Source organism: Alnus glutinosa, chromosome 5 (genome assembly GCF_958979055.1).
Source record: "Alnus glutinosa chromosome 5, dhAlnGlut1.1, whole genome shotgun sequence".
In the NCBI taxonomy this organism is placed as follows: domain Eukaryota; kingdom Viridiplantae; phylum Streptophyta; class Magnoliopsida; order Fagales; family Betulaceae; genus Alnus; species Alnus glutinosa.
Window position 1 is genome coordinate 14,686,627 of NC_084890.1, and position 144,179 is coordinate 14,830,805.

At 37.5% G+C, this 144,179-nt stretch overlaps 3 protein-coding genes, 1 long non-coding RNA gene and 1 pseudogene across 6 annotated transcripts; all 5 read right to left on the bottom strand.

Annotated features, from left to right (window-relative positions):
* Window positions 1-104: 104 nt before the first annotated feature.
* Window positions 105-1,806, bottom strand: LOC133868689 (UPF0481 protein At3g47200-like). The gene has a single exon (XM_062305664.1). It carries the CDS (start codon window positions 1,779-1,781, stop codon window positions 366-368), a length of 1,416 nt encoding a protein of 471 aa, XP_062161648.1. The 5' UTR covers window positions 1,782-1,806; the 3' UTR covers window positions 105-365.
* An 8,366-nt stretch (window positions 1,807-10,172) lies between these two features.
* Window positions 10,173-16,037, bottom strand: LOC133868781 (receptor kinase-like protein Xa21). Of its 2 annotated transcripts, XM_062305787.1 has the most exons (4): window positions 15,474-16,037; window positions 13,855-13,926; window positions 10,726-12,720; window positions 10,173-10,580 (listed from the first exon to the last, which is right to left on the bottom strand). In XM_062305787.1, the coding sequence occupies exons 1-4, from the start codon at window positions 16,024-16,026 to the stop codon at window positions 10,231-10,233; spliced, it is 2,970 nt and encodes a 989-aa protein (XP_062161771.1). In that variant the 5' UTR covers window positions 16,027-16,037; the 3' UTR covers window positions 10,173-10,230. The 2 variants fall into 2 exon arrangements, with proteins under 2 accessions (XP_062161771.1, XP_062161772.1); XM_062305788.1 differs by lacking the exon at window positions 13,855-13,926.
* A 6,473-nt stretch (window positions 16,038-22,510) lies between these two features.
* LOC133869011 (uncharacterized) lies at window positions 22,511-114,200 on the bottom strand (annotated as a pseudogene).
* LOC133869751 (uncharacterized) lies at window positions 56,158-80,194 on the bottom strand. 2 transcript variants are annotated; one of them, XM_062306827.1, is made up of 6 exons: window positions 79,782-80,194; window positions 79,601-79,702; window positions 78,186-78,653; window positions 77,939-78,088; window positions 57,106-57,530; window positions 56,158-56,937 (listed from the first exon to the last, which is right to left on the bottom strand). In XM_062306827.1, the coding sequence occupies exons 2-6, from the start codon at window positions 79,698-79,700 to the stop codon at window positions 56,323-56,325; spliced, it is 1,758 nt and encodes a 585-aa protein (XP_062162811.1). In that variant the 5' UTR covers window positions 79,701-79,702; window positions 79,782-80,194; the 3' UTR covers window positions 56,158-56,322. The 2 variants fall into 2 exon arrangements, with proteins under 2 accessions (XP_062162811.1, XP_062162812.1); XM_062306828.1 differs by lacking the exon at window positions 79,782-80,194 and having other exon boundaries at window positions 79,601-79,742.
* Window positions 114,201-130,811: 16,611 nt separating the features above from the next.
* On the bottom strand, window positions 130,812-136,713 carry LOC133867620 (uncharacterized). The gene is made up of 3 exons (XR_009900122.1): window positions 132,096-136,713; window positions 131,450-131,978; window positions 130,812-131,015 (listed from the first exon to the last, which is right to left on the bottom strand). It is a non-coding gene; the product is annotated as an uncharacterized LOC133867620 (long non-coding RNA).
* Between the last annotated feature and the right edge of the window lie 7,466 nt (window positions 136,714-144,179).

The following is a 144,179-nucleotide window of genomic DNA, read 5'->3' on the forward strand; positions in this document are numbered from 1 at the left end:
TCTTCTTTACTCTCTCTCGCTCTCTCAAGCACACGTACATAATATGGGTCCATGAGAGTGAATGCGTGTGCTGAAGCACAGGTTTCAAATGACAAAAGACAAAATGGAAAAGTTAACGGAAACTTATAGACAGTTATAGTAGGGCCTGAGGTCGTAATATTGGGAAAATGTTGAAAATTTCAGTGATTGCCTGGTTTACTTGCGCGCGGTGGTAAAACCAGGATCACAAATTGACTTGAATACTAATTTTTCGTGTGCAAATTGGTGCATATCATAGTCACTACTTGCAAATTTTGAAACAAATTACTAAATAAAGTTTAGTAAACAACACTTAATTAGAACAGGGATACACCTCCTCCGGCTGTTCAATCACTTGTGGAGCGGGGCTTACCAGAGAAAGGGAGTAACACGGAATCTTTTAGACATGAGCCGAAGTCGACTTTTCGCAGGGGTTCCAGGGCACTGGCAATTCCAGAGGCAGTCTGAACAAGGGTGAGGTAGAGAGCAAATATTGCACCAGCAGTTGACAAGCCCACCAGCCAGCTGCTGAAATAGTGGCGCACCACTCCTGCTCTCACTTTCGCATAACTGGAAGAAAAGTAAGAATTGGCGTCATCCACCACCATGTACAAGTATGACTCCTCTTGAACCCGATCAATTTCCCTGCAAATCCTGCTGACAAGTTTAGCAACCTCTCTGTTACTGCCCAAAGAATGTTGAAGGACTTCTTTGTAATGGAGAAGCCCCACGTCCTTGGCTGAGTTAATGAGTCCATCAAAGAAAAACATGTAAGTTGTCACGTCTGGATGGCAATCGCGATGGCATTTTTCGAATGCCATCATGTTTCGAAACAGAGTACCCTTATAATCGTCGATGTAAAGAGGAGGGATCTTCAGCACCCTTTCCTCGTACATTACATCCAGTAGCTGAGAATGTTTTGCTCTCTGTATTTTGATACCCACTTCTTTCAGCTCTGTTGTTGAACGGATCATGTTAGGCTGTCTCCGTCTTGCCGGCATCACTGGGACAATGGTAGAACGGAAAAGGTCAAGAAAGTGCCGCGCTTCGATTCCTTCACTTGCTACGACCTTCGCGGGTGTTGTGTCAAAATCTCTTTGCAACAGAGGATTAAAGAAGTGAAGGGCAAGCCTTTGCAAAGATGGTGCACTCCTACCTGTCGTTTGAAATACTTCTGACAGAACAAAGAATGGGAGTTGGTTTTCAAGCATTATCAGATCTCGACGAAAAGTGGGCAACATCCACCTTTGGATGAAAGGTATTTGGTTTTCGGATTTATGCTGCCATACCTCTCTAAGGAGCTCAACAATAAAGCAGCTATCGATCAGCATCATCTCGACAAATCTGTCACTTTCAAGTTGGATTTTCTCCGAGTAGCATATCCGAGCTTCTTCCTCCAATTTTCCGAGGGCATTCCTCACAACATCTAATTTGACTCCATTTCGGTCAAATAGGCGGCGAACGAATTTCAGTTTGAGCTTTTCCATGGCTTGTAGGCGCTCTACTCCATGGTGGTACGGACCAATTGAGATAACATTGGGTTCATAAGCCTCTCTTTCCACCCGGCGCATAATATCTGGGACCTTGTAAATGCAAACGGAGCTGCTATCTTCCAGTGAAGTAGCTTGCCAATTACTCGAGTAGGGCCTTCCATGAAGAGCACCTGCTCGTGTATCAGCAGGAGCAGTTCTTCTGGCGATACCAGGACTTTGTTTTCTGCTTAATTCCTGCAAGAGCAACCTTGTAAGTCTACTTTTCTCCATAAGCAAATGAGGAAGGAGGAGACAATTGCTCTTGTTTCGAGTACAACTTTAATCATCGTCGACATAAATAGAGCGCCAAGTCAATGTTTAATGTTAAGAGTCCTCTTTTAGACTAAAACAGTACTCCTCTTTTAGTCTAATATACATGGGGCACATGGGCGGCTTATGACTCGGTTGACTTTGGCGGTTTCTAAGGCTTCTAATTGATGAATAAGGCTCCCGACTATATATATATATATATATTTTAAAAAAAAATTAAGTCTTTTATATGGTAAAAAGTTAATAAAATACTCTTTAGTTAAGGTCTTCACTTAATAATTGTACAATAAAAGATATTTCCAAAACAAATTTTAAGACTCTAATATGGTAAAAATTTATTAAATAGTTTTTAATTAAAGTTCTCAATCATGATAAAAGTAATTTTAAATTGAAAGACTCATTTTTCACATTCAAAAAAATAAAAATCAATAAATTCTTATAAAGTCTCACTTATTCACTATTTTTAAAAGCCCCATTTTTACATTCATGAAATTAGTGCAACATGTATAATTTTTTCTTCAACGTTTATTTAAATTGAATGTTTAGAAAAATATAAAAAGTCTTCAAAGTGTATAAATTCTCGTTGTTTGTGTTATGCATAATAGATAGAATTACACACTCGATGAGTCTTCAATGTCCAATAGTTTTTTCTGCATTATATTCTACTACAAATCAATGTTTATATAACTTATTCCCATTTTTCTCTTTATTTTTTGTTAAGACTTATTATTTTATGTCTTTGAATCAAATGATAAGTCATTCTATATCTAATAAGCTATATATAAAAAAAGTTGACAAATAGAATAAAGTATTCTAATTGACATATTAAATAAAAAAAATATAAATATTAAAATAAATTTAATTTAATTAATATTTAAATATAATAAAATGATCTCACTTAAACTTATCGCCTTAGGTTTCAAAATTTATCGTGCTGCCCTAATGGGGCGAGTAGGGCTCTAAATGAATAAAGCTACCTGTGAGCTCGTTCGGGCTCGGCATGAGGGCGACTTTGTTATTAAATAAGTCATTCGTGAACACTAAACTATGCTCGATTATTAAAAGATTCATACTCGTATAAAACTTAGTTCGCTTGTTAAAAGTTGGTGAACCAACTCGTATAAGGCTTGTGTCACTTATTAATTAGTGTCACTTATTAATTAGTGCGACTCGTATATGTTTATTAATAAGTCTTTTGAAGTGAAACTATTTACTTTTGGAATAAGACATCTTTTTAGTTATCACTTTGCATTAAAGACTAAAGAGTAGACTCGTCTCATACCCTCAACATAATGGCTACAAGAAGAACATTTGATATTGCTCCAGCTTTCGGAGTAAAATTTTACTTTTGTTTTTTTATTCGTTTTCTCTTCATCCTTTTTCGGATTCATTCATTTCTACGAAGAAAATTGTGGCTTCCGGAGAGCCTTTGATCATGCGAATGAGAAGCAACGTTCTAACTGCTTGACATAGAAGCTTTTGCGACGTTGATATCACAAAATACACGATGTCATTCTCTCTCTCTCTCTCTCTCTCTCTCTCAATCCCATTAGTCAAATCAAGCCGAGCTGAGTGCTCGATAAGGCACTCAGCTCGGCTAATGGATGAGCTCAAGTTTGAGCTCGCCCAAGGTTTTTCCTTTGCGAAGCTTGCCTCACCAGGGTTCCTAAGCTTGTCACGAGCTCGAGCTTTTGTATAGTACAAAAAACTTGAACTCGGACAGGCACTACTCACTAGGGTTCTAGGTAGCGAGTAATACTACGAGGAGGAATAGAGTCATCTTTATGTCATTCTAAATGTCACGTGGCTTTTAAAATTATCATTGAATTTGAGATGATCATTATTGAATTTTGATCTAATAGTGATTTTAAATAGAGATGTAAACCCGGACTTGGTTCCCGGTTATTGGGTAAAACCGGTAACTGGCTCTGAAACCTGGTAGCCAGTTAACCGGCAGTTAACTGGCTATCCCGGTTGGTACTCGGTTATCCGGACAGGGTACTGAAAAAAAAATTAAAAAAAAAAAAAAAAAAAACAAGATTGAATCATCCAGAATTTTCTAAGCAACCAAATGAAAAAAAATAAAAATATATATATATATATATATATATAATAATAATAATAATAATAATAATAATAATAATAATAATAATAATAAATACAATCAAATCGAGAATTTTCAACGAACATTTGCATTATAAGACCAATCAAACAACGCATGCAAATATATACTTTGGACTATACATAGAAAACACAAAAAAAAAAAAATAATAATGATAAAAATAATAAAAAACCCTAGATCTGAAAAGATTTAAAGAAACCCAGATTGATGGAGACGGAGACGTGTTTGGCGCCAGACTTGAGCCTTGTGAGGAACTGAGGAGCTCCGTCTCGATCTCTGATTGAAGGGCCCTGTTGTTTGCCCAAAGCCTCGTCGTGTCTGGATCTTGAAACTTTGCGCTCAAAGGATGAGGATGAGGCACAGATGCGTTGACGACATTAGTGTCGGAAAGGGAAAGGTTGGAGGTCGAAGTGAGGGGAAATGTCCGAGTTCGAAGTGAGGCGGAAGGAAGGAAAGTAAGGGCTGTGAGGTGGAAAGGGAAATTTGAGATTCTGAGAGTGAGGCTGGCAAAGAAAAAAGAAAGAAAAGGTCTCTAGAAGTGATTCAAGTGAAAACCTAAGGCTAAGTGGCTAACTAGGTAAGAACCGCACAAGTCTCTGGGCCTGAGGAGGGGTGCAAGGCTGGCAAGTGGCAACGAGGCCCATTCAAATCTCAAGAATAATATATATATACCCGGTTTCTCGATTACTGGTTGGTACCTGGTTATGGGTTCTCGGCAGGTTATAACCAGCTGGATTTACATCCCTAATTTTAAAATCTACATGGCATTTGGGATGGCACAAGAAGAACTCTAGTCCTCCTTATAACATTACTCATATGAGGCTTCTGAAACTCGGTACAGAAATGCTTTTTAGTATAGTGTTATATGACTAACAGACTGTCATATAGCTAAGATAATATTACAGTAAAAATTAACTTTTGGCTTTTTTTTTTTTTTATAAGCTCTTGTTGATCTAAATGCTGATTTTTACTATCATGTCATCTTAATTATAAGACAGTCATATATATAACAGACTACTAAATAGCAATTACTTAACTTCTTAACATCTAACCTCATCTTGTTGGATTAGGATAGCCTAAAATTATTTGTTCAAATTTGATAAAATTTAAGACATTAATTTGAACAAATAATTATTAGATGATCCTGATACCATCCGTCTTGTTTTTATTCTTTTATTCAAATAGGTGTTTAATCAATTCCTAGATCAAAATCAAACCTGGCTTTTTTATTTTATTATTGTTTAATTAATAAGGCACATGGACTTGGGAATAGAAACTTCTTGCCTAGGGTCCTTCTGCTTTTCATTTCTTCTCCCGCGCTTACGCTCATATGACGCTGATGAATATTTCCGAGATGACGGCAGCAATTATGATGTAATATTTGCAATACTTTAATGAATTATTGACTTGTACTACATTTATTTTATTTTATTTATTTATTTATTTTTAATAGGAATAAAATGCGATTCATATGATATAAATTAGAAAGAGGTTTGAAATTTTTTTAGGGTTAAATATCTTTTTTTGTCTTCTATAGTTTAAAAACTTTATTTTTAATCCTTAGTTTTTATTTTTTTTTCATACATGGTACTTGTGCTATGGGTAAAGACGAAGATGGTACCTCCATCCATTTTTTCTTTCAAAACTAACGAATTTTCACAACAGCGACACATGGCACCATTAAAATTGTGACACGTGGCCGTATATTTTTTTAATTATTTTATTTTATTTTAAGGCTTTAAAAAAAATTAAAAAAATTGTAGGGGTGGCTGAACAACACCCATTTGACTTGGGGTGGCCGTTCGACAGAGGTTTTGGCCATTGGGGATGGCCGAACCACCCCCAAGCCAAATGGGAGTGGTTTCGGCCAACCCTATTTTGGCCCTTGTGGGTGGCCGACAAGGGCCATGGAGGTGGTTCGGTCATCCCCAGGTGGCCCAAAGTGAGACTCAGCCACCCCTATAATTTTTTTATTTTTTTTTTAAGCCTTAAATAAAAAAAAAAAATTAAAAAAAATTGTGCAGCCACATGCCGCAATTTTAATGGTGCCACGTGTTACTGATGTGGGTATCCGTTAGTGTTGGACGGAAAAATAGGTAGATATATCATTTCCGTCTTTTCCTGTAGCATAGGTACCCGCGCCTATAAAAAAATGAAAACTGAAGGGGTAAAAAATAAAGTTTTTAAACTACAGGAGTATAAGGTATTTAACCCATTTTTTTATAGAAAAGTAAAAATTTTTTGTTTTGTAGTAGGCTTTTTCTATTTTAATAATAATAAAAAATAAGTGATATGATATAAAAAGTGAAAAAAAAAATTAAAATGTTTTTGATGTTGACCTTTTTTAAGAGAAGTGAATTAAAAAAAAAAGAAAGGAGAAGAGGAGGGTATCTATCAAACAGGGGCCCAAAAACAACAAAGAAAACGAAAGAAGCGGAATAGAGTACCCTGATTGAGCGTGTATGTTAACAACGTATGGTAAATACTAAATTAATAATGATTCAATGCCACCTGAATATACAACTTTTCACCACCTTGCCTATGTGGCAAGGTGGTCCCCCACTACTTTTTGAGTTTTTTTATTTTTTAAAAATAAATTAAAGTGGGGGACCACCTTGCCACATAGACAAAGTGGTGAAAAGTTGTATATTTAGGTGGTAGTGAATCATTACTCATACTAAATACTAAAAATATTGTTACTTGATTTAAAATTTTTAAATTTTTTAAATGACGTAATAATATTATACTATTAAATACAACATTAGCATCCTTGTGTCTTATATAGATTATATCTAATTTTTTTTTCTTTTTATGAATAATTATGTCTAATTTTAATCATGTGTGTATAAATTTTTAAATACTATTTCTTTGCAAGCCGATTTGTACGAGTGAGTTCTACGGAAGATTTGTATTATTTGGTATTAGAACCAACTACCACATCAAGTATGGGATCGGACCCAGCACAAGTATGAGATCAGATGTGTGTTGTGGCTTTGTGGTCGAGTCACGGAAAAGACGATGTATAGGCTGGATTAAAATGTCTTAATACTATGAGTTAAGTCTAATGTTAACCGTGTGTATATGTGCTCTTGATCGCCTTTCCTTCACGAGCCGGTTTCCAACAATTAATTCTACCCAAAATTTATACCATACAACAAAATAAGTCTTAACCATAAAATAACTTATCTACACTTTCCTTAAGGAGAGATAAATTTAACCTTGCCGTTTAAATGAATGTGAATAATTAGTGAGTACAGCAAATCTTGTCTAGCAAATAGGAACAGCGGATCTGCGGAGCCATTATTTATCAACTACTAAAAATGAGTTACCATTATGGTAGCTGCTGCATGTACCTAAACACTGCTGTTGTGCTGGATATACAATTATTGTACCACATTTTACATACCATCGCAATGAAATGAATCTATTTATTTTATTGTCGGTAGGCAGAATTTAAAATTAGTATTTTTACTGTGTAAATAATGTCAAAATTGACATGTATTTTAAAAATATTAGTAGATGAGGCTAAGGAGCTGTCGTTACATGGATGAAGACATTTATCTCATAACTATTTTCTCTTCATTTTCATACAACTAAATTTTTAATTTATCATTGAATTTGTAAGATCTTGACTACGGGTGATCGCCTTCTGTCATGGGGTTTTTCAGGTGATACTAATTGTGTTTTATGCTGAATGGGTATGGAAAGTCGTGATCACTTGTTTTGTCAGTGTAGTTTTAGTACTCGGATTTGGAGGGAGTATATGCTTCGTTGCTGTATTATGCAGCTTTGTTTTGCTTGGCAGGATGTTATAGAGGACGGCTGTAAAAGTTGAAGTACTCGAAATGAAGTGAAGCATGGTGGTCATCCTCGTACAGATGAGCAAATCTTGAAGCACATATTCTGGGAAGCTAGGTCTCGAGTTGCAGAAAAAGGAAAATTTAAGAAGAACAAAGCTAACATTAGCCTGTGTCATAGTTGGAATATGGATACTGCTATGCTAGTTTGATGTTTTGCTTTGTTTGTTGTTTGTTTCATTTGTTTGGTGGACTTTGTGTTGTAGATCTTGTTTCTTTAAGTTAATATAGTTCTACTTATTTATAAAAAAAAAATTTTTTAAAAAAAAAAAAAAAAAAAAAAAAAAAAAAAAATTAAAAAAGTAAAAAAAAAAAATTGTGAGATCCACAAATCAAATGATAAAGAGCAGAAAACGAAATTGACTGGAAATAAATAACCATGAGGGATATATTGACCAACCAAAACCAGTCAAGTATAATCTCGTTGTCGTTCTGTCTTTTCACATTGCTCACTGGAAGTTGTTCTTATGCTGATTAAATGTAAGGGTCACGTGCTTTTCATCTGAAATTTTAAATTCTGCAAGTAAAATAAAAGATTGTATGACTTTGTGTCTGACATGTAGTTCATATGGAGGAATCTTTTTTGTTTAATCATCTTTTTTCTTTTCTTTGATCTGTTCTAAAGTTGGTAAGGTGAGGGGGCAGACAGGGCTTCTGTACTCTTATGAAGCTATCTTTTTTCTTAACTTGAACAATCTCATGATCCTATCTGTATGAAATTTGAAATTAATTGCTCATATCCACTTTTGGCTTGAGGTAACTCAATTTAATTAGGAGCAGTTTCCCTCTCATTTAGAGCTCTTCATTTCCTTCCGACCTATTTTTATTGGATGTAACAAATGTTTAAAAAATTAATCTAGGATCAATATAATATTATAATGTCATGTCATCACCACCCTTTTAACTACTAAAACACTATTATTTTTAACTTTTTTTTTTTTTTTTTTGAACTATTACAAATATGTTAACTTAATTAGGAGCAATCAACCATCACCACTTTTTTTGGGGCATCACTTTATTCAAATATGTTTTATATAATAATGGGTTCTTCTTCATCAACTTGAAGGAACATTAACTTGGCTATGTATAGTGGGAATTATTTACCTGAGAAATACTATTGAGTACAACATTGGATTGGATGATTCATTCTAACTACAAAAAACCTTTCTCTGAACAACTTAATCTTTGATGAAGGCTGATTTTTTTTTTTTTTTTTTTGGCTTTCAGTTTAGTTTGTAGGATCAAGGCAAAGTCAAATTGAATAAAGATTTTGGACTAAAGTTTCATTTAAGAGCTCTCTTGGTCTTCAAATGAGGTAACTTCTTTAGCCTAACTCGTTTCATTTGTTGTTATTATGCTGCTGATTTGTTTTCATAGCATAAGCTCATAGGTTTCAGCCTGTAAATGGTTTTGTTACCCGAGCCGACTCGATATATTTTGAGTTTTAAGGTGACAAGTTTAAACGAGGTATTTTCTTTTTATTTTTAAATATTAATTAAGTAATATTTCTTTTAATGTTAATATTATATTTTTCTCTTTTTTTTTTTTTTTTTTTTTTTTTTTTTTTTTTTTTTTTTTTTTTTTTTGCTTTTTAGGGATTTAATTTTACTCATGATCCAATTGGCAGCTGAGATGTCCTTTTAAATTCTGATTGGAATTTCGATTGTTCAATGTTCATCACAAGGCCCAAAAAATCTCTCCCCATAAAGTAATTGAATATGGACAGAAATTTTCTACAAACCGGTTTATAAGAAATTTTCTACAACCTACATATAAGATTGACATGTGTCTCTTGGCATATGAGAAACACATGTTGGTTTAATAGCATGTACTTCTCACATGCTTTTTTAATAGCATTAATAACAAAAAAAAAAAAAAAACAATGTGCTTCTCACATGCTTAAAGGACACATGTCATTTTTATATTTGGGTTGTAGAAAATTTCAAACAAACTGATTTGTAGGAAATTTCTATCCATTGAATATTGTTATTATTTTCATTCCCCCCATTATTTCTAAGAATAAAATGTTTAAAGTTGAAGAATGGGTTTTATTTAAGAATGTCTTTAATATTATTTTATTCTCTTATTTAATACTATCAATTTTTTAAGACTTATTTCAAGAATTAAATGTCGGAGAATTAAATGATATTGATACCTTTTTAATTGTTTATTATTATAATTAGGGGCCTTAATTAAAGAATTTTGACTATAATTAAGCATACAAATATAAAAATTCTTACTAATATTTATTAATTGGGGGTCTTAGGCGACCACCTAATTTTTTCTATGGTAGAGCCAGCTATGGGCGTTATGATGATAGTATCTACTCGTTGGGAATCAGAATTCAATTCTAACTCATTGCGCGAATTTTTTGAGTCAATAATTTTTCATACCTTCTTCGGCATTACTTCACAATTAATTACTAAAGCACTCAAACATCCTTAAGAAGCTTCATTTTGATGTTTTTGAGTATTGTTACAACATCTCTCATTTTTATCCTCTCTTCAGGTGCCTCTGCTGAACAATCCAAGGCGAGTCGCATAATGGACAACATACAATCCTGCTGCTTAGCACCAAAATGCTCATCGTTTTTCCGTAGCAAGTTAGCATCTACAACTTTAATTACTTCATGTGGCAGCGACTCTTTCACCCAACGTTTCAGGCTCATTTCTCCGCTAAACATTTCATCTGTCGGCTTCTTTCTTGTGAAAGTTTCCATCAGCAAAATGCCGTAACTGTACACATCGCCGCTTGTGGAAATAATACCTTGTGATCCATATTCTGTAGGTTTGATTAAATGTTAAAATATTAATTAAACAATTAAATTCATCGTTTCTTATCAAGTTAAACTTTTGAAATAATCGGTAATTTTACAAACGATATCAGAGCAACCTATAGTAACGTCATGTGGTACTCGAAACATTACCTGGCGCGATATAACCAATAGTGGCAAGTGCCATGGTCTGTGTCATAGAATCTCCATCACCCAAGAACTTGGAAATCCCAAAGTCACCGACATGTGCAATCATATCATCATCTACGAGAATATTGCTGGGCTTCAAATCACAATGAACAACAGGAACAGAATAACCATGATGGAGATACTCCAATGAGGATGCAACATCTATCATCATGTTCATTCTCTGTAGGATATCCAAAGAGTAGTTATGAGAATACAACCACTTGTTGAGGCTCCCGTTTGGCATATACTCTAGCACTATGGCTTTAAAATCAATGCTACTGCAGCAACTGATGATTTTGACAAGATTCCGGTGACGAATTCTGCACAATACATCACATTCAGCTTCAAAACTCTTATATGATCCTTCAATATTTAAATTAAAGACCTTTACTGCAACACTCATCCCTTCTGAAAGTGTTCCTCTGTACACGGAGCCAAAACTCCCTTTCCCAACAAAGTTACTTTCGCTAAATCCATCTGTTGCTCGTTCAAGCTCTAGGTATGAAATTCTTCTCCATGTTGCTACAGTTGAAGCTCCTTGACTTGCTAATTTTGCATTCCTCTTTAGGGTTATTATCAGATAAAGTATGAGAACTGAGACAAGTATTGTTGCTGCCACAGCTGGTAGAATATATACCAGTCTAGCTGTAGTGTGTGTCTTTGATCGCCCAACAACTTGGCACGGTGGAACTTGCAGGCGGGGCAGACCACATAATCCTTCATTCCCCATGAATGATTGAGCTGAGAACATAGGAAAAGCTCCTGCAGATGGGATTTCACCTTGTAATCTGTTGAAAGACACGTTCAAGTATTTGAGGTACCTGAGTGCTTCTAGGGACTTGGGAATCGCCCCTGACAAGTTGTTATGAGATAGATCCAAGACTTGCATGCTTATTGACTGACCAAACGACTGTGGAATAGGACCCTGAAATTTGTTATGTGATAAGGAGAGGTTTTCCAAATTTTGCAGGCCTCCAATGGTAGCAGGGATTTCGCCTGATAGTTGGTTCCATGACAAGTCTAAATGTGTTACAACCTTCAAATTTCCAATTTCTGATGGTAGAAGGCCGCTTAGAGAATTCAAAGACAAGTTTACTTGCAATATATATTTAAGAGTCCAAAAGGATGAGGGTAAAGGGGAAGTTAAATGGTTGGCATCTAAGTACAGTTTTCGAAGTGAAGTAAGACTTTCCCAGCATGTTGGCATTGATCCACTGAGCTCATTGCCACTTAGAAACAATTCAGCCAATTTCCTCAGATGGCAGATAGAATTTGTGATGGATCCTCGCAGTCTATTGCCCTGAAGATACAAACCTTGGAGCTCCCTCATTCCTCCGACAGTAGTCGGAATAGGTCCAGCCAATTCATTGCCATGCAGATGCAGTTCTAGCAAGTTGCTTAAATTGCCAATCTGTTTTGGGATGGTGCCCTTAATGTAGCACTCAGATGCTGAAAATTCTTCAAGGGATTCAGAGAAATTTCCTATGGAAATTGGAAGGGTACCATTCAGTGGATTATTTTCAAGCCACAGCGACTTCAACTCTCTACAATTTGTTAAAGAAGAAAGAAAACTCAATTCTAGAGTGGCAGATTCTCTGGTCAAAGAATTGCGGGCTGCATTGAGAACCTCAAGATGCCTTAGATTGCCGAGGGTATGAGGAATAGAGCCAGAGAAATAGTTTTGCTCCAACTCCAGTATAATGAGCTTAGAAGCATTTGAGATAGAGCTGGGGATTATTCCATTCAGCTTATTGTCCCATAGGTAAAGCTCCTCAAGACTTGGAAGCCAATTGCCTATGCTTGATGGAAGATGGCCTGAGAGCTGGTTCCAATATAGAACAATGGATCTAATGGTCGAGTGATTGAAGACTGAATATGGGATGACACCAGTTAAGCTGTTGGTGTTGATATTCAATTCCACCAAATTTGGAAGATTTCCAACCTCAGGCAGCACTTCACCTGCCACAATTAGAAGAAGAGAAAATACAAAGATTTATAAAGAACACAATGCATAGGGCGAGGTGTAAAATAAAGAAAAGTGGAAGGTGAAGTGAAGCTGAAAAGGCAATTATATGTTTAAGGCAACTATAGATTTGTGACATTAACAAAAAGTATTGAAGCTATGCTTAAAAAAGCCGATCGAACAGCATACAGTTTCAGGCATGTTCCTCGTTTTTTATTGTTAGCTAGACCAGGCCTAGGTAACGTTTCTGAGGTTGCATGTAATAGTAGATCCTTTTGTCTGCACGAGTAAATAAAGTAGCAGAATTAATATTTCATAGGTCAACTCTTTGTGGTTATGTACATAAATGTATATTATCAACTTTTTTTTGCTAACAAATGTAAAAGGTTATACTAAAAATAAAACAGTTTAATCTTAAAAATTAATCTTGTATGTAATTGAAAAAAGAAAGTAATTCCATATGCGAGTGTCTATATATAGATATATAAAGGCAAACAGGAGAGACCAATTATAGCTATTTTAGCTAGGCGTGATTATAGTAACATCTGCCTACTGAGAGCTGCAAAGGAGGGGCTTAGACGGTGGGAACCGCAAGCGCTCCTTTAAGTCTGACTGAGTCATAGCCTGATCAAACTCCATCAAGACATCAATGAAACCCTACACGGCTAATACTAATAGGATTGAGGATTCTCATTTTGAAGTCGAACTCTCACTTTAATACATGCTCAACCATTTTGAGGATTTCCTTGAGGTCATTGAATCATCTCCACTAATTGTTTGTATGGTAAGTATATGTACATACCCACCCGTTGGATTATAAAAGATAATACTTTCATATATATATATATGTGAAAGTATATATACATTTGCTCTTAAAGAACAAAGGGAAAAAACGGCCATTATGTAATTTTTGTGTAGGTCGATCTGTATGATTCCAATATTGGTGCGTGGGGCATACATAATTAAGTAGGCTTTTCTATTTTAACGATTTGAAGTTTGTGCATATATCTAAACTTTTAGATATTTTTTATTATTGATTTTATATATATAACATTGTTAAATGCATAACTTTAAATCTTGATTATGAAATAAATTCTATTTATTTTAAAAAGAAGTGGTAAGGGTGGTACCTGTCAAGTTGTTTTGAAACAAATAAATTTCCTTCAGTGAAGTGCAGTTTCCCAAACTTGTTGGTAGCGATCCTGCAAAAATTTCAAAGTTTATGGTCAATCGCTAGCTGCCTTAGCGTAGCTACGACTCAAGGATTAAAAAAATCTGTCCATTTTAGTGAAGGATTGTGAAGAAAGTAAATGACCCCTTTGTGCTATTACCAAATCCTCAATACCCATCAGTGCTAGCTCCAAACAACCGCATAGAAGCTAGACCTTTTAAAAGCACCCAATTTTCCAACCGCATAGAAGCTATCCAAGCCCATCGTCAGACCCATGGAGAGAACTTCACTGGTTTTAAAAACTTGATACTCTTTTTCTTTTTCTTTTTTGGTTTCTTTTTATTTGTTTTTAAATAGGCAATTCGATTTAGTTTTAGGAAAAATTGTTAAATTAGTTCAAGTGGTTTGACCTTCTAACAAATTAGAAAAATGCTCGAGTACTTATAGTTTTATCAAAAGAAATTTACAAATTAACATGGCATATTCTAAAAACACAAAAATGCCCTTCACCTACCCCTAGTCCTAGCCTCTGATGGTCGACAAAGAAAACATGAGATGGTTGAGAAGGAGAGGGAGATCTGGCCGGTTGGGAGATCCTACCGGTAGCATATCCAACCGGTAGCAGATCTGGCTGGTCCGTTGGTTTTGGTGTCCGTTCGGTAGTAGATCTGTGGGTTGGTGTGATGGGTTTAACCGGAGATGGAAGAAGTAGCAAATCCGGCCAGCGACATAGATCCGGCCGACAAGGGAGATCCTGCCTACAGTGATCCGGCCGGTGCGTGGGTTTTGGTGTCCAGCCGGTAGCAGATCTGGTCAATGATCCTAAACATTGAAACCCATCTGGAACCTATATACCAGATCCGGCCAATGATCCTAAACACTGAAACCCATCGTGATCCGGCCTTATCACGAAGAAGGTGATGATCGGGCATAGTGTTACATGGCACAATAACATCTCTTGAACGCCGCATTTCGATCGCAACCTAGAAGCACCACCAACTAGAGATGGAAGGGTAGTTTGGTCTTTATGTATTAAAAGTTGTTTTAACTTATTTTAATATTAAGCTGATGTGGAGCCTCTCACGAAGCTCTATGTCCGTTTGTAAGCTTTCCTTTGTAAAACTTTAAGTACCCCTAGCATTTCTCAACAAATTATGGGTGGTTTAGCCACCCCATACATGGTCGAGGGAGGTACGTAGCCAAATCACTCCTGGCCATTTGGAGGTAGTCTTAGTCACCCCATGACGGCAAGAGGGAGTGGCTGAACCAGGTAATACTATATACCATTATTTTCTCATCTTCTGATCTCTTAAAATTGATGGTCTTTTAAAATTACTATTGAATTTGTGATAAATTACTATTAGATTTTGATTAAAAGTAATCTTAAAACCTACATCAGATTTGAAAGGATAAATGGATGGTATATAGCATTACTCATCCGAACTGCCTCATGACTTTAAGGATGGTTTGCTCGAGGGAAAAATAATTTTGCTGAAAATATTTTACGAAGAAAATCATTTTAAGCCAAAACAAACGGAGCATTAGATAGAAGTACTAAATGGGTGGAAGGCATGGAACCTGAAAGCATGTTTTGACCGAGATTGATTATTCGCAGCACTGAGGAAGTGTTGCATAGAGACGTCGGGATGGTTCCCGTGAAACTGTTGCAACAAAGATACAGCTCTTCAAGTTTGGGCAACAACCCAAACCATGACGGTATCTCTCCGTCCAAGTTGTTCTCTCCAAAGCTGACGACTTCCAGCCCACGTAAAGAAGCTAACTCGCTGGGTAGAGAGCCATGAAAATGGTTGTCTCTCAAGGATAGATGAGACAGGAATGATAGGTTTCCCAAGTGTGGAGGAATGGTTCCTGCCAGACCCATGTGAGAAAGATTCAAGCGTGTCACTCTATGCTGCGTTGCATCGCACCTGATCCCAACCCAGTTGCAGACGGAGATGGTGGCGGACCAGTTGCGTGCCAGGATATTTTCCGGGTCATCGGTGATATGGGCTTTGAGGGCTAGAAGAGCTGATTGGTCTGTGCCGATGTTGCTTCTCAGTGCTGCCGCAGCCAGAAAACAGTGCACCAACAACAACGTAAAATAGCGGAGGGAGGCAGAAATAATCTCCATGAGTAGTACTTCTGGTCGGTTGAGATAAGATTCAAACAATTATGGGGGGGGGGGGGGGGGGGGGTATATATAAATGGAGAAAAAGAGGGGAGGATTATCAATATCTAACTTATTTTGGGAACAGAATAGGAATTTTATTCTATCCGGGTTTTTTCCAAAACCCACCCACCCAATTTCAACCCGAATTCCAACTTGTTTCACGCTCGAATTCACTCTCAATTCAACTATTCAAAGACAAAAATGGCTGATAACTAACCGGGACCCATGTGTGAGAAAAAGGGTCTCCAAAAGTCCAAAAGAACCAAAAACGTGTGGCTCCCACACTTTAAATAATTAAAAATAATCAATATTTAAATCAAACAATAATTTTTAATATTTTTTTATATTAAATAATTATTATTTAAATCGTTATTTCACACTACTTTTTACAACACCAATTATTATACACAACTTTCAAACCTCTGATTATTTCTTACCATTAAAAAATAATAATTTTTAATTTCAAAAATCCAACACCCAAACACAAATTCAAAAAACAAAAAAATTTTACTCATCATCCAAACACATTTAGAAATCCACAAATAGAATAAAAATTTAATTCTAATTCTAAAAATTCAACACCAAACGAACAATAAAGGATTCTAAAACTTAAATAATAACTTGTCTTAACATTATTTCATTCGTTTTTTTGACTTTTGGTCCACAGAGAAAAAGCAGATAGTGATTGGTGATCGGTGATCGGTGATTGGTGATTGGAATCCTCGAGGCAAGAACTATCAAGTTGACAATCTACTAAATAGGCTTTTGACCTTTTATTTCTTTTGTGTGGAAGTACCTGTTACATAAAATTTTGTACTTATCAAATATTCATTATCAAAGTTGTTACTTCTCGTTGCATTCAGTGGCATTTTATATTAGGGAATACAGAATTCAATAAATAAATAAATAAATAAAACTAAATAAGGATATTTTCGCAACTAATAATATTCTTACAGCTTATACTAATTAAGAGAAGAAGCCGACCCTTGATTTCACCATTAAAAAAATAGCTATGAGAGGAAGAGACAGCAGATCTGCCCCTTCATTCTCTCTATTTCTCTTTCTACTCCCTACTCCTATCCTTCACCTCCCATTATGGTTTTTTGTTTTGTTTGTAGGTGTTCTCTGACCAGATTTACAATTTTGACATCTCCGCTATGCATCCATCTATCTATCTCCTTGTTATGCCGTTTATCTCATTCCTAATTGCTGCTGCTGTTTGCTGGTTGTATTTTTGCTTTGAATAAGAGTTTTCTTCTTTTTAGATATGCCCTCATAGGTGATTTATGGGATGAAAATTAGTCAGGTGTAAGAGGTTATATCTTATGGGCCTAGATAGTTTGGTGTAAGCGGTTATCTCTCACAGTCGATTTAAATAATTTTTTTTCAGAATATTTGACTGCCCTTGTCTTAGATCCAGTTTGTTCGGATCTAAGACATAGGTGATTTATGGGATGAAAATTAGTCAGGTGTGAGAGGTTATATCTTATGGGCCTAGATAGTTCGGTGTGAGCGGTTATCTCTCACAGTCGGTTTAAATAATTTTTTTCAGAATATTTGGCTGCCCTTGTCTTAGATCCAGTTTGTTCGGAGCAGATTTGCTCTTTAACTATTTTTGTACATGAGTTGGCGGAAGATACAAATCATAGATAGCACTTTATTGAAGAATTTAGTTTGTATCTATGAGTCATGCATGACTATGTAACCTCATAGTATGAGGATATGATTTTGTATAACTTTATACTTTATGATATAAGAGTTTTATACTTGTGATATTTGATCAATCAAATACTCAAATATTGTTTCGTTCAAAACAAAAATAAAAATAAATAGCTGATACTAAATCTAATAAGCAACTTATTACTTAAAAGGAAACTATTTCAAAATCTAAAATCTTAAAGGCAATAAAATAAACTAAAATAGAAAATTCAAATAAACACTAAAAATCCTAATCTAAAATAGAAAATCAATAAAATTGATTTTGTTTGTGTCAACCAAATACAATTGACAATCAGCTTGGATGACCCACGCTACTAATAACGTTCATAATCATGACCCCCATTAAAGCATGGGGCGCCAGTCACAAAATAATCATTGGATCCAAAACCCATCATAACACATTATAAACATTTGACCATAAAGAATAACCCATATAATAGTAATCCTATGGCCGCTTTTTCGCACAAGACGGTGTACCATGTCAGACGATGCAATTTAGTGTTCACCGTATTTTATATGCATACTTTCATAATCTCATCATTAATCACACATTTTTCGCAAAATAAAGTTCACATTAATAAAAATGACATTTCATGTGAGTTGTAAACATACAAGTTTTCATACACAAAATATTTGTACTATGTTGTGCAAATTTTAATACTCGCAAGTGCACTAATCGTTTTGCAATATAGTGTTATGCAAGTGCGAGGTCGGTCCCATAAGGAAATGGTTAAAAATCAGTGTCTTGTTTAATCAACCTTATTTTAACCTAATTCCAAAGGTTTGAGGGTTGAACAAGAACAAAAACACTTAGCAATGAGATGAAGTGAAATATGCAAATAAAAAGGAACTAAGGCTAAGGAATTTACCAAACCAAATCCAACAACCCACACTCTTGGTTTCCACTTGAACACCCAAAGAATATTAAGCTTTGGATGTCATTCAAATTTCTTAACCACAAACTCTAGAACCATTAAATGAATCCAACTCAAAGATAAATCACAAAGAGTACCCATTTGAAATCAAATCATCTAATGTATCCATTCAATGAACAAATCACAATGGATATCATCATTCAAACCGATAAATGTATCCATCGGTTGAAACACATTAAATGTCCTATATCTACTACCAACCATATTCATTGCAAAAGATAAAGCATTAAATGAATGGAACTTGAACAACAAATATGATATAGCATTAAATGTGCAAGTAGTATAACAAGAGTATGGGTGTCATCAATGGAAAGGTTTCATCCTCAACCTTGGTTGAGGTTACTAGCCTTCCATGACTAAGAACACCACAAGAAAATGAAGAACAAACATTGAAATAAAAGAAAAGTTTTACAAAGAGAAAGTGTCTAAGGACAAAAGCTACTGGAATACATTAAGAAATGAACGAAATTAAACCTATCTACTACTCTCTGAACTCTCTCAACAATGAGGCATGACTATGGCTTTATAGAAGGAAATTAGGGCTAGAAACCCATGTAAAATGACTCCTCTAACCCCCTCTAGGGTTCCTCTCTTACTAGAGACAACCAAGGTCACGAAACCAGTGTGTTCTGCTACGAAAATCAGAGGGAGAACTGCTTTTTGTCATCGAGACGCTCCTGATTGGGTGTTCTGGCGCGCTTCTGCAAAAGTAAGTTCTGGGAAATTTTGATCGATCGACTTCAGGTAAAATTTCGATCGATCGACTTTTCAGGACTTCCGAATTTCCAAGTATTTCCACATGAAATTTTGCCATTCCTCTCTTAGTAACCTATAAAACACAAAAACACAAAAACATAAAAACTAACAAAAACATCAAAAAATAGCAAGGCTAAAGGTCTAACTAATGTAAATCAAGGGGTCCAAATATACAATATTTGGCACTCATCAAATACCCCCAAACTTACATTTTGCTAGTCCCTTAGCAAAACAAAATGAAAAACTAAATCAAAGCATGAAACATAAATCCTCTTTCGTGAGAGAAACGATTGCATTTAACATATGCAACAAGCCTTTTAAACCCCTAGGACTCCCTAGTGGACGAGTGAAGGAGTGAGGGTTTGCCAGAAATGATACCCACAAACATTGAAGTGTTGAATTATCAATTGAGCAAAAATCCTCATTCAAACACATGGCTCACACATCATGAGCATGTTTAACAAAATGAATATCACATCATCATGTTATCAAAAATCGATCGACTCATAGTTGAAAAATTGAGACAGCACATGTTCAAAAGTGTAAGGTGTTAATAACATAGAATCATGAGGTTTCTTCTCAAAGCATGTGTATTCAAAAACTCACAGGAGTTCCATCAGATGAATATAACCAAGGCTTAAATGTGCAATTTCTTTTATTCATTATTTTTGTGTCGGCTATGCAATGCTTGACTCCCTTAAGCTTTCTAATCGACCTATGTAACGAATGTTGGGCCAGTAACTCCCAAACCAGGTGGTTTTAGGGCACTAGATGTAAAACATCCCTAGGGGCTTACTTACTCAGGTCAAAAAGGCTACGAAGTCAAACTAGCCAAACAAACAACCAATCTTGAAATTCTCATCTTTTTACGCGAACACCCAATTCTTAGTGAGGTAAGGAGCCCGGTTACTCAATAAGAACTCAAATTGGTGATATTATTCTAAGGCTTTTTTTTTTTTTTTTTTTTTTTTTTTTTTTTTTTTTTTTTTTAATAATAAGCCAAGGTTTCATCAACAAGTCATCCTACAAGTCTCAAGACACACATTTTCAACTCAAATCTCATACCCCACAGAACTAATGCTAATGTGCTTGTGATAAACAATTCAAACATGTTAAGTCTCTCTAATCCAAAGATGAGTCAAAAGATCTTAGATTTTAATGATGTGCAAAATTCAACATGTTAAATAAACCAATGATATGCAAACCATAGTAAGATGTTACCATGCTCAACTAACAATAAAGTTTTTTTTTTTTTTTTGGGTGAATAAACACAACAAAAACAATAAATGATAACAAACAGACATGTCTATCCCACCCCCAAACTAAAATGACACATTGTCCCCAATGTGGCGAGAGATACAATACCAAAGTGGGTGATGCAAGCTGGGCACACTGCAAGAGAAGCGCTCCCCCAAACTTGAATGGTAGACACTATCCTGAAAATCACAACTAAAACACAAGAAATAAAATCAAATGATAAGGAAAAATTGATAAGGGTTGCCTCCCATAAGCGCTAAGTTTTCAGTCTTCAGCCAGACTTTCCATCCTGACGACAATCACTCTGAGTAACTCGGATTCTCTAAAAGGGTCGTCTCAACCTCCGAGCTCTGTAACTCCAAAAATGGCTTCAGCCGTTGCCCGTTCACCTTGAAGGTGCTGCCATTCTTTGGATCCTCAATCTCAATGGCCCCATAAGAAAACACTGAACTAACAATGAAAGGGCCTGTCCATCGAGATCGGAGCTTCCCTGGAAACAGATGCAGACGTGAATTGTAAAGAAGGACTTTCTGACCGGGTTCAAAAGATCGTCTCAATATGTTCTGGTCGTGAACCTTCTTCATCCGTGCTTTGTACATCCTAGCACAATCATAAGCATCGTTCCTTAGCTATTCCAACTCATTGAGTTGAAGCTTCCTCAGTGAGCCAACCTTTGTGAGATCGAAATTCAGCTGCTTAATGGCCCAGTAGGCTCTGTGTTCCAACTCCACTGGCAGATGACATGCTTTTCCGTATACAATACGGTAGGGTGACATGCCAATCGGGGTCTTGAAGGCTGTCCGGTACGCCCATAATGCATCATTCAAACGAAGAGATCAATCTTTCCTTGACGGGTTCACCGTCTTCTCCAAAATTCTCTTGATCTCTCTGTTTGAAACCTCCACTTGACCGCTCGTCTAAGGGTGATAGGGAATGGCAACCTTGTGCGTGATGAAATACTTCTTCATCAGCTGCTCGAAGACCCGGTTGCAGAAATGCTTTCCACTATCACTAATAATTGCTCAAGGAGTACCAAAACGAGCAAATATCGTGTCTTTTAAAAACTGAATCACAACTCTGTAGTCATTGGTCTTGCAGGCAACCGCCTCCACCCATTTGGACACGTAGTCCACTGCAACCAGAATGTACAGATAGCCGAAGGAGAGTGAGAAAGGTCCCATCAAATCGATGCCCCACACATCAAAGATCTCGACAATAAGAATGGGGTTGAAGGGCATTATATTTCGGCGTGAAATACTTCCTAGCTTCTGACAACGCTCACATGAGACACAATAAGTGTGAGCGTCTTGAAAGATGGTCGGCCAGTAAAATCTGCACTGCAAAATCTTTGCAGCGGTCTTCTTTGCACTAAAGTGGCCTCCACAGGCATGATCATGACAGAAGGAGATGACACTGGATTGGTCAGGCTCGGGTATCCATATCCTAATGATCTGATCAGGACAATACTTAAACAGGTAAGGATCGTCCCAGAAAAAATTCTTCACCATGGACATGAATTTGGACTTATCCTGCCGCCCCCAATGCAAAAGCATTTGACCGGTGACAAGATAGTTTACTATGTCAGCAAACCATGGTGAGTGAACATGAGAAATATGCATCAACTGCTCATCGGGGAAGGTCTCAAAGATGGGGATGGCTTCTTCCGTGAAATCCACGGTAATCCTCGATAGATGATTGGCCACCACATTTTTGGAACCCTTCTTATCCCGAATCTCAATGTCGAACTCTTGTAACAGCAAAATCCACCGGATGAGGCGAGATTTAGCATCTTTTTTAGAGAAAAGATACTTCAATGCCGCGTGATCCGAGTAGATAATGACTTTTGATCCCAACAGGTAGGATCGAAACTTATCCAAAGCAAATATGACTACTAGCAGCTCCTTCTCAGTGGTCTAATAATTCGGCTGGGCGTCGTTTAGAGTCCGACTTGCATAATAAATGACATGGGGGAGTTTGTCAATGCGCTGCCCCAAAACAGCTCCAACGGCATAATCGGATGCGTCACACATGATCTCGAAAGGTGTACCCCAGCTAGGGGTCAAATGATGGGTGTGGACGTCAGAATTGTCTTCAATGCCCCAAATGCCTTCTTGCAATCTTCATCAAAAATAAAAGGGGCCTCCTTCACCAATAATTTGCACAAGGGTCGGGCAATCTTGCTGAAGTCTTGGATGAATCGCCGATAAAATTCTGCATGGCCCAGAAAAGAGCGAACCTCATTCACCGTTCGTGGGGGGGGGGGGGGGTTGGATATCAAATCTACCTTCGCGTTGTCTACTTCGATCCCCCGACGAGAGGACGTGCCCGAGCACAATTCCTTGCTGTACCATAAAATGACACTTCTCCCAATTGAGCACTAGGTTCTTCTCTTTGCACCTCACTAAGACTAACGTGAGGTGATGCAAACACTTCTCAAAAGATGAACCGAAGACTGAGAAGTCGTCCATAAATACCTCCAGGAAACGCTCCACCATGTCAGAAAAAATGCTGATCATGCACTGCTGAAAAGTAGCGGGTGCATTGCATAGCCCAAAGGGCATGCGTCGTTAGGCAAACGTCCCGAATGGACAAATGAAGACGTTTTCTCTTGGTCTTCAGGGTCCACAGGGACCTGGTTATATCCAGAATAACCATCCAAAAGCAGTAATACTCGTGCCCGGCCAACCGCTCCACCATTTGATCAATGAACAGAAGAGGAAAGTGATCTTTCCTGGTGGTGGTGTTTAGCTTGCGGTAGTCGATGCAGACTCTCCATCCAGACTGTACTCGAGTTGGTACCAACTCGCCTTCCTTGTTCTACACGACCGTTACTCCAACTCGCTTGGGCACAACATGAATAGGGCTCACCCATTTGCTGTCAGAGATTGGGTAGATGATTCCTGCATCCAATAACTTGTTTACTTCTCCTCTGACAACTTCCTGCATGGTCGGGTTGAGCCGTCTCTGTGGCTCCCTCGATGGTTTGGTGTCTTCCTCCAAATGTATTTTGTGCATAACCATCGACGGGCTGATTCCCTTAATATCTTCTATGGTCCAGCCTATAGCTTCCTTATGCTCTCTCAAAACGTCTAACAATTTCTCCTCCTGAGCAGCATGTAGATCCGAAGCTATGATTATAGGCAAAGTCTCAGCTGGACCTAAGAACTTATACTTAAGATTGTCCGGCAGGGGCTTAAGTTCCTTCTTAGGAGGCTCAGGTACTATTGCCTCCTTTTCTTCCATGCTCACCAGAGGAGCAAACTCTAAAATGGCATTTGCTTGCTCAAGTAACTCATCCAAGTCCAGATCCTTTCCGAACTGAGCAAAGCATGCCTCCAGGGGGTCTTTGGTGCTTGAGTCTTTCTCTATGATCTCCTCAATCAAGCAGGCACTTCCGATCTCATCGCACTCCCTCGGCCTCTTGCTGATGTCAAAGATGTTCAGCTCCACTATCATATTACTGAAGGAGATCTTCATTACCCTCGTCCTACAATTGATCAGGGCGTTAGCCATAGCTAAGAATGGTCGCCCGAGGATCACCGGTATTTAAACTCCAACGTTCTGTACCGGCTTAGTATCTAGCATTATAAAATCCACGGGGAAATAAAACTTGTCCACCTTAATCAGAACATCCTCCACTATTCCCCGTGGTATCTTAACTGACCGGTCAGCCAACTGCAGTGTCATGGAGGTGGGCTTCAATTCTCCTAACCCTAATAGCAAGTAAACCGAATAGGGGAGGAGATTGACACTGGCTCTAAGGTCAAGCAGAGCCTTCTCAATGTGGCTGACTCCAATCGTGCAAGAGATAGTAGGACATCCAGAGTCCTTGTACTTGAGAGGCAGCCTACATTGGAGGATTGAGCTGACTTACTTAGCCAAACAAACTTTTTTCGGGACATTGATTTTCCGCTTGACGGTGATCAAGTTCTTCAAGAACTTAGCATAAGACGGCACTTGCTGGATGGCATCCAAGAACGGGATGTTGATTTGCACTTGTTTGAACACCTCCAAAATGTCCTCGAACTTTCCTCCTTTCTTGGGCGCGAGAAGTCTATCAGGGTAAGGTGCCTTAGGTATAAACGACATAGGAGGAGTCTCTATGGTCGGAGCTAATGTAGATGGCTCGGCATCTCTCTTCTCTACGCTCCTGCTTCCTTGTTCTTCTTGTGCAGGAGGGTTCTCCTCAGGGTGAACCACTTGGTTGTCTACTTGTTTCCCTGACCTAAGTGTGACAACGGCTTGCACATGCTCCAACCCATGCACTGCATTTGATGAACTTCCCTCATGGAACTGCAACTTTGGATTTGGCACAGGCTGACTAGGGAGCTTTCCTTCTCTCTCTCCCCTAGGTGAGTCGCGATTTGCCCGATTTGGGTCTCCATTTTGGCAATTGCCTGAGTATTCACCATGGTGGCGTTCTTCACATCGCTAATGGATTGGCCTGTGAGTTGGATGAAGGCCTTAAGAGTGTCTTCCAAAGAAGACTGTGAAGAAGAGGCAGAGGATTGAGCAAGGGCTTGGTATGTCGGTGCTGGCTGGGAGGGACGGCTTTGATGGTGAACCGGCTGATGAAATCACGGGGGGTATTAAGTATGGCTTTGGTGTGGAGCTCCCCCTTGGGTCATCGGCTGATTCTGCTTCCAAGAAAAGTTAGGGTGGTTCTGCCACCCTGGATTGTATGATTCAGAGAAAGGTCCACTGGATTGTTTCCAATAATCGTTGAAAGCGTTCACTTGCTCCATTGGTGACTCGACAAAAGCCGGCAATGATGGGCAAGTTTGTACTAAGTGCATGGGACTAGCACAGATGGAACAGCAGTCAACATGGAATGGATTGGCAGCATTCATAGATTTGCTAACAACTAGGGCTTCGACCTTTTTGGTAAGGGCATCTATCTTCATTTTTAATTCTACATCCTCCTTAACCTCGTAGATGCCCCATTCTTCTGAATGCGAGCAGCTTTATCTCGATAGCTTGAAAAATCCCATTGTTGGGAATTGTCGGATAACTGATCTAAGGTCCTATACGCCTCCTCTCCCGTCAAACTCAGAAATGCGCCTCCGTTCATCGACTCGATCATGCTACGGTTGGATTGAGTTAATCCTTGATAGAAAAATTGCACGAGTCTCCACTTCTCGTATCCATGTGGATGGCACTTAATCAACTTATCTTGAAATCTCTCCCAACTCTCAGAAAATTTCTCATCTTCTTCTTGAGTAAATGAGCTTATCTCCCTCCTACACTCATTGACTTTGGACATGGGGAAGAATTTGTTGTAGAACTTGTTTAGCAAGTTCTCCCAAGAAGTGATGGATCCAGGCATGTTTGAATCCAACCATGCCTTGGCTCTATCATGGAGTGAGAAAGGAAATAGCCTAAGATGCATAGACTCTTCAGAAAAATTTTGAAATTTGAAGGTGACACAGATGTCTTTGAATTTCTTCACATGGCTATAAGGATTTTCGAAGTCCAAGCCATGGAATGCGGGTAGGAGTTGGATGACATGGGGCTTAAGGTCAAAGTCAGTGGCATTGGTTGGGGGTAACACTATACATGAAGGAGAATTTGTTGCAACGGGTGCAAACAAATCCCTAAGTGTCCTAGTATGATCGACATTTTCTCCCCGATTCCTCTCATTCTCACCCGTATGCATGTTATCTCTCATTTCAACAGAATTTCTAAGCCTTCTCCTAAGAGTTTTTTCAATCTCGGGATCTAAAGATGTCAAGTCTAGATTCAAAGATCTTCTACCAAGCATACACCAACGTACAAACAATTATTTAACCAAAAAGACAAACAAAATAAATAAAGAGAAGAAATTGCAAATGGGGGACAAAATTCTCCAAGGTACAATCTAGGTTAGTTCCCAGGTAGATGAGGGGGGTCACACTGGACACATTTAAATCCCAAGACCTTTCCTTACCAGAATTCACCTTGTTATTGCCCTTAGATAGCTAAGTAGACGCACACTAGCAAATTATTATTTTTTTTTGTTTTGTTGATGATTAAAAGAAAAATAGCACAAACAAATTAAGAAAAATAAAGACTAACACAAATGCATATAATGACACAAAGGTAGCAACAAGGGCAAAAATTAAAACTTACAAGATTGGACCAAAAAATGTTTTGGCAAAAATTTCTGCTACTGAACTTATCCAAGAGCTGCCTCCTGTGTTGAAGTCGATCGATCGGATGTTCTAGTCAATCGATCGAATCTTTGAAACTTTGCAAGACCAGGAACAGAAACAGAAACAGAACAGAAAGTTTTTTTTTTTGGACGAATCAAAATCTAATAGACAGTAATATGAAGAATAAAACTACACAAAAATTTTAATTAAACTAAAATAAATTAAAAGAAATCAGACAAACAACAAAATGATGTAAAACAGAAACAAAATATGAGCAAAATAGACTAGAGAAAAGAAATACTTACCTGATTTCGAGCTACTGCTGTCTGTAGAATGTTCGCTCGATCGAAGTTGTATTCGATCGATCGAATTTTCGCTCTATCGAATTTCTTCTCGATCGATCGACTTTTCGTCAGTTGAATGTTCTCCCGATCGATCGAATGTCGATCGATCGAAATATGACTCGATCGATCGACTTTTCAAGGCACTCAGTAAGTTGCAGCAGCTGCAGAAACAAATCAGAGTGAAACAAAAGAGAAACTTAGAACACAAAACAGAAGCTAAACAACAGAAAAATGAAAAAAAAAAAAATCTATCTAACTAGTAGAAAAACAAAATCAATCAAACAAAAACAAATTTTTGAACCGATTTCCCCGGCAACGGCGCCAAAAACTTGTTGTGCAAATTTTAATACTCCCAAGTGCACGAATCGTTTTGCAATATAGTGTTATGCAAGTGCGAGGACGATCCCACAGGGAAATGGTTAAAAATCAGTGTCTTGTTTAATCAACCTCATTTTAACCTAGTTCCAAAGGTTTGAGGGTTGAACAAGAACAAAGACACTTAGCAAAGAGATGAAGTGAAATATGCAAATAAAAAGGAACTAAGGCTAAGGAATCTACCAAACCAAATCCAACAACTCACACTTTTGGTTCCCACTTGAACACCCAAAGAATATTAAGCTTTGGATGTCATTCAAATTTCTTAACCACAAACTCTAGAACCATTAAATGAATCCAACTCAAAGATAAATCACAAAGAGTACCCATTTGAAATCAAACCATCCAATGTATCCATTCAATGAACAAATCACAATGGATATCATCATTCAAACCGATAAAACAATGTATCCATCGGTTGAAACACATTAAATGTCCTATATCTACCACCAACCACATTCATTGCAAAAGATAAAGCATTAAATGAATGGAACTTGAACAACAAATATGATATAACATTAAATGTGCAAGTAGTATAACAAGAGTGTGAGTGTCATCAATGGAAATGTTTCATCCTCAACCTTAGTTGAGGTTACTAGCCTTCCATGACTAAGAACACCACAAGAAAATGAAGAATAAACATGAAAATAAAAGAAAAGCTTTACAAATAGAAAGTGTCTAAGGACAAAAGCTACTGGAATACACTATGAAATGAACGAAATTAAACCCATCTACTGCTCTCTGAACTCTCTCAACAAGGAGGCATGGCTATGGCTTTATAGATGGAAATTAGGGCTAGAAACCCATGTAAAATGACTCCTCTAACCCCCTCTAGGGTTCCTTTCTTGCTAGTGACAACCAAGGTCACGAAACCAGCGTGTTCTGCTGTGAAAATCAGAAGGAGAACTGCTTTTTGTCATGGAGACGCTCCTGATTGGGTGTTCTGGCGCGCTTCTGCAAAAGTAAGTTTTGGGAAATTTCGATCGATCGACTTTGGGCAAAATTTTGATCGATCGACTTTTCAGGACTTCCGAATTTCCAAGTATTTCCACATGAAATTTTGCCATTCCTCTCTTATTAACCTATAAAACATAAGAACACAAAAACTAACAAAAACATCAGAAAATAGCAAGGCTAAAGGTCTAACTAATGTAAATCAAAGGGTCCAAATTTACAATATTTGGCACTCATCATGCTATGCGGAGAAATAACAATAACAAGTATACATGTGAGTTTTACTCACTTTTATCTCCTCTAACAAATTTCCTTGAGGTTCCACAATCTAGAAATATGAGAAAAACCTAATATCAACCTTGAACTCGAGCTAAAACAAGTATTAAATCATAAACAACTCAAATTAGGCTTTTTGCCCGTTTGGTGATCGTTCATCTAGCAAACGGCGAATGTTCGTCTCAGATGTCGTTTGTTCATCCATTGAAGGGTGAACGTTCGGTGCTTGGGCAAAATCTCAAATTTAAACCTGAAAGCCATAAAATTGGTTTTAAACAAGTTTTAGGGTCTTCACATGATCTCTAATAGAATCCTAACCTTAATAACAACTCTATGCAGTACTAGGTACGTTAAACCTATCTTAAAACTACTAAATAAACACTAATCTAGTATTTAAACCAAAAACTAAATAAGGATGTAAAACTTAGCTAGAGATATAACCAAAAGAATAAGCTAAATTACAAAAACTAACTAAACAATGTAAGAATCATCTAAGAAACGAGTTAGGTTAAAGAGGTTACCACTCTTGAAAATGAAAGACCAAAAGAACTCATTCTTTCTCTCCAAAACAATCTCTCTCTCTCTCTCCCTCAAGGATTTACTAACTAAATGGGTGGAAATGAGGTGAAGAGGGTGAGGGTGGGAGGTATTTATAGGAGAATAAATCGAAGTGGATAAGAATCAACTGATCTGGCTTTTAGCAAACGTTTGCCAAGCATAACGCAAACGTTCGTATAATATCTAGGAGACAATCGCTTGACATACGGTCGTTATCGTTCGTAGTACGATCTGACACGCACGCTGAAGGTGTAGGATGTACTTTCCGATATATAGTACAGCCACCAACAACCGTTTGTGGTAGGGACCACGATCATTCCTAAGGGAAAACCGCGAACGTTCCTAGTGGGAACCGCGAATGTTTCTAGTTCAGTCAACTCAAAAAGTCAAAGGATTCGAAATTCCTAATTAGGACCTAATTAACCCAGGATGTTAATATGGGGCACTACAAAATAGTTTAGAGGAGATTTATGTATTTCTCAAATATTTATTGCCAGAGTTGTTTACTTCTGATTACATTCAGTGCCCTTTTTATCATAGGAAATACAAAATTACAAAAGAAAGAAAGAAACTAAATAAGGATACTTCCTCAACTAATAATATTCTAACAACTTATGCTAAACCTAATAAGCAACTAAAATTCCTAAAAGGAAAATGTTTCAAAATCTAAAATCTTAAAGGCAATAAAGTAATCTGAAATAGAAAAGTCAAATAAATGGTAAAAATCCTAATCTAAAACAGAAAATCAATAATATTCATTTTGTTTATGTCAACGAAATATGGTTGACAATAAGTTGAAACTGTGACAAATCATTCCTTTTGTACTTTTATTGTCTGAGAACAGGTAAAATTCTAATAAAACGGTGCTGCTCCAATATTATTTTTGACGTTTTTCCTATTTTTTGCTTTAAACCGAAAATATAGGTAAATGCTATCCTACATCAGTCGGCCACCCTTATCACTTTGTTGGGGGTTGTCGACCACCCTTGAAATTACTTGACTCGATTTGTTTTCTATGGGCAGCTGACTACCCATAAAAATGCTTAATTGGGAATAGTTCGGCTAATCCTAAAACTACTTGAGGGTGATTGGGCCACCCGTATAAATGTTTTTGGGGTGGCCTATATAAGTAATTGATGAAGTAGCACATAAACGAACCGCTGAGATTTGAGGCATTAAGGGCCCTTGCAATACTCTAAAGATTGCAACATATCATGGTCCATCTTGTTTATGTTCCAATAGGGATACAAATTAATCGAGTCATTTAAAAATATCTTGAATTAGATTTCTAAAAATTCGATTAAAGTCTTTGAACAAATATTTATGCTCGTTTAACTAATGAGTCCACCTCGGGTAAATTCGGTGGAATCTTATAAGCTTATTGAAACTCTTTTTTTAATAAGTTAGATATAGCTTTAATCCTCGTTAAACTGAGTTTTGGTATTAATTTGGGTATGTATATATATGGATACGTATTTATATATGAATGTATATATATACTAAAATGTACTTATATAGACTTGAGATTGGATTGTCTAAATTTGTAGACGATGTCAAAAGATATAATATAGAAAATCCTTTCAATCTATTATAAATACAAGGTTGGTAAATTTAATTTTTCTAAGTTAATAAATAATTATTAGTTTATCTAATCTCACAATATAATCTTAATAAAAATTAAGTATAATTAGTACCAATTTTTTTTAAAAAAAAACTTTTAATATTCTCAGTGATCGATGATATTTATTGTACATTAACGAATAATATGTACTACTCGATCAAACAACTTCTTCAATATATAATTTAGTTTTGTGATAAGTTTCAACTTGTTCATGCTCAAAATAAAACATAACAAATTAATTCTAAATTTTTAATACTCTATTCAACTTGGGTCAGTTTAATTAATCGCTGTGTTAGCATAGTTAGCACGTGTAAACTCAGCTACCTAATTAAGTATTACATCAGTTAATAGACTACAAATATTGAAAGACTATCTAGAAAACATACATCACGAGTCGTATTGTCCTTCACCTTCTAATTCTTTCAATTTAAAATGCGAAAGGAGATGGAATCGTTGACGCTATTGAGTGTTATGAATATGAATATCGATCCATGGTTGTTGTATATTATGGCTCGAGATAGTACTGCGACACTTGTTCTATCTTTCAACAAAGCAAAAGTTAATTAATTTTATAACAAACTTTGATGAGGTCTTCTTTTTGTAAAATTGCCAAAAGAACACGTGAAACATGTATTATTAAATATGAAGAAAAGTCTTTTTCAAAAAAAAAAAAAAATAAATAAATTTTGCTTTGGTTGTGGAAGGAGTATTATGACCTCCCGTTTTAATGGGACCTACACACTCTTCCTTCTCGATCTGGACAAATTAGTTGCTTTATTCAAGGATGGGACACGTTGTTACATGTCTTGATAAGAATAATTAAACACAATAATTGCCAAAATATCATCTACTTTTATTTCTGAACGTGTTTGGTAACTCATCCAAACAATTTTCATTTTCGTTTTACTTCTCCTAAAAATATCAAATCAAAAATATTCTTACTTTTTTACACTTTTTACATCACATCAATAATTTTTTATTATTATTCAACCAAAAAAATCCACTACAAAACAAAACATTTTTACTTTCCTATAAAATATTCTCAAATTTTATATCACATCAATCATTTCTTACTACTATTCAAATAAATATTCCAATTCACAATCACTTACCAAACACACTCAGATGTATTCTCTCCTATATTTTTGACATAGGAGAATAATTAAGAATTTATATTATTGACAACACAAGGACCCAGGCTGGAAGGGGCACGTGAATGTGCAGCGGGTACAGCTGGGGAGGGAGACACAAAATGGCCTTGAGGGAAGACTGAAGGTACGTAGAACCAGGACTGGACAGCTGGGGAGGGAGACACTGAATGACCTTGAGGGAAGACTGAAGGTACGTAGAACCAGTACCGAACAGCTGGGGAGGGAGACACTGAATGACCTTGAGGGAAGACTGAAGGTACGTAGAACCAGTACCGGACAGCTGGGGAGGGAGACACTGAATGACCTTGAGGGAAGACTGAAGGTACGTAGAACCAGTACCGAACAGCTGGGGAGGGAGACACTGAATGACCTTGAGGGAAGACTGAAGGTACGTAGAACCAGGACTGGACGAAGGACATCAGACTCCGATGGTATGATATATAGAGGTGATTTAAAATTGCTGTGAAAGGGGAAAACTGTTTCATTGAAATAACATAATGTGCGATTATCATCTTCCCAAAATTAATATCTAAACAGTTATATATATATATATTAATTTAATTTTTTTTTTTAGAAAAAGTTTTATTTATTTATTAAAATGGTCACATGTCACCATCTTATTGGTTGACATGGCACTTATGTGACATTTAACAGAATCTGTCAAAAATTTTAACAGAATAATTAGGAATATCTTATTAAAAAAAAAAATTTAAAGAATCAAAAATTATTTTTTCTTCTCCTATATAAATAGATTTCATAATAGTTTTTTTTTTTTAATATATTAAAATAATATTTTTTATCTTTTATGTTTTTACTTTATCCTAGAAACATCTTTTATTATTTTCTCTCAATTTCTCTCTCATCAACGTCCTTCTTCTTCAAGAAGCTGCTGCACCCTTCACTGGATAACTATTTGGTAGAAGAGTCCGTTCATGGTAGAAGTCCTTTCCTTTCAACTAAAGGACTATCCAATTCACTCGGTCCATAATCCATTCCAGAAGACACACAGGGAATGAGAGAGAGAGAAACCCCAGGAAACCCCACATATATGTACGTTATGCAACGGTAGGCTACGGAAATTAAAATACTTGTGAAAAAGGCCAGAAATGAAGATGCCTGGTAGTGGTGGAGCCTCAAAGAATCTCATCCCTCTCTCTGCTTGCTTTGCGCTTTTGGTCTCTATGAATTCAATTTTTCCTTTCCCCTCTCGATTTCCCCCAAAAACAGACGGTCCCTTGATTAATGTCCTCCTTGTATTTATCCTCCACTAAGAGTACCGACTCCTCTCCTCACCGCCGCCGCCGGCGAAAACGACGTAATCCTGGGCTGCAAAGGATTCCGAAGCCGATGAAGATTTGTGGTTAATTAAACTGTCATGTAAACCCGGTTATGAGCCTATTTACAAACTGATTTGGACCTGATCAATGAGAATAAATGTTGGTATAAGAAATTAGCTACTTTCTTATGAGATTTTACCATTATGAATGTTGGAGATGCTCTAAACGGATGATAGTAACTATATTTAGCTATTATCAACTCTCTTTTTTTTTTTATTCTTTTCTCTCTCTTTCCCTCCCCCTCTCCAAATTCTTGCCCTGCAACCTCTTCAAGATTATTCCAAGATCTTACCCGCACCCACCAAATTAAAGGGATGCCACTCAGCTGCTCTTCCTCCATTCTGGAGACATCCAAGAAAGAGAGAGTTGCAGGAATGGAAGTGTGGAGGACAAAAAGAGGAAGGGATTATTGGATTTATGATGAACAACCGTAAAAACAGAGTATGATGAACTAAGCAAAGTATGAATAACTGAGAGATGATTGTATGAGAGAATTGATTCTCTGATTTGTATTGAATGTAATGAATTAATTAAGATAGTACACTTTGATAAGCATCGAATGCTACACATTCAAGCCCCTTAACTTGCATATGTTAATTCCTTAGTATTGTTATTTGTTTAATTTTGTGTTGTTCAATTGTTTTTAGATTTTAAATAAACATGCAATTAATTCTATTGATTTTGGGCTTAAAGCACATTTTGAGAAGACCTAGAAGATACGTTTAAGCTTAACCAATCATAATAGAAGACCTATATGATGTGGTTAAGTTTAATCAAATCAAGGGAAGGATTAAATCGGAATTTCTCCAATAAGAGTCAAAATCGGATTGGATTCAAATTTGGATTCTGCACACGTCTCAGTGTTTGGATCATAACTTTACTCTCCGATCTTGTATTACAATGAAATTGGTGGCATTAGAAAACTTATAAAAGATGAAACAAATATGTTAGAAATAGAGTTTTTCTAATTCGGACGTTTACTATGCCAAAATCTCACCGCAATAAAAGACCGCAAATCTGGACGAATTTGGAATCTTTTTCCTACTTGGATTGAATTTTCAATCTCCTACTTGGACTAAGAGACTAAGTTTCGATTTTTCTTGGATTACTAGGGTTTTTAGGCCTCTCCTAATCTCTATAAATAGACTCCTAAGCTTCAAGAGAAGGTATGCTTAGCTTTAGACAGAAAATTCTTCTTGGAGGCTTGACAAGTTGAAGATAAAAAGAACATGACATGAGGTCATCCCAACACCACGATGAGCGGCTAAATTCGTAACAGGGTGCTGATGTAGCCCTTTCAAAGTAACAATGGTTTAATAGTATTTTAATTTGGGATTTTCTATATACATGATGGTTGTATAACTATGAGCATTGATCTTAATGTTTATATTCAATCATTATGAATTTCTTATTTTGTCTTAGAAAGTCTTTTATATTGATTGAACTCAATCCTTCATATTTTCTGTGATTATGCGAATGATTGTTATATAACGGTGTTAATTGATATATGATTAAGAGGCTTAGATAGGCTATGCCTAGGGAAGATGGATTGTATTAAACCCTAGTTTAGTGTAATTTAGGTAGACAGTTCATACCAACCGAAGATGGGTTATACTATTCCATTGGTTGTGTGTATCCTATTAAAGACGTAGCTAATCTATACCTAGGGAAGATGGGTCATACTGCATTTTAGTGGTTAGATAGATGGTTTGTACCAACCGAAGATGGATTATACTTATTCTTTAGAGGTAATTTCTTGACTACTCGAGTGAGACGAGCCCTATATCATGCATAATATGAATTTCTCTTGTTAATTTATGATTAACCATTGTTATGCAGTAAGTGGTGAAATCAATCCCCTATTCTTTCTCTCATCACTACAATTTTTATTTTTATGTCTTTAGTTTTATGCATTTAACTTAGTTATAAAGAAAATCAAATCAAACTTATTTTAAATTAAGTTATATTTAATCTCGAAAAGCTTGATAACAATTCTTACACTGTCCTTGAGGTTCGACATCCTTAATATAGCCCTATCCTACAAGGATTCATACCATTGCGAGTGGTAATTTTATTATTGATATTTTTGTACACAAAACGACCACATCAATTTTTGGCGCCTTTGCTAAGGACTGCAAACGGTTATGTTATTACACCCCCAAACTTACATATTCTAGTCCCTTAGCAATATACTAAACAAGAAATAAATCTGAAAAACAACAAGATAAATCCTTCTTTCATGGGATGCACGATTGCATTTAGCGGATGCAATAAGCCTTTTAAACTCCTAGGCATCCTAAAGGACGAGTAAAGTCTCATGAGGGTTTACCAGGAATGATACCCAAAAACATTGTTCCTACCATGTAATCCCCAAGAATGTAGCATTATAAACATAATGGTTCTCATTCATTGGCAATCTTAACAAAATAAACTACATCTTCACAATTTTAGGGAATTAAAAATTAAGCTATTAAAATAGCATTATGAGATATCACAAGATTCAACTAATGTAAAGTGAATTTAACACATAGTCACGAGGTTTTAAAAACTAAACTCAATCATGAATGGTTCAATACTCAAAATTTGTCTGACTCCCCATTAGATAAAACAACCAATGCGTAAATATTATTATTATTATTATATATGCAGGTTGTGCAATGATTAGCTTCCTTAAGCTTTCTAATTGACCCATATAACGAGTGTTAGGTCAATTACTCCTAAACTAGATGGTTTCAGGACACTATGTGTAAAACACCCTAAAGACTTACTAACTCATGTTAAAAAGGCTATGAAGCTAAACTTAGCCACTCTATCAATCAAAAAAAACTTTTACTTTTTGACGCGAATACTCAATGCTTAATGAGGCAAGAGGTCCAGTTACTCAGCGAAAAGCTCAAAGTGATCAATATTATTCTATCTCTCTCTCTCCCTTTTTTTTTTGGTATGCCAAGGTTATTCTTCCAATAAGTTACCCAACTGCATCCAAGATATTGATAACAGACATAACTGATTTCAAATTTCATGCCCCACAGACTACGTGCTAGTGTGCTTGTGAGAATCAAATTGAAACAAGTAATATCTCATGCTGCCAAAGAAAATAACAAAACTTCTTAATTCCCTAGTCAAGTGATCATGTGTTTATCATGTTAAGCTCACCAATGAAATACAAATCAGAATTAAAGTTCAATCAAATTTTTAGAGATAACATAGCAAAATATTAGACAGTGTTTCATTTTTTCATATCCTTAAACTTGAATCATGCATTGTCTCCAATGTGTGTATAGCACTGAACATAACAGTAAGATGTCTCCAAGCTTAGAACAAGGTCTGTAAGAATATTGAAGTCAGCAAACTCACTTTTCGAAAGATCCAACTCTAAATCAATTTTTAATTTTATTCCTGCAGAATATTGAAGTCGGCAAACCTATTTTCTTTGGAAAGATCTAAATCCAATTAAATTTTGAATTTGTTCGCTGAAGAATAGAGAAGTTAGCAAAATCTGTTATTTTTTTAAAGATTCCAAAATGAGCATGCCTTTATACTTTGGATTGTGGTGAAATTAGTGGCTTTGGACAGCTAATACAAAAGGTAACAAATTTCTTTAAAATAGGTTTTTCCTAATTCGGATATTTACTATACCAAAATCACCCCGTAATATAGGACTGAAAATTTGGACGAATTTAGAAAGATTCTAATCCAACTGCAACTCGATTTTGGACTTGTAGGCTGTATGAAATCATCTAGAGTTGTTCCTAAACTCTATAATAGTCCCCTAAGTCCTCCAAAACACACATAAGCTTTGGGAGATGAATCAGAGGCTAGATCAAGAAGGGTTTTGGTTTTTCTTTCTTCCTTTATTTATTTTCTGTATGTATATTGTTAGTTTTATTGGCTACATTCTGTTGACAAAATCACTACCATGTAAGGTTGCTGCTTTATACAGGGTTGCCGTTTTATTTAGAGCCTTCAAATGGAAAGGGCCTTAATATGACAAGTATCAATGTCACAAGCATCAAGAAGGCAATTTCCGATTCTAGGAAGATTCTGCACACGTCAGCAATTTTCGGTTTCCAGGAAGATTTTGCACACATCTCAGTACTTTTATTATAACTTTTTGCTTAAGTATCGGATTGAGATGAAATTGGTGACGTTGGAAAGCTAATAAAAAATTATACAACTTGACCACCCGGACGGCCAAGAGAAACGTCCAAATGAACAAGCATCCGGATGGAAAGTGAGTGCGTCCAGACGCTCGCCAGAGTTTGACAAATTTTGGAATTCCTTTGCAGACACGGAAACAGCTAGCAACCTTCCGGACGCCCTCAGACTCCATCTGGACACGGCCCAGAGAACTCCGAATCAGAATTGTAAAAGGTCTTCTAAAGCCTATAAATAGAGGTTTCTTGGCATGTAAGAATCATGAATTAAGTATTAAATTCTTCTGTACTTAGAGAGGGTGTTTAGGTAGAAATTGTGAAGATCTGCTAGCTCTCTAAGGATTGTCCAGTGTGTGACTTGCTTTCGTGTTGCAGTCTATCTTAGGGAGTCTCCCTAAGGTAAAGGAATTAATTGAAGACCCCTTCCAGTAGGTGACTTGGTTGGGAGGCGTTCACGTTGGGTTACGTGTCAGGGTGCAAGATACGATCACTGCATCGGGTATGTGAGTGTTACTGTCTTTGTACTAGCTTGGTCTTTTGATAGTGGATTTCTTGGATTTGGTTGCCTTGGAGTGGTTTTCTCTTAATTGAGTTTCCACTTCGTTAACAAATATCCGTCTCATTTAAATTCCACACTTTTGATATTTTGTTAGACGTTGCACACACACACGGTAAATTAGAAGTCATTTAATTTTTAATTGGTATCAAAGCAGGTACACTCTTCTTAGACTAATCTCCTGAGTGTGATCCATATTTTTGACTTTTTTTATCATGAATTCGTCTATGTTATCTGAAGAGAATTTTGAGAATGAGCTCCTTGAGAATTTTCTTAAACTAAGTAAAATTTCTAAAAATTCCAATAAAGAGCTCAAAAAGGTTAAGCAAGAAAAAATGTCTTTAATCATTAAATTGTCTAAATCACATGCTTTGATTGACTCTTTGAAATATGAAAATACCATGATGTTTAACACTATTGATACACTTGAAAAGAAATTAAAAGAATTTGAAGATATCTCGAAAAAATTCTCTAATGATAATTTAAAAAGCATGCTTTGTATTCATACAGATATTTCTCACAAGCCTGACTTAATTGTTGATGATTTAAGTGCCTCTACATCATATGCTTTTGATTATGAACTAGATTCTATTGTTATTAAGCCTGTGATAGTAGATACAACTTGTTTAGAAAATTCTGAAATTTCTTGCTTAATTGACGGTGTGAAACCTAAATCCAAAGATACAGATCCACAAGCTCATAGTAAGTTTGTCCCTACTTGTCATAATTGTAGGAAGGTTGGTCATATTAGACCAAATTGTTTTCTGTTAAAAGCCCACAGATCTTGGATTAAGCAGGATGCTCCACGAAAAGGTAAAGTTGAAAAAACTTTCTCATCCAAATATGTCCCTCCATATATGAGACATATAAAAGGTAAGAATAGTGTTATTTGTAAGAATGCTAACCTAAAATCTGCAGAGATTGTCAAGAAGCATTCAAATAAAAGAAGCCTGCCCACCTGTCATCACTGTAGCATCACCAGTCACATCCGACCCAAATGTCCACAGCTCCAGGCTCAGAAGTCGAAGGTTTAGAGGGAGCTGCCAACAAGAGTTACATCAGGCACTCTACCTCTGACGGCACATCAGGCTCCACGACACTAGTAGCGGCATCAGAAGTTTGTTCCTGTCAATCAGAGTGGCAAACCAAAGAAGAACAAATCAAGGCACTACAAGAGAAAGCCGTAGAAGCCCAATAGCAACCATGGTTATGAAGGGTTGCTAAGCCTGATGCAAGGTATGCTAAAAAGAATGGACAACATGGACAAGACCTACAAACCACCGCAACAGGTCAAGCAGGTATGGTTCAGGAATGATGAGACCATTCACCCCATGAGGGGGAGTGGACTCACCTAGTAGAGGTGAAGTCTCACAATGCCTAGGATTTTGGTTCCTAAATCCTAGTGCATGTCAGATATGTTTGCATTGCATTGTTTATTATGTCATATCTTTTTCATGCCTTTCATTCTGTTAGAGGAATCATTTATTCTATCCCCCATATTTTTTCTTGTTGCCTTGACAAACTCCTGCAGGTACAATTTGGGAATGACCGAAAAAGCACGTCGTACGACTGCTTTTTTGTCTTGATATTTCTAAACCTCTCTCCCTGAGGACAGGTTTGATTTTACCACATATGCTAGGAGGTGTTTGTGCATTTATTTTCATCTAGCATGTTTTTGTTGTATTGTTTTTTTCAACATTAAAAAAAAAATATGTATATATATATTGGGGGAGAAGATGTAGAATTTTTATTTTTTCTTTTGATAGCTTTTCAGATATTGCATGTGTTTTTGCTGATATCTCAGTTCATTGTGCATTGATTAAATATGCTTATATATGATTAAGAGTTTATGCCTGATATCTGCTAAGTTTTCCTGTTGCATCTTAATGATAGATAGTTGCTTTTCTTATGCGATGAAAAAATTTTGCACTATCCAAAGCTCCCCTAAGGTACAATTTTTTTTTCTCTCTGATTTTTTGCTTCTGAAAATTCTGATAAGGGTGAGATTTTTTTTTTTTTTTTGCTAAGATGGTCAAATTGACTAACTCGCTAGTTGAACCTAGAGCCTAAAAATTCTGGCATTCTCTCGAGGTTGCAGCACAAAGTGATAAAAAGCATTTAAAAGTCAGTAAATACTAATAAATAAAAAGATCCACCGCTTATTGTGCTATAAATCTATTCTTTAACTTGTCCCTATAGAAACACTCAGTGACCAAATCATTGCGGAAATAGATGGTCACTAAAAGACAAAGAAAAAGAAAAGTGTACATCTTAGGGGAAGTGTATCAGAAGAGGGTGACTAGGCCCTAGTAAAATAAGGTTTAACTTTTGATTGATCTCACATTGATTTTCTCTCTTGTTTAGAAAATTCAATTACTTTGAATCATATCAGCAAACTTCATACATTATTGAGAAAGCTTTCACATACACACGCATTGCATGAGTTAAGTAATCTATTTAAAATTTCTATCAGCAGGGAAATTTGTGCTGATTGAATACTTAACTCTCAATTATATCTTTGCATATTTTAAATTGCTATTTGACTATTTTATCAGTTATTTATACATGTGTGTTTTGAAGCTAACTTTGGGGAAAATTATTTTTTTGCAAATTTTTTTCTAATTTTTAGCTTTTCACTGTGAAGCGTCCGGACGGACTTGGCTTACAGTTCGAACACAAACGGCCCTGCCGATTGCTTATTTGGTAGTGTGCCGTCCGGACGAGTGTGTACCACGTCCCGACGCATCCTTATAGGTTTTTATCATTCTCTTTGCTTTTTATCTGCCTTCTGCAACCACTACATTTTTTTTTTTGATCTATCATGTCATGTTGTGTGTTTGTCTCGCAGATTTCTCCCGAGATTTTGGCATTCTCTGTACATCTCTTCTCATTCTTTGGTATTCTCTGTCTTCCTCTATTCTTGAGATATTGTCCATGAAAATCCTATTCTGTCTATTTTTGGGTTGATATTTATATATTTGTGCCATTTGGATTGCTATATTTTCTTTTGTATTTTTTAGGCATCCAATTGACAGCCGTCATAATACCACATTTTTTTGGGAACCAACCGGATCTAATCTTTCTTGGTGGTGTTATTTTTGGATATACTTTTGTTTAAATCTTTTCAAGAATATGTCATCCAGCGGCTCCCAGCAAAGTGTCAGACAGATGGATCCTTTGGAAAACAGACTATTGTTGAAGTCATACATTCAAAATCCAAAGGTTTCAGGATTTAGATGAGCTTTTTCCCAGCTCATATAGAGCCTTCCGTAGCATCCTTCTTCATATCTGCACCAGTCTTGACCAGTTGACTAGAGGATTTTAATCTGCGGATGATCAATTTCAGGCTTTGCATACTCAAGTGACTGAAGGTTTTCACTTTATGGATTTTTGGCTTCAGGAACAAGAAGCCAAAGTGGCTCAAATTCAGATCAATGTGCGGAACACTATCCGTCACTTGATGCCAGAGGAGCAGTGAGATTTGGAGCATTGAGGTTTTTGCTTTCCTCTTATGGTTATTTGAGCTTCTGTTGAGACACTTTACTATTATCCTTATTGTTTTGGATTTCAGTACTTTTTGTCTGTGGTTTTTACTACTCTGTTTACCCTTTGTCATTTTGAGACAAAAAGGGAGAGTATTGTTTGATGTGTGTTTTAAATAGTACTCGCAAGCGCACGAATCGTTTGCAATATAGTGTGTGCAAGTGCGAGGTCGAATCCACAGGGAAATGGTCAAATATTGGTGTCTTACTTAATCAACCTCATTTTAACCTAGTTCCAAAGGTTTGAAAAATGATTGAAGAACAAAAGACTAAAGGAAAGAGATGTAATGAAATATGTAAATTAAAAGGAACTAAGGTTAAGGAATCCACCAAACCAAATCCTACAACTCACACTCTTGGTTTCCACTTGAACACCCAAGGAACATTAAGCTTAGGGTGTTATTCAAGTTTCTTAACCATAAACCCAAGAACCATTAAATGAATCCAACACATTGACAAATCACAAAGAGTATCGATTGAAATCAAAACATCCAATGTATCATTCAATCACAATGGATATCATCATTCAAACCGATAAAACAATGTATTAGTCGGTTGAAACACATAAAATGTCCTCTATCCACCACTAACCACATTCATTGCAAAAGATAAAGCTTTAAATGAATGGAACTTGAACAACTAACATGATATATCATTAAATGTGCAAGTGGTACAGCAAGATTGTGAGTGTCATCAATGGAAAAGTTTCATCCTCAACCCTAGTTGAGGTTACTAGCCTTCCATGACTAAGAACACCACAAGAAAATGATGAACAACCATGGAAATGAAAAAAAAGCTCTACAAAGAGAAAGTATCTGAAAATAAACTACTGAATTACACTACAAGAAGCACGAATTTAAACCTATCTACAGAATATCTGCTCTATTCTCTCCTCTCCTACTCTCTCTACTACTCTCCAACAAGGAGGCATAGCTATGGCTTTTATAGAAGAGAGCTAGGGCAAGAAATGAATCCTCTACCCTCCTCTAGGGTTCCTCTGTTGCTAGAGACAACCACAAACACGAAACCAGCGTGTTCTGCAGCGAAAATCAGAGGGAGGACTGCTTTTTGGCTTCTGATTGGGCGTTCTGGCGCGCTCTGCAAAAGCAGTTTCTAGGAAATTTCGATCGATCGACTTCGGGCAAAGTTTCGATCGATCGAATTTTAAGTTCGATCGATCGACTTTTCAGGATCTCTGAATTTCCAATTATTTCCTTATGAAATTTGCCATTCCTCTCTTATTGTCCTACAGAAACAGAAAACACAAAAACTAACCAAAACATTAGAAAATAACAAGGCTAAAGGTCTAACTAGTGCAAATCAAGGGGTCCAAATACACAATATTTGGCACTCATCAAATACCCCCAAACTTACATTTTGCTAGTCCCTTAGCAAAAACAAAATAAAAAACAAAATCAAAGCATGAAACATAAGTCTTCTTTCGTGGGAGAAACGATTGCATTTAGCATATGCAACAAGCGTTTTAAACCCCTAGGACTCCCTAGTGGATGAGTGAAGTCTCGTGAGGGTTTGCCAGAAATGGTACCCACAAACATTGAAATGCCATTTTATCAATTGAGCGAAAATCATCATTCAAACACATGGTTCACACATCATGAGCATGTTTAACAAAATGAATATCACATTATCATGTTATCAAAAATCGATCAACTCTTAGATGGAAAATTGAGAAGCGCTCCCCCAAACTTGAACGGCAGACACTGTCTTGAAAATCACAACTAAAGAAAGAAAATCAAATGATAGGGAAAATATGATGAGGGTTGCCTCCCACAAGCGCTAAGTTTTCAGTCTTCAGTCAGACTTTCCATCCTGACGACAATCACTCCGAGTAACTCGGGTCCTCTAAAAGGGTCGTCTCAACTTTCGAGCTCTGTAACTCCAAAAATGGCTTCAGTCATTGCCCGTTCACCTTGAACGTGTTGCCATTTTTTGGATCCTCAATCTCAATGGCCCCATAAGAAAACACTGATCGAACTATGAAAGGGCCTGTCCATCGAGATCGGAGCTTCCCTGGGAACAGATGCAGACGTGAATTGTAAAGAAGGACTTTCTGACCGGGCTCAAAAGATCGTCTCAATATGTTCTGGTCGTGAGCCTTCTTCATCCGTGCTTTGTACATCCTAGCACAGTCATAGGCATCGTTCCTCAGCTCTTCCAATTCATTGAGTTGGAGCTTCTTTTGTGAGCCAGCCTTTGTGAGATCGAAATTTAGCTGCTTAATGGCCCAGTAGGCTCTGTGCTCCAACTCCACCGGCAGATGGCATGCTTTCCCGTACACGATACGGTAAGGTGACATGCCAATCGGTGTCTTGAACGCTGTCCGGTATGCCTATAATGCATCGTTCAACCGGAGAGACCAATCTTTCCTTGACGGGTTCACCGTCTTCTCCAAAATCCTCTTGATCTCTTTTTTTGAAACCTCCACTTGTACACTCGTCTGAGGGTGATAGGGAGTGGCAACCTTGTGCGTGATGCAATATTTCTTCATCAGCTGTTCGAAGACCCGGTTGCAGAAGTACTTTCCACCATCACTAATAATTGCTTGAGGAGTACCAAAACGAGCAAATATAGTGTCTTTTAAAAACTGGACCACAACTCTGTGGTCGTTGGTCTTGCAGGCAACTGCCTCTACCCATTTGGACACGTAGTCCACAGCAACCAAAATGTACAGATAGCCGAAGTAGTTTGGGAAAGGTCCCATGAAATCAATGCCCCATACATCGAAAATCTCAATAATAAGGATCGGGTTGAGGGGCATCATATTTCGACGTGAAATACTCCCTAGCTTCTGACAGCGCTTGCATGAAATACAATAAGTGTGAGCGTCTTGAAAGATGGTAGGCCAGTAAAATCCGCATTGCAAGATCTTTGCAGTGGTCTTCTTTGCACTGAAGTGGCCTCCACAGGCATGATCATGACAGAAGGAGATGACACTGGATTGGTCAGGCTCGGGAATGCATCTCCTAATGATCTGATCGGGACAATACTTGAACAAGTAAGGATCGTCCCAGAAAAAATTCTTCACCATGGACATAAATTTGGACTTATCTTGCCGTCCCCAATGCAAAGGCATTTGACCGGTGACAAGATAGTTTACTATGTCAGCAAACCATGGTGAGTGAGCATGAGCAATATGCATCAACTGCTCATCGGGGAAGGTCTCAGAAATGGGGGTGGCTTCTTCCGTGAAGTCCACGGTAATCCTTGAGAGATGATCAGCCACCACGTTTTCGGAACCCTTCTTGTCCCGAATCTCAATGTCGAACTCTTGTAAGAGCAAAATCCACCGGATGAGGCGAGATTTAGCATCCTTTTTGGAAAAAAGATACTTCAATGCCGCGTGATCTGAGTAGATGATGACTTTCGATCCTAGTAGGTAGGATCGAAACTTGTCCAAAGCAAATACGACTGCCAGCAGCTCATTCTCAGTGGTCGAATAATTCAGCTGGGCGTCGTTCAGAGTCCGACTTGCATAGTAAATGACGTGGGGAAGTTTGTCAATGCGCTGCCCCAACACAGCTCCAACGGCGTAATCGGACGCGTCACACATGATCTCGAAAGGTGCACCCCAGCTCAGGGGCCGAATGATGGGTGTGGACGTCAGAATTGCCTTCAAGGCCCCAAATGCCTTCTTGCAATCTTCATCAAAAATGAAAGGGGCCTCCTTTACCAACAGTTTGCACAAGGGTCGGGCGATCTTGCTGAAGTCCTGGATGAATCGCCGATAGAATCCTGCATGTCCCAGAAAAGAGCGAACCTCTTTCACCGTCCGTGGGGGAGGAAGGTTGGATATCAGATCTACCTTCGCCTTGTTGACTTCAATCCCCCAACGAGAGATGACGTGCCCGAGCACAATTCCTTGTTACACCATAAAATGGCACTTCTCCCAATTGAGCACTAGGTTCTTTTCTTTACACCTCTCCAAAACCAACGTGAGGTGGTGCAAACACTCTTCAAAAGATGACCCGAAAACTGAGAAGTCGTCCATAAACATCTCCAGAAAACGCTCCACTATATCAGAAAATATGCTGATCATGCACCGCTGAAAAGTAGCGGGTGCATTGAATAAGCCAAAGGGCATGCGTCGGTAGGCGAACGTTCCGAACGGACAAGTGAAGGTCGTCTTCTCTTGGTCTTCAGGGTCCACAGGGACCTAGTTATATCCAGAATAACCATCTAAAAAGCAATAATACTCGTGTCCGGCCAACCGCTCCACCATTTGATCAATGAACGGAAGAGGAAAGTGATCTTTCCTGGTGGCGGTGTTCAACTTCCGGTAGTCGATGCAGACTCTCCATCCAGACTGTACTCGAGTTGGAATCAACTCGCCTTCCTTGTTCTGCACGACTGTAACCTCAGCTCGCTTGGGCACGACATGAATGGGGCTCACCCATTTGCTGTCAGTGATGGGTTAGATGATGCCAGCATCCAACAACTTGATGACTTCTCCTCTGACGACTTCTTGCATGGTTGGGTTGAGCCTTCTTTGTGGCTCCCTCGATGGTTTGGTGTCTTCCTCCAAGTGTATCCTATGCATCACCACCGAGGGGCTGATTCCCTTAATATCTTCAATGGTCCAGCCTATAGCCTCCTTATGCTCCCTCAAGACATCTAACAACCTCTCCTCCTGAGCGGTGTGAAGATCTGAAGCTATGATTACAGGCAAAGTCTCTGTTGGACCGAGGAACTTATACTTGAGATTGTCCGGTAAGGGCTTAAGTTCCTTCTTTGGAGGCTCAGGTACTGCTGCCTCCTCTTCCTTCTTGCTCTCCAGAGGAGCAAACTCCAAAACAGCATTTGCTTGCTCAAGCAGGACATCCAAGTCCAGATCCTCTCCAAATTGAGCAAGGCATGCTTCCAGGGGGTCTTGTATGCTTGATTCTTCAATGCTTTCCTCCAGTATTTCCTCTATCAAGCAGACATTGTTGATCTCATCGCACTCCCTCAGTTGTTCGCTGATGGTGAAAATGTTCAGCTCTATTGTCATGTTGCCGAATGAGATCTTCATTACCCCCGTCCTACAGTTGATCAGGGCGTTAGCCGTAGCTAAGAATGGTCGCCCTAGGATTACCGGTATCTGAACTCCAACGTTCTGTACCGGCTCGGTGTCAAGCACTATGAAGTCCACGGGGAAATAAAACTTATCCACCTTAATCAAAACATCCTCCACTATTCCCCGTGGTATCTTAACTGACCGATCAGCCAATTGCAATGTCATGGAGGTGGGCTTCAATTCTCCTAATCCTAATTGCAGGTAAACTGAATAGGGTAGGAGATTGACGCTGGCTCCAAGGTCAAGCAGGGCCTTCTCAATGTGGCTGACTCCTATCGTGCAAGAGATGGTAGGACATCCAGGGTCCTTGTACTTGATGGACAGCCTGTATTGGAGGATTGAGCTGACTTGCTCGGTCAAACAAACTTTTCTCGGGACATCATTCTTCCGCTTGACGGTGATTAAGTCCTTCAAGAACTTGGCGTAAGACGGCACTTGCTGGATGGCATCCAAGAATGGAATGTTGATCTGCACTTGTTTGAATACCTCCCGAATGTCCTCAAATGTTCCTCCTTTCTTGGGCGCGAGAAGTCTATCAGGGTAAGGCGCCCTAGGTATAAACGGCCTAGGAGGAGTCTCTATGGTCGGAGCTATTGTAGATGGCTCGGCATCTCTCTTCTCTACGCTCCTGCTTCCTTGCTCTCCTTGTGCAGCAGGGTTTTCTTCTGGGTGAACCACTTGGTTGTCCACTTGTTTCCCTGATCTAAGTGTGACAACGACTTGCACATACTTCTGCCCATGCACTGATGATCCCCCCTCATGAAATTGCAACTTCGGATTCGGCACAGGCTGACTAGGGAGCTTTCCCTTCTCTCTCTCCCCCAGGTGACTAGCAATTTGCCCGATCTGGGTCTCCATCTTGGCAATAGCTTGAGTGTTCACCATGGTAGCATTCTTCACGTCATTGATGGATTGGCCGGTAATCTGGATGAAGGCCTTAAGAGTGTCTTCCAAAGAAGATTGTGAAGAAGAGGCAGGGGCTTGAGTAGGGGCTTGGTATGATGGTGCTGGTTGGGATGGACGGCTTTGATGGTGAACCGGCTGATGAAATCCAGGGGGGTATTGAGTATGAGATTGGTGAGGAACTCCCCCTTGAGCCATAGGCTGGTTCTGCTTCCAAGAAAAGTTAGGGTGGTTCCGCCACCCTGGATTGTATGATTCGGAGAAAGGTCCACTGGCTTGCTTTCGATAATCGTTGAAAGCGTTCACTTGCTCCATTGGTGACTCGACAAAGGCTGGCAATGATGGGCAAGTCTGTGCTAAGTGCAAGGGACTAGCACAGATGGAATAGCAGTCAACATGGAATGGGTTGGCAGCATTCATGGATTTGCTAACAACTAGGGCTTCGACCTTTTTGGTAAGGGCATCTATCTTCTTTTTTAATTCTATATCCTCCTTAACCTCATAGATGCCTCCCTTCTTCTGAATGCGAACAGCTTTATCTCGACAGCTTGAAAAATCCCACTGTTGGGAATTGTCAGATAACTGATCTAAGGTCCTATACGCCTCCTCTCCCGTCAAACTCAGAAATGCGCCTCCGTTCATCGACTCGATCATGCTACGATTGGATTGAGTTAATCCTTGATAGAAAAATTGCACCAGTCTCCATTTCTCGTATCCATGTGGAGGGCACTTAATCAGCATATCTTGAAATCTCTCCCAACTCTCAAAAAATTTCTCATCTTCCTCTTGAGTAAATGAGCTTATCTCCTTCCTACACTCATTGACTTTGCACATGGGGAAGAATTTGTTGTAAAACTTGTTGAGCAAGTTCTCCCAAGAAGTGATGGAACCAGGCATGTTTGAATCCAACCATGCTTTGGCCCTATCATGGAGTGAGAAAGGAAATAGCCTAAGATGCACAGACTCTTCAGAAAAATTTTGAAATTTGAAAGGGGCACAGATGTCCTTGAATTTCTTCACATGGCTATAAGGATTTTCGAGGTCTAAGCCATGGAATGCGGGTAGGAGTTGAATGACATGAGGCTTGAGGTCAAAATGAGTGGCATTGATTGGGGGTAACACGATAAATGAAGGAGAATTTGTTGCAACGGGTGCAAACAAATCCCTAAGTGTCCTAGTATGATCCACGTTTTCTCCCCGATTCCTCTCATTTTCATTTGCATGCATGTTATCTCCCATCTCAACAGAATTTCTCCTAAGAGTTCTTTCAATTTCGGGATCTAAAGATGTCAAGTCTAAGTTCAATGATCTTCTACCAAGCATACACCAAACATACACAAATATTCAACCAAAAGACAGACAAACAAAAATAAAGAAAACAATTTGCTAATAGGGAACAAAGTTCTCCAAAGTACAATCTAGGCTAATTCCCAGGTAGGTGAGGGGGGTCACAATGGACACACTTAAATCCCAAGACCAATCCTTGCCAGAATTCACCTTGTCATTGCCCTTAGATTGCTAAGTAAACCCTTACTAGCAAAATATTTTCTTTTTTTTTTTTTTTTTTTTTTTTTTTTTTTTTTTTATCAAAGAAAAATAACACAACTAAGATACAATATAAAGACTAACACAAATGCATACAATTTACACTAAGATAGCAGTTGAAGTAAAAATAAGAATACTTACAAGTTGGGACCAAAAAGAATTTTTGGTAAAAATTTTCTGCTACTGATCTTATCCAGGAGCTGCCTTCTGAGTTGAGGTCGATCGATCGAATGTAATGGTCGATCGATCGAAGGTAGATCGATCGAACTAATATTCGATCGATCGAATATTCGAAATTTGCAGGGCCATGAACAGAAACAGAAATAAAACAGAAAATCTCTTCTTTTTTTTTTTTTTTTGGAACAAAATAAAGCAAATTGAGGATAATATAAAACACAAACTAAACAGAATTTGAACTAAGTTATAATGAACTAAAAGGAAATTAAACAAGCAGCAAAATACTATTAAACAGAAACAAATATGAACAAAAAATGAATAAAATGGACTAAAAAAAAGTACTGGAACAGTGATACTCACCTAGTTTCGAGCTGCTGCTATGCAAAAAGTCGTTCGATCGAAGTATATTTCGATCGATCGAATATATTGTCGATCGATCGTCTTTATATAGTGCAGATTCTAAATCGACCGATCGAAAGTCAATCGATCGAATTTATTTTCGATCGAAAGTCGATCGATCGAATTTATTTTCGATCGAAAGTCGATCGATCGAATTTATTTTCGATCGATCGATTCTTCAGGGCACCCAGTAAGTTGCAGAAGCTGCAGAACAGATCCGAGAAAAACAAAGAAAAGACTTAGAATGTAGAACAGAAGCTAAACAACAGTAAAAATGAAATAAAAATCTATCTAACTAGTAGAAAAACAAAATCAATCAAACAAAAACCAATTTTTGAACCGATTTCCCCGGCAACGGCGCCAAAAACTTGATGTGTGTTTTAAATAGTACTCGCAAGCGCACGAATCGTTTGCAATATAGTGTGTGCAAGTGCGAGGTCGAATCCACAGGGAAATGGTCAAATATTGGTGTCTTGCTTAATCAACCTCATTTTAACCTAGTTCCAAAGGTTTGAAAAATGTTTGAAGAACAAAAGACTAAAGGAAAGAGATGTAATGAAATATGTAAATTAAAAGGAACTAAGGTTAAGGAATCCACCAAACCAAATCCTATAACTCACACTCTTGGTTTCCACTTGAACACCCAAAGAACATTAAGCTTAGGGTGTTATTCAAGTTTCTTAACCATAAACCCAAGAACCATTAAATGAATCCAACACATTGACAAATCACAAAGAGTACTGATTGAAATCAAAACATCCAATGTATCATTCAATCACAATGGATATCATCATTCAAACCGATAAAACAATGTATTAGTCGGTTGAAACACAGAAAATGTCCTCTATCCACCACTAACCACATTCATTGCAAAAGATAAAGCTTTAAATGAATGGAACTTGAACAACTAACATGATATATCATTAAATGTGCAAGTGGTACAGCAAGATTGTGAGTGTCATCAATGGAAAGGTTTCATCCTCAACCCTAGTTGAGGTTACTAGCCTTCCATGACTAAGAGCATCACAGGAAAATGATGAACAACTATGGAAATGAAAGAAAAGCTCTACAAAGAGAAAGTATCTGAAAATAAACTACTGAATTACACTACAAGAAGCACGAATTTAAACCTATCTACAGAATATCTGCTCTATTCTCTCCTCTCCTACTCTCTCTACTACTCTCCAACAAAGAGGCATGGCTATGGCTTTTATAGAAGAGAGCGAGGGCAAGAAATGACTCCTCTACCCTCCTCTAGGGTTCCTCTGCTGCTAGAGACAACCACAAACACGAAACCAGCGTGTTCTGCAGCGAAAATCAAAGGGAGGACTGCTTTTTGGCTTCTGATTAGGCGTTCTGGCGCGCTCTGCAAAAGCAATTTCTGGGAAATTTCGATCGATCGACTTTTATTTCGATCGATCGACTTCGGGCAAAGTTTCGATCGATCGACTTTTCAGGATCTCCGAATTTCTAGTTATTTCCTTATGAAATTTGCCATTCCTCTCTTATTGTCCTACAAAAACAGAAAACACAAAAACTAACCAAAACATTAGAAAATAACAAGGTTAAAGGTCTAACTAGTGCAAATCAAGGGGTCCAAATACACAATATTTGGCACTCATCATTGTTTTTGGACCGGATTTGTATTTTTAACCAGTCAAGTGATCTTTGTCCTAGAATGGCCAAAGAGGGAGGTTGTTAGTTTTATTGGCTACATTCTTTTGACAAAATCATCGCCATGAAAGGTTGGTGCTTTATACAGGTTGCCGTTTTATTCAGAGTCTTCAGATGGAAAGGGCCTTAATATGACGAGTATCAGTGTCACAAGCATCAAGAAGGCAATTTCCGATTCCAGGAAGATTTTGCACACGTCGGCAATTTTCAATTTTCAGGAAGATTCTGCACACGTCTCAGTAATTTTATCATAACTCTTTGCTCAAGTATCAGATTGAGATGAAATTGGTGTCTTTGGAAAGCTAATAAAAAATTATACAACATAAATACCCAGTTGGCCAAGAGAAACATATGAACGGACCAGCATCAGGACGGAAAGTGAGTGCGTTCGGACGCTCGCCAAAGTTTGAGAAATTTCAGAATTCCTTTTCAAACACGGAAACAGCTAGCAACCGTCCAGACGTGGCTCAGAGAACTCTAAATCAGAATTGTAAAAGGTCTTCTAAAGCCTGTAAATAAAGGTCTTTAGGCATGTAATAATCATGAATTGAGTATTGAATTCTTATGTACTTAGAGAAGGTGTTTAGGTAGAAATTTTGAAGATCTGCTAGCTCTCTAAGGGTTGTCCAGTGTGTGAATTGCTCGTGTTGATGTCTATCTTAGAGAGGAGCCCTAAGATAAAGGAATCCGTTGAATTCCCCTTCAAGTAAGTGACTTGGTTGGAAGGCGTTCACGTTGGGTTACGTGTCAGAGTGCAAGATACGATCGTTGCATCAGGTATGTGAGTTATATTGTCTTTGTACTAGCTTTGTCTTCTGATAATGGATTTCCTGGGTTGGCCGCCCCGGAGTGGTTTTTCTCTTAATTGAGTTTTCACTTCGTCAACAAAATATCTGTCTCATTTAAATTCCGCACTTTTAATATTTTGTTGTATGTTGCACACACACAAAGTAAATTAGAAGTCATTTAATTTTTATATATATTTTTAGTCCAAATTAGTTGTAGTTATTACTGTTGTTAGGGCTCGAATAAAGCCCTAATCATGTATCTTTAAGATTTTGATTTGCCTTGCTACAACTATTTGTGATTCTTAATTGATTATTTCTGGTTTTCTTGAATTCCTCGCATGTTTATGTTTGATCAACATATGCATGTGGTATAGATTTGTTATGTATGTCAATTTGGATAACAGAGTCCTGGGCATAATAGAGTATTGAACGAACCCTATCACAGATCTTTGGATTAATCAACATAAAGACAAGTGGAATAGATATCATGTTCCAACCTGAGTGTGTTTGCCGATTTTCATAGTTTTATGCTTTCTTGAAGAACAACTTAGTATACACTGATGTTAATTCCTTCGAGAAAGAAAAGAGTTAGAGTATACACCCATACATAACTCGTTGCTTAGGGAGATCAATAGCTTTAGGAGTATACACCCATGCCCTTGTGGCAGGCAAACATTAAGCATCACAATATGGTTTGTAGCATTGTGCGTATCGTTTCCTAAAAAGACTATGATTAGTAGTGAATATCGGATCCCTACTGTTTTACCCTTTTATTTATTGTTTTCGATTATGTTTTTTATTTGATTCCATTGCAATTATATTCAAAATATCAATCTTAGGAAATTCTCTTTAAACACAATTTACCAATCCTCGTGGGAGTGATCTCGTATTTACTTTCTATATTATCGTTTTCATCTTATGTACTTACGAGTAAAACGTACATTTATTCGCCTATTACTTAGATGGATATTTTCACTACAACACCCATACAAGAAACACTACGTCCAATAACATCAAAATGCTAAATCAAGACATTTTAAGATCAATAAAACTTCTGGAGGATTAATCCTACGAGTTTATGCCATAAAAATAAACCGACAGCATAAAAACTATAAAAGAAATGAGTTATGCTATGAGGATTACCTTCTTAGAGAAAAAAAGGCCTTCCCTTCACCAAAGCACTCACACACACACACACTTTAGGATAAAGCTAGTTCAAAGGGGAATAAATGATTGAAAGATGACAGGGGTGGGGGTATTTATAGGGGAGGAAACCGTTGAAGATAAGAATGAGCAGATTCTGCAGTACTGCTACTTGTCAAATGTTCAATCTCAAGGTCGAACTTTCATGTACAATTGAGGGTTACGTGAATGTTAGGTGTACGATTCAGTCGTTCTCACACATGGTACACGACATCATTCGAACGTTCGAGATACAAAGAGTGATTGTTTGTGAATGATTGTTCGGCTATCGCATCGATCGTTCGGTCAAAACAAAAAGTCAAAAAGTCCCACATGTCTTCATATCCCACTTAATCCTAATTAATATTTGTGGTACTACAGGGACATTCGTTCGTCCATCTCTTCTTGTCGCTGATGGTGTAAAAATTGCCTTGTGACAGGACGTTGAGTCAAAGAAAAATCCATGTAAACAATTGTTTTTTTCTTGGACCTCCCAATGTTGATGCAACTCCTAACTAAGTGGGACACTTAATTCAAGAAAAACTTGTAGTCCTGAAAAAATTGTGAATTTCTTTGGGAAAGAAATTCAAGAAAGGCTTGTAGTTGTTTGTCTTCAATGTTCATAGGCCGCAAGTGTAAATTTTTACAATCATAAGTCACCAATAGGTTCCACTTAGCTTGGTTTTGAAAGAAAGCCCAAATTGCAAGAGCCAAAGTGAAACCAAAATCTCAAGAGCCAAGATTGCACAAGACAGGCACGGCGATTTATTTTTATTTTTATTTTTAAGTATGAACGATTTTGTTAGAGGGAAACCAGACCTCTACTTTGGCTCTGATACCACTTGATGCAAACCCATTAAGAACCAAACACAGAAAAGGATAAATCGGCTAATTCGAAGGGCCGTGATTAGGCTTGGCAATTCGGGTTGGCGGGTTGGGTTCGTGTCAACCCGACTGACCCGATTACACAATCTGGTCCAACACAAAACCGACCCGATTATTAATCGAGTTGAATCCTTAAACCCAAATACGACCCAATTGCCAACCGAGTTACTCAAACATGACCCGGGTAACCCTTTTACTTCCTTTGATTCTCTGAACTCTGAAGAAGAAGAACTGAAGAAGCTTCATCCGAATCATCTGAAGAAGAAGAAGGATCGTCTTCGTCTTCGTCTGAAGAAGACGAACGTGATGCCCATTGCATCCAAGCCATGGCCATGAACTGGTGAACTGAGGCCAATCGGGAAATCGAAACATGTACTTCATCGCATCCAAGCCCATCGCATTGATTCGGTCCGAAGGTGAACTGGTCGTGGTCACTGACTCACTAGTGAAGAAGGCATGAAGTGAAAGTGTGAAGGTCGATTCATTGAAGGAAGTGTGAAAGAAGGACTGAAGGAGGCGTGAAAGTGAAAATTGAAAAGAAAAGTGATGCGGCTAGGGTTTGTTTCGATTTTTTATTTTTTATTTAAATAAATGGGTTATAATTGTGTTAGCGGGGTTGACCCGCCAGACACGGTTTTAATTGTGTCATAATCGGGTTGACCCGATTATGACCCGAACCTGATTACCCCAAACCTAAACCCTGTATTTTCATGTCGTGTTCGTGCCGAGTTCACGGGTCGTGTAAAAAATTGCCAACCCTAGCCGTGATCTCTAAGGGCTTTTTTGAGGGAGAATTGACCTCCAAAAACACAGTAAACTATATACTAAAACTCATACTTGTTTATTGATAGGTTCTTCCTAAATAGAAGAATAATTACATAGATGAATAGAAGACCTAGTTTGACTAGGACTAGGATTCTATTTGATTACATAGTATGACCTTTCCATACTAGGACCCTTCCATAACCTCGAGATCTACGCTCCTTATTGAACTTGGAAAATATATTCCTTATTAGACTAGAAAATAAATGTAGAAAATAAATAGAGATTTACTCTTTATTAGTCTTTAACTTGACCCCCAATAAAATATTACTTCATATGAAGATTAATAAGTGTGATTTAGATAATTGATACCAAAAAATTAAATCAGTAATCGGCAAAAAAGAAAAAGAAAAAAAGACACATTATTTACCATCAGCGACAACATTTATGTGATTATCTTCAACGAAGACAATTTTGCATCATTGCTAATGCATATATCATTAGTGATGACTCAAAATGTTTGTCATTGATGTATAGATGTTGTCATTGATGACCATATCATCAGCGACAACTAAAAAGTTTCGTTGTGAATATTATCCATATCAGAGACGTCCCAAGTTCGTTGCTGATAACATGATAATAGTGATGATAAGTTGTCTCATGAGAGGTATTTTTAATGATGACTTCAATGCTATCAGCGACGACGTACAATTGTATTTGTTGAGTGTAATTATTAGTGACGACTATTAAAGTTGTCGCTGATGAGTCATTAGCGATGGGGCAACTGTGACCACCCTTAGCGACAATGTTAATAGTTGTCACTGATAATTACTAACATGGCATCCGAGGGGTAATTTGAGGAGCAAAAACTTTTTTTATATCATAATTCTTAATTTTCAAAATCAAGGGTCAAAAGTAAAAACTTTTGATATTAAGGCTTGTGGACATTAGGTATAATATTTAGTCTCTCATCAAAATTTATACCGTATAAACATCTGTTGAACAATCTAATTGAAAGAAATTTTTCATGCTTTTATTTGTATTTTTGTTTTCTAATTCACACAAGTCTAATTACATATAAAGGAAACAAATGTATGTGAACCATCCATATTGCTAAGTACAAGTAACATGATGGTAATTCGGAATCATTAACACACTAGTCAGTGTTGAAATAACTCATATACAATTCAAAATTCTCACTAGAAAATTATGTGCTTGCTTCGCTGGAATAAAAACTTAGACCAATAATAGGAGCGAATCAAGTCAGCCCAAAGATTAAAATGTAACAACAGAAACAAAATCACTGGGGCACTGGCTAGTGAGGCAAGGAGATATGGAACCCAAACCAATTTGTAGTCAAAGATTAAAAAGATGGCAGCTATAAAGGCCAAGACCATGGTTGTTATAGCGAAGAAGAGTGCTGTGAGCCCAAACATCAACCTTGCATGCAATGACGTGACAAACTCACTTTCTGTGTAGCTTGAAGTTAGAAGGGAGAGCAACAAGACTATTGAAGCTGCCGAAGTGAAGAGTGATACAGCATTTGAAAGGATAAAAATCATAGACCATTGTTCTTTACTAAAAAATGGTGTGTTTGTTATATTACTGCTCACACCGGGTACAGTGAGGGCTGCAGCGAACACCACTGTAGAAATGAGAGTTGCTACAAGCATACATGAATTGGATGTCTCCTTCATGTCTTCTTTACCACCTTGCAGTAAACGTTTATGTGTCTTGATGAATATTTCTCTAGGTGTCTTCCCCTTTGAATTTTTCATATACCTTTGCGAAGGTCTGACAATCTTTTCCACTTCCTACAATGATAGGGATAAGAAGTTCAACATAATTTTATTAACATTAGAAAAATAATATAGGATAAATTTACATGGCCTTGTAATAAAAATATATATATACTCTATGATTAAAAAAGCCCCTGATCCAACATTTCATTGTAAATAAAAAATGATTTCTAAAAGGAATACCTTAAACCACAATAGCTCTCGTTGCATCTGAAGGTTTGCACGCGGTGCTCCAAGTCTTTCTACATGTGGCAACATTCCAGCTAAGTGCAACATGTTGTTTCCATCCTTATCATCATTTCCCACTATGTAATCCTTCATGGTTCCTATGTTATAGATCAAATTAAATATATGTTCTTGCCGATGCACAACAGCGACATGAAATACGCTTCTCCCATTGTCATCAACTTCCCATAGTAGATCAGGATACTTGCGAAGAAGCACAGCTAAAAACTCATCATTTCCCGACTTTGCAGCATCAAAAAGTACTACTGAAGGCTCCATTATTAGTTTTAAAATCTCAGCATTTGGTCGCTCCAGAACTTGCTTCCAAAGGCTTTCAAGTAATTCGTGAGGCACTCTTGGCATTGAAGCTTGCCTGTAAAAGACTTTGAAGTCCAGAAGAAGGATTTAATTAAGTCACTAGAAAAGTTACCTTTAACAAAGAGAAATTGAGAACGTTCTTCACATAATGAAAGCATTAAAAACAAATAAATAATGGATAAATTACTCTTTTTTCCCTCAATCTACCGCTGTACTTTCATTTTCACAACTTTAAATTCCTTCAATTCATCCACTAGTTCCAAGTTTCAGTTTCAATGTATTCCTCTGTCCAAATAAGGCATTCATTCATGTTGCCTTCACTTGTTTTGACACAATATTTTTAGACATTGAAAATATGTTCAAGGAAAATTACCAACTTTCTATTATTTAGTTGAAACCCCAAAAATGATGCCAAAAATACTTTTGGATATTTAGTTTCTACTGAAAATCCTTGGCTATACTTTTGCTAAAAAATAACCAAAAACATAGATAGAAACTCGTACATCTTGCCACCAACACCACTATCCACCACTTAAACCAAAAATCACAAGTTGGGGGTGATAGAAAGCCATATGCATCACATGTAGATCATGCACAACAAAAATAGTAGGATTAAAGCTTCTAGTTTTGCACAAGTCATAACTTTTCAAAATTCAAATTTTTAATCAAAAAGACATAAATAAAATGAAGAGAATGCATACATTTGATGCTTAATCACTAAACCAAAAATAGTTTGTGCTCTTTATACACCTTATTTTTTCTCCTCAATGGCTATTCAGAGGTCAAAAGAGAGAGATTCTTCATCTGCTTTCTTCTTGGTGCACGTGTAAGCCTATGGAAGGAGTGAAAAAAAAAAAATCTTTCTCCAAAAACCTTAGCTCATGCCCCTTAGATAGAAGATGGACCTAAGAGACAAATAAAAACCAACTCCAACAGGCTTTAGACTACTACTATCTCATAACTAGTCCAAGGTTATCATTAATTATATTTTTTCTCACTATTAAATTACTATTATACTTTAAGATTTTTTTAACTATACAAGAGCTTCCTAAATCCTAAATATTGCATTTGACCTCTCCATAAAATATTCGTAAAAAAAAAAAAATTAAATAAAGTCAATTTAATTATTGTCAGTTTATTTCTTCTACCTCTTGATTTCTTGAACACCCAATTTGATCTATTAATTTTTCTTATAGTCTTCGCATCAAGTTCTATAGAGGATTTTATTTTAGTAAATCCTTACTAAAATGCTCAGATGTTAGACTCATAATAATCAATTCTCATTAAATCTATCACAATCAATATTTTGTGGTCTCAACAAAGATAGGGTTAGTGTTTAAACAATGCTAATTGTGATTACCCAACGTATTAAGGTTTTGATCATACAAAATCTCAGTCCAAGATACATTAGTAACCTATGCTACACATTTGAGTTCACAGTCTTTTTAGGATTAAGAGTCAATGTTATTAGCAATAGTGAGTTTAATTATTCAATTGATAGAATTTTATAGATTAAAAACTCACGATAGTCAAGTTCATTGTATTCCAAATATGTACACTAACATATCGATCAAAAGTCGCAACTTCTATAAAAAGGCAGATCATTATAGATGAAATGAAATGCTCAATTTTATCACAAACTGCGAACTAATATTTATAAGTTACTTGGAACTTGTGATTAGATCTTTTGTGTATTAATCTCACTAATACACCAAAAATCATATACAATGCAACCTAAGGACTACATTCATCAAATGAATATGCAATGCCCAAATGTTAAGTTAATACTAAAAAAAATAAAACACTTATATGATGTCATATAAATTGGTTTTTGGGAGACTATCCTTAACAATTAACCACTTGCCCTCAAAGTGAATTTCACATATATCTAACCCTCATTCCCTTTAAATGAGATTCAAAAATCTTCTATGCTAAGGTCTTGGTAAATGGATCAGCCAAGTTTTTTGCGGATGCAATCTTTGCTATGACCACCTCTTTGTGTACCACTATATCTTTGATGTGATGATACTTACGCTCGATGTGTTTTGCTCTCTTGTGGTTTTGTTGGTTCCATGATTGTGCAATCGCTCCATTGTTTCCCAAGAACAATGTAATCGAAGACTACTCCAATCTCACAACACAAAGATCCAAAAAGAATTTATTGAGCCAAACATACTAATTTTGTTGGTCGACAAGCAGAAACATACTTGGCTTCCATGGTAGAGTGAACGATACAAGATTGATGCACACTCCTTCAACTAAGGGCTCCACCACTCATGGTCAACACATATATAGAAGTGGACCTTCTAGAATCACAATCACGGTGAAAATCTAATTCTATTTAACCAGTAGAAGTCCAATTCTTACAATGATTGACAAGCACATAATCTCCCGTTCTTATAAGATGCCTGAATAAATGCTTTACCATTACCTAGTGAAGCAGTCCTAGATTTAAGTGATATTTGTTGATCATACTTACTTCAAAATAGATATTTGGCCTAGTATATAGCATGGCATACACGAAGCTCCCTACTACCGAAGCATAAGAAACCTCCTTCATGTACTCTTACTCTTGAGGTATACGACTCCATAGAAAGAGGGACTCCATTCTTGAATGGAAGTAATCACTTTTCAGAATCTTGCATGCTAAACTTGATCATAATTTTACCTATATAAGCAACATGGGATAAACCTAATGTCTTATTTCTTTGATCACCCTATAGCTTTATCCATAGGATGTATCTCGTTTCACCCCAGTCCTTCACATCAAATTGGTTCAACAATTAAATTTTGATTGCAGAAAAAGCTCCCACATCATTCCCAGTGAGTAGGATAAACATACAACACAAGGAATGTAACAAATCATAGCACCTCTTATATACACTTGGTTGAAGAGGATTCTGATCAAAATCAAAATTTTTGATTGCCTGATCAAATCTGATGTTCTATGATCTAAATGCCAGTTTCAGTCAACAAATGGACTTACGCTATAATACCCTGTTCAAAACTAAGATTAATAACGCTTTAATAAAGGGTTAAGAGATAAAGAAGAGACAATACTTAGGGTGAGAATTTGGCATGAGCCCAAAAATGGAGAAAAACAGAGTAAAAACTTGGTAAAATCTGGTCCAATACCATTCAAACAATAGAGATGGACCATTCGGACGACGTGTGCAAGAACTCGTGTGGGATGGATTAAAAACCCTACCATTTGAACGGGAGAGAGACCATTCAAACGGTATGCACGAGAAGCCACGAGGATGGATTGGAAACTATACCATTCGAACAAGAGAAAGGGACCATTTGAATCGTATGCGGGGGAAGGCGCCACATAGGATAAAATGAAAACCCTACCATATGAATGACTCGATGACCGCTCTAACAGTGAAAGTATGCATGTGAATGGATAAGTCCAAATGTAGTAGAAGCAGGTAGAGCCTTATTTAAACCCCCATGATAAACCCTAAAACCCATTCCACTCTTTCAAGGCCACAGAGAGAGAGAGAGAAATTGAGGGAGAGAGAGAGAGAGAGAGAGAGAGAGCTTGCAAAAGGCTTGAGGTTCAAGCTCCAAGAGGTAAAACACAACCTTTACATGAAACAAGTAAAGATGTGTGGTGATACAGTAAATGCAACTAAAGACAGTTTCTCACCAAACTTTTCGGCTCCCTCACATGAGTGAAAAGGGATTCAAGCTTTGGCAAGGAAATTCCTTATTCCTTTTCCAATGATACGTCACTAAATCCTTGTGTTAGAATTGGTTTATTTTGATGTATGTAGTCTATTGAAGTGGAGTCCTTAGGTGGCCATAAATATTTTATCACTTTTATTGATGATGCATCACAAATGGTGTAGATGTATTTTCTGAAAACAAAAGACCCGGCATTTCAGTGCTTCAAGAAGTTTTTATTCCATGGGGAAAAGAAAACTATAAAGCCCTTGAAGTGTCTTCGTACTAATAACAGAGGTGAGTACACGTCTAATGATTTTAAAGATTACTTCTTAGAGCACAACATTAGACATGAGAAGACAATTCTTGAAAGAGGTTGAGGGCGGGGGCAGTGAGTGGGGGCACATGCCTCCACTCAACCCTCAAAAATTTCTCTTACCCCTGGTAGAAATTTCCTTACTACCTTGGCTGCCCATCCTCAACCACTCATCAAGGGGCATCAACATTATACGCACAAATGTCTTCCAAGATTAGGAGGACCAGATTCAATCTTTTTATGTTTTCACTGCTTTAAATTTTCAGATTTTTAGGTTAATAACATGATAATGTCTTAAGGATGAAGAAGACCAAAATGATGCATTAAACTTTAGTGCCTCCACAAAATGCTCCGTTTTAATAACAAAAGCTTGAGTTGACCAAAGTCACGAAAACTCTTGCTCACGTTGACCCTAACGAAAACTTGACTTCTAAACTTTATTTCCTGTTGCGTGACACGTGTTGTGTGTCCCAACTTAAGAAAATGTGAGTGACCAAAATGAGGATTTTATATAATATTTTGACGCTGACCTACGTAAAACCTAAGTTTCAGTATTTTACTGTGTTGCGAAATGACGTCAGGTCAAGATGCTTCTTGTTTAGAGTAGTGTATTGTTGTTTTCTTTTGGGTGGGGTTTGTTATGTAGTTGGTTTGCTATTCTAGTATTGTTTGTAGTATCTGGTTGGTAAGATGTTTTTACTGATTTGAATTTGTTTTAGTTGTTAGTTAAAATCTTATTCATAAAAAAATAAAAAATAAATAAATAAAACTTGCTCATTGAGATAGTTGATACTGTATTGCAAACTTTAGAACTTGTGATTTCAGTTTGTCAGATTTGCTAGTTGCTAAAGTTTGAAACAAGTTGAACAATATACCACAGTCCACGAAGATTTACGATTTGGGAAAGTTCTTTGAGTCATCCAAATCTCTTTAACTTTCAACAAGTTTAATATAGCAAAAAGTTTGCCCTTTTTTTTAAACAATAATCAAATTTTATTGAATTGCTTACTTATTTTGTTAGTTACATTTTTTAATATTTTTAATCAATTTTTGTTCAACTTTATTTGTTAATCTTGACCTCTCTAAACCCAAATTCTGGCTCCGCTATTGGTTCCTAGTACTCTCCAAGCATAACAATATCGTAGAGAAAATTAAGCACACTAGTTTGGAAAAGGTCAAAAGTATTTTAAGGATGGTTGTATTGCCTAAGTCATTCTGAGGAGAATTTGTTCATACTACACACTACCTAATCAATTGGCTACCATTAATTCCTTTGGGTTTTGATATTCCAAAGAAATTATGGACATGAAATTATGGACAATTTGCACATGTGCCTGAGGAACAATGGGTGAAGATTGATGATAGAGTCATTACTTGCGTATTCAGTGGCTATGGATGTAATATCCAATTTTAAAAGGGTTTCTCTTTTATAACTTTGAATAATAATTAAAAATAAAATAAAAAAGAAGAAGAAGAAGAAGAAGAAAGATCTGACACTTGGTGAGGGGGATGACTCACCTCACCCCACCAGGAAACTTCCAGCGTCAAAACACCCCTACCCCCTTTTGCGTGTTTCTAGTTTCCACAATAGAATTAAAAAAAAAATACAAACTAAAATAGTGAAAAACAAAGGAAACGTAAGAAACTTGAGGAAGAAAGAAAAGAAAAGGAAGAAAAGAGAGGGTGGAGTTGAGAGGGAGAGAGAGAGTAACGGCTGAGGGAGAAGCCTCCATCTCCAAAGTGAAGATCTATTCTTTAATTTACTTGATGATTTCCAACGGGATTTTGTTGGGCATTGGAGATATTGGTTGCTTATGTTTTGGATGTTCTCTTTTGGGAGTTTCAGTAGGGAGTATAGCTGATTGTGGGTATTTCACTCTTTAAAGATTTTGGGTTTTTGATTGGTAATCTAGTTGAACTTTGATTTTCAGATGAAAAAAAAAAAAAAAAAAAAAAAAAAAAAAAAAAAAAAAAACTGTTGGATAGAATTGTGGAGAGGACCAAATTTTAAAGGAAGAAGGGATGATTTTAGGGTGCTGTTTTGAATGCTTTTGATGTGGGTCTCGGCTAAGTGGAATCAAGGGGGTTGTGAGATTTCGGTTAGGAAGAAAAGAAATTTAAAGGGGAGAGATGGATACTGACATGAGGGAATGAGAAGATAAGTGTGGAAAAGTAAAGTAAAAGAATGATTCAAGGGAAAAATAAAAGAGGATGGATTTAAAATGAGAGGGGATAGATTTGATCATGTGTGTGTGCACCAGATGAAAAAGGGAGATAGAGGAAAAATGACAAAATTGGATTGGGTGTGAGATAATAAATGATTTAGAGAGTAGATAAAAGTGGAAAATTGACTTTTAGGAATTTTATTGTTTAAAGCATATGTATTTTGTCGTTTTTGGTATTGATATTTAACTATGTTGTTTTTAGGAACAAGTAATATATATAGACCAAGGCGTGGCAAATTCTTGTGGTAGTTGTACAAGGATATAAGGCAAGTAGAACCGATTAATCAAGAATTTTATGAAAATAATGTCAAAAAGTAAGGATTTTCAAAATAAAGCGTATTTGGGTGTATATACATGTGCATGTCTTATTGTCATTGATTCTCAAAGTAAATGGAAATTTTGAATAAATCATGCAAATAGTGAGTCTAGCTATATTTTGATACTAACGATGGATAATGTTATATTTGATCTAGTGGTGCCATTGTGGAATTTATATGTGGAATTTTGTAAATGTAAATTGTATTCATTGATCTGGAAAGGCATTGGGTTACCAATGTGGCAGATGAAAATTTTATAATGAGATATGACATTGTGTTTTCAGAAAGTGGAAATTGGCACCTTATGTATAATTTTCTAGATGATGCAGTTATCTATGAGCACTTTGATTAAGATTTGAAAACTCCTTGTGGCATAATGAGATTTATAAGCTCGGTACCGAAGCTAGTGTTGCAAAAGGGCGTCGAGCTTTGCATCCCAAATTTGAGGATCGTGCAACCATGTTTGCTTTGGAGGGGAGGCAACATGGCAATCAATCATGGGTAAGTCCCTCACAATACGGGCGTGGCTAGAGACTCCAAGGAGGGTCGCTTCTTCTTGCCCGAGAAGAGGCCTCAGTCCCATTACGAGGACCGTACAACCCACTCAGATGGGGGAAAAACATTTGACAACGAGTGTATGACATTTGGCAGATGGTTTTTAATATACTTGAATCATTGCATTAGTTTACTGCTCATAGTAAGAATGGTTACTCATGTGTACAATTCATTTTCATGGTTATTGAACGCTATAAAAAAAATAATATTTCACAACATATTTTGAAAATATAGGTAATGGTTCTATTAAGTTATGTAACTTATGTGCATAATTCCAACTAGTAAAAGGCTCGATGTCACTCACTTGATTAATTATTTCTACTTATTGAGGTTTCTCATTATATTTTAATTACACTTTTTCAGAGATACCATTGACTCTTGACATTAGCTACACCGGGGACAGTTTGAGAATTTTGGAGTTTCACCAGAGATTGCTTATCTTGTGTAGTATTTTTGGTGAAACATTAATTTGGAAAAAACCCTTGTAGTTTAATTATGATGTATTAATACTGAATTTATATTTTGTTAACTTGAGATATGTTAATAGTACGATCATTAAGAAGTGACTGATATAGTTAAGGTGAATTGTAGTGATTTGTTGATGGATTTTGAAGTACTAGGCTTAAATGTCTAAAATTTTATCAAGTGAATATAGAACATAAAAAATATTAAAGATGCCCTGCTTAACTTGTGGGAATTCTTAAAGGTAGATATTTACGAAAATGTTATATATAGAAATATATGCTTTATCTGCCCGTTGTGGGATCGGGGTGTTACAATGGAGATGCAGAACTTGGCCAAAAGCTATGGGATTAAAAAAAGAATAAGATAGTCAAAAGTATATATGTAGTTTTCAAAAGAATCATACTTTTGCATACTTTAAGAAAACTGAGAAGTCAAGACGTGTCGTTAAAGGTGTTCCTGAACTTACTATTGCCTTTTCATCTCTAGATAGTGTGTAATACTCTGGTCCTAAACCTTGTCAAGAGATTGAGTATTTTGGAAAATAAGGTTAATTGAAATCAAGTTTGGAACGTTAGGGTTGAGTTTATGGGCCCGGAAAGACCTTCAGGTCAGTTTCTGATCTGGAGGATTGATCCTCCACAGGAGAGGAACGATCCTTTGTAATTTTAGGGTTTTCTGAATGCCTAGTGCTTTCGTAATGTCTATATTTTTGTCATTAACCATCACCAAACATTATTGCACAAATTTCAAGGTACTGAGAGGCTTTCACAATGCCAGGTGAAGAGAGAGTCGTTGTTTCGTCAATTTGAAAGTTTCTAAGCCCCACAAGGTTAGTATGTCGATTAGTTGTTGCATTCTCTGTCGTTTGATTACTTTTTCGCCATAGGTGAGTTAGTGTAGTGTAGTGTGCTTTCATGGATGTTTGATCGTTGGTTAATATTGGTTGGTTGTTTTAGAGACCGTAGAAAGGTTGTTGAGGTTGCATTGACCATTTTATAGCGTAGATGTTGTTTGCTTTGAGCCCTTAGAACTTTTGAAGACCGTAGGAATCATCGTAGGGTTTGGTAGAGCTGTTTTGGGGTTCGTTAACATTCTGGACGTGTCAAGAAGCATTTTTGCCAGCCCATGATCACTCCTACTCAACCTAAAATCGATCCCAGGCTGTTAGGATCGATCCTGGCTGATCCTCCCCTGGCATGATCGATCCTCCCCATACAGGATCGATCCTCCCTCAGCAGGATCGATCCCAGCCCTCCAAAGATCGATCCCAGATTGTTCCTACACCTTATTTTATCAATTCTTAGCTCTTACGTCAATGTTTTTGGTTTAAGAGAGTTGTTTAACACTAGAGTTCTTGCATTGAACCATCTTAGTGAGGACTTTTCCCATGACTCAGGTGAGTGAATTTTACATGGATATTGTTATCTCTTTGACATTCTTTTTTAGCATATTATGTTTATATGAAAGAAAACATGCACGGATTTTACTTGCACGAAATATACTTTTTGAACATGTGAAGTCTTCCTTTTGTGCATATGAGATTATTGGGTTTACGAGATATGATGAATTCGTGTAAGTATTTTATCATGCATGCATGTAAAAGAAAGATCAGATAAGCTGCATCATCTATATGACCTTGTGTCATGGGCTACTATTATATGGGCAATGCCTTTGGTCCAATTTATTTTATATTTTGTCCATTAGATCCAAGAGGCCAATTGAGTGACCAACGCATCCATGTATGCATGGTGATCCTAATCATATGGTATTGTAAGCAGTGTGGGCCACCCGGGATCGAACCGGTTTAGGCTGTTTTATAATGACTGATAGTTTGTGCACATCGGGGCACCGATGTTGTAGGAGTTCTTTTGAGAACGCGCAAACCTTATCGGGAAGGGTAAGGGTCCGAAGAGACTATATGGATTTGAACTATGACAGTATGATTAGAATTTATTATGTACTTATATATATATATATATATATATATATATATATATATATATATATTCAATTGCATATTTCCTATCAATATCAACTGTCTTACAAGCTACTACATTTTAATACGCAAAAGATTTTTAAAAAACTATGAGTTTACAAAATAGATACTTGCCTTGCATGTGATTTTACCTCACTAAGTCATGGACTTACATTTGATTTTCCTTTCCACCTGTGGAACAGATTTGTGTTTCACAGATAGTCAGCAGCTAGATGGCAAATCCTGTGAGATGATATGTACTTGTGAAGAACATAGTCAGGATTCTCTTTGAGGAACTAGACTCTAAGTGGTTGCATGGCTGATGGGATAGCAATGGTGATACGCATAGCGAGATGATCAGAATTATTTATTATGTTTGGAGTTTCTTTACAGATTGATGATGTATTGATATTTTGGGAATTGTAACGCTTTCGTTCTGAATTAAGTTATTTCACTCAAGAGACATTTAGTATTTGCTCTGGGTAAATAGTGTTAATGGACTTTTTCAGATATGCTATCTTGTATTAAGTTACAAATATTTCCATTGTCTTATTTATACGAAGTTAACTAGTTAGTTAGACCCCTTGTGACTTATTTACGTTGTAAATGAGTACTTGGGAGGCGTGCCGAGTTAACAATGGGTTACTTAATTGTTGGGGGCATTACATAGTGCCACTCACGTGGAAGAGGAAGTTGTTGAAAACCAATGTGATAAGCCAGCAGTTGTTGACGAAGGTGATGCAACAAACATAGAGTGTGTTAAGCAGAGAAGATATTCTACTCCACCATATTCTCAGGTTAGGATGTCTACCAAGGAACATCGTCCATTAACCTAATACTGCCACTGTGATTATATTTTGCTTATTGATAACGAGGAACCATTATCTTTCAGGAAGTATAGTCTCATAAGGACAAGAAGAGATGAATTCTTTACAGAAGAATGAAACTTTTGATTTGATAGAGCAATTCCTAAAGACAAAAAGGCCTTGTAAAAAAAAGTTGGACATGGTGAGATACCAGAAGTTTAATCTGTTCTTGTTGAATGGCTGAGATGGGAATACTGCGAAGGCAAAGATGGCTTGGTCTGATATATGTTTTCCCAAGAAAAAAGGCTGTTTGGGGTAGAAGGATTTGGTGAATTGGAATGTTTCTTCTATGCAGAGGCACATCTGGGATCTGTTTGCCCAATCGGGCTCTATATGGGTTACATGGGTTCAAGAGTATTTTGGAATGTGAGTATTCCCCAGAACAGCTCTTGGTGTTGGAGGAAGTTATTGAAACTTTGAACTCTAGCTCGTTCTTTTCTCAGATTTGATGTTGGTACTGGTAGCTGGATTCATTTGTGGTTAGACAATTGGCATCCTTTGAGTGTCTTGTTTGATCGATTTGGCTATAGAGTTGTTTATGATTCCTATAGTCGGTTGAAGGCAAAACTTGATTCTGTTTTGTAGGAGGGCTTGTGGTGTTGGAGGCCTGCTCATTCGGAGGATCTGTTTGTCATCCAAAGTAGGCTGCCTAAGATTCCTATTGGTATTATGGATAGACCGGTGTGGATCATTGCCAAATCTGGTACCTATTCTAGTGCAGACACTTGGAATCACTTGAGGAAAAAGAACACTGTGATCTGGTGGCCTCTTGTTTGGCATAAATATGCTATTCCAAAACAAGCTTTTATACTTTGGTTAGCAATGCATAACAGACTAATTGCCACTAGTGATCGAATGATGGCCTGGGGTTTCAAGGGAGATGCTAAATGTGTTTTCTGCCATGGAAGCATTGAAAGCAGGGACCACTTATTCTTCTCATGTGGTTTTAGCTCCAGAATCTGGAAGACTTGCATGCAAAGGTGTAATATTTTGAATCCCTCTACTAGTTGGGATAATATGTTTACAAAAGGCTGTATTGCTTGGAAGGATAAGTCTATGTTAGGGACTATCTGTCGTCTAGTTCTTAGTTCTACGGTTTATGGTATTTGGAAGGAGAGAAATGAGATAAAGTTTGGGGGCCAGCCTAAAACTGAAGAGTAGATTTTGAAGAATATCTTTTGGGAGATTCGGTATCGGATTTCTGGGGAAAGAGGGAAGTTTCAGCAGAATGTGGAGAATATTAGGCTTTGTCATAGCTGGAATATTGATGTACATGTTCTAGCTTAGTCCTTTGAAACAATTTGAGTTTAGAAGGAAATTGTATGATATTTCTCAATGATGTTAGGGATGATACATAGGTATTTATACAGAGTTGCCTATACTATGACTAGCGAATACAGCTACAGTAATACAGAAATGTGATTGCATGATTGCAGGGAATTGCTTGATTACAGGGATTGAATATTTTCTATTTATGTTGCTCGCAGATTTGGGATCACAGCAGCACTACTTTCCTTGTGCTGCTATGATGCTTTCTTTTCTTGTAGGGTGTAGACAGCTGTGATGAGCGTGATGCAAGGTTGACATTTTTGCTGCTGTGATGGAATGATGTGCGGGTTCATGGGAGGCTGCACAGGTAAGACTTGCCTTGTTGGGAGGTGCTGCATGGGGAAGTCTTTCCATATGAAGCTCGGATGATGTGTGTACACTAACATCCCCCTGCAAGCGAATGGGAAGGGCAGTGACCATGAGCTTGGACTTGAGTTCAGTAAACCGAGCTGAGGACAATCCTTTGGTGAAGATGTCAGCAGTCTGATCAAGAGTGGAGATGAATTTGAGAAGAATGTCGCCATTAACAACCTTCTCTCGGATAAAGTGATAGTCCACCTCGATGTGTTTGGTGCGGGCATGATAAACTGGATTAGAAGCAAGGGCCAGTGCGTTGACATTGTCACACCATAATGTGGGAGCTTGATGCAGTCGAATGCTAAGCTCCTTGAAGAGCATCCGCAACCAAAAGAGCTCAGCAGTGGCAAGGGCTAGAGCTCTGTATTCGGCTTCAGTGCTGGAGCGAGAAACCACGGCCTGTTTCTTGGCACTCCAGGAGACGAGACAAGGACCAAGAAACACCCCAAATCCAGAAGTGGAGCAGTGATCATCCGGACTACCAACCCAGTCCGAGTCGCAGAAGGCTTGTAAGTGAAGAGGACCTTTGGTGAAGAGTAAGCCATGGTCAATGGAGTTCTTGAGATACCGGAGGACCCTCTTGGCAGTAGACCAGTGGGTTGAAGAAGGGTTGTGCATGTGCTGGCACAATTGATTGACAGATAAAGCAAGCTTAGGACGTGAGAGGGTGCAGTACAGGAGGGCACCAACCACCTGCCGGTATTTAGTGGGATCTGAGAGCTGAGTACCATCAAACTTTGATAGTTTGGAACCGGAGGAACAGGGAGAGGCTGCTGGTTTAGCACCAAGCATGCGGGTACGGTGCAGCAGGTCAGTGATGTACTTGGTCTGACTGAGGTGAAAGGCATCTTGAGACCGGTGTGCTTCAATGCCAAGGAAGAAGCTGAGAGGGCCAAGATCTTTTACTGGAAATTTGAGCTACAATGCAGAAATTAGTGAGGTAATAGCTTCCTTGTGAGTTCCTGTGACAATAATGTCATCCACATAGATTAAGAGATAGATTTTAACATTATGCAAGATGAAAATGAAAAAAGAGGAGTCGACCAAGGAGGCCACAAAACCAAGTTCCAACAGGGTGGATGAGAGACAAGTAAACCAAGCCCGGGGAGCTTGTTTGAGTCCATAGATGGACTTGTGAAGGCGGTAGACATGGTCTAGTTGGATGGGGTCAATGAATCCCTGAGGTTGCTCCATGTACACCTCCTCCATTAGAGAACGATGTAAGAAGGCATTGGAGACATCCAATTGCCGAATGGTCCAATTAAAGTGAACCGCCAAGGCTAGAACAATTCGGATGGTAGAGGCTTTAATGACTGGACTGAAGGTTTCAGTATAATCAACACCGGTTTGCTGCTCAAACCCTTTGGCTACCAACCGAGCCTTGAACCTCTCTATACTGCCATCCAGTTTGTGCTTAATGCGGTAGACCCACTTGTTTCTAATAACTTTCTGATGAAGAGGTCTTGGACACAATGTCCAGGTACCATTGGCAGTTAAGGCCTCAAATTCCTGGGACATAGCAGCCCTCCATCGAGCATTGGAGGCTGCTTTAGAGTAGCAGGAAGGCTCAGTCTCAGTGGAAGCTGCAGGCAAAGAAGCTGGAAAATGTTTGGAGGTATAAAACATTTTGTAATCAGGATAGGTTTTGGGTTTGGTAGACCCTGTTTGTGACCGAGTGAGCATATGATGAGATGGAACCAAGGGCAGGTTGGTGGGAAAGGTAGGGAGAGGTAAAGGAGAGGTAGGAGGTGAGGATGAAGCTTCAAGTGTATGGTTTAAAGGGGAAGGGGATAATTCGGGTAAGGGGTTAGAGAGGGAGAGAGCAGGAGAGGCAGGGGCAGAGTTGATGGGAGAAAGAAGGGCAGGGGATAGAGGTGCTATAGGAGGATAAGGGATAGGGCTGCTAAGTGGCTCAGTGGTAGGAGCAGGGGTGGGTAGGGATGGTGAGGTTGGTGGTGCGGCAGAAGGTAGTAAGGGAGGTGGGACAGCAGGGTTGACAATGGGGGGAGAAGGTGAGGTTGGTGTTACTGCAAGAATTGCAGAATGAGAGGTGTGTGGAACAGTGGGTAAAGTGATAGAGGGAGAGAAATCAGGAGGAGAAAGACTTACAGACAGCAGAGAAGGAACATCAGGAACAGCAGTACCTGTGGCAGAAAGGTGTGAATTGGCTGTTTCCTTTGCTGGAAATGAGGTTTCATTAAATACCACATGCCTTGAGGGGTAAACTTTTTGAGTAAGAGGATCGAAGCATCGGTATCCTTTGTAGGAGTAGCCAAGGAAGATGCAGGGTTTGGACCTGAAATCTAGTTTGTGAGAAGTGTAAGGACGAAGCAAAGGGAAGCACTTGCAGCCAAAGACTTTGAGGAGGGAGTAGTCTGGACTTCTGTGATAGAGTTGTTCAAAGGGTGAGGAGTTGTTAAGGACAGGTGTGGGCAACCGATTGATGACATAGATGGAGGTGAGAAAGGCATCAACCCAGAACTTATTAGAGAGACCCGAGTGTGCTAGCAAGGTAAGACCAGTTTCAAGAACATGCCTTAGTTTTCTTTCAGCTATTCCATTCTGCTGGGAGGTATGGGGACAGGTTTTGAGATGAAGAATGCCATTTTGTGTGAGAAGGGTTTGAAATCGGGTGGAATTGAACTCTCCACCACCATCAGTTTGTAGTTGTTTAATGGGAGAGGAGAGTTGATTTTCTGTTAGAAGCTTAAATTTGATAAAGGTGTCATAGGCATCAGATTTATAGTGAAAGGGGTAAAGCCAAGAAAACCGAGAGAATTCATCTATGAAGATTATATAGTATTTGTAGCCACTCATGGAAGGGGTAGGGGAGGTCCAAATGTCAGTGTGTATGAGTTCCAAGGGTTTAGTGCTTATTCGAGAAGAAGGAGAGAAAATGAGTTGTTTACTTTTGCCAAGTTGACAGAAATCACAAAAAGAAATCTTATTGATTTTATTTGATGAAAGAGGCGGATGATGTGCCTTTATTACATGATTGACAGTAGAAATAGAAGAATGGCCTAGCCTAGAGTGCCATACATCAGGTGTGCTTCTGAAGCCAAGTAGGGCTGTGAAGGTAGGAAAAGTCTTATTGGTGCTTGTGAAAGAAGAGCCTCGAAACCGTAAAGGGTATAAGCCATGTTCACTCCTTCCTTCCAGCAGTGTTGCATGCGTCCAAATGTCCTTCACAAAGTAATGAGATGAAGTGAGAATAAAATAACAATGATTATCTTGACAAAACTTTTGGATTGACAAGAGTTTAGTGGCTGCATGGGGACAATGCAGAACATTTTTAAGGTGAAAATGATAGTTTTGAGAGTTGAGAAAAGTGGAACCAGTATTCTCAATTTGCAGGCTAGCTCCATTGCCAACAGCCACCGAGTCATTGCCTTTGAATGGTTGCTGAAGTGAGAGATTTTCCAACTCATTTGTAATGTGGGCATTGGCCCCACTGTCGGCAAGCCATTGCTGATTTTCAAGTTCAGAGTTGATGTGTGCCACCATTGCTGTCAACTGAGATGGAGGGTGTCTTCCTTGGAAGGAGTAATCCATCCGGTGGAAGCAATCTAGAGCTTGGTGGCTGGTTTTGCCACAAATCTGGCAAGGGCGTCGATTAGGGTTGTTGAAAGAGAGCCCAAGCTGAGGAGGTGTCGGCAGCAGTGGAGGAGCTTGGTGTCCACCAGAATTGTTGAAGGGCTTGGGAGGTCCAGGCCTTGGTGAAAATCTGTTGAAGGGTATGTTCTTTGCTTTCCTGTTGTGGTAGTTTGGAGGGCCTAATTTGAAAGGCCGATTTTGCTTCTGCATAACAAGAGCAAAGGTGCTGCCATCCGAGGAGACTTCTTGTTGTTGATTAAGCAGCATCTCATGGGAGAGTAATTCATCTTGAAATTCAGTAAATGAAGGTGCCTTGTCTTTGGAGGTCATGGAGAAGACTATGACAAAGGCGTTGAAGGAGGGATTAAGGCCACTGATGATGTAGGAGATGAGGTCCTCATCATCAATGGGTTTGCCAATGCAGCAAGTTGATTGGACCAAGATTGAGCAGTCTTCAGGTACTCAGAACAAGTTTTGGAGGCTTGCTTGAGTGTCTGAAGTTGCCGTTTCAAATGGGAGACATGGGACCGGGTAGAGGAAGCAAATTTTGTTGCCAAGGAAGTCCAAACTTGTTGAGAAGTTTGGAGTCCATAAATAGTGGAGAGAACAGATTCACTGAGATGGACATTGATCCAACTCAGAACATATTGATCTTTCTTTTGCCAAACAGAATAGGCAGCATTCAGCATCTCCTTGCCATCTTCACCAGGCAGGAATTTGGGTGGGCAGGGTTCAGAACCATCCACAATGCCCATGAGATCATGTGTTTTCAGAATAGGCGCAAGCTGAGTAGTCCAAGGGAGATAATTCGGACCCTCAAGTTTGATAGATGAGAAGTGAGTGAGGTTTGGGAGAGTGAAAGCAGGGGTAGCAGCAGGGGTTGCAGATGAGGAAGCCATTTGGAGAAATTGAGAAGGAGAATAATTGAGATAGGAAAGGCGTTGGCCTATGAAGGCTCTGACACCATGAAACAGTTTGAGTTTAGAAGGAAATTGTATGATATTTCTCAATGATGTTAGTGATGATACATAGGTATTTATACAGAGTTGCATATACTATAACTAGCGAATACAGCTGCAGTAATACAGAAATGGGATTGCATGATTGCAGGGAATTGCTTGATTACAGGGATTGAATATTTTCTATTTATGTTGCACGCAGATTTGGGATCACAGCAGCACTACTTTCCTTGTGCTGCTGTGATGCTTTCCTTTCTTGTAGGGTGTAGACAGCTGTGATGAGCGTGATGCAAGGTTGACATTTTTGCTGCTGTGATGGAATGATGTGCGGGTTCATGGGAGGCTGCACAGGTAAGACTTGCCTTGTTGGGAGGTGATGCATGGGGAAGTCTTTCCATATGAAGCTCAGATGATGTGTGTACACTAACACTTTTGTTTGCTGTTGTGGTTTGTGTCTGATGGTTTAAGTGTTTTGGGTGTTTTTTCAGAGAAGTTCTCTGTCTGTAACGTCTTGTAGTGTTTGGTTGGCTTTCTTTGGTTGTACAGACTCATTCTTTTGTCTATAATAGATCTTCTTATTCATCAAAAAAAAAAAAAAAGATTCACACTAAGAAAAATCCAACTGATCGATATGATGATGAAGGTTAGTACCAGAGACGAGCTTGAGCTTGAGCTTTGCTCTAGACTGGCAGGCATGGATTCTAACTGATGAGTGCCCGCTCAGTTTTTAACTAATTAAAAATAAAGTGTCGCGCTTTTAATAAAGCCTACCCAAGTAGGACCCTGTTTATCCGAGATATCACTGGGTATGACAGGAAGTAGAGGATCAGTTGATGCAGTTGAACAATATTCACACTGAGAAGAATCCAGTTGAAATGATGATGAAGGTTAGTACCCGAGAGAAGCTTTAGCTTTATGTTGGACTGGCTGGCTTGGACTGGTAATTGATGAGTTATTATAGTCTCCACGTGTGGGTCCAACCTACTCAGTATTTAACTAAGGAAAATGTTAGATTTACAACACCAATACAACAACTGTACAACAATCCCTTACATGAAGGTGGGTCCAACATACTGGGGCCCACCCTCATGTGAGGGGTTGTTGTACAGTTGTTGTATTGGTGTTGTACAAGAATCAAATCCCTTTAACTAAACATGAAGGGTCGCACTGTTAATAGAAGCCTACCAAAGTAGGACTTTGTTTCTTTCAACAAGCCAAAAACAGGGAATCTTAGTTTTGTTAACAAGCAATGCCGAACTATAAAAATAAGGCACAAAAGACTAAACTCAGAGCGAGAACCACAAAGTGAGAGTGTGGCGGCTTAGAGAAATTAGAGAGTAGTGCTATAGGCTGAGGTGCAGAGAATGAGAAGGAAAAAAGGGTATTTTGTTTTTTGGTCAAGAAGGTTTTGTTCAAGAATAATTGGGGGTTTTCTCTATGGGGCATTTTTGGTGCTACGACAACTGGGAGTTGTCATATTCAGAGTGGGGATCTCACTACGGTGTTTATTTTTGTGGACTACAATGGTTTGTCATGATCGAGATTATATTTTTCATACGGAGTTTATGTTGTTGAGACTCGTATCCAAAATTCGAATTGTCTTGACGATGCTTTTCTATTTTTGTTTAAGATCGAATATGGGGCATAGACACTAATGTTTTATATGTATATATACCTTTGAATATTTTCATATTATATATATATATGTAAGGTCCTTAAGTTATATTATACTGGACTATGATGTGAGTAAATGTATTATATCATACAGAAGATTATAGTAGTAGGCCCTCGTGACTTATAAAAGATTGTTTGTAGTCGTAAAATAATGAAACTGAAAAATTCACCTAGACCATAATATGTCAACCTTAACGATCTGTCTTGATTAAGAGAAGCAAGTAGGGTATGGGGTTGATATGTTGGTATAAGAGCATGGTAATGACATGCACTGAACGGAATACGTGAGTCATTATTCTTTTAACACTGTAATAAAGAACGATGCACGCGCAGGACGGCTCATAATAATTACTCTAAATCTTGAGAAGATTGTCAATTAAGATGTAAAGTGTAAGTCCCTTTGATGCATTTATTTATAAGTAAAATATTCAAGAGTCAATATTCATGTGCATTGGGTGATCACATGTAGGACTGTGGGAACACACTCTTCAAGAATGAATCCAAATTTTTTGACAAGAATTGAACAAAGTAATAACGAATATTCCCCTTGATGTAGATTTATTATGAATGATTATTCTAAAGCTCGAGCTTGAGTGTTTCAGTGGGATTTACTGAAACTTATATGTACAAGATGAGATGAAATCTCGCAGGGTACAAAATGGATAATCATGTAATTAAAGCAGGTTATCGAGGAAAGAAGTAGTGAACAAAGTAAAAGTGTATAGACTTTAGTTTAACTACAGAAAGATTCCATAGAGGGCAACCATGTAATAAATAAATAAGTACGAAAATATATATTAGAGTTCAGTCATATTTGTTTAGTGGAATCAATTGTGATTAATAGTATCGTGTGAAAGGTGTCACAGGCCTATTGAAGTTAATTCTATTTTTTCCTTTAGGTCTATCTTTGATATTGTAATAATCCACTCGCAACGACACAATATTGTTCCCTTTTAGCTCTCCCGAGCCAGACTTTTTAGGAAGTCACCCATCTCAGTACTACTCTTGCGAAAACACGCTTATCTACAGAGTTCTGATAGGTTCATGGCCATCACGGCTTTAAAACACTTTGTGTCAAGAAAGATGTGAATATACATATAAGTATATACTGATTCTCATACCTAGGTGATGTAGGACGTCACAGAGATGATGTATATTGACTATTTCTTTTGGCCCTGAGTTATGCATTTATTTATTTGAGTTGTTTTCTCTAATAAAACACGGGCCAAGGAATTTAATTCTTATGTGGCTTATTATTTAGAGATTTTTGGGCTTAGGAATTTTATTTCTAACGATTTAAGTAGAGTTAAATAAACATTGGGCCTTAACGATAAAACTCAAGCCCATACCCTATAGTAAGGAGAAGTGGGCTAGAGTTAGTACCCTAGCCCTAGGCGCATGGGTAGACTAATTTCTCCTCATGGCTTTGTGATGCAGTGGCAAAGGGAGTAATTTTCTCCCCTTGGTTGTGCACCATGTAGTACTAGGATTATTAATCCTAGTTCTACTAAAACTCTAGTAGGCTCTTGTCCCAACTATACAAATAGAGGACCATAGTAAAGCATAAATAAAACAACCAATAAATTTTGATAAACTACAAGACTCAAGTTTCATAAACAGTTTTATGAAATGCACAATTGGGTGCAAAAGAGTTATGAGAAATATTCAATAGAGAATATTTATTTTTCTCAAGTTTATGCTTCAAGCTATTCTCTGATAATAGTTTAATTTGTGAGTTCACACTCAGTCATATTCTGCCATCATAGAGAAGATCTGAAGGTTGAATCAAGAACAACAAGAACATCAAGAACGTGTTCTTCATCATTCAATATGCAAAAAGAATTTCCGTCAGTGTTATATAGCCCTAAATGCGTAGGAGAGGCCGAATTCAGTTGTAAGTATCATAAACTTGTGTATTTGTTTTAATCTAACCTTGTTTATCTTGAACAAAAAACTTTCTTAATTTTGATCTTTTTTGCTGCATATGCTCTTATATGCATGATCCCAACAGATATTGTGGTATATATTTTCCTAATTTGCTATACCGTATACAGATCATGGTATACGGTATTAGTACTCAATACTAAAACATAATATATATTGAATCAAAAAAAATATATATGTATAATATATATATACCGTGAGATTTGCTCCGGGTTTAGAAAAACATACATGAGCTTGTGCATCTTTCCACGATCTTTAGCCCGTCTGATCTGCTACTCATGTCTTCCTTTTGAGCCAACACATGTAAGGCTGTTTTATGATCCTCATCCCGTTCACAAGCCATTGTTGGATCTCCATCCAATATTTTCGATGCTAAATCTATGGATGGACACCACACGTCGTCAGAAATTATTTTATTGTAGATCAGCATGCATATTTTTGTGAAGGGAAATTAATTAAGTTAATGTAGTCATACCATAGAGATTGCTGGAAAGGAAAAGAAAAAAGAGCCTAATCCTTTCATTGCGATTTAGGCGGGAAAAATCAGTTTTGTGGTAAAGATATTGTGCCATTTTCTCCTGTCCAGCTTCAGCCGCCATGCCAAGTGGTGTCAATCCCCTTGTACCACGGATCATTGTTAGTTCACTATTCTTTGCTACGAATAACTCTGCAATTTCCATCATTCCAGATACAGCAGCAATACAAAGGCCTGTGTCATTATTGTCGTTTAGTATAGCTGCCTCTTCCACAGTCATAAAATCTAGCAAATCTTTCACAAAATTTGTGCATTTTGCGGTAACCGCTATGTGAATAACTGTATCTGCTGATTTTGTCAACTTGGCGTAAAGCATGTCTCGATCTTCACTGACGATTCTCTTAGCAATTTCCCACATACAATTTAGTGCAGCCAGGTACAAGGTCTGGCAGTCCTCTCTTGTTTTCCCTGAGTATGGAAATATATATATTGTATTCATAAATGAAGTAGGACAAATGAGAATTTGGGGGGAAAAAAAAAAAGAACTGAATAAGCTAGGGATGAAAGAAAGAAATTGAGTCACACAATCAGGTGGCGCTGGATGAACCGTGGCGGCGGTGGGGAGATCTGAAGAGACGGAACTGTTAGGGATGCTCGGTATGTACGGTGCTTTTTGGCGATGGCTGGTGGAGAGAAGTCCAATAGGCCACAGATGCGGTGGTTCAGTACTGGAGAGTGGCGCATCTGGGATGACGGTAGAGACGTGGATGGTATTTTCGGATTGGCATCCTTTTGACCTTTTTGGTTTGGATATTTGGTTGTTTTGTTTGGATTGGAGCTTGTGGAACAATTGTGAGATTTTGTCTCTTCTTTCTAATTAATAGTGAAACTCTACCAAATTCTCCTTCTCTTTGGACTGTATGTGCGACTCAATGCCTTTCTTTCTTCCCTTATTGTACATGTTCTCTTTTCCAAATTTTTCTTTGTCTTACAAAAAAGTTTCTAATTGTTTTTGTTTTTCTTTCTTCTGTTTTAGACTATTACTCCTAGCTAGCCAGCCTTCCCCATAGAAGAAGCAAAAAGCTAATTAATCAGGATGCAGTCTGTCTAGGAAATTAAAAATTAACAAATATATACCCTCCAGTTAACACTAGGAACACGAACACGGCCATGATGAAGCCCATTTGTGTTAACTATATATATATATGTCTACAGAAAAAATAATTTTACGTTTTTTTACATTTTCTATTTACAATTACTGTGTACAGATCGATATATGAAAACTCATCTCAAACCATATTAATGATATGGCTTAAACAAAGGTTAATGGCTAACCTTACTCAAATCATAGTGTAAACTAACTAAACATATATACTACATTTTCAGCACAAGAAAGATGGAGAAAACATAATTACTGTCAGTCTTGGAAGTTGCACATTCAACTTGATCAGAAAAATTATGTGAGTTTTTCTGACTGGATTCCACAGGAATATGAATTACTTGATCCATTGACATAGCTGCATTTGAAAATTAACTGTTTGTGAGCTAAATATTGTACCCGGCCTCATTGCGAGAGAAGTTAAGTTTGGGACTCACCTTAAATTTTCCACAATGGAGTTAAGCTTATGAGGTATAGAGGAGATCGAGAGTATAAACGGCTTGAGAAAGTAGAAGACGTGCGTGCTGTGGACGTACTGCAACCAATTAAGTTTGTGTTTATATTATTGCAAGTCGAAAGATATCCCTATTCATACTCCAAAGACAGAAGGATTCCCCTTTACACCACCTGGCCGGCGGAGAATCAAATTCTGTCATTTTATTGAATCCCATTCCACAAACAGAAATCAGATTCCAATTTTCATGTTATTTCAATCCTCTAGCCAACTCAAATACATATGCTTATGTTGATGCAAATTTTCGCACAACCGGACCGGACAATGGTTCCTACAAAACAAAGAAAAGAACACCATACCACGATGACTCCGGCCCGCAGAGGATCGGAGAGCATCTGATGCTTACCTCAGTAAGGGATTATGAGAACAAAATTTAATAGAGGGAATTTTTAGGATTGTATAGGCCATACCTTTTCAGAGTTGGTGACCCTTTTTATGTAATTAAGGCTCTTTGGAGGTGGTCCCTAGCTAATAGTTGTCTGATTATTTGCCACGTGGTGGACTTGTAGCTGTATACTTGTAGCTATGCAATAGTTTTCTGATTATTTCTAATGTAGTGGACTTGTTTGACTGGAGCCCTTGGTTATTTATCTTCATATTAATTAGTTGCATGCCTCTCATTTCCATGGCCGACCTGTTCATGGCTAGTTGGGAATTCGGAATCTTGTTCTTACTTGCAATCACGATTATCCCTAGCCTTCAATACTAACTGCCGTGCATCAACCGTCAAGTGCTTAGCCGGGATTAAGGGCTTTTGACCTGGCGTGGGACCAGGGTTTTGGTGCCTAGGGCGGGACTTAATTTAGAGAAAAAGATGGGAATGCTCTTAATATTCGAAGGTATTGGGGACACATTTTTCTAATTTTTTTTTTTTTTATTTTTTTCAATCGTATTGGGGACACATTTGAATCCGATTCAAGGTGACCTTATACTATATTGTAATAAAAATAATTTGTAAAGAGAAAATTTGGGCATGTTTTTAGAAGAAAACTAGACCTCTTAACCTTGTAAAATATAAATTTTTGCTTCGTTTATCTCGGAGTAAAATGATTTATGTCGTAAAATATTTTCGACGAAATTATTTTTCAGAAAAAATGATTTTTCTGAAAAAAATTTATGGCATTTAGCTCGTACGAAAAAATCACTAATAGCGAAAAACAGAATTCGGCAACTGTTGTTGGAATCTGACCATTACTGCCAAATTCCGGCCAAAACGGCTAGGATCCGACCAGTTTTGCCGAATTGGCCAGATCAGCTAGAATCTGACCAGTTTAGCTAGATTTCGGCAATTCTCTTGCCAGATTTTGGCTAGAACGGCCAGAATCTGGCGACGGTGGCCAAACGGTAGACTCAGGCTACCAATAAATTCCAATATTTATGGGTGGTGAATTCCTACAAACGTGCAGGTAAGAATAATGATTTTAATTTCGAAAAACGACGGTTTTCAAAACCGTATATCGTTTTCCAAAAATTAAATAAAGCTTTTACGGTCAAACTGAAAATGATTTTCGTTGACCATTATTTTCGCTCCTAACAAACACTGTAAAATACTGAAAACATTTTCCAGAAAACATTTTACGCTAAAACAAATAGAGCATTCATGATAAACTTTTATTAGAATCTCCTCATTTTGTGGAGTACATGTTAAAAAGATAAAGATGCATTAATCAAAGCAAACTCGATCTACTCCTACGAAATAGGAGGTTTTCTCATGATAGCCTTAACTTGCTTCAAACTATACTAAATAGAATAAGAGATTTGATTCTTGTACTACACCATCACAACAACTGCACAACAACCCCTCACATGAGAGTGGGTCCCAGTGTGCAGTTGTTGTATTGGTGTTGTAAATCTAACATTTTCCATAGAATAAACATCTAATCTACTAATGCTATAACCTAGGAGGATTAAGTTGGCAGCAATTCTCCTTAATAATTAAGTTGGTCTCCTATTGCATTGAAATCTCTATATCAAATTTGTTAGAATATACAGAAAATATAATATATTTTTCGTATATTCCATATTTGATTGATATTGTAACATTCTCTATTTATGATGAATTGTAATCAAATTACCATGATTTGATTACCATATTAGTGTTTACTCTAAACCCTATATATAAATAGGGACCTTTGTATTGTAGACAATCAAGTTAATAAGAGCACAATGTAGCTCTTTAAGCTTTACCCTGTGAACGTGGGTCATAGACCAAACTATATAAAATCTCTGTCTCTTTTCTCTTTCATGCTTCCGCTATTCTCTCTCTTTAGATTCATACACAAATCTCAACATGGTATCAGAGTTACAGACCTATGGCCTTTCAAGGACCAAGTATTCACTGCCACCAACAACCACCATCATCCGCTGCTGGCCGCCAGCAGCCGCCTTCCTCCACCGCCTACCACCACTCTCCTACCGACTTTCCGGCGAACTCAAAAAAAATAAAAAATAAAAGTAAAGGAAAAGAAAACCCCTCTTTTGAATATTTTTTTTTTTTTGCCTATTTTGTTGTGATCTGCGGCTCAATCTATTGGCGAACTTGGCACAATATGGTTTGGCCCTTCACAGGATTAACGGCTAATTTCTCTTTCGAACCATCATTGTAAGTTGCGGTTTGGCCCCTCATGGGATTAACGGGTATTCTCCATTCTCCGGCCGTCTCCTTCAGCCTTTTGGCACAATGTGGCTTGACCCTTCACAGGATTGACAGCTAGTTTTCGTTCTCCGACCATCATTGTCAGTTGCAGCTTGGCCTCTCATGGGATTAACAGCTAGTCTCCGTTCTCCGGCCGTCACTTTTAGCCTTTCTCGCCAGCACCGTTTTGATCCAATCATCGACTTCGGCTGCATTTAAATCCAGCTTCTAATTTCAAACTCAAGGTTCCAGAATCTTCCACCTTGAATTTTCCGTATTTTCCATATTTGATTGATATTGTAACATTCTCTATTTGTGGTGAATTGTAAGCTATAAATAGGAACCTTTGTATTGTAGACAATCAAGTTAATAAGAGCACAATGTAGCCCTTTAAGCTTTACCTTGTAGACGTAAGTTATAAATCGAACCACGTAAAATCTTTGTCTATTTTCTCTCTCATGCTTCCGCTATTCTCTCTCTTTAGATTCATACACAAATCTCAACAAATTAAGTTAATTAAATGGCCGGATGGGACCTTCTTTAGCCATGTGATGTAGAAAGGTGATATATACCTGCTGGCTGTTGCAAATCTAAAAGGGAAGGAATAAAGAGATCTCTTGGGAGGCAAGTTCTGATCATGACGTTCTTGGGAAGCAAGTTCTCGACTTGGGTACTGAGGCTGTCGACAAGATCTGGGATGGTGGAAATCGAACAGAGGTGTCAGCGTCACAGAAATGCGAAGGCAAAATCTGCTGCAAGTTAAAATCAAAGCTTGGACTTATGGAATTGAACGTCGTTTAAGTCTTGCGAGTTTAAAGGATACCTGCCTCACCTTTGTAGGGAAGGAATAAAGAGAACTCTTCCCAAGTACATTGCCCATGCACGTACATTTCAACTTTATTCTTATCACATTAAGGGAAGAAATAAAGACAAGACTTATTCCCAAGTACATGTGAACTTTAATTTATTCTTATCACATGTCCTTCTTTAAGAAACTACAGCCCGAGCCTGTTAATTAAAAACATGTTTACCATTGGTTCTCCAACAGTCCGAATATTGAGCATATATAATCTAGATAAAATTTTCGGTTAGCTATATTTACCATCTTCCAACTATTATCTTTCTTGCAATTTTTTTTTTTTTATAATGTTTCAGTTTTTATAATATCTTTCAATTTACTACTAATGTTGCAGTGTCTCCCTTTCGCAAGTCAAAACTACTGTCTTAATTTGGCACGGGAGATATTGCAAAAAGATTAATGTTATATAGCAAATTTTAAGAAAAAAATAAAGAATTGCTTAGAATTGTCACGTCAGTAATAGCTGTGGAATAAAAATGTTATTTCTAGCTAGGCTAGCATTACTCTTACAAAAAATTAATAAAATATTGAAGGGACAATGCAAAATTGATGAATGTTAGAAATGAGTAAATGCAGCATCAATTCGATCTCTAAAGGTTTTAACCGAGGATATAATGTCATTTACCATGCATATTGTGTTAAAGGATTTGAAATTGTCTTTATATTATGATGGGATTTAGGTAAGATCTCCCTGTTGGTCTCATATAAAATTCACAATAAATGGTGTTTAACCGAATATGAATATATATATATACATACATACATATATATATATATATATATATATATATATATATATATATATATATATATATATATATATATACCTCTGTGTGAGTGTGGAGTCCCCCACCCACGGCTTCTACGACGAGGTGAGATCTCGGCCATCCCCTCTTTGAAGTGGTAGGGGAGACGGTAGCCTTCACCCTTCTCCTCTGCTAGGATCGAGGTGAAGGTACGTGGCTCCATTCATTCTATTTTTTTTTTATTATTATTTTTTATTTAATAATAAGTGAGAAGAAATTAAAATTTCAGAAGGGGAACAAAACTAAAAAAACAAAATTTGGTGCTCTATTTCATAAAAATATATACCTAAAATTTAAAAGAGAGTTTTAAAATTTTGTAACATTTTCCAAACCTTGGAGGGGTGGTTCTGTCCTTGATGGATATAATTAGAATTTCATATAGATTATGTGTATAATGCACCCACTTTTTATTTTCTAAGCAAAAACAGGTAAATGAGGAAGACCATATGATGCACCGACTTTATTACGTGGTTGTGAGCGACTTGTTCAAAACAGTATAATGAAGAGAGTGACTTTTAAAGTGATTAGAATTTAGAGAGTGATTTTTTCTTTTGTTTTTCCTGGGGAAACACTAAGAAACAGTTTATAAATGAGTTAAAACCCGGTGATGAATTTTTTGTTTTAATTTCCAAATACTATAAGTGAACATAAGTTACAACTTGTTCAAAACGTACAGTACTCAACGAGAATAGCATGTGATATGTATTTTTTAATTAGTAATATTTCAGCTTCTTCTTTTTTTTCTTTTTTGTTTTTATTCCACTAGAAATTCTAGATATAGGAAGCTGGCAATTCTTGTCTACACAAGGACATCAGTAAGAAATTCTAAAACAAATAAACTGAAATGGATAAAGAGATAAAATCTTAGAGCTATATATAAAGAAGGTTATCGCCTCCCAACAATGATTTTTTATTTGAATCTAAAATGGCCATTTTGACCTTTTTTAATTCTAGGCTTTCTTTGTTTCAGCTTAAAATGATTTCCACTAAAATCAATTTTTAGTGTTTAGCGCATACTGAAAATCACAAATATTTTTATGTTTTCATTTAATCATCATGATATTAACCTATAAAAATTAATTGTCATTCACATCATAAAAATATTAATATAAAAATATGTAACAAAAGTTCCAGCGGTGGTATTGCGGTAGTCTCGCGATTTGAGAATAAGAAGTTCAAGTTTGGAAAATGGTTTACGATTTTAAAAAAATGAAACCATTCTATAGAAATTAAAGAAGCTTTTCGGTCAAACCAAAAATATTTTCAATTAACTATTATTTTAGATTGCACCAAAATACTTTCAATTGCACCATAACAAACGGAGCCATAAGGTTTAGTTGTGAAAATAATTAAAGACTCCAAACAACCACAACCAAACAGATAACCAAATATGTAAAGCAGTAAAAAGAGATAACACAGATATTTGGTTACGAATTGGAAACTATTTGCACCAAAGAGAAAAACCACTACGGGGCAGCTAAACCTAGAAAATCAATTATACCGAAGAAATAGCGAATTGCAAGAAGTTCGTACTCACAACCCTTTGAAGTAGCTACTCTCTTGAATTATAACAAACGCTTACTTGTCTGACTCTCTCCCAGGCCTTTCTAGAGAGTTTTTTAATTGATCTTCCTTAATTGGAGCTCCTCTCCAGTTAGCTTCAATGGTTGAACAAATACAAGCAACACTCTAAGAGAGATATATAAATATGTTTAAGCCTAATAAACCTTCTCTTAGCACAATGGAATTCTCTATTGGAATTCTTAAACAAAGACTGCCTAGAAGCCTTTTTAAATAGGCTTTAGAAACCCTAAAACAAGTCATGAACGTATTTCTAAGTGGCGGCGTCCGGACAGGCTGATGTGTGTCCGGAGACTGAACGAAAAGAAAAACTTTCTATGAAGCGTGTCCAGACAAGCAACCCTAGTATCCGGATACTTGCATAAAAAATCTTCTTGGGAAGTTGTGTCCGTTGGGGCGTTCGGACATCTTTGAGAACAGGTACTCTCAGGAAGTTGCGTCCACTGACCTATCCGGACACTATTCAGAACAAGAGTTCTCTGGAAGTTGCGTCTGCTGGCTGTCCGGACACTATGCAGAACAAGAGCACTCAGTGGGTCATGTCCAGACACGACTTCTGGCTGTCCAGACACTAAAGAAAATATCTTGACTTCTGAATATTCTGAACTTCATTTTCTTCAATAAACATGTAACATTTTGTCACATGAATACAACCAATATAAAAAACTAACAAACTCCCATTTTGGCCATTCTGTGACAAAACGGTATACTAGAAAAAATTGCTCCCCCTTTTTGTCACAAAAGGACAAAGGGTAATTAAAAGAGTATACAACCCTGAAAAAAATAGTCCACAAATCCAAATAAAACTAAGTCCAGAAAGTAACAAGAAAAAATGTTATCAAAGAAATCAACAAAACAAATGTCATGGCACTTGATCCTACTGATCTTCTGGGAGAATGTTGCGGAGAGTGGTCCGAACGTTCAACTTGATCTGTGCAACATCAGTCTCCATGAGAAAGTTAAGGCACACAGAGTGATTTTGTCAATGAGAGAACCAAAACATGCATGTATTTAAAACTGAGAAATCAGTCATATAGCAAAGAAAAATATCCAAAAATATATATGAGATGCAAGTAAATATGGGAAAAGTTTCTTTGCATTAAAATGAAACCAAAATATTCACTCAACTCATGTCATGCGTGTAGTGTGTAAAAGCCAACCAATAAGCAAATAGAAAAAACCATTATGCATCCCCCACGCCCCCCCCCCCCCCCCTTTTTATTAAAACAGTTGTACACAAAAAAAAAAAGGAAGAAGAAGAAAGAAAAAGAGACATGCTTAGGGAATGAAGTGAGACTAAAGGAAACACGGGAGTCTATCCCTAGCATATAAAGAGACATGTTTAGGACATGTCACAATCACCAATGGCTTTTCTAAGGAATTCAAATCTGCCTCCATCGAGAGGTTTGGTAAGGATATCGGCCAATTGATTATCAGTGGGCACAAAATTAAGAGATACCACCTGGTACTCAGCCAGATCTCGAATAAAATGGAGTCGTATGTCTATGTGCTTGGTGCAGGAGTGCTGAACCGGATTCTTGGAAATATTGATGACATTTGTATTGTCATAATGAACAGCCATGGTACCCTGCGCAAAGCCGTAGTCAGATAAAAGTTGCTTCATCCAGAGCAACAGAGTGCAGCATATACTAGCAATTATGTACTCCACTTCAGCAGTGGAGAGGAAAATAGAAGACTATTTCCTACTTAGTCATGCAACCAAATTAGTGCCAACATAAAAGCAGCTGCCCGACGTGCTTTTTCTATCATCCTCATTACCAGCCCAGTCAACATCTGAATAGCCTGCAAGAACAAGATTTGTGCCTCGAGAATACCAAAGACCATAATTGACAATGTCATTAACATACCTGATGATACGTTTGAGAGCAATAAGATGGAATTCCATGGGATTAGCTTGAAAGCGAGCACAGACACCTACATTGAAAGCAATATCAGGTCTACTAGCTATGAGATACAAAAGGCTCCCAATCATACTTCGATAAAGAGTAGAGTCCACACTTTTCCCTATGAGATTCACACTGATTTTGATACTTGTGCTAATTGGAGTACGAGCATGACTCTTACCATCCAGAACAAACCACTTGACCAAGTTTTTCGCATACTTAGATTGAGAGATGAAAATACCTTCAGGTGACTGTTTAACTTGAAGACCGAAAAAATTATTTGACTCCTCAATCATACTCATCTCAAATTCTTGCTTCATTTCATTTGAAAATTCATGAGTTTAAGAATCAACTGTGGCACCAAAGATGATATCATCTACATAAATTTGACCAATAAGCTTGTGCTCACCTTGGTTCCGAATGAACAGAGTTCAGTCAGCATAGCCTCTTGTAAAGCCTCGTGCCAATAAATAAGTTGTAAGACGTTCATATCATGCCCATGGGGCTTGCTTGAGACTATATAGTGTTTTCTTAAGTTTGTAGACATGCTGAGGATGATGAGGATCTTGAAATCCTTTGGGTTGTTCTACATAGACTACTTCTTGAAGTATACCGTTTAAGAAAGCACTTTTAACATCCATCTGATAAAGCTTGAACCCGAGATGACATGCAATAGATAACAGAATTTTGATGGACTCTAGACAAGCCACAGGAGCAAAGGTTTCATCAAAATTCACACCCTCTAACTGTGTGTACCCTTGAGGAACAAGACGAGCCATGTTCTGAACAATTGTGCCATGTTCATCAGACTTATTCTTGAATATCCACTTTATGCCAATGATATTGTGATCAAGAGGTCTGGGAATGACAGACCATACATCATTCCTAGTTAGGGCTGGCAATTTTGACACGACCCGACAACCCGACACGAACACAACACAAAATTAGCGGGTTTGGGTCTACCTTAAACGGGTTTGGGTCATAAACGGGCTGACCCGTCTATGATCCATTTATCTTGGTCTGGCAAGTCGGGTCGCAAGTCACCCACGGGTGACCCGCCAGACACGATTAACCCTTTTTTTCTTTTCTTTTTTTCCAGTTAAAAAAAAAAAAAAGGAGAATGGCCGAATGGGAAATTGGGGGGAATGATCTGAAAAGTGAAAACATAGTGAAAAGTTGAAAACAAAAGAATCAAAACAGTGAAAATACAAAATTGGAAAAGTGAGAAAAGTGAAAACCCTAACTTTTTCTTTTTTGATTTTTCCTTTAACCTCGCCTAGTCGCCTAGTCGCCGCGCCGCCGCCCTTCTCTTCTTCTTTAGCTCCGCGTTGCCACCCCGTCTTCTTCCTCCCGCGAGACCCAATCGAAAACTGGACCCGCACGACGCTCTCTCTCTCAAGTCTCTCAAGTCTCTGCTCTCCTCTGCTCTCCTCGTCTCTCTGCCGCTCTCTCTCTTTCTCTTCGGCCAATGTCGCATCCGGTACCGCCGAGTCTGCCAATATGTAAGATGATTTCCATTTTTAATTTTTTATAACCTCATTATTGTGGGTATTAAAATCATAATCATGATGCTTGCCTGCTTGTTCAAAATCTGTTCAGAAATGTTTTTTGAAGAAATATTTTGTGATTTTGTGAACAAATGGAAATCACATCAACAAATGTGGGTGCTCTACTGCCTTTTTTCAATACATTTATGCTATAAACAAATGGATTTGGTAATATTCAATTATTGCTCTGTTGTTCTCTTCTTCCATGTGGCTGACTTGCTCGACAAATATACTTTAATGCATCTGTAAATGCATAAAAAAAGAAGAAAAAGAAAAGAAAAGAAATTGCTTAGATGAAACCCATTTTATGAAGATTGGGATGTGCAAATCAATGGGAAGAAGCATTTTTTTCGTTGTAATGTGGTCCTTTTTGTTGTTGCTATTTACAGTCCACAATGCGTATGATTTGCGTGATCCATTGTCTGTAATTGGGAGCAGCTTCAGTTCCACCCCTCTCTTCTTCGGATTCAATCTCACATTCCACACCCACCACCACTTCCTTCATCCTTTTCAAGCCCGTCTCACCATGTGGTCTATTTCTTGTCTTTGTTCTACTTGTTTGATTGAAGTTGATGCATTATGGTCATACCCAATGACTCACAAACCTAACCTTAGCCAGTAGCCATTGACAATCTTCTGGAATTGATGATGTATTTGGTTTACTGTCTATGATGTATTTAGTCTACTAGGAGTAGGAGTTTAGAGATGAATTGCTAAAATTATTATTATTTCATTTAAATACCGACAAAAGTAACAACCCCCCCTCCCCCCCAAAAAAATAATAATATATAAAAAAAAAATAATAAAAGCACTTTTAAGTTAAACTGGTTAAACGGGTCGTGTTGACCCAATTCGACCCATAATGTTAAACGGTTTCACGGGTCGTGTCGGGTGACCGGTGAAATTATCGTGTTCATGTCGTATCTGGAGCCCCAACCCTTTAACATAAACGGATCGTGTTTGGGTCTAAGTTAAACGGGTTGCGAGTCTTAACGAGTCGTGTCGAGTACCCGTTTTGCCAGCCCTATGAATCCTAGTGAACTAATGAATTCATCATGCATAACAGCAACCCAGCTTTTATCTTGTAAAGCTTCTTCTACTTTCTTGGGCTCATACTAAAAGAGATAACAGTTGTAAGAGACTTGATTTACCACTTTATTTCTTAGTCAAGGACCTTCATTGACATCTCCAAGAAGCTGCTTGTGAGGATGATTCAGTTTGACACGTGAAGATGGTTATTTGGAAAGATTGGCAACATCAAATTCATCTTGAGAAGATATAGACTCCCTGGCTGGATTTGGAGTAGACACGGCTTCTTGAGGAGGAGTGGCCTGCTCAGCTTCAGGCGGAGGAGGAGGCTTGACTGAAACTGTAACAGTACTAGATGACTCCAAGGATCTATCAATAGGCTGTAAGTGCTACCCCTCACTAGAAGACCCAGTTACTTCATCATCAATCACAACATTTATTGATTCCATAACAATGATAGTCCTTTTGTTGAAAACACTGCAAGCATGGCTGGTAGAGGAGTAGCCCAGAAAGATTTCTTCATCACTTTTAGCATCAAACTTGCCTAAATTTTCTCGGTCTCAAAGAATGTAGCATGTGCTTCCAAATACATGCAAATATTTAACTGTAGACTTCTTTCCCTGCCATATTTCATAAGGAATCTTGTTAGTCTCAGGCCTGAAGTAGACTCAATTGATGATGTGGCAGGCAGTGTTGACAACTTCTCCCCAAAAGTGTTGAGCTAGGTCCTTGGCATGGATCATGACCCGAGCCATCTCCTGAATTACCTTATTTTTCTGTTCTACTACACCATTTTGTTGAGGAGTGATAAGAGAAGAAAATTCATATTTAATACCATGTTGATTGCAAAATTCATCAAAGCTGGAATTCTCAAATTCTCTCCCATGATCACTACAGATTCTCATGATAGAGCACTTTTGCTCAATCTGAATTTTCTTGAACATTTTTTGAGCTTGATCAAAAGCATTTGATTTTTCCTGAAGCAAACGAACCCAAGTATACCAGGAATAGTCATCCACAATGACCAAGATGTATTTCCTTCCACCCAAACTAGCTATTCTTGTAGGCCCCATGAGATCCATATGAAGAAGTTCTAGATTTCTAAAAGTGAGAATACCTTACATCTTCTTGTGTGATGCACGAGTTTGCTTCCCCAACTAACATGGTCCACACATTCCCTTCTCAATTCTGTCTATCTTGGGTAAGTCCTTGATAGCTTCTTTGTTGATAATCTTGATCAGATCATTGTAGTTCAAGTGTCCCAACCGCTGATGCCAAAGCTCACCATTATGAACTGTCACCTTGTTGCAGGTGATTTGAGAATCTGAAGTAAGGCTAGACAGACCATAGCAGTTATCTACTATTCTTTCTCCACCCATCAGCCACTTGTCATTGCAATCAAAGATATTGTATTCTTTGTTCGAGAATTGCACTACAAGATCATTGTCACATAATTGATTGATGCTGAGTAAGTTTGTTTTGAGTCCTTCCACATACAGTGACTCTTGAGAAGCAGGAAATCGAGAAATTTCAATGATGCCTTTCCCAATGACCTTGGATTGACTGCCATTTCCATAGGTGATCTTGCCACCTTTGCCTTCATTGAGCTCTTTAAAGAGAGTTTTATCACTTGTCATATATTTAGAGCATCCACTATTTAAATACTACAAACAAGTATCAAGCACATTTAATGCAGTATGAATAACTAAGCAAATGTGATCTTTTTTTCTAACCCATACTTGTTTATCCTTGGTATTTTTCTTATCACCTTTATTTATTAACATGGCATAGTTTTTTTCATCAGCAGAAAGAGCCACCAATTTTTCACTTATGATTTTGACTTGTTCACTTAGTGCTCTTAATTGATTCTCAATTCCTAGCTCATCTTTCCTAGGAACATGCTGTTTAGCCCAAGGTTTTTGAGAGCGGATCTAAAAGCAATATGGTCGAGTATGACCAATGATACTTCAGTGATGACATGTAGTGATGAATTTAGATTTAGATTGCTTCTTGACAGGGATTTTACATTCAACTTTTATATGATCATGCAAATTGACATTTTTTCTTTTACCCCCATAATCAATGAGTCTCATTATCAGATATTGTAGGTTTAACAAACATGGTTCTAGAAGTAGAAGCAACATATGAAGAAGAAGAAGCAATTTTATCAAAACCCAAACCAGATTTGTCAGTACAGCATTTTTTATCACTTAGCAATTGAATGAGTTTATCACTAGAGAATTTTTTTTCATTTGACTTTTTGATTCATTCAATTTATCTTCCAGAGAGTTAACCTTTTCAATCAATTTGATTGTTTAAGTTTCAAATTCTTGATGTCTCTAACTAATCGAGCGGGTTTCAACAGTAACAAGTGGGTTTGAATAGTACCGAGCTCGAGTTCAGATAGGGCTTAACCGGGCGGATATCAAGCGGGACCTCGAGCCCGACCAGCTTGTTTACAGCCCTGCTTCTAGCGTCCCATGGAAAGGAAAAAACTGCTTCGCTATTGACACCCAACTAGATGGATTACCTTCTTGAAATTATGATAATGTTTTGAAGTATGAATATGATATGTGGAGTTCGAGTGAATGATGTGGCTGTATGTTATGGTTAGGAGTTTTGAAAACTAAGATTGCAATGGAACATGAATGTGATTTTAGAGTGAGTATAAAGTTTGGAGATTTAAGTTATACAAATTGTTTAAGAAATGACATGTTGAACTGTTAATGTTTTATAAATAAAGTATGTGTTAAAGGCATGATTCATGAAATGAAATGTATATTGTTTTAAGCATGAAGCATAAGCATATGACATACAACATGGTTACTTACGTGCCACAAGAGCACAACCAGTCTCAATGGAAAAGAGCTTATGTATATTTCTATCGGATGGTTGCATGATTTAAACGCCATTGTTTTCTAACTTAAGGGTTATGTAAACCTGAGCAAACAAACCACAAAGTATTATCATAGGTGAGGTCGTACATAGTTGTTTCTACAACAGAACTTCTACGTATAATCTTAGCTGCCTAGTATGTTTAAATGTTTTCTATTAGTTAGTATTTGTTATATCAGTTATGAGAGTTTTCAAACAAAAGTTTATAAAATTGGTGGCTATTATAGTGTACGCGTGACTAAAAAGGAAAATTGGTTCTTTGCGAAAACTCAGTGAATAATATACCTATGAGGTCCTAGTGAATTTATTTATGCTAAAACGGTAGGCTCATAATTCTACCTATGTGGATGCGGCAACCCCCACAACCGTACAGACATTGATGCTTTGGTTCCAGGTTCTGCAGAAATAGATATTGACTCGTCCACCTAGCATATGGGATGCTATAATTGGAGCACATCGCGACAGTCATAAGTCACGGACTCATGGATAGTTTGCATTTTGGGTATTTTATTTATGGCTCGTGTCTTACGTGGCACATATATTTATTGAGACTGTATTTTAGTATGTAATTAGTGTAATATGTTTTATAAGCTTTAAATAGATAGACGTGTAAATGGTTCTTGTTGTAATTAACTGTTATGTATTAGATGTATTTTCACTTATGATATGTATTCCGTTGCACATTGATATTTATATTCCACCATCTTAGATGTAATTCTGAATATCAGGTACATGTTATGGAACATGTACGTTATGTTTGATGTGTGTTTTAAATAGTACTTGCAAGCGCACGAATCGTTTGCAATATAGTATGTGCAATGTTTGACTCCATCAAGCTTTTCTAATTGACCCATGTAACGAGTGTTGGGCCAGTGACTCCCAAACCAGATGGTTTTAGGGCACTAGATGTAAAAACATCCCTAAGGGCTTAATTACTCAAGTCAAAAAGGCTACGAAGTTAAACTAGCCAAACAATCATCCAAACTGAAATTCTCATCTTTTTACGCGAACACCCAATGCTTAATGAGGCAAGGGGCCCAGTTACTCAATGAGAAGTCAAATTGGTGATATTATTCTAAGCAGATTTTTTTTTTTTTTTTTTTTTTATATTTATATATATACAACAATAAGCCAATGTTTCATCAATAAGTCATCCTACAAATCTCAAGACACATAAATTTTAATTCAAATCTCATACCCCACAGAAACAATGCTAATGTGCTTGTGATAAATAATTTAAACATGTCAAGTCTCTCTAATCCAAAGATGAGTCAAAAGATCTCAGATTTAAATGATATGCAAAATTCAAAATGTTAAACAGACCAATGAGATGCAAACCATTAGTAAGATGTAACCATGCTCAACTAACAATAAGGTTTTTTTTTTTTTAAAAAAAAAAAAATGAGTATTAAACAAGGCAACAAAGCAAGAATTAAATGAAAACAGACAGAAATGTCTACCCCACCCCCAAACTAGAGATACAATATCGAAAAGTGATGCAAGTTAGGAACACTGTAAGAGAAGCGCTCCCCCAAACTTGAATGGCAGACACTGTCCTGAAAATTATAACTAAAACACAAGAAATAAAATCAAATGATAAGGAAAAAATGACGAGGGTTGCCTCCAACAAGCGCTAAGTTTTCAGTCTTCAACCAGACTTTCCATCCTGACGACCATCACTCCGAGTAATTCGGATCCTCTAAATGGGTCGTCTCAACCTCCGAACTCTATAACTCCAAAAATGGCTTCAGTCGATGCCCGTTCACTTTGAACGTGCTGCCATTTTTTGGATTCTCAATCTCAATGGCCCCATAAGAAAACACTGATCGAACTATGAAAGGGCCTGTCCATCGAGATCGGAGCTTCCCTGGAAACAGATGCAGACGTGAATTTTAAAGGAGGACTTTTTGACCAGGTTGAAAAGATCGTCTCAATATGTTCTGGTCGTGAGCCTTCTTCATCCATGCTTTGTACATCCTAGCACAATCATAAGCATCGTTCCTCAGCTCTTCCAATTCATTGAGTTGGAGCTTCCTCTGTGAGCCAGTCTTTGTGAGATCGAAATTCATTTGCTTAATGGCCCAGTAGGCTCTGTGCTCCAACTCCACAGGCAGATGGCATGCTTTTCCGTACACGATACGGTAAGGCGACATGCCAATCGGTGTCTTGAATGCTGTTCGGTATGCCCATAATGCATCGTTCAACCGGACAGACCAATCTTTCCTTGACGGGTTCACCGTCTTCTCTAAAATCCTTTTGATCTCTTTGTTTGAAACCTTCACTTGTCCACTTGTCTGAGGGTGATAGGGAGTGGCAACCTTGTGCGTGATGCAATATTTTTTCATCAGCTGCTCGAAAACCCGGTTGCAGAAGTGCTTTCCACCATCACTAATAATTGCTCGAGGAGTACCAAAACGAGCAAATATAGTGTCTTTTAAAAACTGGACCACAACTCTGTAGTCGTTGGTCTTGCAGGCAACTGCCTCCACCCATTTGGACACGTAGTCCACTACAACCAGAATGTACAGATAGCCGAAGGAGTTCGGGAAAGGTCCCATGAAATCAATGCCCCGTACATCGAAAATCTCAACAATAAGAATCGGGTTGAGGGGCCTCATATTTCGACATGAAATACTCCATAGCTTCTGACAGCGCTCGCATGAAATGCAATAAGTGTGAGCGTCTTGAAAGATGGTAGGCCAGTAAAAACCGCACTGCAAAATCTTTGCAGCGATCTTCTTCGCACTGAAGTGGCTTCCATAAGCATGATCATGACAGAAGAAGATGACGCTAGATTGGTCAGGCTTGGGAATGCATCTCCTAATGATCTGATCGGGACAATACTTGAACAAGTAAGGATCGTCCCAGAAAAAATTCTTCACCATGGACATAAATTTGGACTTATCTTGCCGCCCCTAATGCAAAGGCATTTGACCGGTGACAAGATAGTTCACTATGTCAGCAAACCATGGTGAGTGAGCATGAGCAATATGCATCAACTGCTCATCGGGAAGGTCTCAGAAATGGGAGCGGCTTCTTCCGTGAAGTCCACGGTAATCCTTGAGAGATGATCAGCCACCACGTTTTTGGAGCCCTTCTTGTCCCGAATCTTAATGTCGAACTCTTGTAAGAGCAAAATCCACCGGATGAGGCGAGATTTAGCATCCATTTTGGAAAAAAGATACTTCAATGCCGCGTGATCCGAGTAGATGATGACTTTCGATCCTAGTAGGTAGGATCGAAACTTATCTAAAGCAAACACAACTGCCAGCAGTTCCTTCTCAGTGGTTGAATAATTCAGCTGGGCGTCGTTCAGAGTCCGACTTGCATAATAAATGACGTGGGGAAGTTTGTCAATGCGCTGCCCCAACACAGCTCCAACGTCATAATCTGACGCGTCACACATGATCTCGAAAGGTGTACCCCAGCTCGGGGGTCAAATGATGAGTGTGGACGTTAGAATTGCCTTCAAGGCCCCAAATGCCTTCTTGCAGTCCTCGTAAAAAATGAAAGGGGCCTCCTTCACCAACAGTTTGCACAAGGGCCGGGCGATCTTGCTGAAATCCTGGATGAATCGCCGATAAAATCCTGCATGGCCCAAAAGAGAGTGAACCTCTTTCACCATCCGTGGGGGAGGAAGGTTGGATATCAGATCTACCTTCGCCTTGTCTACTTCAATCCCCCGACGAGAGATGACGTGCCCGAGCACAATTCCTTGTTGTACCATAAAATGGCACTTCTCCCAATTGAGTACTAGGTTCTTCTCTTTACACCTCTCCAAAACTAACGTGAGGTGGTGCAAACACTCCTCAAAAGATGACCCAAAAACCGAGAAGTGGTCCATAAACACTTCCAGGAAACGCTCCACCATATCAGAAAAGATGCTGATCATGCACCGCTGAAAAGTAGTGGGTGCATTGCGTAAGCCAAAGGGCATGCGTCGGTAGGCGAACGTCCCGAACGGACAAGTGAAGGTCGTCTTCTCTTGGTCTTCAGGGTCTACAGGGACCTGGTTATATCCAGAATAACCATCCAAAAAACAGTAGTACTCGTGCCCGGCCAACCGCTCCACCGTTTGATCAATGAACGGAAGAGGAAAGTGATCTTTCTTGGTGGCGGTGTTCAGCTTGCAGTAGTCGATGCAGACTCTCCATCCAGACTGTAACGCCCCCAAACCGCTATGGGTTAGGTTCGTCACTTTTCTCTTTAAACTGCAAAGATTCGTAAGGTCTGCCAAATATCTTAACTAATATGCTGATTTAAATAAATAAAAATAATAATGGTTTCAAAATATCAGAGTTTTTAATAAATGCGGAAACGGTCATTTAATTGTAAAAATACAATAACTGAAAATTATGGGGTAATATAAATGAAATGTCCTAATGCATTCCTAGATCCCATCCCGGCCGTCTACGTCTCTCTGTTCATAACCTGAAAACAAAAACAAAATAAGGGGTGAGCACAAAAAAAAACATGCTCAGTAAGGAATCCTCAACCATAAAACAGTTGAGTTAAATTCTTTTGAAAATCGTCAAACAATTGTCAAAACTCCTTTTAAATATCTCCAAAACATTTGTCAAAAACTCCCTTTTATAAATCTCCAAAACATTTGTCAAAAACTCCCTTTTTATACACAAGATAATATATATATATATATATATATATATATATATATATATATATATATTTGAAATAATCATTACTCATAGTATGCCCAATACACTATTACGCCCTGTGTACGTAGGGTTGCGCGGTCGATGCGTTGACCTTGGGTGAGTAACGCGGTTTACCTGTGGCCACAGGCCCCACCCCCGTCAGCTAATTAATTGAAGTGCACTTAGACTGACATAGAGACAGATACCGCTGTCACTAAGCGAACCAGCGGGTGCGCTTCCATCTCGAGCTACGGTACCGAGCTAAATCTTGAAGGGTCTCGAATCTCTGCGGGTCTAGGGCCCAAATAATAGTCTCCTCCACACACGTGCCCTTTTCAAAAATATTTCTCCTTTATATATAACTCAAAGAGTTTTCTCCCAAAACTTTCTCATTCTTTTCTTGTATATCTTCTCACAAAACTTTCTCATTCTTTACTAGTATATATAGGGCAACGTGTTGGAGGGTTTTTTACTCAAAATCACGATTTCAAGAATATCATTTTTATACTCAAAACTTTCATATCAAAACCAACAAATCCTTTATATAAATAAAATAATTTAATAATTTGAAATACCGAATCAAAATAATCAATTCGAAATTTTGCAAATAAAGGAATATAATTAAAGTAATAAAATAATAATTTGAGAAGGGGTAAAGGGTTCCCTTACATGGATTTTTCCCTAATATCGGGATCGGGCTTTGTATAGATTCTTGATTATTAAATAATAATTTTCACTAGAAAAATCTAGTGAAAACGATGAGTTCGGTCACGGGAAAGTCGCCGGAAAGTCGCCGGAAAACTCTGCCGGAGACGGGTTTCTTTCTGTATTTTTTTCCTACTCTCATGATTTTCTCCCTTGTAATTCTCTCAATCTCACGGTCTCACACTCTCTTGTTCAGTATCTCTGCGTCTCATGATTAAAAGAGAGCAAAGGAAGAACAACAAAGCAGGAGAAAGGAGAAGAGAGAAGAAGGAAGGAGTGTGGAAAACAAGGAGCCTTGCATGCTTATTTATAGGAGAATGAATGGTTAGGATCAAGTAGATAGGTTTTGATCCAATGGATGAGAATTGGTGCATCCAATGCAAGTGGGTTTCATCATCACTAAGGTAGTGCATTTGCATTATCATTAAAGAAAATGAAATTTAAGCCAACTCTCTCTCTCTCATTCATGATGGCTTGGCCACTAGGGAGATAGTGCACAAATTAGGAGAAGTGGGTGATGAGTTGACAATCAAAGGAAGTATTAAGTAATGCTATATAAATTTTCGTCCAAATAGAGACCAGCCTACTCCAAGCAACGTTTTGATGGTCAAAACTACTCCGATCGCTGTGAAATTTTGAGGGTAGATACATGACGTCAAGACGAACACTTTCTCTTTTTGGTCCAACTCAATCCGAGTTCGTTATGACTGAGTTTTGGTCAATCAAAGTTTCTGGTTTACTTTGACAAGTTAAAACAAGATATTGTTTAGACTACTTTTCATTTTATGATTACTCTAGATTCTATTCTAGACATCTTTTATTCTTTCATCATGAGAGGAGGAGGGAATAAATGTAGTGGAATGTTGCACTAGGTGTTGAATCATTATATCTTCCACTATCATATTTAATCATCCAACTAGAATGATTAAACACACATTTATTAATGGTATTCTTATGGTATAAAAATAGGTCTTTCACATGTTGAGTTGGGTGGTGACTCATGTAATCATCATGATCATAGGAAGATAACATGTGATAGATGGGTTGGATTTGTAGATAGCAATTGGAATGGGTTGGGTTAAGTCCAAAGATAGCCCATTAAAGAATAATGTGAATTTCCGTCCAGATCAGAGGTCATATTTTTCACGGGTGTTTTCGGGTATCAAATGGAGTCCAAAAATTATGAAATTTGGAGGGCAGCTAGAGGACTTCAAGATGAGCGTCTCAGTTTTTGAATTGACCAAAACGGAGTTCGTTTGACCCTGTTTCCGTTATTCCAAAGTTTAAGGTCTGTTTTGAGTTTTTTATCAAATTGCAACTATAAACGTTTCTACAAACAAAATACACATTTATTCTTTTTCCTTATTAAAAATGTTTTAAAATTAATTTAAACCATTATAATATATATCCTAAAATCTGGGGCGCTACATTCTTCCCCCCTTAACAGAATTTCGTCCTCGAAATTTGTAAACTATAAAGTTTTCCCCAAACAAAGAAACTAATGCATACTTATACCATCTTGTCATAACTATGACTTCCAATGTAACCATCACTATCCACATCGTTTCTATTTCCATTAGAAAATCCTTAAACGTTATTTCTAAATCCAACTGTTCCTATCCTCAAGTAAGACAGTCTTAATTCTTCAAACTTCAAAACATATATCATAGACACGTAAATCAAATCAATCATAACTATCCTTAATATCATGACAAAGGTATAAAGGCTTAAGATCAGATCTTGTAATCATGATTTCTTTTAACAACAAAAAGTGTGTAAGACACTATCATTTTCCAAATCTTGTCTCCAATCATAGGTAAACCTCAAATTATAAATCAGGCAATATCCTTGCATTCCATTGCAAGATTTAACCTCGAAGTATAGATCAATTAATCATCAACGGTATACTTAATATCTAATAAAGGTGCAGAAATTCTAAGATCATCCAGTATGAACATCAAGTCTGTAAATCAGCAAATTTCAAATTCAAGGCTTAAACCTCAAATAACATACTCATTTTCCTTAATCATATCAACTGATATATAATTGATTCCATTTACTGCCATGTAGTATTTCTCACTTTCCAAAAATCAACTAAGCATCAATATCAGAAATGTATCGAAACCTAGTCTCCACATTTGACATTACAATCATCACGATTCTGGTCAGAAACAGTATTATCCCATAAAAATTATTCTGGTCCAAATAAACCTCAAAATGGGATTTAATCATAACATATTGTTTTCCAATAAAATTTTTGCAAATCATATTTCCATAACACCAAAAATTCCTCCAATAACAAAATCATATATTTCTAGTTCCGTAATTCAGAATTGCCTTAAAATATTAACCTATCATCAAAATCCGTAATCACTAGCTACTATCATAGAATTGATATTAATCTTTTAAACCTCAAACTCATCCTATATAAATCAAATTGGAAATCTTTCTTTAGAATCCCAACAGTTCATCAAAATTTCAATATACTCAAAAGTACTCGAATCAGCCAAAACATATCATATTCATACTTCAAAACATCATCATAATTGAAAATCTAAACTTCATTTAAGAAATCCTCATTACAGGAAGAATTTCTCGTATAACATTTTCCTTTGTGCAGATGTTTCCAGATAGTTATGGTGGAAAGCTTGCCAAATAGAAACATGGAATCCAGGAAGGAGAGGGAGGCGAGGCAAGCAATCCGAAAAGGATATGAGTGCGGTACTCATATCGTGGTGCTCTCTCTCTTCTGTCATAGATCGCCATCACCGGATTGAAAGTAGATGCCAGAAATGTTTATGGTGATGCGAAGGAAGAGAAAGATACTTCATCTCAGAAGCGTGATCAAGGATAATCTTGCTTCTGGATGATATGATCAAAAATAATCTTGCTTCGTTGTGTTTGTGAATCTGATTTTGATGCTGCATTTTTCTAACTTTAGGCTTGGAAATTGGTTATGAAACTACATTTTCCTTCTCAGGAAGCGATGAAAGCTCAGACCAGAAGAAAAATTTTGGCTCTCAAAGTATGAAGGGTTGAGAGCTCAAAGGTGTGCTTTGCAATGGAGAAGATGAGCGAATTTATAGAGAAAATTTGAGAAGGGTGGATGCAAGTGGTACCGACAGTGGATCGTAAAATCTTCCTACCTTTCTCGAAACGCTCATCCAGCTCATTCTCGGGATGCTCTTCCACGTCTGCTAGGCACGAAAAGTGCGGCGCGAAATCCGGAAAAGTCTTGGTGAATTCGGAATTCGAGAAGGTGAAAATGGTGAAAGTTGAAAAGAAAGAAGTCTCGTGATTCGAGAGCTGTCTGCTAGTGATAGTGGCAGCTACGCTCAGAATGACGTTTGATTAGACTGTGTCTCGTTCACTGATTAAATCCTCTTTCCTTTCCTTCAGATCTTTCAAACAACAGCCTCATTTCTATCTTTACTCCTTCAGGTCCTTGAGGAATATCTTCATTTCCTTAGTCTTTTCTAAAATGGCTTCTTCATCCTCTCAAAATAATTTTGATCTAAATGATGCGCCTGTAGTACCAGAAATTTGGCGTCCCTTGTTCCTATCTCAGAGAGGTCCTCTTCTGACTAATGACTCTGTGATGCTGAATGATGCAGTAGCTGCATCCGTAGCTCAAGGCATCATGACTCCTCGAGATGAAAAGTTGTTGGCGGATAGGACTGATGCTCAAGCCATCAATGACTCTTTGGCTTTCAGTATTCAGGGCGCTTCCTCTGTTGCAAATATGGCTCGACGTCTGCAAGTTCGAGGGAATGAGATTCGAGCACTGAAAGCTCAAATTTCGACTTTGCAGCGAATGTATATGGATTTTAGGCGAAGAAATCGGGTTCTTCAACAAGAGAATAAAAAGCTGAAGAAGGTGGTAGATTCGTATGCGAAAGACTTGGGAAAGAGGTATGCTGACTTGGAGCAGAATACCAGACGTCTCCAAGAACAACACCAGGATCTCTTGCGTGCAGTCCAAGATCTTAGGGTTTTACGCTCTGAGGCTTAGCCAGGTATTCTATTTGATCTAGCAGTTCTTTACTAACAAAAATAAATAACTAACTGCAGTACTATGAAATACCTGCAGGTATGAACTCTCCGGGAATGATGCAAAAAGGTCCGATTTGCAGGTCTATGGTTTTTCTTAAATCTATAGTGGTTCATCTTGTAAGACAATAATTATTCTCTACATACTGTCCTTATCATCTAATATGTCTGTAATCCTTTTGAACTATGATCTTAAACTCGGGTATAATCCTTATAGTACTATGTTCTTCTTTCTATTTCTGCATAATTACTATCATCCTCAAATTTCAATAGATTAAAACCTTAGTATTACTCCAACTTAGTTATGCAGTCAATCAATACTCAGATCTGCTAATTATAGACTTATCCGCCAAGCAAGGATATCTAAGAGAATCAATGAATCAAAATTTTATTTAACTTAAGCTCTAGAAAGACCTCAAATATATTCTCCAAAGTTTGTTAGATGCATAGGGAAAATAATCTCTCCAAAAATCATTAAATCATTTGATCAACTAATTTCCTCAAATATATATAAATCAGTCATCTCCAAAAATCAATGTGTTATCAACATCTAATAATCAATTATCATATTCCTGTAGCCTGATTTAGGAACAACTTCCTTTTGTCCTTCACATAGCATTACTCACATTCCTAAAATTCAACTAGGCATCAATATAAGTGGTATATCATATATAACCTATTCTCCATATATGTTCATCAATAGGGGTTGAAGTTTCCTTCCATTAGGAAATTCTTTAACATAAGTCTAAGTCTATCCATTCTTATCTCCAAGTAAACGATAGTCGTTCATTCCTTATACCTCAAACACGTAAATCACATCAGGAAAAATCACACTAAGCATCAAACTATAAATCAAGATATGGTTTACCTCAATCATCCTCAAATTGATAACTAGAGCATTTCTCAAACTTAAGATCTTCCGAAAGATTCATCTTATCATGTGGATTATCCTCTAGAAAACTTCAATAATTCCTCAATATTCTAACTTCATCAAAGTTATCTGATCACAAAAATATAATTACTCCAAATATCCTCAATTTACTCGATCAACTTATTCTCTCATATGTCCTTAAAACACATGAATCAGCATCTATAGATTAAGTGTTCATCTCCAAAATGATACTAGATTCAAGATCATAAATATCTTTGTTTACATCCTACAGTAAATCAAGAAATCTCTAAACTTCAATATTTTTCTCTATGCACATAAAATATCTATGTGATGCTTAATATATTTATTGACTTAATATCCATAAATCTGCCAAGTTATTAAGCATCCGAATTTCTATAATCTTTATCTCTAAAAGCATTTCATAAATCATGACTATACCTCAAAATATTGTGGTTATCAATACCTAATCATCCAAAACAAGTTGGTTTATAACCGATGCGATTTGCTATTCCTCGAGAAAGATTGTACAACTTAACACTTAGTTAAACAGGTCTTGAAAACATATCATACTTTGATACTGATCATAACTTACATCCTTAGTATTGATTCCAACTTAGAGGCTTCAACTTTAATAAGATCAATCCTAGGGTTCACAAAGTCAAACTGCTATGATGCAATTCCCTACAGGGGTAGCTACTGCTAGGTCTACATCTAACTACTCAGACATCAAGTTATAGTCTCGTGAAAAAGAGTATGACATAAATGAATGCGTTGTACTAGAGTCAAAGAGCACAGTAACCTGGTGGAATGAAATCAAAAGTGTACCCGTCACTACTTCGTTTGACGCGGCTACATCATCTGGAGTTAGGGTATATACACGTGCAGGCGTAGTATTCCGTTGTTCCCCTGCAATCCTTAGCGAGGTGTTAAAAACAAAATAGGGAATGATTCCCTAGCACTGAATACAAAACAAGAAAGGACGGACTCTGCTAGGCCGGAATGTGATTCCCCATTACCCCACTAAGTCTATTTTAATGATCTAGCTCTTAAAGTCTACAGAACCTTATAACCTTTGCTCTGATACCAAAACTGTAACGCCCCCAAACCGCTATGGATTAGGTTCGTCACTTTTCTCTTTAAACTGCAAAGATTCGTAAGGTCTGCCAAATATCTTAACTAATATGCTGATTTAAATAAATAAAAATAATAATGGTTTCAAAATATCAGAGTTTTTAATAAATGCGGAAACGGTCATTTAATTGTAAAAATACAATAACTGAAAATTATGGGGTAATATAAATGAAATGTCCTAATGCATTCCTAGATCCCATCCCAGCCGTCTACGTCTCTCTGTTCATAACCTGAAAACAAAAACAAAATAAAGGGTGAGCACAAAAAAAAACATGCTCAGTAAGGAATCCTCAACCATAAAACAGTTGAGTTAAATTCTTTTGAAAATCGTCAAACAATTGTCAAAACTCCTTTTAAATATCTCCAAAACATTTGTCAAAAACTCCCTTTTTATACACAAGATAATATATATATATATATATATATATATATATATATATATATATATATATATATATTTGAAATAATCATTACTCATAGTATGCCCAATACACTATTACGCCCTGTGTACGTAGGGTTGCGCGGTCGATGCGTTGACCTTGGGTGAGTAACGCGGTTTACCTGTGGCCACAGGCCCCACCCCCGTCAGCTAATTAATTGAAGTGCACTTAGACTGACATAGAGACAGATACCGCTGTCACTAAGCGAACCAGCGGGTGCGCTTCCATCTCGAGCTACGGTACCGAGCTAAATCTTGAAGGGTCTCGAATCTCTGCGGGTCTAGGGCCCAAATAATAGTCTCCTCCACACACGTGCCCTTTTCAAAAATATTTCTCCTTTATATATAACTCAAAGAGTTTTCTCCCAAAACTTTCTCATTCTTTTCTTGTATATCTTCTCACAAAACTTTCTCATTCTTTACTAGTATATATAGGGCAACGTGTTGGAGGGTTTTTTACTCAAAATCACGATTTCAAGAATATCATTTTTATACTCAAAACTTTCATATCAAAACCAACAAATCCTTTATATAAATAAAATAATTTAATAATTTGAAATACCGAATCAAAATAATCAATTCGAAATTTTGCAAATAAAGGAATATAATTAAAGTAATAAAATAATAATTTGAGAAGGGGTAAAGGGTTCCCTTACATGGATTTTTCCCTAATATCGGGATCGGGCTTTGTATAGATTCTTGATTATTAAATAATAATTTTCACTAGAAAAATCTAGTGAAAACGATGAGTTCGGTCACGGGAAAGTCGCCGGAAAGTCGCCGGAAAACTCTGCCGGAGACGGGTTTCTTTCTGTATTTTTTTCCTACTCTCATGATTTTCTCCCTTGTAATTCTCTCAATCTCACGGTCTCACACTCTCTTGTTCAGTATCTCTGCGTCTCATGATTAAAAGAGAGCAAAGGAAGAACAACAAAGCAGGAGAAAGGAGAAGAGAGAAGAAGGAAGGAGTGTGGAAAACAAGGAGCCTTGCATGCTTATTTATAGGAGAATGAATGGTTAGGATCAAGTAGATAGGTTTTGATCCAATGGATGAGAATTGGTGCATCCAATGCAAGTGGGTTTCATCATCACTAAGGTAGTGCATTTGCATTATCATTAAAGAAAATGAAATTTAAGCCAACTCTCTCTCTCTCATTCATGATGGCTTGGCCACTAGGGAGATAGTGCACAAATTAGGAGAAGTGGGTGATGAGTTGACAATCAAAGGAAGTATTAAGTAATGCTATATAAATTTTCGTCCAAATAGAGACCAGCCTACTCCAAGCAACGTTTTGATGGTCAAAACTACTCCGATCGCTGTGAAATTTTGAGGGTAGATACATGACGTCAAGACGAACACTTTATCTTTTTGGTCCAACTCAATCCGAGTTCGTTGTGACTGAGTTTTGGTCAATCAAAGTTTCTGGTTTACTTTGACAAGTTAAAACAAGATATTGTTTAGACTACTTTTCATTTTATGATTACTCTAGATTCTATTCTAGACATCTTTTATTCTTTCATCATGAGAGGAGGAGGGAATAAATGTAGTGGAATGTTGCACTAGGTGTTGAATCATTATATCTTCCACTATCATATTTAATCATCCAACTAGAATGATTAAACACACATTTATTAATGGTATTCTTATGGTATAAAAATAGGTCTTTCACATGTTGAGTTGGGTGGTGACTCATGTAATCATCATGATCATAGGAAGATAACATGTGATAGATGGGTTGGATTTGTAGATAGCAATTGGAATGGGTTGGGTTAAGTCCAAAGATAGCCCATTAAAGAATAATGTGAATTTCCGTCCAGATCAGAGGTCATATTTTTCACGGGTGTTTTCGGGTATCAAATGGAGTCCAAAAATTATGAAATTTGGAGGGTAGCTAGAGGACTTCAAGATGAGCGTCTCAGTTTTTGAATTGACCAAAACGGAGTTCGTTTGACCCTGTTTCCGTTATTCCAAAGTTTAAGGTCTGTTTTGAGTTTTTTATCAAATTACAACTATAAACGTTTCTACAAACAAAATACACATTTATTCTTTTTCCTTATTAAAAATGTTTTAAAATTAATTTAAACCATTATAATATATATCCTAAAATCTGGGGCGCTACACAGACTGTACTCGAGTTGGAACCAACTCGCCTTCCTTGTTCTGCACTACTGTTACTCCAGCTCGCTTGGGCACGACATGAATGGGGCTCACCCATTTGTTGTCAGAGATGGGGTAGATGATGCCAGCATCCAACAACTTGATTACTTCTTCTCTGACAACTTCCTGCATGGTCGGGTTGAGCCTTCTCTGTGGCTCCCTCGATGGTTTGGTGTCTTCCTCCAAGTGTATCCTATGCATCACCACCGAGGGGCTGATTCCCTTAATATCTTCGATGGTCCAGCCTATAGCTTCCTTATGCTCTCTCAAGACATCTAACAACTTCTCCTCCTGAGTGGTGTGAAGATCTGAAGCTATGATCACAGGCAAAGTCTCAGCTGGACCGAGGAACTTATACTTGAGATTGTTCGGTAGGGGCTTAAGTTCCTTCTTTGGAGGCTCAGGTACTGCTGCCTCCTCTTCCTTCTTGCTCTCCAGAGGAGCAAACTCCAAAACAGTATTTGCTTGCTCGAGCAGTACATCCTAGTCCAGATCCTCTCCAAACTGAGCAAGGCATGCTTCTAGGGGGTCTTGTATTCTTGATTCTTCAATGCTCTCTTCCAGGATTTCCTCTGTCAAGCAGACATTGCTGATCTCATCACACTCCCTCGGCTTTTTGCTGATGGTGAAAATGTTCAGCTCTACCGTCATGTTGCCGAATGAGATCTTCATTACCCCCGTCCTACAGTTGATCAGGGCGTTAGCTGTAGCTAAGAATGGTCGCCCTAGGATTACCGGTATCTGAACTCTAATGTTCTGTACCGGCTCGGTGTCAAGCACTATAAAATCCACAGGGAAATAAAACTTGTCCACCTTAATCAAAACATCCTCCACTATTCCCCGTGGTATCTTAACTGACAGGTCAGCCAGCTGCAATGTCATGGAGGTGGGCTTCAATTCTCCTAATCCTAATTGCAGGTAAACTGAATAGGGCAGGAGATTGACGCTGGCTCCAAGGTCAAGCAGGGCCTTCTCAATGTGGCTGACTCCTATTGTGCAAGAGATAGTAGGACATCCAGGGTCCTTGTACTTGATGGGTAGCCTATATTGGAGGATTGAGCTGACTTGCTCGGTCAAACAAACTTTTCTCGGGACATTGTTTCGCTGCTTGATGGTGATTAAGTCCTTCAAGAACTTGGCATAAGACGGCACTTGCTGGATGGCATCCAAGAACGGAATGTTGATCTGCACTTGTTTGAACACCTCCAGAATGTCCTCGAACATTCCTCCTTTCTTGGGTGCGAGAAGTCTATCAGGGTAAGAAGCCTTAGGTATAAACGACCTAGGAGTAGTCTCTATGTTCGGAGCTAATGTAGATGGCTCGGCATCTCTCTTTTCTACACTTCTACTTCCTTGTCCTTCTTGTGCAGCAGGGTTCTTCTCAGGGTGAACCACTTGGTTGTCCACTTGTTTCCCTGATCTAAGTGTGACAACGGCTTGCACATGCTCCTGCCCATGCACTGCATTTGATGAACTTCCCTCATGGAACTGCAACTTTGGATTCGGCACAGGCTGACTAGGGAGTTTTCCCTTCTCTCTCTCCCCCAGGTGACTAGCAATTTGCCCGATCTGGGTCTCCATCTTGGCAATAGCTTAAGTGTTCACCATGGTAGCATTCTTTTACGTCATTGATGGATTGGCCTGTAATCTGGATGAAGGCTTTAAGAGTGTCTTCCAAAGAAGACTGTGAAGAAGAGGCAAGGGCTTGAGTAGGGACTTGGTATGATGGTGCTGGTTGGGATGGACAGCTTTGATGGTGAACCGGCTGATAAAATCCAGGGGGGTATTGAGTATGGGATTGGTGAGGAACTCCCCCTTGAGCAATAGGCTGGTTTTGCTTCCAAGAAAAGTTAGGGTGGTTCCGCCACCCTGGATTGTATGATTCGGAGAAAGGTCCATTGGATTGTTTCCGATAATCATTGAAAGCGTTCGCTTGCTCCATTGGTGACTCGACAAAAGCCGGCAATGATGGGCAAGTCTGTGCTAAGTGCATGAGACTAGCACAGATGGAACAGCAGTCAACATGGAATGGGTTGGCAGCATTCATGGATTTGCTAACAACTAGGGCTTCGACCTTTTTGGTAAGGGCATCTATCTTCATTTTTAATTCTATGTCTTCCTTAACCTCATAGATGCCTCCCTTCTTCTGAATGCGAGCAGCTTTATCTCGACAGCTTGAAAAATCTCACTGTTGGGAATTGTCGGATAACTGATCTAAGGTCCTATACGCCTCCTCTCCCGTCAAACTCAGAAATGCACCTCCGTTCATCGACTCGATCATGCTACGATTGGATTGAGTTAATCCTTAATAGAAAAATTGCACCAGTCTCCATTTCTCGTATCCATGTGGAGGGCACTTAATCAGCATATCTTGAAATCTCTCCCAACTCTCAGAAAATTTCTCATCTTCTTCTTGAGTAAATGAGCTTATCTCCTTCCTACACTCATTGACTTTGGACATGGGGAAGAATTTGTTGTAGAACTTGTTTAGCAAGTTCTCCCAAGAAGTGATGGAACCAGGCATATTTGAATCCAACCATGCCTTGGCTCTATCATGGAGTGAGAAAGGAAAAAGCCTAAGATGCACAGACTCTTCAGAAAAATTTTGAAATTTGAAGGTGGCACAGATGTCCTTGAATTTCTTCACATGGCTATAAGGATTTTCAAGGTCCAAGCCATGGAGAGCGGGTAGGAGTTGGATGACATGAGGCTTGAGGTCAAAATGAGTGGCATTGGTTGGGGGTAACACGATACATGAAGAAATCCCTAAGTGTCCTAGTATGATCAACGTTTTCTCCCTGATTCCTCTCATTTTCATTTTCATGCATGTTATCTCCCATCTCAACAGAATTTCTAAGATTTCTCCTAAGAGTTCTTTCAATTTCGGGATCTAAAGATGTCAAGTCTAGGTTCAATGATCTTCTACCAAGCATACACCAAGCATACACAAATGTTTAACCAAAAGACAAACAAACAAAAATAAAGAAAACAATTTGCTAATAGGGAACAAAGTTCTCCAAAGTACAATCTAGGCTAATTCCCAGGTAGGTGAGGGGGGTCATAACGGACACACTTAAATCCCATGACCAATCCTTGCCAGAATTCACCTTGTTATTGCCCTTAGATAGCTAAGTAGACCCTTACTAGCAAAATATTCTCTCTTCTTTCTTCTTCTTCTTTTTTTTTTTTTTTTTTTTTTTTTTTAAATCAAAGAAAAATAACACAACTAAGATAAAATGTAAAGACTAACAAAAATGCAGACAAAGATAGCAGCTAAAGTAAAAATAAGAATACTTACAAATTGGGACCAAAAAAAAGTTTTGGTAAAAATTTCTGCTACTGATCTTATCCAGGAGCTGCCTTCTAAGTTGAGGTCGATCAATCTAATTTAAAGTCGATCGATATTCGATCAAAATTGTAGTAGATCAATCGAATATTTGTGCAGGAACAGAAACAGGAAAAAAAAAAAAAAAACAAAACAGAAACTTTTTTTTTTTTTTTGTTAGAACAAAATAAAACAAATTGAGGATAATAAAAAACACAAACTACATAGAATTTGAACTAAATTATAATGAACTAAAAGAAAATTAAACAAACAGCAAAATACTATTAAACAGAAACAAATTATGAACAAAATGGACTAAAAGAAGTACTGGAATAGAGATACTGACCTAGTTCCGAGCTGTTGCTGTGCAAAAAGTTCATTCGATCGAAGTATATTTCGATCGATCGAAAGTCGATCGATCGAATATATTGTCGATCGATCGTCTTTATATAATGCAGATGCTAATTCGACCGATCGACTTTATTTTCGATCGATCGATTCTTCAGGACACCCAGTAAGTTGCAGAAACTGCAGAACAGATCCGGGAAAAACAAAGAAAGGACTTTAGAATGCAAAACAGAAGCTAAACAACAGGAAATTGAAACAAAAATCTATCTAACTAGTAGAAAAACAAAATCAATCAAACAAAAACCAATTTTTGAACCGATATCCCCGGCAACGGCGCCAAAAACTTGATGTGTATTTTAAATAGTACTCGCAAGCGCACGAATCGTTTGCAATATAGTGTGTGCAAGTGCGAGGTCGAATCCACAGGGAAATGGTCAAATATTGGTGTCTTGTTTAATCAACCTCATTTTAACCTAATTCCAAAGGTTTGAAGATTGATTCAAGAACAAAAGACTAAATAAAAGAGATGGAATGAAATATGCAAATTAAAAGGAACTAAGGCTAAGGAATCCACCAAACCAAATCCAACAACTCACACTCTTGGTTTTCACTTGAACACCCAAAGAACATTAAGCTTAAGGTGTCATTCAAGTTTCTCAACCATAAAACCGAGAACCATTAAATGAATCCAACACAAAGACAAATCACAAAGAGTACCAGTTGAAATCAAATCATCCAATGTATCATTCAATCACAATGGATATCATCATTCAAACCAATAAAACAATGTATCCATCGATTGAAACACATAAAATGTCCTATTTCCACCACTAACCACATTCATTGCAAAAGATAAAGCTTTAAATGAATGGAACTTGAACAACTAATATGATATATCATTAAATGTGCAAGTGGTACAGCAAGATTGTGAGTGTCATCAATGGAAAGGTTTCATCCTCAACCTTAGTTGAGGTTACTAGCCTTCCATGACTAAGAACACCACAAGAAAATGATGAACAACCATGGAAATAAAAGAAAAACTTTACAAAGAGAAAGTGTCTGAGAATAAAACTACTGAAATACACTACAAGATGCACGAAATTAAACCCTATCTACTGTTCTCTACTCTACTCTACCCTCCCAACAAGGAGGCATGGCTATGGCTTTTATAGAAGAAAACTAGGGCTAGAAATCCATGTAAAATGACTCCTCTACCCTCCTCTAGGGTTCCTCTCTTGCTAGAGACAACCAAGAACACGAAACCAGTGTGTTCTGCTGCGAAAATCAGAGGGAGAACTGCTTTTTGGCTTCTGATTGGGTGTTCTGGCGCGCTCTGCAAAAGCAGTTTCTGGGAAAATTCGATCGATCGACTTTTATTTCGATCGATCGACTTCGGGCAAAGTTTCGATCGATCGACTTTTCAGGACCTCCGAATTTCCAGTCATTTCCTTATGAAATTTGTCATTCCTCTCTTATTGTCCTACAGAAACAGAAAACACAAAAACTAACCAAAACATTAGAAAATAACAAGGCTAAAGTCTAACTAGTGCAAATCAAGGGGTCCAAATACACAATATTTGGCACTCATCAATGTTGGCTGAGCGACAAATAGTCATGTCACTGTGAAGATCCATTTATGTATTTTTTTTTTTTTTTTTTTTAAAAAAAAAAAAAAAAAAAAAAAGGGTCGTCACATTCATTCTTTTCCATTTCGTTAACATTATAAACCGAACACACAAGAATACACTGCAATATAATTCAATGCACACAATAGTGAATTAATATAATTCACTAATAATACGTTTTAATCCTATTCTCATTTCTGATTTCTTAATCTTACTATTATTCCGACATAGTAACAACATATAAAATTAATCCAATTACATTTTACTACTAATCTTTTTATACTGACTTTATTACGGCATTTATCGAGGCCCTTAAATATTTATTTGTCAAGATAGATTTCATAATAGCATAATATTCTTTTTATCAAAATAAAAATAATAGTTTAAAACTCACTGATTTTACAACAGAGTTTTACAACCTAAAATAACTTGAACATTTAATTAAATAATATCAATGCAGATACTGTTTCAATTATTTTAACTGAAATAATGAGATACCAAAATAGATTTTAGTAAACATATAGCTTATTTTACATCAAATAAACTTTATAACTTCATTAAAATAATTAACAAGTTTTATACTTTAAAAACAAGTGGATTTAGAATAACTACATAATTAATTTTTTTATGAAATTGTGCAGAATAACAACATTAGTATTAATAATGCTTACAAATAATTTAAATTTTTGGGCAGCGTAACAACGCTTTATAAAATATTTACTTTTTACTCGAGCATCACAACAGTGTGATTTATTAATTAACTACTTCGCTTGAAATACCATGTTTTAACAAATTAAAAGATTAGAATATTAATAACTTACAAAATAATAAAATAGCTTTAAAAATCATAAAAGAATAAACTAAAACTTACCAAAAGTTTAGAAAATGGTGCACCACCGTTCAAGTGATAAAAAAGAGAGTTTCTTTACTTTATTTATTATTATTATTTTGGGTAAATGTCTAATAAATCCCTGAGTCGGAGCGCCATTTTCGATCCCTCACTTTTTGAAAATCAGTATTCGATGCTTAACTTTTTTGCGAATTTGAAATAGATCCTTCCGTTCATTTTCGCAACCACTGTTAGTGCCACGTCAGCATTTTCGCCACATCATATTAAAATATTAATTTTTTATTATATTATTGATTTAAAAAATTATTTTGTATTATTATTATTTTTTTTTAAAAAAAAATGATGGGGTTTGGAGGTGGCTGCCACCGTGGGAGGGGGTGGCTCCCAGGCCACCCCCAGAGGTGGCTGGCGCCAACCCCAGGCCTTGGTCAATCCAAGCAAGGCTTCTTCGTTTTAGGAACTACCAACCATTACCCTATGTTTCTCTCTCTCTTGCTCTCTCTGTGATCTACAAGCTCTGCTTTTTGCGATCTCTCAGGTACGCTTCTTGATAGCGTCAGGTCTGAGCACAAACTAAAATATAATTGCATTACACTTAGATCTGTATGCTTCTCGATAGCCAGATCTGAGCACAAACTAAAATATAATTTCATTACACTCAGATCTGAATAGTTGTAAAATCAAAAACCATGAATTCGAATTACGGTAAGTCCAAATCCAACTTTGACTTCGATCTGGGTCTCGAGGCATACAAAATGTTTGATTCTAGTACGCTCTTGGATGGCTCTGAACGGTAATTGAAGGAAGCAAAGCCCTTTTTTTCGTATGAAGGGACGGAATTCGTCCAGTTCAACCACCGGTATCAGAATCGCCGACAAGGGTCTGAAATCCGAATCTTGGAGGTCCATCTATCTGAGGTGTGGGTAGTGGAGGTGGGGCTCGGATAAGCTCTAACAAAGACCCATTTGGTTCTTTGGTTGATTTTGGATCGAAACAATCGGGTGGTGGTTTTTTCCAGAATGCATCAAAATCCAACTCGATTGCATTCCCCTCGAGTGGTTTTAGCTCAAGTAATGACGATTTTATGGGAGTGAATTCAGGTTTCAATTCCAAAATGAGCGATTTTGGGATGCCCGGTGTGGATTTTGGTTCTAAGAATGAGACTAGTTCAAAGCTCTGGTAGTGATCTGTTGGACATGTTATTTTCGTCGTCCTCAACTTCGGCCGGAGGTGGTATTGGAGGACAGCAGATGTCGGAGGCTGATAGTGATGATTGGGGATTCGATTTGGAATTTGGTGGTGGGAGATCGGAGGCCATGATGTGGGTGGTTTCACGACTTGGGGTGGCCGGGCGGCCACCGCCAAACCCCTTCATTTTTAATTTTTTTTAAAAAAATAATAATAATACAAAATAATTTTTTAATTTGATAATATAATAAAAAAATTAATATTTTAATATGATGTGGCAAAAATGCTGACGTGACATTAACGGTGGTTGCGAAAATGGATGGAAAAATCACGGAATGGCCTATTTTAAATTTGCAAAAAAGTTAAACACCGAATACTAATTTTCAAAAAGTGAGGGATCGAATTCAAATAGCGCTCCGACCGACTCAGAAATTTATTAGACATTTACCTTATTATTTTTTCCTTATCTTTTCTTTTTGCCCTTTCTTTTCTTTCTTTCTTTTAGCCAATCACACATAGTTCTCCCTTTGTCTTTGTTCTTTTTGTTTCCTTTTTTATTTCTTCTCTTCTCTTGTTTTGTTCTTGTTGGCCAACACCCACACCCACACAGGAAGAAAACAGAGAACTTGAGAGAAGAAGAGAGGCTTACCTTCTTTTTCTTTCCTGCTGGCCGAATGAAAAGAGGCAGAGTGAGATTTTTTCTTTTGGAGAATTGGGTTTCCGGTTTTCTGCTATAAAAACGAGACACACAGAGGGAAGAAGAGAGGGTGATTTTGCTGCTGCTCTGTTTTGTTTCAAGAGGAAGAAATGGTTTTGGATTCTGTACCGGATGAGGGAGACTAATTACATACAGTTTCTGCAGAGGTGAGTTCCGGTTTTTTCTGCACTGAGAAGTGAGAAGTGATCGTTGCGTGGGCTTTTAAAGAACCATGAACGGTTGGATTTCTTTCTGCAATTTCATGATCTACGGCTGGGCATTTAGCAAACTTGGAGGGCTGGATCTGCAACGGGTGTAATTAATCAAAGGTGGAGATGAATGTACAAGCGGCGGCAGCAGTCCTTTGTTAATAAAAATATTTTATCTATAACTTTCTTAACTTAGCACTAAGTCTTTCCCTATAACTAATTTCCTTTCGTTGGTTTCTCTGTTGATTGAACTGGGTTGGGCTAATGTACATGCTGGAAACCGTGGACTGGGCTGAGCACAATAATATGTAATAATGCAAGCTAAAAAGGAATGCTGGACTTTTTGAAAAAACTTGAAAATAAAACTGAACATGGGTTTTAACAACCCACGTGAACTATATAATATTTTTATTAAATAAAAACTAGACCATTTTTAAAACATGTGGGCTGGGCTTTCACGTGAGAGCTGGGCTGGTTCTACTTGAATTGGGCTGCCATATGGACTGGGTTTGTGGACAAAATAGCAAATGGGCTGGGCAGAGTTCAATTAATGCTAATTTTCGTCCTAATTAAGGGTACTATTTTTCGCGGGTGTTTTCATGCTCTAAACGGAGTCCAAAAATTATGAAATTCGGAAGGTAGCTAGAGAACTTCAAATAGAGTTTCCTAGTTTTTGAATCAACTAAAATGAAGTTTGTTTGACCCTGTTTCCATCGTTTCAAAGTTTAAGGTTCGTTTGAACTTTTATTAAATGAACTATAATTTTATAAATATTCATATATATTCTCATAAATATTCATATTTATTCTTTTGCCTTATTATTAGGTCTTAAATCATATTTTAAAATATTAAAATCAATATCTTAAAATATGGGGTGTCACAAAAATTCTAGCATTCTCTCTAGGTTGCATCACCAAGTGATAAAAAACATTTAAAATAAATTCAGTAAATATAGAAAAACAAAAAGATCCACCGCTTATTGTGCTATAAATCTGTTCTTGAACTTCTCCCTAAAGAAACAGTCAATGACCAAATCATTGCGAAATAGATGGTCACTAAAGGACTAAGTAAAAGAAAAATACTGCATCTTAGGGGTAATGTATCAGATAAGGGTTGGTAGACCCTAATAAAATAAGGTTTGACTTATAATTGATCTTCATTAATTTTCTCTCTTGTTTAGAAAATTCAGTTGCTTTTAGTCATATCAGTGAACTTCATACCTTATTGAGAAAGTCTTCACACACACACGCATTGCATGAGTTGAGTAATCTATTTAAAAACTCTCTCTACAGGAAATTTTGTGCTAATCGTACTCTCAACTCTCAATTATATCTCTGCATATTTTTTAATGCTATTTGACTGCTATATCAGTTGATTATACATGCATGTTCTGAAGCTGACTATAGGGAAAATATTTTTTCTACAAATTTTCCTTCAGTTTCAATTTTTAGTGTGAAGCGTCTGGACGGGTTCGGTTCAGTCGGCTAGACAGTCCAGTGACACATCCGGACACGTACGGTTCTACCGAAGATGACATGGCATGCCGTGTCCGGATGGGATAAGTGATGTGTCCGGACGGTTACCTCACAGGTTTTAAAATCGCTTCTCTTTCTCCTTTGCACCGCACACATCTTTTTCACTTTCAATTTTTTTTTCTCTTTTGGTGCGTTTTTGTGCTTTTTTTCGGGAGTTCTCATCCTTTTTTGTCCCTTTGTGCCTTATCTCTCCATTTCAGGTATTTTGTTATACTTTTCACATTCTTTTCAGTTCTAGTTAAAACTGTTAGAATATTTTTGCTTGGAATATTTTTTTTTAAGATAATTTTTGCATAAAATTGTTTGTGTTGACTGCTGTTGAGATTGGAATATTGTTATATCATTTATTTTGAACTGTGCTAGGATATTATTGCTTATTTGTAATTTTTGAAATAGTCAATTTTACTGCCGTTATAATGCCAATTTTTTTTGGGACTAACAGGAACTAATTTCATTGCTGTTATTTTCTTTTGGCAAAATGGTTGAATACTCTTTTGCAGAAACATGTCTGCAGATAGTTCTCAGCGTAGGATCCGATAGAGGACAAATGCGGTTCGCGTTGCCTCTTTGGCAAAAATAGAGAACTGGTAGGCTATTCTAGAAAGGAATGTCTTTAGAGCTGATGTGATGGTTGCTCCTCTGGATTTTATTGCTGATATCATCAGGGATAACCATTGGGGCTATCTCTACAGCTGTGCTTGCATAGTTCATCCCAGGCTGGTGAGGGAGTTTTACGGGTACTTAGAGGTGGTTCAGGATGTGGACGAGGGGATCATTCTTCAGACATATGTTCAGGGCCACATGCTTCAGATTGATCCTCAGGTGATCAGTGATCTTATCGATGTTCCAGTCCTACCCATTTCAGCCAATCCCTTCTCAGATGACATGGAGGCCCCTACATTAGAGCAGCTCAAAGAGTACTTTAATGCCCATCCTCATGGCCATGAGTCCGCACATGCCTTCATCAAGATCGGTGCCTTTCCTCCGCCCAAATCGACTGCTTGCAAAAATTGTGGTACACAATCTATGGCCCACAGCTCGTAGGAGTGAGCTTGTTTTAAAGATGGCCCAGTTCTTATTTGCTCTCTGTATGAGGATGCCTTTCTGCTTATGTAAGCACATCCTCAATCTGATGCTAGAGATGAGAGACGAGCACTCTACTGGGCTCCCTTTTGCTTGTTTGATCACCAAGCTTATTGTTCAGTCTGGGATAGACATCTTTGCCAAGCTAGTGATGAGGATACAAGATCCTCTTGGCAGTCAAACTCTCATGAAGTCTAATGCCCAGCTGTGATTAAAGGTCATGATGAAGCGTCTTAGCCTCCTCCGGTCCAGGTTGAGATACCAACAGGAGCCGCCTCATCTCAGACTGCTCCTCCTCCTCAATATGTTGCAGGTTACGCTCAGCTATTGGCAGCTATGAGTGTGATGCAGGGAGATATCAGCTCCATTATGCAAGAGGTCAGCTTGATCAGCACTTGAGTTGAGCAGTGCCAGCTTGATATCCAGAAATGCCTCAAGCATCATCATCAAGATGAGGATTGATTTCTTGTTTTGTTTTGATGTTTTTGCTTTATTTTGAGACAATTATATTTTTTTTGGATGATTGTAATACTTTTAAACTCTGGATTTTATTTATACTTTGTTTACCCTTGTCTTGTTGCGACTTTAAGCGGGAGTATTTGTGGTTTTTCTAATACTCTATTTTACCCTTTGTCCTTTTGAGACAAAAAGGGCCAGTATTTTTTGATTTTGACTAGAATTGTATTTTTAAATCGGTCAAGTGCTTTTTGTCCCAGAATGGCCAAACAGGGAGTTTGTTAGTTTGTGATTGGCTGCACAAAATCACTTCTATGTAATGTTGCTATTTAATTAGGGATACTGTTATATTCAGAGTCTACACTTTGGTTATATGTTTCAAGAAGACTCTGTGCAGAATTCAAGACAGTGAAGTTCAGATCCCTTGCATCCGTCCGGATGATGTGGTATTCTGTCCGGACGCTCATCAGTCATGCAATATTCGTCCGAATGACGAGATCTTTTCGTCCGAACTCCCATCTGTATCCAGAAGTTTCGAACTGTTCCAAGTTGCATCCATTCAGACATCTCAGTAACACGTCCGAACGTCTTTCAGTGTTCGACAAGTAAAATGATTTCCTTTCTAAACACAGATATGGGAAGACAGCTGCAACCGCCCAGATGACGCAGTTATTCCTTCTGGACGCTATCCTTGATAAGGCAAGACGTGTAGAAGAGTTGTAACCGTCCGGACGCTCAATCCTTATTATGGAAATTGCGTGCAACAGAAGTGCAACCATCCGGACAATAGGGAAACACCGTCCAGACGTGGCTTTATTCAGGAAAGAATTTCAGCGAATTTGGAAAGCCGGTTGCATAGTTGTCCGTTCGGAAGCCCTCAGCTACCGTCCGGACACCGCCTAGAGAAAATTGATTCAGACTCAATTTAGGTCTTTTATAGCCTATAAATAAATGTCTCTAAGCATGTAATTTGTAAGAATTCAGTATTGAATTCCGTAGTGCTTAGAGAGTATATTTCAGGAGTTGTTGTTCTAATCTGATTGCTCTCAAGCCATTGCCGAAGTGATGTTGCTGTGTTCGTGTGAAGTCTATCTTAGGGAAGAGCCCTAAGGTAAAGGATTTCATTGAAGACCTCTTCAAGCAGATGACTTGGCTGGGAGGCATTCGTGTTGGGTTACACGTCAGAGTTCAAGGTACGACCACTACATAAAGGTATGTTAGTGCTACTACTTTGTAACTAGCTTTGTCTTCTGAATAGTGGATATCTTGGGCTTGGCTGCCCCAGAGTATTTTTCTCTTAATTGAGTTTCCACTTCGTTAACAAAATATCTGTCTCTTTTAAATTCAACATTTTGATATTTTGTTACACGTTACACACACGCACATTAAATTAGAAGTCTCTTTAATTTGCAGGGTCTTCAATGGATTCCTTTAGCTTAGGGCTCCTCCCTAAGCTAGATTTCACACGAACAAGAACCACATACCAGGCAGCACTCAAAGAGCTAGCAAATCTTTACAATTTCTACCTAAACACCCTCTCTAAGCTCGAGAGAATTCAATACCAAATTCTGTAAATAATACATGCCTAAAGGCCCCTATTTATAGGCTTAGAAGACCCAAATCGCCAATGATTCGAATTTTTCTAGGCAGTGTCTGGACAAAGGCAAATAGCATACGAACGTTGAACTGTGCAACCACCTATCTATAATGTACTTCACGCGTTTTCATATTAAGGCCGCGTTCAGACGGTGTTGCCCTAACATCTGGACGGTTGCAAGCTGTCTTCCCCGATCCATGTCTGCAAAGGAAATCTAGATTCTTCTCGAACATTGAAGAGCGTTCGGGCATGTTGTCCTGACATCCAGAATGGATGCAACGCTGAGCTGATAGAATCTTCTTGACACAGGAGAGCGTCCGGACACTTTACTGGACCGTCCGGACGAAAACAAGGGATTCGACTTTTGCTGAGTTAGAAAACTTCGCAGAATTTTCCTGGAACTCTGAAATTGCCTTCTTAAAGTTTGTGATACTGAAATTTGTCATAATAAGACTCTTTCCATATTAGAGAAATAAACTCTGAATATTTTAAAGACTCTGAAATAAATGGTATCCCTGTTAAGACAGCAACATTACATGATAGTGATTTTGTCAATAAAATGAAGCCAATAAAACTAACAAACTCCCCCTTTCGCCATTCTAGGACAAAAATCACTTGACTGGTTTAAAAATACAATCTCGGTCCAAAGATAAAAATACTCCCCCTTTTTATCTCAAAATGACAAAGGCTAAAGAGAGTATAGAAAAACCACAGTTATAAATACTCCTCATTGTTGTCTCAAAAAGACAAGGGTAAACAGAGTATATAAAATATACTGTTATAAAATTACAAATATCCAAACACATGAATAAAAGTATTGTCTCAAAAATAGCCAAGAAAACAACAAAAACGAGTGACAACAACACTCAATCCTCATCATCATTATGTCGATGATGGTGCTTGAGGCACTCATTTCAATCTGGCACTACTCAACTCTGACACAGATAGTGCTGACCTCTCACTGAAGAAAACACAAAACATCCATCATCTGGGCAAAGCTAGCATCATACGATGGAGGAGGTGGAGCAGTCTAAGAGGGGGAGGCAGTTGCATGCTGATCACCCTGTACTAGAGGAGGCTGAGGTGCTCAAATCAAAGCTGAGCATTAGACATCATGAGAGTTTGACTACCAAGAGCATCCTGAACGCTCACCTTGGGCTCGGTCTCAGCAATATCCGACAAAGAATGGAAACAGATCTTCGTGACAAGGCACGCAAAAGGAAGACCTATAGCATGCTCATCTCTCATCTCAAGCATGATCTAAAGAATGTGCTTGCAGAGGTAGAAAGGCATCCTCATGACCAAGGCGTAAAGAAATCTAGCCCTCTTCAGTACTAGCTCACTCCTACGAGTTGTGGGCCATAGATTGTGTAAAACAATCTTTACGAGCTGGGGATGTGGGGGAGAGAATGGACCAATCTTGATGTGGGAGTGTGCTCGCTCTTCACCTTGAGGATGGGCATCAAAGAAGTCCATAATATGCTCTAATCTAGGAGGCTCCAATATCTTTGAGAATGGGCTGGCTGAAATGGCACGAACTGGTACATCAATGATGAAGCTGATCAGCTGGGGGTCAATCTAAATGGTGTGCTCTCAAACTCTAGTGTGAAGAATGATCCCACTGTCATCATCATAAATCACCTCCAAATGCCCATAAAAGTCCTGCACTAGCCTGGGTTACACCAAGCATGCACAGCTGTAAAGGTAGCCAGTGATTGTCTTGAATCATTTGGGCAATACAGTCTAGAGGTGCAACCATAATATCTGCTCGGAGAATATTCCTCTTTGGAATCACTTGCCTATATTCTTCATGCGAGCCCTGGTGGCAGCAATTCCTTATTCTATCCTCTGTCGGACTCTGCACTGAGAATTGCCTGGAGACATTTTTCTGAAAATAAATGCAAAGAAATATATGCCCAAAAATACCACAAAAAGTTAAATCTTGTTAGTTCCCAAAAAAATCGACATTATAACGGCAATAAAATGGACTTTCCAAAAAATTACATATGTAACATCAAATAGCCCAAAATAGTTCAAATAGATTTGACAAAAAATATAACCCAACCGCAGTAGCAGAAAATATAGAAAATTTCATGCATTATTTATCTTAACAAAAATATTTCACAATAAATCCTTATATTCTAACAATTAATAAAAACTGAAAAGAACATAAGAGAAATACCAAAGTACCTAGAATAGAGAGAAAATGCAGAAAAGGACAAAATAGAACGAAATATGATGAAAACTTGTGAGAAAATCACACAAAACCACAAGAAAAGGCTAACAAAAAAAAAAAAAAAGAAAGAAAGAAAGAAAGAAAGAAAGAAGAAGATGTGAGAAAAATCGAGTTGTGCAGCGCAGGACAAAGAAATGCGATTTTAAAACCTGTTGGGTACCCGTCCGGACGTATCACTTAACCATCCGAACGGTTACTACCATTTCAGCATTCGGCAAGGCCGCGTGTCCGAACACAAGAACAGGTTTGTCCGAACGATCTACACTGAAAAGCTGAAATTGGAGAAAAATTTGCAGAAAAATATTTTTTTTCCTAAAAATAGCTTCAAAACACGCATGTATAAATAACTGATAAGACAGTCAAATAGCATTTCAAAAATATGCAAAGATATAATTGAGAGTTAAGTATTCAATAAGCACAAATTTCGCTGCAGATAGAAATTTTAAATAGTTTACTCAACTTAAACAATGCGTGTGCGTGTGAAAGCTTTCTCAATAAGGTATAATGTTTGATGATATGATTTAAAGCAATTGAATTTTCTAAATAAGAGAGAAAATCAATGTTAGATCAGTCAAAAGTCAAACTTTATTTTACTAGGGTTTAGCCAATCTCATCTGATACACTCCCCTTAAGATGCAGCACTTTTATTTTACTTAATCCTTTAGTGATCGTTTATTTCTGCAATGATTTGGTCATTGACTGTTTCTTTAGGGACAAGTTTAAAAACAAATTAATAGTATAATAAGCAATAGATCTTTTTAAAAATCCATAATTACTGAAATTTAATTGTTTTTTTATCACTTGGTGCTGCAACTTAGAGAGAATGCCATAATTTATAAGTTATAGGTTTAATTAGCGAGTTGGTCAATTTGACCATCTTAACAAAAAAAAAAAATTTCTTATCAGAATTTTCAGAAGCTAAAAATCAGAGAGTAAAAAAAAAAAATGTATCTTAGGGGAGCTTTGGATAATAAACAATTTTCATCGCATGAGAAAAACAACTATCTAGCATTAAAATGCACATGAAAACTTAGCAGATATCAGACATAAACTCTCAATCATATATAAACATATTTAATTAATGCACAATGAACTATGATATCAGGTAAAAATATATGCAATAAGAGAAAAAAAAAATCTGCATCTTCTACCCCAATATTTTTTTTTTCTTTTATGTAGAAAAAAAAATAAGACGGAAAAACAACAAAGGCATGCTTATGGAGAAAAGACATAATATCTAGTCCTAGCATGTAAGATAAGATCAAACCTAGTCTCAGGGAGAGAGGTTTGGAATTACCAAGATAGAAAAGCAGCCACCCGACGTGCTTTTTCTATCATCCCCACCAAATATCTGCATAAGTTTTTTCTTATGACAACAAGAGAAAAAATGGGCATAAAACAAATATGGTTCCTAAAAATGCAAAGCATGTGAACAGATGATAGGAAAAACCCAATGCAATGCAAGCAAACCTGACACGTTCTAGGATTAGGAACAAAAATCCTAGGCATGTGTGACCTCACCAACTAGGTAGGTCCATTCCCCTCGAGGGGTGAGTGTCCTCATCCTTTCTGTCTCAATCCTGCCTTTCTTGTGGTGATGGTTTATTGTCTTTCAACTGTTGTTCTATATATCTCACCAAGCTATGCATAAAACTACTAAAAAAGGGCGACCCTTCATAAGATGGGTCTCTTTTGGTCGTCTGCAGAGTGTCCTTGTAGTGTCTTGATGTGTCCTTCTTTGGGATCCATTCTTATTTAACAGGAACAAATCTCTATTGTTGACACTAATGCTGCGGAGCTTGATATCTTATTGGAGGTCTAGTTCTTGATGGAGTGTGTCTTGATAGCTTTTTTTGACCTTGACGTTGAGAACGTCTGGGTTGGATGTGACTGCTTACACCAGAGTGATGGCATACGAGAGGTCTAGTTCCTGATGGAACGTGTCTTGATAGATTCTTTTTACCTTGACGCTAAGGACACCTGGGTCTGATGTGACAGCTTACACCATAGTGATGGCATATGGGAGGGCTTCTTTTGGTAGGAGGCTTCTTAAAGATTTTAGCATTAACCGAACCTTCTCCTTCAATGACAGCCTTTCCCTTATCCATGCAGGCGGGTGGAGCCTCGAGGACTGTGGGCTTGACAAACACAGTCTTTGAAGTAGAGGGGATATTAGAGGTAGAAGCTACATACCCGAGTTCGATCTTGTCAGTTGGGCTCTTCTAAATTGATAGCATATGAGTGAGTTTCTCATCAGTGACCCTCTCCATTTGTAGTTGTGTCTCCAACAACTTCTCTTCTAGATCCAAGAACTCTTCTTAGTCTGCAGACTGTTCAACTCATGCACATGTTGTTGACAAATCTCCGTTAGCTTCAAGAAATTTATATAGAGGACTTTATAGGCCTCTTTGAGTTCTTCCCCGTCTTCATCGCTGCGCTCTGAGTAGTAGGTTTGAGAATCCTCCTGGTCTTCATCTGGAGCTACAAAGGCTAGAAATTTATGATCTTTACCAGGAGTTTCTTCTTCTTCTTCTAACTCATCACTGAGAGTAGCATTGTAGGTCTTCCCTTTAGCCTGCTTGAGAATCCCACAATCAGCCCGAATATGCCCAAAGCCTGGGCACTCAAAACATCTGGGACCTCTTAAATCATTCTTCTCTTCTGGCTCAGATTCTATAGGGGCCTTCTTCAGTCTTTTAGTGAACTTTTTCTTGAATTTATCATTCTTCATCAGTCTCCTAAAATTCTTGGACAGCATTGCCACTGCATTTTCTTCATTATCAGAGTCTTCCTTAGATGAGACTCTATCCTTCTTCTTAGATGCCTTGAGGGCAATTGCCTTTGCCTTCTTGACTGGAGGCAGGGAATACTCATAAGTTTGAAAAGATCCTACCAACTCTTCAATCTTCATTGACTCCATGTCTTTGCTTTCTTCAATAGTTGTAACTTTGATCCTGAAACATTCTGGCAAAGGCCTTAGAATCTTTCGAATAAGTTTTACATCCAACCGTCTTCCCAAAACTCACCATCGAGTTCCTCAAGTTGCTAACCCAGTTGTAAAACCCACCGAATGTCCCATCCTCTAGCATCTTAATTTCTTCAAATCTAGAAATCAACATCTGGAGCTTGGCAGATTTAACAAGTTTGGTGCCCTCATATGTTGTTTCCAAGATTTGCCACGCTTCTTGAGCGGATTCACAGTTTAAAATTCTTGTGAATTCAGACGGTGAAAGCACTTGGCATAGAGCATGGAGGGCATTATCATTGGAAAGTCATGCGCTAGTTTGAGCAATAGTGGTTCATTAGTTGTATCCTCTAGTTTAATCCAACCAGATTCAACAATCTTCCAAACATCAATAGATTTTACAAAGAAGCACATACGAGCTTTCCAATAGCCATAATTTGTGCCATCAAATGCAGGAACATAATTAAGAGTTTAAGACATGGTAAAATAAATAGAAGTCCAAAAGATCACACTCAGGAATTTAATCTAACAGAGTTTACCTAGCTCTAATACAAATTAAAAAATAAAGCGACTTCTAATTTACAGTGTGTGTGTGTGTGTGTGTGAACAATGTGTAACAAATATTAAAGTGCGAAATTTGAATGAGACAGATATTTTGTTAACGAAATGGAAACTCAATTAAGAGAAAAACTACTTCGGGGCAGCCAAACCCAGGAATTCCACTATTCAGAAGATAAAGCTAGTAACAAAGCAGTAACACTCACATACCCCGATGCAGCGATCATACCTTGCTGACACGTAACCCAACGTGAATGCTTCCCAACCAAGTCTCTTACCTGACGGGGTCTTCAATGGATTTCTTTAGTTTATGGCTCCTCCCTAAGCTACACTTCACACAAACAAGAACCACATACCGGACAGCACTTAGAGAGCTAGCAAATCTTCACAATTTATTCCTAAACACCCTCTCTAAGCTCTAGAGAATTCAATACCGAATTCTGTGAATAATAAATGCCTAGAGGCCTCTATTTTATAGGCTTAGAAGACCTAAATCGCTACTGATTTGGATTTCTCTAGGCAGCGTCCGAATGGAGGCAAATAGTGTCCGGATGGTGAATTGTGCAACCTTCTTTCTATAACGTGCTTCACATGTTTCCATATTAAGGCCGCATTTGGACGATGTTGCCCTAGTGTTCAGAGGGTTGCAAGCTGTCTTTTCTGATCCGTGTTTGCAAAGGAAATCTGGATTCTCCTCGAACACTGAATAGTGTCTGGACGTGTTGCCCTGACGTTCTGACAGATGCAATGCTGAGCTGATAGAATCTTCTTGACACATGAGGGCATCCAGACACTTTTCTGGACCATCCGGACGGAAACAAGGGTTCCGACTTTTGCTGAGTTGGAAAACTTTGCAGAGTCTTTCTGGAACTTTGAAATTGCCTTCTTGAAGCTTGTGACACTGAAACTTGTCATAATAAGGCTCTTTCCATATTAGAGAAATAAATTCTAAATATTTTGAAGACTCTGAAATAAACGGTATCCCTGTTAAGACAGTAACATTACATGATAGTGATTTGGTCAACAGAATGAAGCCAATAAAACTAACATGATGCATTTAAACAAGTTTTATATTCCATTTTCTGTTGATCTGATTGCTTACAAAAAAATGTTAGGATGCTTCTGGTTTAACAAAGCTTAACATCTTAATCAAGCTTGATTGCGAGCCCCCACATGATTATATAACTTCTCTATCTTTGTCCAATTTCTAAACCATTTAGTAACAAATGAGTCTCCTCCTACTTAATTTGTAGTGTCTGGTCCGAAGAGATAGCAATATAAGCAATACACATCATCTTTTGAAATGTTATATTCCAACCAATCATCATATTCTTTCAACCATGCTAGATTAAAACGACACCATTTATTTTTCCTAAAGCAAGGATCCAATGGTAGATTTGTTAAATCTACCTCGACAAAAGCTTGTTTAGAATTTGATTGGAGTTCAATGGAATCATTGTTGCTATCCATAATCTCTGATAAGTACAATTATAAATTTCATACAATTAAATTATGTAACAAAAACCATATGTATTCATAAACAAGTAATTTAAAAGGGCAACGATCTAAATATAAAATAAAGAAATATTTTTATCATTTATTAATATATTGAAAAAAAAAAATTAATTATTGGATACCTGAAAATTTTCAAGAAAGAGAAATTGTCAAGAAAAAAGATGACTTTTTGTTCAATTGTTCCCTTTCTTTTCATTGTATTCGAATTGTTGATTGCCTTTGCAGAAGAAAAATTTGACAACATAAGGAGAAATGGATTCAACAAACTGATCGATTTTCAATTTTCAAAAGAATCAAACCATAGCAAACAGCAAATAACTCACGTGGTACGCCTCACAGTATTTAAATATAGGTTAGATGTCAACGGTTCTCACATGTTACAAGCTAAAATGCCTAAACAATTGAAAAGCCCAAAATCTCATTTTGTTGCCCCTCATAGCCGTGGGCTCGTAGTAATGCCTACTTATAACTACTTCCTTGAGTAGTTATAAGTAAGGCGCAGCGTTTTGGTAATACTTATAACTACTTCCTTGAGTAGTTGTGCTCTAATCCCTAATGCTCAAAATTCGAAACAGTAATGCATGAAACCAGAAGGCATAAACGGTGATGAATCATGAATTCGGAGAGAAAAACTAAATCATGAAGAGATTTTCCAAGGCCATACTTTTTTTTCGAGTTGATGACCCTTTTTATGTAAGCCTCCCTGGAGGCTGTCCCTATAGTTGTCCTATTATTTAATTATTTAACATGTTGTGGGCTTGTACCTATGTACTTATAGTTGTGCAATATTAGTTGTCTGATTATTTATAATGTAGGGGTTTTGTTTGAGTGTGGCTCCTTGGCTATTTATCTCCACATGATAAGTTGACTCCCATTCTTATAGCCGACCTGTCCCGTTGGTCGGGCATTGAGAATCTTGTTTTTACTTATAATTGGAATTATTCATGCCCCCCCCCCCCCCCCACCCCAAAAGGTGAATTTGGATCATGTCCATTTCTCTCCATTTACTTATAACGTAGGGACATAATTGTCTTTTTATATTTCATAAAAATGTGAAAAGACAATTATACCTCTCCTTTATAAGTAAATGGAGAGGATCCTGTTCCCCAAAAAGTGATCTCGCCCCCATTGGACGTGTAGACAACAAAGACGTTTCCAGATTTTTCTTTTTAAAAAAAAGCTTCACTTATAACATCTGATATTTTATCACTTTTGAAAAAAAATTGTATTTAAACTATAAAAAGTGTTATTTTAAGGTATCAATCTTTCAATATTTTTCAATTTCAACAATTCGTTAGAATTTTTCGTTAAATCTTATCAAAATTTCCAAAACACTCATTTGTTTATTGTTTTAAAAAAAAATTATAAATTTTTTTAAAGATTCAGATATGAGTATTTTTGTAAATTTTATTAAATTCTAATCAACAACTAAATTTTAGCAGTTTTTTTTCTTCTGATTTTCTCTAAAAAAAAAAAAAAAAAAGTTATTTTGGAAATTTTTATAGGATTTAACAAAAAATTCTAACATATGGTTAAAATTGAAAAATTGATACCTTAAATTGACATTTTTTTTAAAAAAAATTTAAGTATTTTTTAAATAATAATAATAAAAAATTATAAGTAAACTTCTCCAATATTTTTTTTTGGGGTTTGCCGAGCGTAGCCTGTCCTCACGCAGTACCATTTGGTTTTACATGTTATTTTGTGTTTTTGTGAATTGTGTGATATGTTTGTCAAGACGGGTTACGGTGTGCAATAAATAATTAATGAGACGACTGATTATGTGTATTTTGTGCTCTTTCATAACCGGTAATTTATTGTTCCTTTTTGACTTTGCAAACCCCTCAATGCCAACTGAAAAAACAAACAAAAATGGCAACTTCGTTTTGCTTTCCTAAAACTTATAGGAATCCTGGCTTCCTTTTAATTAGGTTCTCTTTGCATGGATAAATACGATTATATATTAAAATCAACCGTCTAATTGATAGGCCATCTTTATTCTTTATCGATTTTCTGAGTTTGCATTATTATTTTTTTTCCTAGCAAATACGAGGAGAAAATATATATATATATATATATATATAAACCAAACCAAACTAATAGATTAAAAAAAAAAAAATTGGCCCCCTGAACTAACAACCGATTTTAGAATAGCTACCTGAAAATACTTATGTGACCCATCAAACTATCAAAAGTATGCTAAAAATGTTACTTTTGTCAAAATATTCCTATAACATTTCAATCCTGCCATATGGTTAGCATAAATTACAAATTGCTTACTGTGGAATAAAAAATAATTCAAAGGTCTTCAAGGTAGGTAAAAAATAACAACTTAGTCATTGTAGTCAAATTCTGTCAAACTACTTGACGGATTCTATTAGTGTCAATGTCAAATACCAATAAAATGATGACATGTGTAACTTTTACTAAACAAAATATCAATATATTAAAAATATATACATTTATAAAACTAAATCACTCCCTACAATCAAAATCCGTTAAAACAGTTGACGAATTCCGTTAGTATGCCATGTTAGTATCAATAAAATAACGACACGTATGTTTGTGTGTGTGTGTGTGTATATATATATATATATATAAATTATAAAAAACTAAAAAACTTAAAAAAATAAATTTTTTATTTTTTTAAAAAAATGTGACTGCCAGAGGTGGCAAAGGGTAGCCCGCTGCCACCCCCAACCCATTAGGGTGGCCGTGCGCCACCCCTGGCCACCTCTGGGGTGGCTCGCCGGCCACCTGAGGTGGGTGGTGGCCTTTGAGCCACCCAAAATGGTGGATCTAGGGTGGCCTTCAAGCCTCCCGAGAGGAAGCCAGGGCGACCTGCAGCCGCCCCCATAGGCTAGGGGTGGCTTGCTCCAGTACCCCCAGCTTCCTCTAGGGTGGCCTTCAGGTAGAGTAACGACATAAATATGATTAATGCCTATCATATTCCTCATAAAAATGGGCAGAACAATAACATTAGTATAACTAATGCTTAAAAAGCTTTAAAAAGATTTGGCAGCATAGAAACGCTATTATGGAATACCCAATTGAACTTCAGCATCATAATGGAAGTAAGGTGCACACTACCAAAAAAAAAAAGAGGCATTTTGCGTTTTTTGTTAAACGATGCAAAATGGTTATTAAACGACATGAATCTCATAGGGTCGTCTGGTTGGTGTCGTTTAGTGCTAGTCAAAGTAATGGCGTTGTTTATGTTAAGCGACGTCAACATAAACAGCGTTATATTTGATAAAACGATGAACATTTCAGCCGTTTACTTTAAATAATGCAAAAAAAATAATATCGTCATTTACTCTTTAAACGATATTAATTAATTAATTTTTAATTTTTATTACTTAATTAAATTAATCAATTCCATTTGAACTAATTCCACCTGATACATCACCACAATCATAAAACGAAAACCTACTACGTACGTTCTCATAATCACATACCTAAAGTAAACAACATCCAAAGTATCAATGTACACAATCTGAAATTCACAACAGGCAACACGTGCCTTGTGTCTTTAACCAAATGTTACCAACCAAAAAGATAAAAGTCTATGTGACTCAACACGCAAAAATACAATCAATGTTCCAGACTTCCAGTCAATACAATATATACGCATATGAATTCCCAGTTCTCTCCGTCAACGGGCTTCCTACCATGAGTAATTAACTGCAAAATAAGACAAAAAGAAATGTAAGTAAATTAAACTTCACATACGATCGCCGTGCTCCAAAGACATATATACGGATGGAGACAGACGGGAAATATATGGAAGATGAAAGAAAGAGCATTCTCTTATTCTTTGAAAACAAATTTTTCTTCTTGTTCTTTATAAAATTGGAAAACAGTTTTTAAGTATTGTCAAGTTTTAGTTTACCTTTTTCATATATAAAAAGAGAAAGTTGAGTTAAAATTGTTCTTAAAAATATCGAACATCCATATTACTTATCTTTCATATTTATTCAAGAGGGACATGACAACCAAACATTTCTTATCATTGGTATGTCCACCATACAATTTCCAAAATAACAAAGTGTAGATGGTCTTTCAATCATTCTGCGCGCAACTAGATCATGTTCACCTACAATAATACAAAACGTCACCTGGGTGACTACCGACTGATGATTTGGGCCTCACTGCTAGGGATTCTGTGTCTAGAATGTTTGCCACATCCCTGCATTGCGCTGCAAAGGGGTTCCCACCTACTTCCATAATAGCCCAGCTGAGCATCTTCCGCATCTCAGTCATCCCATTCTGGTGCCCCATTTGCTTATGAGCCAACATATTCTGATATTCCGTTTGCATACAAACCAGCTGATCCTGATGCCTTGTTTGCATCTGCGTCTCGCGCGCGCTTGCAATTGATTAACCTGACTCACAAGTTCAGGTTCTTGGGATGCAAATGTAGATGTCCTGGATGTACGGCTGCTAGATCTGCTCGGTGTAGGCTCAAGCCCCGTTCTGTATACACGCCCCAAGTATTCATCGCCCTTGACTCGCCTGTATGGCTCTATGCATGGGTCGTCCAGTGCCCAATGTATTGACCCTTGTGTATAAACAGTTGATTTTGTTGGACGCTCCTGCGACATTATTTTCCTCATCTTCTCTTGCAGAGTATTAAAAGTTAAGAAACTGAAATTAATTGGACAAGAAAAAACATTAGCTAGCTAGCCAACCAATAAAAAAACAAAATTGTAATGAAGCATTTTAATAACCTGATTTCCGTTATAAAACAGCACGTGCACTTACCATTTTATCCGTAGCCTCATCATTCATGTGGTGCCATTCTTTTTTGTATGAGTCATCGTAAAAAGTTTGGATCTCCCGAGGCCTCGTATATGGTTCTCTCAAGGGCTCGATGGTATGTGCTTAACAATTGTGACGAAATTGCTTCATACATTCGGTAAGTGTATGATTTATTGTTCTATTAACTTATGCATAATCTACTTGATAATAAAGTAGAGTAATTATTATTCTTTATGTAGTGAATACTATGACAAGATCGAAGGAGAAGGAACTGTGGAAATCCAGAGTAAGCATGAAGCCGAATTCGAAAACTGGTTCCGACATCGTATATGTGGGCATAATGTAGAAACCGTGTCTAAACAAATATATGATCTTGCATGCGGACTGGATCATCAAGTTGCAATGTTTAAAGGCTGTATTGTGAATGGGGTTAGGTTTCACATAAAAGACTATGAACGAACTCTACGTACCCAAAATAGTGGTATAATTGTTCCACGTGAGCATCGCATAAAGAATATTGACTTCTATGGTGAGTTGAAGAACATTCTAGTGTTACGTTATGGTCAAAATCGTGTGTATTTATTTGAGTGTGATTGGTGGGACATTGGGCATAAAACAAGAATGTAAATAGATGAGTATTTTACAAGTGTGAATACATCGCGTACATGGTATGCCTTTGACCCATTTATCCTAGCATGTCAAGCTTCACAAGCATTTTACTTAAAAGATGCCAAATTGGGTAGTAGCTGGCAAGTAGTACAAAAGGTAACCCATAGAAATATATACGATGTTCCAACTGTACTAGAGGGAGAGATTGAAGAAGATGACGAAGGCTTTGGTGATGAGGACGAAGAAGATGAATGTGTTGGGGGTCATGCGCCTGTGCAACAAGGAAACGATGAAGACTCAACTCCGTTACGTAAAGATGATGTGGAACCAATAGTTGTTGATAGAAGCATGTTAATCAACAATGAGGCCAATAATGAGGAGAATGAAACAACCTATGATGATGAAGAAGAGTTATCTAGCAATGATGATGAAGAGGAGGTATCTAGCAACGATGATACAAACTCCGCTCATGAAGAAGAGTTATCTTGCAACTTTGATACAGACTCTGAAGATGATATGTGTTGAATATATTCTATTGTGAAATTTATTTGTTGTTTTGTGATATATGGTAAGATGATATATGCATATGATTTGTTTGCCTCATTAGAAATCATTTGAGTATTAATGTATGTTTATATTTTTCACATATTCTTATCCATTGTTACTATTGTAAAATCAGTTATACACAATGAATTGAGGATGAAAACGATGTGTGCCCACAACTCGTTCTATGCCAATGCAGCTTAATGATAAAGATGGGGACACAAGTTTAGGATCCCAAGTGGCTATTGAAACTGATGTACAACCATGTCAAATGATGACTCAGGGACCCTCCAATACATCTTGTAAGTGCACATATAATATTTATGCAATAAGCTCTGTTATTGAACAATCTATTGCACCGAAAATTACTAACTAGGTTTTCATATTTTGCCTCATAGCTGTTATGTCCAACAAGAAGAAAAGAGGTCAGAATAAATTCATTAAGTTCAATAATCTTATAGAGCATGGTCCCGTTCCAATAGAAATTCCTGCTGAGGCAAGAGGACCTGTTGGTGATAATGCTAGTCAATTTAGTAGGAGGGTGACAATAGTTGTTTGTCAACACACCGATCTCTGACATGATTCTTGGACTCGTGTCCCACCAAATGAGCGGCAACTGTTAAGAAATCTTGTTTTGGTGAGTTTTATTGTTTGATGTTATGTTAATTACTACATATAATATAAAACGTTAAGACTATTGTTTTGTTATCTATTATGTTTCAGAGTGAGTGGGATTTAGATGAGAATGTGAATGAACACAATGCAAGTGTGGAGCCGGCCTTATCAAATAGTTATAAAACACTTCGTTATGGTCTTCATCAAAGATTCCTAAAATGCGGTGGTAATACAGACTTAACAATGGTGAAGACAGAAGTTCAAAAGAATATGTCACAAACCACGTGGCATAAGATATGTGAATCATTTGCCAACAAAGATTGGAAGCGTAAGTCCTTACGTAATAAGGCGAATAAATTGATGTTGAAGACCAATCACACATCCGGCTCTAGATCTTTTATTAGTCATCGCCATAGTAAGGTAATAATTTTATAATATTACATTATTTTAATAGTTATATTTAGAGCATATGTTAATCATATGTCTATTACGTGCAAAAGAGACAAACTGGGATGGAACCTAAGGTAATTGACTTTTATAAGACCTCTCACAGAAAGAAAGATGGGTCATTTGTGACTCCGCTGTGTGAAGAACGATACGTAAGTAACTGAAATATAACTTTTTCATTATATAATTGAATTGCCTAAATTATTTAATTAAAGTTTATGTTGCTTGTGCAGAATTTGATGCAAGACATGTTGGTTGACGAAGAAGTTGTCTTAAATGAAGATGAAATATTTACACAAGTTCTTGGTGGGAAACGTTCTGGCCATGTTAGAGGGATGGGAAAATATGTCATACCTACTCCATCCTCTTCGCATTCGCGATATAGCACCCAAGTCAACCTTGAGTTAAAGGAAACAAAGCTCGAAGTGGCCAAGTTGTCAGATCAATTATTGGAAAAAGAAAGAAAAAGAGATGAGCAAATGGAAGAAATGCAAAATGAATCAAATCGACGTATCGATGAGATTCAAAAAGAAGCAAACCGACATGTTGAGGAGATTTAGAAAGAATCAAAGCGCCAATATGATCTTCTAGTGTCACGTATTTTAGGTAAAATGGTTGTGTGGCAAATATGTTTTGTTATGCTTTAATTGAACAACAACAGCTAATTTCTGATAGTTGACACGTTTGTTTGTTTTTCTATATGTTATAGGAGCACAATGTCATAATTTTGCCCAATTTGATGGGGAAGGTTAAAGAGATTGGATTCGAAAACTTCACGTCTTTTGTGCTATAGAGTATGGTATGTTTCATTTGAACTTTATATTTAGAATGAAGTTGCATAACTTGTATATTTGGATGTTTTATTTGAATGAAAAGATAAAAGGTATTTAAAATGGAGCATCTTGTGTTTTCACTTCATATGCATTATTTCTTGAAATCTACTTTATGGTCGGTTATGCTCTTCATAAAATAGTTTTGTATCCATGTCCTTGTTTTATGTACTCTGAGAGATTAATGGCCTAGTTGATTTTAGCATATGGTCTAGTAATTGTATTGTTTCTTGTTCCAACTGTATTTGTTTATTATTTGACTTAGGTGCGTATTCTTTTACGCTTCGAATTTCTGTTGGTTTCATAAGTTTAGAAAATGGCTCTTTAAGTAGTTTAATTCTGTAGTATTCAACTATTGGATTTGGTGCGCTGAACATGCTTTAGTGTTCCAATATATTTTTGAAGGAGGATCTCAATGTTTGCTTACTGAAATATAGTTTTTATTTTTATTTGAAGTGTAATGTTATATTTTTGTTTGGGCTTCAGTTTGCTAATAGTGATTATTTATTTGTTCTTTTGTCAAAGGAATCTACCACCGTCAGCACTCATGTGGCTTATGTTAAATTATAGTTGCATTAGTTAAATTTTGGATACACTTAATGTTTTATCAGATTTTCGGATGAACCTAATGTTCTAGATGTAATCTGACGAGGAAGACTCAGTTTTTGAATACTTAATGTTTTATCATATCTCGTTTTGAGGATGATTGTTATGCTTAAACAATTTGGCAATTGGGATTGCATTTTAGTAATTTCGTGTGTGTGTGTGTGTGTTTTTTTTTAACAGATTTAGATAAATGCTTTGCTAAAGATGTGAGCCGAGGGCAAACCAAAATTCTATTTTTGGTTTGTTATCTTTTATGCAATTTAGATAATTCATAGCAAACATTAAAATATTAATTGGCAAAAATAAAAAATGTAATTGGCACATTTTTTTATTAAAAAAAATATTTATCATTAGTGATGACTTACGTAGTCGCTAATTAATATGCAAAATATCATTAGCAACGACACAATGTTGTCGTTGTTGTGTGCACATTAGCGACGACACAATGTCGTCGCTGTTGTATTTACATTATTGTATGCACAATAGCGACGACACAATGTCGTCGTTGTTGTGTGCACCATTAAGGACGACACAATGTCGTCGCTGTTGTGTGCACTATTAGCGACGACACAATGTCGTCGCTGTTGTGTGTACCATTAGCGACGACACAATATCGTCACTAATGTGTACATCATTAGCGACGACATTGTATCTCGGGAGGCATTTTTAGCAACCATTATTTGTAATAATAGCGACGACAATTGTTGTCGCTAATAGTCATTATCAGCGACGAAATAAAAAGTCGTCGTTATTTAGTCTTTAACGACGATGTTTTAGCGACCACTTTAAGGGCTATAGTGACGACTCAGGGTCATCGCTAAAGACCATTTTTCTTGTAGTGGTACGTAGACCCTGTCATTACCTCTTACAAAAACAACTACATTCTATACAAACGGATTCAAAACTTTGAGTTGCGATAAAGATCTTATTGAATCGTATGAACAACATGTACCCTCTTGTTGGCAAGTCAGGCATAGCTCTTTGACTTCGTGGTGTGCTTAAACATAAGGTTGCATAAATGTCGATTGTCGACCTGGATATCTCCATCCGTCACAGAATCGCACGGAGGCTCATCCCTGTTTGGGATGGAAAATTCTGGGCTGCCGTGACTCACGCCACAATCGCCATTCTTCGTGAAATCACTATCTGGGTGACGTTTGGGTGGTCGCCAGTGACTGAAAAATTCGTCTGAAGGAGAATCCCGCTTCGTCGGACCTCTACCCATCCTTCTGGGTCCTGTTTCTTGTCGTAAGCTAGGGGACAACGCTCTAGGCCATGGCCCAATTTGCATTTGCTCCCCGAGCCTCTTTCTTCCCGACAAACGATTCTAGGTCCTGTTTCTTGCCGTCAGCCAAGGGACGACGCTCTGGGCCACGACCCAATTTGCATTTGCTCCCCGAGCCTCTTTCTTGCCGACAAACGATTCTGGGTCCTGTTTTTTGTCGTCAGCCAGGGGACGACGCTTTGAGCCACGGCCCAATTTGCATCTACTCCCCAAACCTCTTTCTTGCCGCCAAATGCTAAATTGACGGCTTCATGGAACCCTGGGTGTTGCTCCAAAGCACCTTTTCCAGCCTCTTTGGTCCTCCCTTGCCCGAGCCCTTGTTTCCTTCCCCACGACCCGACACCTTCACGCCCAAATCAAACACTGCAAGGAACTCGTTTTTGTCCACGAAATTGCTTAGTTTGTACCTTGCTCTTTTCTTTCTTATGAACCAGTCACAAGCTCGTCTATTATTTCCCCTTGCACTAGAAAATAGAGGAACATCCAGAGATGGAGAGCTGCGGTATAGCCTGAGGAAACGGCTGTGTGGGCTTGCATTGTGATTGGTGGGTTCTTTTTGCTTTTTGGGTGGGATTTTGAGTAGTGATAGTTTGATCGGTGGTGGTCAGGCTTTATGTGGGTTGATGGCATTGTGGGTATTGGGCAATGGTGTGGATGACAGACATGGTTGGTGGCTGATTTGAGGTTTTACGACAGTGGGTATGGTAATTGGGGTTGTCTTTTGAGTGGGGGTGGGTTTTGGGTCCTTGCATGATGGTGGGGTTGGGTTTTCTAATAGATTTTTTTGGGTAGGATGGATCTTTGGCTGGGTGCCCAAATCTAATTTGTATTAGTCTAACAAAACTATTCCAATCCATAAGATTTGTAAAGACTTCCCTTATTTCCCTTTCTTCCAACCAAGTTAAAGCCTCATATTCCATATGAGATGAAGCTACCATATACTGTGATAATCGGGAGTATCATAATAGTTAAAAAAGTGGTGTATCTTGTACATCCAACTCGAAAGATTCTAACCATCAAATTTTGGAAGATAGTAACTCACCATTGTAGGAACTTGGCTTTGATACCAAGATGTTACGGACCTTTGTAATGAAGGATGGACAATGAATAATAATGATAATTTGGATAGGATAATTCAAGGAATTTTGGGCCTCCAAATGTTAGGGTGATTCGAGCAACCTTAAAACTCCTAACCAACAGCTAGAGTTGAATTATAATTTTCCTTCATAACTTTTTATTTCTCAAAACCCCTATTTATAGGGTTACAAAGTTGAATATAAAATACGGAAAACGATAAATAAATATTATAGAACCTAAACAAATATTATTAATTCTAAAGGGAGACAAATCTCCTATTTTCCTTTTCCTAAAATTCCACTACTTAATAATGGGAATATCAATCCCTTATTTTTAGGCTACTAATGGGAATATCAATCCTTTATTTCTTTCCTAACCTAATAGGATATAAATCTCTATTTATCTTTTATTCACTTAATAAGGGACATAGAGATAATTTCAAGAATACCCCTGTCACATACCCTAGATACATAACATCCTCTTCTGTCAGCCAGGTTGCAATACTTCATTCGATGTCTTTCGCATCGAATAAGAAAGACATTGAATGAAGTGGAGGTTTGGTGTAGACAACAGTATATCCTCAAGTGTTTCACTTGGTTTGAACCGTAGAGGTTGCTTTATGAAATACTTGTAGTCTTTCCTTCTTTTTTTTTCCTAAAATCCAAGAAGGTAACCCTTTTAACCTCATGATGCAGTTGACCGGGCTCCACATAGAACTTTGTCTACACACATAAGTAGGAATTTCATATTAGAAATGGAAAGTTCATTTTGTCGTGGTACCTTCTTCCAATTCTTTGTGTGGAAATCTACAAATTTTAGACTTCTAACAAGCTTCCTTACAATCCTTCAAAAATTTTGACTCCCTGGTCCCATCGGCTCGAAAGAGTTATTAAACTTATGCCCCGTTTGTTTCGACGTAAAATGGTTTCCATCGTAAAATATTTTTTACGAAATTACTTTTAGAAAAAATGATTTTCTCGAAAATATTTTCGAGCGTTTGGTTCGCACGAAAAAATTACGAAAGGCAAAAATGCAACTGTCGCCGGAATCCGGCAACAGCTCCGACGAGCATGTTTGGCTGGATCCGGCCGGATTCCGGCCATTTTGGCCAGATCCGGCTGGGTTCTGATCATGGCCGGATTCCGGCCAGTTTTGGCCGGAATCTGGCTTGACGGTATCCGGCGACGGTGGTCGGATTCCGGCAACTACAGTATTCCAATGGCCAGATGATGCCGGATTCCGGCCCGGCCTGAATTTTGACGACCGACCATTGCCGGATTCAGACAATCGGATATCAAACGTGAGTGCAAGGACAAAGAGTTTAATTTCGAAAAACGATTTACGATTTTTAAAACTGTAAATCGTTTTCCAAAAATTAAAGAAGCTTTTACGGTCAAACCGAAAATGATTCTCGTTGACCATTATTTTGGTCCCTATCAAACACCGTAAAATGCCGTAATTATTTTCCAGAAATCATTTTATACCGAAACAAGTGGAGCATTAATCACTACCCTTACCTTTTCTGGGATCTGCCAAATTTTGGAAGGACTGCCAACTGCATGTCCTCACATTTCGTATCCCCGCATTATCTACGGTTGAAAAAAGGGAAAGTTAGACTTGAGTGGTATATTGGAATATTATATGGGCTTGTTTGGTAAGGGAAGGGGAATTCTCATTCCCTTTCTTCACTTAGCCCAAAAATAACTAACTTCAAAACATTCTAACTTTATATCATATAAATAATTTTTTATTATTATTTAAATAAAAAAATTCACTACAATACAAATTTTTTTTCACTTTTCTATACAAATTCATATCACATCTATCAATTCTAACTCCCACTACCAATTCCCATTTCCTTACCAAACAAGCCCATAAGGATTCTTCTCAAAACTAGAACAATCGGTGACTGACATAATTACATAATTCATGCCAATTGTATGGACCTAACTATTGCGGCTGGTAATAACTATTGTGGCTGCGACGCTTGGATGGAGATCTAGTTGTGCTTGCCCGAAAACCAAGGGCGTGGAAGTCTGTGAATCAACGCACCTCTCTGTCCTGGGAGTAGAGGAGGAACCAACGTGCTGCCCCCTATGCGTTGGGGTGGGTGGACATACATGACCGGGTAGGGATGTATATATGAATAGATGTGCGTTGATGTAGGGAGAGATGCTCGACACATCGGGAATGAAGGAAACTCATTAGGATGCATGGAAACATAATGCTGATTAGACTAAGGACTTTTTGTCTCGTCTGGGAACTGTGTCTTGTTGCCTGATGCGACTAATGGCTGTGGAGGCAGTGAGCTCTCCATAAGTGCCCTAGAAAGTAGTCGCAACCTTGGTCTTCTATGCGGGGCCATGTCTACCTACATACTAGATAATGACGTTATTTGGTAATGATTGTTGAATTAATTTTTTTTTAGTAATAATAAAAAGTAATTTATGTAATATAAAGTATAATAAAAAGTGAAAAAAAAAAAAAAAAAATTGCATTGTATTGTAGTGATTTTTTTTTTATTTGAATAGTAATAAAAAATTATTAATATGATATAAAAAGTGAAAAAATGTTAAAATGATTTGAAATTTATTATTTTTTTAGCAAGGTAAAAATAAATATGAAAAATAGGTTGTTTGTTGTCAAACGCCCCCAATATATCCGAGGGAATAAAATATAGAAATTATGAATAACAGTAAAACTAAAATGTAAGACAATGTATGTTTAACACACATCCTAAGCACCTTTTAGAATGTACTTTGGCGGCGGGTACACTACTATGTGCACACTCAATGTTATCATGGGTAACATTAACTAGGTAGTTCTCATGGTAGTTCTCAGCATCATCATGTCATTCCTCTTGACCAACATCAAACACATGCCTTGGTTTTGTCTTTACAACAACAACCCACTTTGGGTGCTTCTCATCCTTCACATAATACACTTTGGACACTTGAGAAAAAGTAAAACAAACATATCATCAGTAATCCGTTCTCCCGTATGTATTAGGTTTTTGAAATTCACAGAAATGAATTCATACTCGCCCTCTTTGTATCTCCTATCTTTTTTGATGTCCACCCCATCACACTTGAATAGCACACAAAACAAAAAATTTGTTTTTAACCACTTGCAGTTAGCCACGTGGATGTGCCACATCCACATGGCTAATGGTTCACCACGCACAATTAACCACATGGGTCACACGTGGTTGATTAGGTTGTTGCTAAATGCACATTTTAGCCACGTGGCTTTTTATATACGTGGTTATTTAGCCACGTGCATGGCTATGTGGCTAAATGAATTTTTAAAAAAGAATTAAAAAATAAAAATAAAACGAAAAAAAAAAAAAAAAAAAAAGAAAAGGAAAAATAAGTATTTTTAGCCACTTGCCCCTAACCCACGTTGGTAAAATCACTTTCTTTCTTTCTTTTCCTACCCAATATCGTATACGATATATGTATACATATGTATTGGATCTCCGGCGAGGGCCGGCGTATCCGGCGAGATCCGCGCCGGATCTTCGTCCAACTCGTCATCGACGACGACGTCATCGAGATATGGTGAGGGCCAGCGAGATTCGGAGCGGATTTTCCTTCCCCATCGACGTCCGGAGCGTATTTTTCGTTCCTCGGCGACGAAAAAAAATCACCAGCATGGATTTTTCTTTCCCAACAACGAAAAAAAAAAAAAAAGCACCGGCCTCTTTTTCTCATCATCACCGATGACAAAACCGAGCTACTTCGGGTGGTGGCAGTCGAGTAAAAAAATGTGAGTTAGACAGAGAGAGACGAGAGAGCTAAAATGAAATTTTCTAAGAAATAACGAGAGATCGACTTGTGAGTTGAGAGAGAGAGAGAGAGAGAGAGAGAGAGAGAGAAAGTTCAGATCTTCAAAAAAGAAAATGGTGAGGCTTGCTCAATTTTCGCACGTCCATGTTGAGAGAGAAAGAGAGAGAGAGAGAGAGTTGAGAATTAAATTTTAATCTTTCTTAAAAAGCTATGTGCACAGCTTTTTAAGAAAGCTTAAAATTTGAAAAGTTTTAAAAAGAGTTTTTTAGGGGACTCGCGTTCCTTCCCTCCAAAAGCATCAAATTTTTTGAATTTTTGAATTAATATATATATATATATATATATATATATATATATATATATATATATATATATATATATATATATATATATATATATATATATATATATATAGCCACGTGGTTTATTTTGCTACGTGGCCAATTGGCGACGTGGCAAATAAACCACGTGGCTAAAATTTCAAATCATTTAAAAAATTGAAAAAAAAAATTTATTCCTGACAAAATTATATAAAAAAAAAATTATGAATATTTTAGCCACGTAGCTTATCGGTCAGGTGGCTAATTGGCGATGTGGTAAAAATCAATGTAACTAATTGGCGACGTGGAAAAATTCATGTGGCTAATTATTTACTCAAAACATTTCGCTACGTGTAGATTACACACGTGGCGAAATCGCGATGTGGATAATATCTCATGTAGCAAAATAGCCACGTAGCCACGTGGCAACACCACTTGTTTTTTGTAGTGTGTACATATCGAGTCGCATCGTAATCTTGCACCTTGATTATGCGATTTAGCCTATTATTGTAGTACTCTTTCCTTTATCGTTTTCAAAAGTACGAAACATCATGGCATTAACCACGTACGTAGCAATTATATTCAACGTTGGATCACATCGGCCCTTTCAAATGCCATACAAGCTTTTCACCCAAATTATTTCTGCATGTATCATCCGAGTGGTCAACCTGATATTGGGACAACGTTTACTATATATAATGAGAATAACTAACAAGAGAATTAAAACGTCAAAGTATGAAGGCCATATAATAGTATTCATGACGGTATTCTTACATATACCACGGTACGATTCACAAAATTGGTCTCTACAGTTCTTGTGCAATTCCTTTTTCCAATTTGCATTCCCTGATGTTTGTTTGCCTTAGCGTCTCAAGGTGCATCTTGTATGTAATCCACAATTAATTGTTAATTACAGTCAAATGTAGGAAAAAAAATACAGGTTATGAGTCGGTTTTATCATTAATATTGTATTTTTGCTTATTGATAGTTACTTTATTTCTTTCTAGCTAAAGGGAGGGGGGGGGGGGGGGGGAATAGAAGGGAAACACAAATTTATTCATTAGCCAAATATTTGGTTGGTTATTGATAGTTTGCAACATGCAGGCTACAATCGTGAGTCCAAATACATGATGAAAACGTCATTAGACTTTAAACGTACTGTATTGTTGGACTATAATTCTCAGTGACGGACTTGCTTCTATACTAATGACTGGTTGTGGGACATATTGATAAAACAATGGAAGTTTTGTCTCGTCTTCGAACTAAGCGCAAAGGGAATCCTATGTTGATCTTCTTCAGTACTTAATCTGATAGGAACTCTCAATAGTTGGAATGGAAATGGAAGATAGTTTATAGATAAAGACTCCAATTAGGGAATGGAGACAACCACAAATGACATAAGTCAGTACAATAATCAATACCATACCGCTACGTCTAGACTTGATCTTATACACACAACTGTTAGTCAAAGGAGAAACGAATGATAACTACCCACTAAGCTAATGCTGATAACTGTCTACCCACTAAGCTAATGCTGATAACTGCCCTTCACTACTGAACGTGCAATCCCCACTAATAGACTGCATGTTGATAGCTAATACAGGATTGCAGAGTGATGGTCACTCTGCAATGCTAACCCCTATTTCCACGCCCCTGTTCCCACGATCCCCATGATATCCTTGTTGCTCCACGTCTACTGCCATGTAACGTGGGTTGGGTTGAGGTGGCCGAGAGGACCTTCGTGGGCTGCTATCATTCGCCCGCCCCTGAAGAGCAGCCTTGTCCGCAAGGTTGATGGACGAGAACTGCTATTGAAGTGTGTCAGGGTCTTCCCAAGTGGCATCTTCGGGTGCCAAGTGTTTCCATTGGACCAACGCTTCAGTGGCAAACTTGGTTCCTTTCTTGATCCAGCAGTAGTCGAGAATCTGGAGGGGTTCAATGAGGGGCCCAGCGCCTTCTGAGAATGG

What these genes read in the sequence shown, in the direction of transcription:
- LOC133868781 (XM_062305787.1), bottom strand. Translation starts at nt 16,026, where the DNA reads ATGGAGATTATTTCTGCCTCCCTCCGCTATTTTACGTTGTTGTTGGTG. An exon ending in GTTTCAAAACAACTTGACAG is followed by an intron (nt 12,721 to 13,854) that starts GTACCACCCTTA and finishes TAATTGTGGCAG; the next exon opens with GTGAAGTGCTGCCTGAGGTT. An exon ending in TATTGGTTATATCGCGCCAG is followed by an intron (nt 10,581 to 10,725) that starts GTAATGTTTCGA and finishes TCAAACCTACAG; the next exon opens with AATATGGATCACAAGGTATT.
- LOC133868689 (XM_062305664.1), bottom strand. Translation starts at nt 1,781, where the DNA reads ATGGAGAAAAGTAGACTTACAAGGTTGCTCTTGCAGGAATTAAGCAGA.
- LOC133869751 (XM_062306827.1), bottom strand. Translation starts at nt 79,700, where the DNA reads ATGTCAATGGATCAAGTAATTCATATTCCTGTGGAATCCAGTCAGAAA. An exon ending in CCTTTCCAGCAATCTCTATG is followed by an intron (nt 78,089 to 78,185) that starts GTATGACTACAT and finishes GTCCATCCATAG; the next exon opens with ATTTAGCATCGAAAATATTG. An exon ending in GAGAGCTATTGTGGTTTAAG is followed by an intron (nt 56,938 to 57,105) that starts GTATTCCTTTTA and finishes CTATCATTGTAG; the next exon opens with GAAGTGGAAAAGATTGTCAG.